This window comes from Pongo pygmaeus, chromosome 19 (genome assembly GCF_028885625.2).
Source record: "Pongo pygmaeus isolate AG05252 chromosome 19, NHGRI_mPonPyg2-v2.0_pri, whole genome shotgun sequence".
NCBI lineage: Eukaryota > Metazoa > Chordata > Mammalia > Primates > Hominidae > Pongo > Pongo pygmaeus.
Genome location: NC_072392.2, coordinates 53,008,581 through 53,131,327, shown reverse-complemented (window position 1 = coordinate 53,131,327; position 122,747 = coordinate 53,008,581). Strand labels below are relative to the sequence as shown.

Genomic DNA, 122,747 nt, shown 5'->3' with positions numbered 1-122,747 from the left:
TCTGTTCTTGCACCGTCCCCTAGTCCCCCATATCAATTCTTCTCGCCTAAAGAACCATCCTTATCAGCATACAAACTTGCAGTAACAATTCCTATCATTAATACAAAAAATCCTTCTCCCTCAGCCCCATTCCCATATTCCCTTCTAGCTACTGCCCCATTTCTCTGTTCTCCTTTATAACTACACTTCTCTCAGTTACCATTCTCTCTTGAGCCACCTTCAATCTGACTTTTATTTCCACCTCTTTCTTCAATCAGCTCTCATTAAAGCCACTAAAAAAGTAAATGTCTTCCGGCCGGGCGCGGTGGCTCACGCCTGTAATCTCAGCACTTTGAGAGGCCAAGGCAGGCAGATCACGAGGTCAGGAGATCGAGACCATCCTGGCTAACACGGTGAAACACCGTCTCTACTAAAAATACAAAAAAATTAGCCGGGCCTGGTGGCAGGCGCCTGTAGTCCCAGCTACTCAGGAGGCTGAGGCAGGAGAATGGCGTGAACCCGGGAGGCGGAGCTTGCAGTGAACCGAGATCGCGCCACTGCACTCCAGCCTGGGTGACAGAGCGAGACTCCATCTCAAAAAAGAAAAAAAAAGTAAATGTTTTCCAAATATAACAATCAAGTCTCAGTTCATAGCAATGTACTCAAACTTTCAGCAGCATGTGGCACAGCTGATTATTGTCTCCTTGAAATACTTTCTTCTTTTGGCTTCTGGGACACCACTCTCCCTTGGCTTTAATGCCTCCTTGACTGTCCCCTTCTCACTCCCTTTTGCTGAATCCACCTCATCTTTTCAAACTCTAAACATCCAAGTTCCCAGGGATCATGCTTTAAACTTCCTTTACTATATTCACTTCCTAGATGGTCTTATTAACTCATGACTTTAAGTCATTTATACACTAATGATTCTCAAATACATACTTCTAATGCAGACCTCTATTCTGAACTCGAGACACATCTCTCCAAATTCCTATTCAACATCTCCACATGGATGCCTAATAGACATCTCAAACATAACATTCTCAGACTGAACTCTTGATTTATCTCCCCAAATCTGCTGCTCCTAGTCTTCTCCGTCTCAAGAAACAGCACCTCCACTTTTCCTGCTGATCATGAAAAAGCCCAAGAGATATCCCTGACCGCTCTGTTTCTGTCATGTCCTATGTTGAACCCTCAACAAATCCTATTGCCCTTTCCTTCTAAGTACACCCTAATCCAAACCATTTTCATTTCTCACTTGTACTATACCAACTTTCCTAACTGGTCTCTGGTTTCTGCCCTTGGCCCTCTTTTACCTCCCAATCAGCTGTTTTGTGTGTATTCCCCACACAAAAACCACAGATAACCTTCTGAAGTATAAACCAAGAACTTGTTATCTATCCTCAGCAATGGTAGGCTAACTGAGATCAGTCCTACTGTCAAAAACAACTAAACATGACGGCTTAAAAGCAAAAAAACCTTAGCAACATTGAAGAGCTATAAGATAGTATATAATCACGAGGCCAAAACTGAAATAAAACAGAAACTCCAACAGGTAAGTAGAGAACTGCAGGAACGGTAGGTTCTTTTATCTTAAAGTCATTTGACAATCCAGGCAAATCCGAACTTTGGTTTCAATGTCTTCACAATGAGAAGAAAACAGAATTAAAAGCCCAGAGCTCATCCAAGGTGGAGTGCTTACAGGAGACCCTCTTCACATTAAGTTGGAACCACAAAGGGCTACATACTCAGGATTATCCAGAAGGAAGAGCTAGAAATAATCAGCCCTCACATGGACTTACAGTCGGAATTCATATCAAATGGATAATCCCAAAAACCTCAAGCTGTGAATTTAATTTAAAGTAGTCCCTAGGGAGGCAACAAATGCAAATCCTCTCTGCAGAAAGGCAGCTTCATTCTAGGTCTCAAATTATTTCTACCAATACATTTTTCAAGCACAATGAATGGCACATATGAACACAAAGCATGATGAGTAAAATACAATAAACACCAGAAAGGGACAAGTCAAAACTGTAGATGTTATAATTATCAAACATGAACTATGTGTTTAAAGAAACAAAAAAGGGCAAGTTTGGAAAGATTTGCAAGGAATAGAACACCATAAAAAGTAACATGGCAGATTTAAGAAAGAACCAAATAGAACTTCTATAAATAGTAAATAAGGATATCCACACATATACACACAGATATAAAAAATTCAAGAAAACAACAGACATACATCCATATGTCTAATAAAATAATATTACAATGTTTATAGCAGCACTATTAATAATGGGCAGAAAATGCAAACTACCTAATGCCAATCAACAGCAGAATGAATAAACTGTGGTATATTAACACAAGAAAATACTAAATAGCAAAGAGAATGACCAATCTACTAATCACACAAAATACAAATGAGTCTCACAAACAATGCTAAAAGAAAAAGGTCAGAAACAAAGAGTACCTACCGTATGATTCCTTATACAAGTACAAAACATATAACAATCTATGCTGCAGAAATTCAGATTACTCTAGAAGAAATATGGTTGAAAGGAAGCAAAAGAGGGGCTTTTAAGGTACTAGTAGTTCTGTTTCTTGTAAATTGCTGATTACATGGATATATTTGGAAAATTAATCAAGCCATATTGCTATGATAGTTGCATTTTTCAGTGTGTGTTACACTTCATTAGAAAGTTTATTTTTAAATCCAGGGATTGGTTTTAGAGTAGACATTGTTTAAGAGAAAATTAGCAAACAACAAAATGTATCACTAGAAATTATCCAGAATGCAACACAAAAGACAACAAGACAAAAAGTATGTAAAAAACTAAGTTAAGAACATCAAGCATACATTTAACTGGAGAAGGAGAAGAAGGGATGAACAAAAGAAATGTTTAAACAGATAATGGATGGAAATTTTCCAGAATCAGATAAACGATAACACTCAAAAAGCCAGAAAACGCCAACCAGAATAAACAAAAAGAAATGCATACCTAGCTACATCATAGTAAAAGTATACAATACCAAAGACAAAGAGAAATATCTTAAAATCACCTAGGTAAATAAGGGACTCATGGCTGTAAAGGACTCATGGCTAATTTCTGTACAGCAATAATGAAAGCTAGAAACAACAGAACAATATCTTCAATCAGCTGAAAGAAACTAACTGCCAACCTAGTAAACACACAATGAAAGTATCAAAGAATAAAGATAAAGGCATTTTCAGGCAAAGAAAAACTGAAAGTATGCCTCCAACAAACTATCACTGAGGAAAATCTACAGGATGAACTTTAGGAAGAAGAAAAGCAATCCCAAATGGAAGGCTGAGATGCAAAAAGCTACACAGATGGCTGGGCACGGTGGCTCACACCTGTAATCCCAGCACTTTGGGAGGCCGAGGTAGGTGGATTGCTTGACGTCAGGAGTTCAAGACCAGCCTGGCCAACATGGTGAAACCACTTCTCTACTAAAATACAAAAAATTAGCTGGGTGTGGTGGTGCACGCCTGTAGTCCCAGCTACTCGGAAGGCTGAGGGAATCACTTGAACCTGGGAGGCAGAAGTTGCAGTGAGCCGAGATCAAGCCACTGCACTCCAGCCTGGCGACAGTGACACTTGTCTCAAAAAAAAAAAAAAAAAAAAGAAGAAAAATAAGTACGGATAAGTAGAAAGTATAAAACAAGATGGCAAACTTTTTAATTTGCTTTTTTTTATTGTAATAGGTTTTTGGGGAACAGGCAGTGTTTGGTTACATGACTAAGTTCTTTAGTGGTGATTTCGGAGATTTTGGTGTACCCATCACCCAAGCAGTGTAGACTGCCCCCAGTGTGTAGTCTTCTATCTCTCACCCCATTCCCATCCTTTCCCCCAAGTCCCCAAAGTTCATTGTGTATCATTCTGATCCCTTTGTGTCCTCATAGCTTAACTTCCTTTTATTTATTTGTTTGGTTGGTTGGCTTTTTTTTTTTTTTTGAGACAGAGTCTTGCTCTGTCACCCAGGCTGGAGTGCAGTGGTTCACTCTTGGCTCACTGCAACCTCTACATCCTGGGATTAAGCAATTCTCATGCCTCAGCCTCCCAAGTAGCTGGGATTACAGGCATGCATCACCACTCCTGACTAGTGTTTTGTATTTTTAGTAGAGACAGGTTTTCACCACATTGATCAGGCTGGGCCTGAACTCCTGGCCTCAAGTGATCCACCCGCCTTGGCTGCTTCCCAAAGTTCTGGGATTACAGGTGTGAGCCAGTGCACCTGGTCTATTTATTCTTTATAGAGACAGGATCTCCCTATGTTGCCCAGGATGGTCTCTAACTCTTAGTCTAAAGGAATCCTCCTACCTCAGCCTCTCAAAGTGCCAGGATTACAGTCATGAGCCAGCACCCCTGGCCAGTGGCCAGTTTTTGTACAATTTAAATCATTGGATCCTATTTTTATATTTTTGACTGCTAATATTTTTCTTCCATTACATGCATTAACTCATCATTTCACTGACATGTTTTGTTAAAATTACCTTTTAATAAGTTTTCAGAAATGTGAAGATTGTGGCAACAAAGGGATTTGTGAACTTTTTTGGGGTAGAAGCTTGTATTCTTCAGAGCCAAGGAAGCATTCATTTTAGAAAGCTACAGTTTCCATAGAGAGTAGTTAGCAGATAATGAGTATATCATATGTATATGTATATATATATATGTTTTAAATAGTCCTTCTTTATTGGATAGCCCTGAAGTACAGAGTGTTTATAAGTATAGGAAGGATGATCATAGGCCAAAGAAACAAACAAAAACATCAAAAAACATGATGTTATCTAATTGTAAGATTAAAGCTAATGGAAGTCTTAGAAATTGCTAACCTGTCTCCCCCTTATTATTTTCCAAAAGTAATAGTAGTGGATAGCAATTAAGTTTGTATCAGTATATTTAGCATCTGTGTAAAAGATTTTTTTTTTTTTTTTTTGAGACGGAGTCTCACTCTGTGGCCCAGGCTGGAGTGCAGTGGCTCGATCTCAGCTCACTGCAATCTCCACCTCCTGGGTTCAAGAGATCCTCCTGCCTCGACCTCCCAAGTAGCTGGGACTACAGGCCAGGATGGTCTCAATCTCCTGACCTGAGCCACCGTGCCTGGCCAGAACTTTTTTTTTTTTTTTGAGATGGAGTCTCGTTCTGTCACCCAGGCTGGAGTGCAGTGCTGAGATCTCAGCTTACTGCAACCTTCGCCTCCCAGGTTCAGGCGATTCTCCTGCCTCAGCCCCCCGAGTAGTTGGGATTACAGGCATCCACTACCACACCCAACTAATTTTTTTTTTTTTTTAAGGCAGATTCTCACTCCATCACTCAGGTTGGAGTGCAGTGGTGTGATCTTGGCCCAGTGCACCCTCTCTGCCTCCCAGGTTTAAGCGATTCTCGTCACACCTCAGCCTCCTGAGTAGCTGGGATTATAGGCGGGACCACCATGCCTGTCTAATTTTTGTATTTTTAGTAGAGATGGGGTTTTGCCATGTTGGCCAGGCTGGGCTTGAACTCCTGACCTCGAGTGATCCAGCGGCCTTAGGCTCCCAAAGTGCTGGGATTCCAGGTGTAAGCCACTGCACCTGGCCAAGTAAAAGATATTTTTGAAAGCACTAAATATTCTTTATGAGTTTTAAGACTCCCAGAAAGGAGGTTTCAGGTAAATAGGGAAGCTAAACATTTCATCTATCTGCCCATTCATCTTGTCCTCATTTCTGGCATGTCCTCTTATAGGTACCAGGTCTGTATGGTGGATAAACGTGCATCAATCGGTGATTGTTAAACAGTAATACGTGCAAGGATTTTCGAGGTACAGTGAATGTCCACGTAACCTTTAACAGGACTGAGGAAAGAGGGAGGAGGTATCTTAGAAAAGGTCGCAGTTTTTCGTAAGAGTAAGAAACCTCCAGGTGCCGGCTGTGAAGAGGGGAAAGGAAGGAGAATGTGAGTGGCTGTTAATTTTACAGATTGAAGGAACAAAAGCTTTGAAGGGGGAAATAACAAGGAGAGTGGTGAGCAGGGGAGGGGATTTGGGATGGTGGCAGGGAGAAGGATGGTATTGTTAGGGCCCTGAATGCACTAGGCAAAATGCTGAGAGGGACTGTCAAGGGTCAGATGTTCAAGCACCTCATGCATCATGTTAAGGAGCCTAAGTTTATCCCTATTGATGTGTTTTTGTGTTCAGAAAGGATATGCTTAGGTCTGTCATTCTAATGGATTGGGGGAAGGAGGATTGGGAGATGGAAGATATAAGGGACAAGAGACCTAGAATCTATTTAGACTCTGACAGTGTCCCAGACACTGGAATGAGGATCTGAAGTAGTAGGAACAATGGGGCAGAGACATTCGGTAATATATAAGAGCTTCAGCTGACCAGCCTGGTTATCAGTTTAATGTGACAGAGAAGAGGGAGGAAGAAATATCAGAATGGGATTTCCGTTTCAAGAATATAAGTACTAGGCTCATCACCACCACATGAGATAGAAAACACATACACACACACACACACACACACACACACACACACAGTGAGTTAATTGAAACATTTCTTATAATGAAGAGATAGACACTAAGTTTTAAGTTCCTGGCTTATGATCATGGAATGTTTGTAAAACAAGTCTTGTGTCTACAAATTGTTCACTGGCATATATTAACAAGATGATAATAAGGCCCCCAGATATTCACATTTGTACAAAAGCATTGAATATATTTGCATTTGTCTATATCTAATAAATGTTTATTTTTGTTTGGCACTTTATACTAGTTACTTAGATGAGTGCTTAAATTAATTTTTTTTCTGGAGAATTGAATTATTTTGGAAAGCAAAATCTTCCATTTTTATCTGTAAAAAAGTTATTTTGCTCTTTTTGATAATGTCAGCTGATTCTCATTTTGAAATTTCCTATTTGACTTCTGTCTGTTGTCTTTGTGTGCTCTCTCTCTCCAGCCCCTTCTCCCCAACCCTAGTTACACATTCTCTCACACTTGCTATTCTCTTTTTCTCAGGAATAGTAAATGATTCTTCATTATATTTGTTTCTTGTGGTCCCTCCTCCCCTTCCCCTCCCCTCTTCTTTTTTTCCAACATGGTCTCACTGTTCCCCAGGCTGGAGTGCAGTGGTGCAATTACAGCTCACTGTAGCTTCGACCTCCCAGCCTCAAGTGATCCTCCCACCTCAGCCTCCTGAGTAGCTGCAACTACAGGCTTGCACCATGATGTCTGGCTACCTTTGTTTTTATTTTTTGTAGAGATGGGATCTCACTATGTTTCCTAGGCTGGTCTTGAACTCCTGGATTCAGACAACCCCCATGCCCTGACCTCCCAAAGTGTTGGAATTACAAGCATGAGCCACCATGCCTGGCCTCTTTGTATCCTTTGTGCTTGTCAACTTTATATATTATTTGTTTTCTTGATCTCAACAATTCCAAGACTCAAAGGCCTATTTATTTGATAAAGACTGTGGAAGAATGGCACTATAATACCTCTCATTGTTATTTCTTTTCTCTTAGTTACCAAAGCCAGCAAACATTCCAATCTAAACTTTTGGAAATGGGAGTGTATAGTAGCTAACTTAAAATTGTTCATGAGATTAAAATCTATAATCTCACTTACCAACATTGCCTATCTCAGTGCTTTTCTTTTTGTAATATTTATTTATTTAGAAACACAGTCTTAGTCCATCACCCCGGGGTGGAGTGCAGTGGACAATTATGGCTCACAATAGCCTCAAACTCCTGGCCTCAAGCAATCAGTCCTCCCACCTCAGCGTCCCAAGTAGCTAGGAATACAGGTGCCACCGCCACACCCAGTTTTTTTTTAAATGTTGGTAGAATTGGTAGAGAGACAGCGTCTTGCTGTATAGCCCAGGCTGGTCGTGAACTCCTTGCCTCAAGTTATCCTTCCACCTCAGCCTCCCAAAATGCTGGGATTACACTCAGCCGCTATGCCTGGCCCTATCTCAGTATATATTTTTTTAATGTTCATTTGGCTTCTGGAGTACTCTAGATGATAGGTATTTATATAAAATAATCTGATAAGAAATTGATTAGGAGATTTTACAAAAACCGATACTTAAGGGGAGGTTACATTGCTGGGCAACATGGTATCGAAATAAGACAGGTCAAATTTGAGAAATGTCTGATTCTACAGGTTACCCTACAGGTAACTGACTCAATGTCTCAGTCCTAAATTTCCAGGAGAGCCATTCTGGTGTAAGCACCTGGATTTAGAAGGTGTTTTCACCTAGACAAACATGAGTCCCTAGGCACCATTCCATTATTAGAAATTGAGCATAGAAGCTAATTTCTAGAAAAGAGAGCTGGGTTGTCCAGGTGGGCAAGAAGTTGCAGTTTTGATCAGGCTGCTGCTGCTGGTAATTTTTTTCCAGCTACAAAGTTCCAGGATACACAGTTTGCCTCTTTCTCCCCTACCCCCAGCTGGCCACCCCCATTATAGGTCAAATTTATTTTTTTTAAAAGTTGATAGCATTGATGTATCTTGGAATTGTAACCATTTAAATACCCAGATAACACACCATGTGATAATCTCTTTATAGGGTTATATCAAGAACCTTTTGTATGTACCACCTCTTCTCCACAGTGATGAAGAAACAAAGGAATGCGTGTTAGTTGCAAAAAGTCTGCGTGAAGTAGACTCCTAGATTATGTGACACTAGGAGCATATAGATCATTTTTTAAGGGCATATAAGTAACTGTGATGATTAATGTTTACAAATTGGTTTTAATTTTTTGAAACTGTTGTTGTGCCATGTAATCCATTATGGTTTTCTTCACAAAAACATTTAAATGGAGTTTTTTCCTTTATCTAAACTCTTAACCAAAAAATTTTTTTTCTTATGTTTTGAGATGGAGTCTTACTCTGTTGCCCAGGCTGGAGTGCAGTGGTGCGATCTTGGCTCACTGCAACCTCCTCCTCCCAAGTTCAAGCCATTCTCCTGTCTCAGCCTCCCAAGTAGCTGGGATTACAGGTGTCCACCACCACGCTCAGCTAATTTTTTTTTGTATTTTTAGTAGAGGCGGGGTTCCACTATGTTGGCCATGCTGGTCTCGAATTCCTGATATCAGGTGATTTGCCCACCTTGGCTTCTGAAAGTTCTGGGATTACAGGTGTGAGCCACTGTGCTGGCGTTGATCAATTTCTTTTATGCCTTATAGAAAGAACAGCTTTGGGGCCTATTTCCAATTTTATTCAACTGTTTTCTAATTTGTTTGTTTCTGCTTTTAAAACTTTAATACTTACTCTACTTATTATGACATTATTTTGTTTATTAAGAATTTATTTCTGGGCCAGGTGCAGTGGCTCACGCCTGTAATCCCAGCACTTTGAGAGGCTGAGATGGGCCAATCGCGAGGTCAGGAGATCGAGACCATCCTGGCTAACATGGTGAAACTCCATTTCTACTAAAAACACAAAAAAAATTAGCTGGGCATAGTGGTCGGCACCTGTAGTCCCAGCTACTTGGGAGGCTGATGCAGGAGAATGGCGTGAACCTGGGAGGCGGAGCTTGCAGTGAGCTGAGATAGTGCCACTGCACTCCAGCCTGGGCCACAAAGCGAGACTCCATCTCAAAAAAAAAAAAAAGAATTTATTTCTGCAATTGTCAAATATATAAAACAGTAAGCAATAATATAACAAACACCCTGGGTACATTCATCACCCAATTCTAAAACATGAACATCTCACAGCCAATTTTTCATACACCCCCTGTGGTAGTTTCCTAGGGCTGCTGTAACAAAATATCACAAACTGGGTGGCTTAAAGCAGCAGAAATTTCTTCTCACAATTAAGGAGGCTACAATTCTGAAATCAAGATATCAGCTGGGTTGGATCCTTCTGAGACTTCTTAAGGGAAATCTGTTCCATGCCTCCTAGCTTCTGGTGATGGGTGTCAATGATTGACAGGTTTTTTTTTTTTAATCACCCTAATCTCTGCTTGTATCTTCACATTCCATTCTTCCTTTGTCTCTGTCTCCATATGACCATCTTCTTATTAGGAGATCAGTCATATTGGATTAGGGGCCTGCCCTACTCCATCATGTGACCTCATCCTAATTACATTTGCAATGATCCTTTTTCCAAATAAGGTTACTCTCTAAGATACTGGGGGTTAAGGACTTCACATACATTTCTTGGGGACCACAATTCAACCCATAGCAGTCTGCCTTCTGATGCCCCCAAAATTTATGTTCTTTCCACATACAAAATAGATGCGCTGTATCCCAATATCCCCCAAAAGTGTTCATCCATTTTGATGTAAACTCTATAAGTAAGTCTCACATCTTACCTGAATAGAATAAACTCAGAAAGTCCCAAATCTCATCTTCTGAATCATCTGAATTGGCAATGGGTTAAGACGTTGGTTAATCCTGATGCAAAATTTCTATCTCTGCTGGGCATGGTGGTTCACGCCTGTAATCTCAGCACTTTGGGAGGCTGAGGCGGGCAGCTTACCTGAGGTCAGGAGTTCAAGACCAGCCTGGCTAACACAATAAAACCCTGTCTCTACTGAAAATACAAAAATTAGTCGGGTGTGGTGGCACACAACTGTAGTCCCAGTTACTTGGGAGGCTGAGGCAGGAGAGTTGCTTGAACCCAGGAGGCAGAGGTTACAGTGAGCTGAGGTTGCGCCATTGCACTCCAGCCTGGGTGGCAAGAGCGAGACTCTGTCTTAAAAAAAAAAACAGAAAAACAAAAAAAACTTCTATTTCTAAACCTGTGATACATAGAAAACAAGTTTTCTGTTTCTGAGATGCAATGGTGGGACAGGCAGAGAAGCATTCCCATTCCAAAAGAGATAAATTGGAAGGAAAAAAGGGGCTTAAAGCAGGTTTGTAAGTCTGCAGGACAAATTCCATTCAGTTCTGAGAATTGAAAATAATTCTCTGTGGCTTGATATTCTGTTCTTTAGGCCCATTGGCATGGCCTTACCCCTTGGTCCTGGGTGGGCAGCTTGCCCTTTTGTTTTTTGTTTTTCTTATGACTACTTAGTTCCTGTTTTGTTTTGCTTTGTTTTCTACCTTTTTAATCTTAAGTACATATGCTTCTTGAGTTATGATGAGCTTACATTCTGATAAGGCAGGAGGATTATTTTGAGCCTAGGGTTTTGAGGCTTTAGTGCATGATTATTGCACCTGTGAACAGCCACTTCACTACAGCCTAGGCAATATACTGAGACCCCATCCCTTTAAAAAAAGAAAAGAAAGAAATATACCTTATTTATCTAACATCTTGACTTAGCCTAGCCTACCTTAAATATGCTCAGAATGCTTACATTAGCCTACAGTTGGGAAAAATCATCTGGCTACACGGTTCACTGGTCAAGCAAGCATTGGTTGTTTAGTCTCATGATGGCATGGCTGACTGGGAGTTGTGGCTTGCTGCCGCTGCCCAGCATCACAAAGAATATAGTACTAATGTGTATCGGGTTTGTATCATGGTGGTAAAGTTAAGAAACTGTAAGTAGAATGATTTTAAGTTGGATACCACCTATAGATACTTTCTAGTATACCATTTTCATTTCTTTTATTTTTCATTTTTATTTTATTTTATTTTATTTTTGAGATAGGGTCTTGCTCTGTCACCCTGTCTGGAGTGCAGTGGCACTGTCATGGTCACTGCAACATCAACCTCCTGGGTTCAAGTGATCCTCCCCACTCAGCGTCGCAAGCAGCAGGGACTACTGCCACGTTGTCGGGGGAAATTCAGCCCATGATATTTCACGTGGGTTCTTTTCTATTTTCCCTAAGTGTTGGCCGGTCTGAGAAATAAAGGGAAACAGTACAAAAGAGAGAAATTTTAAAGCTGGGTGTCCGGGGGAGACATCACATGTGGGCAGGTTCCGTGATGCACCCAAAGCCGCAAAACCAGCAGGTTTTTATTAGTGATTTTCCAAAGGGGAGGGAGTGTACGAATAGGGTGTGGGTCACAAAGATCACATGCTTCACAAGGTAATAGAATATCACAAGGCAAACAGAGGCAGGGCGAGATCACAGGACCGGGGTGAAAATAAAGTTGCTAATGAAGTTTCGGGCATGCATTGTCATTGATAACATCTTATCAGGAGACAGGGTTTGAGAGCAGACAGTCTGACCAAAATTTATAAGGCGGGAATTTCCTCATCCTAATAAGCCTAGGAGAGCTACGGGAGACCGGGGCTTATTTCATCCCTTAATCTACAACCATAAAAGACAGACGTTCCCAAAGTGGCCATTTCAGAGACCACCCTCCGCTTAGGAATGCATTCTGTTTCTCAGGGATGTTCCTTGCTGAGAAAAAGAATTCAGCAACATTTCTCCTATTTGCTTTTGAAAGAAGAGAAATATGGCTCTCTTCTGCCTGGCCCACAGGCTGCCAGACTTTAACATTATCTCCTTTGTTCCCTGAACATCGCTGTTATCCTGTTCTTTTTTCAAGGTGCCCAGATTTCATACTGTTCAAACACACATGCTCTACAAACAATTTGTGCAGTTAACACAACCATCACAGGGTCCCGAGGCGACATTCATCCTCAGCTTACGAAGATGATGGGATTAAGAGATTAAAGACAGGTGTAGGAAATCACAAGAGCATTGATTGGGGAAGTGATAAATGTCCATTAAATCTTCACAATTTATGTTCAGAGATTGCAGTAAAGACAGGCATAAGAAATTATAAAAGTATTAATTTGGGGAACTAATAAATGTCCATGAAATCTTCACAATTTATGTTCTTCTGCCATGGCTTCAGCCGGTCCCTCCATTCAGGGTCCCTGAATTCCCGCAACAACATGCCATCATGCCTAAGTTTTTTCTTGTTTGTAGTGACAAGGCTATATAGCCCAGGCAGTGACAGGCTATATAGCCCAGGCTGGTGTCAAACTCCTGGGCTCAAGCTATCCTCCTGCTTCAGTCTCCCAAAGTGCTGGGAATTACAGGTGTTTGGCTCACCGGCCTGGCCTTCTTTATGATTTTTAAAACGATTTTTCTTGGGTTATTTTCTCAGTGGTTGTTGTAGGGCTTACTATCTTTATCTTAACTTGCTAGACTGTACTTAGTTTTAGTAAGATGTATAAGCATATCTGTTTTTTTCTTAAGCATATCTCATTTTATTGGGCTTCTATTTATTGTACTTCACAGGAATTGCATGGTTTTTCTTCTTTTTTACCAAATTGAAGGTTTGCGGCAACTGTGGAGTAAGCAAGTCTTATCGGTTTCATTTTTCCAACAGCGTATGCTCACTTAGTGACTCTTCATCCCTTTTTAAAATTCTCATAATATTCCACACATTTTCATTGTTATCTCTGTTATGGTTATGTATGATCAGTGACCTTTGATGTTACTATGAGGTGAAGTTAATAAATGTTGTATGTGTTCTGACTGCTGTACCAGCTGGCTGTTCTCTCATCTCTCTCTACTCTCCTCAGGCCTCCCTATTCTTTAAGACACAGCAATATTGAATTTAGGCCAATTAGTAAGCCTTTGACAATGCACATAGTCACCTAGGAGCTCTGATGAAGATGTACAAGAAAATGTTCTTTTCATGCCTGCTAACACAACATCCATCCTGCAGTCTGTGCATCCAGGAGTCAATTTGATGTAAAAGTCTTATGATTTAAGAAATACATTTTGAAAGGCTATGGCTGCTATATAGAGGGTGATTCCTCTTATGGATCTGGGCAAAGTACATTGAAAACTTTCTGGAAAGAATTCACCATTCTAGGTACCATTAAGAACATTTATGTTTTATGGGAGGAGGTCAAAATATCAACATGAATGGGAGTTTGAAAAGAGTTGATTCTGTCCCTCATGGATGGCTGAGAGATTCAAGACTTTGATGGAGGCTGCAGATGTGGTGGCCAATAGCAAGAGAGCTAGAATTAGAAGTGGAGCCTGAAGATGTGACTGAATTGCTGCAATCTCATGGTCCAACTTGAAAGAATATCTTCTCATAGATGTACAAAGAAAGTGCTTTCCTGAGATGGAATCTATTTCCTGTGAAGATGGTGTAAACATTGTTGAAATGACAACAAAGGATGTAGAATATGCCCTATACTTAGTTGATAAAGTGGCAGCAAGGTTTGAGAGAATTGGCCCCAATTTTGAAGAAAGTTTTACTGTAGGTAAAATGCTGTCAAACAGCAGCACATGCTACAGAGCAATGTTTTATGAAAGGAAGAGTCAATTGATATAGCCAACTTCATTGTTATTGTAAAAAATGGCTGGATGTGGTAGTTCACACCTTTAATCACAACCTTTTCAAAGACAGTAGGATTGCTTGAAGCCAGGAGTTTGAGACCACCCAGGGCAACCAAAGCAAGACCTTGTCTCTACTTAAAAAACAAACAAACAAACAAACAAACAAAAAACAGTGAAGTGAAAGTGCCACAACCACCACCTCAGTGAGTCAGAAGGCATCAACACAGAGGCAGGACTTTTTACCAGCAAAAAGATAAAGACTTGCAGAAAGCAGTTTTCTCCTGTAAAGCTCCATTGCCCTCTTCCCCCTTTTGCTGTTATTATAATAAACATTATATATGAGATCACACCACTGCACTCTAGCCTGGGCAACAGAGTGAGACTCCTGTCTCAAAAAAAAAAAAAAAAAAAAAAAACCAGGGCTGGGTGCAGTGGCTCATGCCTGTAATCCCAGCACTTTGGAAGGCCAAGGCAGGCAGATCACCTGAGATTGGGAATTGGAGACCAGCCTGACCAGCATGGAGAAACCTCGTCTCTACTAAAAATACAAAATTAGTGGGGCATGCTGCTGCATGCCTGTAATCCCAGCTACTTGGGATCTGAGGCAGGAGAATTGCTTGAACCCAGGAGGCAGAGGTCGTGGTGAGCTGAGATCATGCCATTGCACTCCAGCATGGGCAATGAGCAAAAACTCCGTCTCAAAAAAAAAAAAGAATATATATTAATATTGATAGTGAATGTTGGTATACATTTAGTCAGAAAAATTAATCTGTAGGAAACTCTTTATATTTTTAACATCTTTAGTTAATTGGATTTTTGGCACCAATTATACATTTTGTGATTATCACTTTGTTTCTCATTTTCTGTTTAATTACTATTATCCATTTATTTATTTTCATTTTTACTTACTGGGAAATAGTAAAACTGAAGTAGGGCTGTTTTGTAACTCACATAAAAACCTTCATAAAAATATATTTGAATACAACTTTGGGAATTCTTTAGATTTGGTCACTACTTGCTGTCACACAGGATCTTGGTGTTAGTACCATCTGATTGGCTGTTACATATTTGTATCCATGTTCCTTTGAAGGGTCAGTATGTCTGATGTCCCGAGTGTCTATTTCTCATTCTTTTTAACGGTAGATATTCATACACTGAAGGTTTAAGGCTTCTTTATTTTTCTTTTAGTTTCTAATTTTTAAATTATTATCTTTCCCTTGTGAATGGGGCTATTTCTTTTTAAAATAAATACTACAAGGGGCCCCTGTCTTATGAAATGAGCAGCTTAGGCCTCTAATATTCTGGTTCTCATATATGACTTACTTAAGAGTGTGTGTCTGTATATCCTTTGATGCCGAATGCTTTGATTTATTTTAATGACTAACAAAAATTTTGAGATTATAAAATTGAAAATTTTTGCCAGGCGTGGTGGCTCACGCCTGTAATCCCAGCACTTTGGGAGGCTGAGGCAGGCAGATCACAAGGTCAGGAGATGGAGACAATCCTGACTAACACAGTGAAACCCCATCTCTACTAAAAATACAAAAAATTAGCTGGGCATGGCAGCGTGCACCTGTAGTCCCAGCTGCTGGGGAGGCTGAGGCAGGAGAATGGCATGAGCCTGGGAGGCAGAGCTTGCAGTGAGCTGAGATTGCACCACTGCACTCCAGCCTGGGCAACAGGGCGAGACTCTGTCTTTAAAAAAAAAAGATTGAAAATATTTCTTCCTAGGTGTAATAAGCATACAGAAATGTTCATTTTTAAATGAGAGATGATGTATATACAATTTAAAAAAAGGACTTCGAAGATTGTGCAAATAGAATTTTCTTATTGCTAATTATAGACATGATGTTATCCCATTTGATAGTTGGGAAAAAATGTCTGTTTAATAATTTAATAAGATTGTATAATCTTTACATTTGCATGGAATTTGTATTTTTTATAGTCATTTTTATCTAGTCTACACCAATTAGATGTGGTACCACCAACTTTTAAACACCTCAAATAACTCTCACCTTCATACTTAATTATGCAATGGTACAAGTGTTTTAAACAGAAATGTGTGATGCTTTTTAGTAATGCTTGGAAAAATGCATGAGTCTAATAATGACATTTCCTTTAATTTTTAAATTTTTTTCTTTATTTGCTCTATCAAATATGATGTGCAGGAATTTTTTCTTATTGAACTGCAGAGATAAATTTTTAGAAAACTGTATACCTTAATACTGATGGTATAAGATTAAAAGTCTTCTTGCTTTTCCTAGTGGCATAAAGTAGCACTTCAAATATTTACCTTTCTATTCTTCAGTGGTGCAATCATGGCTCCCTGCTTCCTGGAACTCATGGGCTCCAGCAGTCCTCCTGCCTCAGCCTCCTGATTAGGTCGAACTAGGCACACGCCACCATGCCTGGCTAATTTCTTTGACTTTTCTCTAGAGACAGGGTCTACCTGTTTCCCAGGCTGGTCTCAGACTTCTAGACTCAAGTGAACCTGAACCTCCCGCCTCAACCTCTCAAATTGCTGGGATTACAGGTATGAGCCACCACACCTGGCCTGAATTTCTTTTGTGCCACGGTACTGCAAAATGTCATTATTAGGGGCAGCTGGATGGAAGGTGTAGGAGGACACTATAGTGCCTTTTCAATATTTCTGTATATCTAAAATCATTTCAACAGGAAACATTTATTTTAAAACATGAAGGGTGATTCTGGTGAGGGCTCAGAAGAGGAGAGCTGGACAGAATGTTGGTAGCATATGGAGTGGGTCAGGCAAGGTGTCTCATGCCTGGAATCTTAGCACTTTGGGAGGCTGAGACGGGAGGATTGCTTGAGGATGAGAGTTCAAGACCAACCTGGCTAATACAGGGAGACCAAGTCTCTTAAAAAAATAAAAATATGGAAGGGAAAAGTCATTCAGATTAAGTCTCAGATGGCAATGAAGAACATGTTATTGGAAACTGGAGGAAAGGTGATGCTTGTAAAGTGACTAAGAACCTGGCCGCATTGTGCTCCTAGTGTTTTCTGGAAGGCAGAACTTGCGAGTGATGAACCTGAAATTTGGCAGAAGAAATATCTAAGCAAAGTATTGAAGGAGCAGCTTCATTCTCTTGAATATTTCTAGGAAAATGAAAGAAAAGAGGAATGGTTTAGAGACAGAACTTATAATCAAAAGGGAAGCAGAACTTAAAAATGTGGGAAATTTTTAGCCTTCTCAGCCTGCCCATATTGAACAGACAAGAAAGTGTGTTTGGGAGAGAACATGAGGGTGTGGGTCAGGAGGCCTGCATGGATCAGGGCTGTGCTCCTCACCAGGACGATGGAAGAGCGACCCTGAAGGCATTGTGTAGACCGCTCAGGCTGCACTCTCACCACAGGCCCATGGTGCCAGGGCACTGACGGCAGTGCGGTTTCCAAGGAAGGCCCTGGGGCACCCTGAGGACCTTGGGGCTTGCTGCCAAGCACTCCCTGAAGTCACTGGTCCCCACATTCTGGTGTGGCACTGCTTGACTGCACCAAGTGTTGCTTAATGGGCTCCTGTCCAGGGGGGATGTGATGTCACCGCTCCAGAGGACACAGGCAGAAAACCCTTTGGCAGCATCCATGTGGTGCTAATTCTGCAGGTGTACAGATTTTGCTTTTCCCTTATAGAAATGGTGGAGCCAATGAAGAAATTAGCAGGGATGGATGTAGAGCTGACAGCTGAAGAGAGAAACTTCCTATCTGTTACATATAAGAATGTGATTGGAGCTACAAGAGCCTCCTGGAGAATAATCAGCAGCCTTGAACAGAAAGAAGGAAACAAGGGAGGAGAAGACAAGCAAAAAATGATTGGGAAATACCAGCAAATGGTGAGACTGTTGTACCACAGTCCCCCCTTATCCACAGTTTGAGTTACCAGTGGTACAGTACAATAAGATATTTGGAGAGAAAAAGAGACTATGTTCATATAACTTCTATTAGAGTATGTTATAATTGTTCTGTTATTAATCTTTTACTGTGCCTAGTTTACAAATTAATCTTTACCATGAATGTGTATGTATAGAACAAAACATAGTATATATAAGGTTTGGCATTATCCATGGTTTCAGTGTATCCACTGGGGAGTCTCAGAATAGATCCCCCTCAGATAAAAGGGAACTACTGTATTTTCAAGAAAAATGATTAGTGTTTTTGGTTAAATTTGTTCCATTCTTCTTTTTATTGAAAGACTCAGGGTTTTCTTTTTTATCCAATGTCATAGTTTTTAATCTTTAGGTTTTATACAACATAAATTGTCAGGGGGAAGGAAGTTGTTGTCACCTGAATATGTCCTAATTTTTGCCTTTTATTTTTATAGTTTTAGAAAATGTCTGTGAAAAGGGAGGCTTGTTTCTTTTGAGTGTCTGGCTTAGTTCTCAGGGTATGTCTGCCAGTAATTTGGCCATAGTCATTGGCATTTGAGGTCACAGCCTAGTACTCACTTGATGGTATATGTAGTACACATTTTATATCTTGGTAGGTTTTTATCTTTTGCTCTCTTGGATTAGGCTACAGAATATTTCAGGGCAGAGGTGAATAACTTTTTCTCCTGGAAGCTGCAGTAGTGGGCAAAAAAAAGTGAGACCCTGTCCCTAAAAATAAAGTTGTAAGCTGGGGTTGATGTTACCATTACCATGAAATGTGTTGGGTCAAAGAATTTCGATGACCAATAGACAAGTTTTGTGTCCTGGAGGAATGAGGAAGTGAGAAAGTTGAAAGTGCTGAAGAAAGAAGTCCATGAGCTACACTGTGGGACTTGGGCTAGCTAGGAAAGGGAAGCAGGAAGCAAAGAGAGCAACTGATACATTGGGAGAAGATGTGAAAAGTTCCAGTCTGGATGTCTTAGATGAAGGGAGGGAAGGAGGGAGGCAGGGAGGGAGGGAGGGAGGGAGGGGGGGAGGGAGGGAGGGAGGGAGGGAGGAGATGTCTTGATGAGTCCCTAAGTAGAAACAAGAAGAGAAAAAGAACTAAAAGAGGAAGCCACAGCCAAGAGTGGAGCATTACAGTGTAAGACTTCTAGTATGGAGCAGCACAGTTAGGGGTATGGACATGTGCAAGTCTTGGAGTAGAAAGCAAAGAACTCTGTTGAATGGAACGTGGCCACACCATACCTTGGTGTGATCTCAGGTATTGGATAGGTTGGCTGTAGATAGTCATTGAATGTAGGAGAATGGCCCAGAGAGCTGTTGATGACAGAAACTGAGAAATGGAATGTAGAATATCGGCTTGTGAGGAGGAAGGATTTGGAGTAAGTAACAGGAGAGCAGTCATTGAGTATGTGAGGAGCTAGGAGAACATGGAAACCTTTCGTCTCCTACAGCAGTCTCTATCTGAAAAGTCATCATGGAGATAGTTGATTCAGAAAACACTTTTGCTTAGCTAAGAAAAGAATGCAATTATGGAAGAAAGAGTGAGAGAATGTTTTACAGTGGAAAGGAGGTTCCAGGGGCATGAGAGGAACCTAGAAAGGTTCAATGGTAGTACCATGTGTTCATAGAAAATAGGAAGCAAGCAGCCGGGCACAGTGATTCATGCCTGTAATCCCAGCACTTTGGGAGGCCGAGGTGGGAGGATCATGGGGACAGGAGATCGAGGCCATCTTGGCTAACATGGTGAAACCCTGTCTCTACTAAAAATACAAAAAATACAAAAAATAAAAAAAATTAGCGGGGCATGGTTGTGGCGCCTGTAGTCCCAGCTACTCTGGAGGCTCAGGCAGGAGAACGGTGTGAACCTGGGAGGCAGAGCTTGGAGTAAGCTGAGATGGTGCCATTGCACTCCAGCCTGAGGGACAAAGCAAGACTCCGTCTCAAAAAAAAAAAAAAGGAAGCAAGCTGGGTATGTGCGTTTAGAGGTGCTGTACATTTTCAGCATTATAAATGAATAGAGATGAGTGGCAATAGTTTTTTTGGTCCATAGATTTTTGGTATCTTAACTAGTTTTGGATCTCTTCCACTAAAGGGATTGCCTGTTCAACGTTGTTAGGAATGTAAGTACTGAAGGCAAACTGCCTGGGTCTGAATTTTGTTCTGCCACTTGCACCCTGCCTGGCTTCAAATCCTAGCTCTGCTTATTAAGTCCTTTTAAGGGGATGATCTTTGAGCAAATGTCTTAGGTTCTGTTTTCCCAAGTAAATGGACACAATAGTTGCTACCTTGTGAAAGATTCATGTAATTGACCAGCGTTTACCAAGTAGCATCAGTGTTCAGTTTCAGTCATTGCTGATTTTGTAGTTGGATTGTGAGGGGGTGTTGGGGTAGGGGGTGGTGTGTGTGTAGCACTTAATTGCGTGCAGAAAGCAAAAGATACTTTTGATAACTGAGAGGCAGCTTTTCTCTGCCTTTGTGTCAAAAGGGAAGAAGGGAGTTTGGAGAGGGATACGAATTCTCTTTAATACTAAGTTCTCTTCCTCAAAACCAGAGGTAAATAGAATGTGTAATAAATTTACAGAATTTCTAGACTGAAACAGTCTGATTTTTTAAAATTTATTTTTATTTTTTCAGGTTGAGACTGAGCTAAAGTTAATCCGTGGCGACGTTCTGGATGCACTGGACAAACACCTCATTCCAGCAGCTACCACTGGCAAGTCCAAGGTTTTCTATTATGAAATGTAGGTTCTATACTAGAAAGGAAAATGTAACATTAAAAGTTGGCCTTTTTAGAATCATGACTTTCTTCTATGTAGGTTTCCAACTTTTATTTACGAATAATTGTTTAATGTTAGAAGGATAGTTGATTTTGGAATAAAAAGATGGTCAGGCTATTATAAAAATGCATTAGCTTTTGCTTTACTTATTTATATTGCTTTGCTTTCATGGGACCTCTCTCATTCCCCTCCCCCAAACAGCCACACATTGCACAGTGCTGGCTGAATGTTTCATGTAGAAATTTTATTTTATGGTTAATACCCTTGTGCCATTTCTTGGAACCACTTGCTTGTTTAATTCCAGTCTATCAAGCGATAGTTTTGTTGATATTTAGAGGTTCCTCAGTTAATTTCCGTGGGATTTTTGATTATATTTAATAAGGAAAATAGTATGAAATGTCTAAGAAAAAAATGAAATGAAGCCAAATATTCTTGAGAGTGTTTAAAATTATTGAAGTACACTTGTTAATTGTTACATATATTTTTGTCACATATTTTATATTATATAGAACAATTTTAGCTATTTTACTTTAAAACTCATTGTTCCTGGTTTAAATCTAGGAAAGGGGACTACCACAGGTATCTGGCAGAATTTGCCACAGGAAATGACAGGAAGGAGGCAGCAGAGAACAGCCTGGTGGCTTACAAAGCTGCTAGTGATATTGCAGTAAGAGAAATTTCACCAGTGCATCCCATTCACTTATGTCTTGCTCTCCATTTTTCCATATTCTCCTGTGAAATTCTGAATTTCCCTGATCCTGCCTGCAGGTAAGCTGTGGGGAAGAACACAAGCTGTCAGTGTGAAAGTGAAGGATAGCTATTTGAGTGTTCCATCTTGTTTCTTGGGACTGCCTTTGTAGGCTTGGCTGCGTAGTAATTCTTACGGCTCTTAGTTGAAGCTGCTTTGTATTAAAACAGACCTGTCTCAACCCAGTAGCACAGCAGTCAGGATAATTCTTTTGATGTGGCATATGGTTGTTGTTAGTAGACTGAAAAGAAATCTAACATGTTAATATAACTAGAGGAAGGAAATGAGAGAAAATTATAATAGAATTATCTTAATTTTTGTATATTAGTGTTCAGTCTTTGGGGGCATGTTTTTAATAGTTATTCTCCTAGCAAACATCATTTTATATTTTCTGTTTTAGCATAAACAAGTTTCATTCTTACTGATATGTGTTAAATTGTTCCCCCTTTTATACTTCAGCTTGTTCCCAGTTTTTGATAATGTAGATACAAATTTAAGGAATATTTATATGTACATAACATTTTACTTTTAAAAAGTTGTGACAAAATATACATACAATTGATCATTATAGCCATTTTGAAATGTGCAGTTCAGTGGCCCCAAGTACATCAACAGTGTTGTGTAATCACCACCACTATGTGAAAACTTTTTCTTCACTCACACAAAACAAACTATAGCCATTAAACAATAACTCTTCATTTCCCCCTCCCCAGCTGCCAGTAACCTCTATTTTACTTTGTCCCTATGAATTGGCCCATTTTAGATACCTCGTAGAAGTGGGATCACATAATATTTGTGCCTTGTAGCTGTCTTTATTTCAGTTAGCATAATGCTTTCAATGTTTCATTAATATTAAGCGTGGATCAGAGCTTCAGTCCTTTTTATGACTGAATAATAATCCATTTTATGTATTTTTCACACATCATTTAGCCATTGAACTTTTGATGGACAGTGAGTTTCTTTTCACCTTTTCCTATTGTGTGACTAATGCTGCTATGAACATTGGTGCACTATTTGCTTGAGTTCTTGTTTCAATTCCACCTGGGAGTGGAAGTGGAACAGGTAATTACTTTTTTTTAAGACACGGGATCTTATTCTGTCCCTGCAGTGGTGCAATCATAGCTCACTGCAGCCTCAACTTCCTGGACTCAGGTGATTCTCCTGCCTGAGCCTCCCAAGTAGCTGGCACTAGAGGCTCGTGCCACCATGCCTGGCTCATTTTTAAATTTTTTTTGTAGAGGCAGGGTCTCACTATGTTGTCTAGGCTGGTCTTGAACTCCTGGCCCAAAGTGATCCTCCTGCCTCAGCCTCCCAAAATGCTGGGACTACAGGCATGAGCCACTGCACCTGGCCTTTTTGCCCATTTTTGAATTTGTTTTTTAGTTTGAGTGTTTGGAGTTCTTTATCTATTCCAGATAGTAATCTCTTTGTGAGTATTTTCTCCTGTTTGGTAGGCTGTCATTTTGCTTTGTTGATATTGCTTTTTTTTTTTCTTTTTGAGATGGAGTCTCACTCTGTCTCCCAGGCTGGAGTGCAGTGGTGCGATCTCAGCTCACTGCAACCTCTGCCTCCTGGGTTCAAGCGATTCTTCTGCCTCAGCCTCCCAAGTAGCTGGTACTACAGGTGCGTGCCAACTCACCTGGCTGATTTTTGTGTGTGTGTGTATTTTTAGTAGATGGGGTTTCACTATGTTGGCCAGGCTGGTCTCGAACTCCTGGACTGAAGCTATCAGCTTGACTTCACCTCCCAAAGTGCTGGGATTATAGGGATGAGCCACTGCACCTGGCCAAGAAGAAAAATTATCTCTGTTTGCCTATTGATTTTCTGTGTAAAGAACCATAAGGATTCTACAAAAAATTGTTAGAGCAAATAAACCAATCCAGCAAAGTTACAAGATTCAAAATCAACACGCAAAAATCAGTTGCATTTATATACAATAGCAATAAACATTCCAGAGAAAAGAATAGCATTATAGTAGCATCAAAAAGAATAAGGCACTTTAGAATAAGTTTATCCAAGAAGGTGAAAGACTCATACACTGAAAATGATAAAACCTTGCTGAAAGTAATTAAAGAAGACATAAATAAATGAAAGACATCCTATGTTTATGAAGGAGGACTTAATATTGTTATGATGTCAAGACTATCCAAAGCAATCTACAGATTCGATGTAATCCTTCTGAACATTCCAATGGCATGTCTGATTTTCTTTCTGAAATAGAAAACTTGTTCTAAACCTCATAGGGAATTTCAAGTCACCCTCCCTGAATAATCAAAACAATTGTGAAAAAGAAGAAAAGAGTTGGAGAACTTGGCCGGGCATGGTGGCTCATGCCTGTAATCCCAGCACTTTGGGAGGCCAAGGCAGGTGGATCACGAGGTCAGGAGATCAAGACCATCCTGGCTAACACAGTGAAACCCCATCTCTACTAAAAATACAAAAAAATTAGCCAGGCGTGGTGGCAGGCACCTGTAGTCCCAGCTACTCGGGAGGCTGAGGCAGGAGAATGGTGTGAACCCGGGAGGCAGAGCTTGCAGTGAGCTGAGATCATGCCACTGCACCCCAGCCTGGGCAACAGAGTGAGACTTCTGTCTCAAAAAAAAAAAAAAAAAAAAAAAAAAAAAAAAAAAAAAACAGGCCAGGTGCAGTGGCTCACACCTGTAATCCCAGCACTTTGGGCGGCCAAGATGGGTGGATCTCTTGAGGTCAGGAGTTCGAGACCAGCCTGGCCAACATGGTGAAACTCCATCTCTACTACAAATACAAAATAGCTGGGCATGGTGGCATGTACCTGTAATTCCAGCTACTCAGGAGGCTGAGGCAGGAGAGTCACTTGAACCCAGGAGGCAGGGGTTGTAGTGAGCCAAGATCACACCACTGCATTCCAGCCTGGGTGACAGAGTGAGACTCTGTTTCAAAAAAAAAAAAAGGAAAAGAAAAACCGAAAGCTGTGATACTGGCATAAGGACAGACATCGAGATCAATGGGGTGGAATAGAGGGCCCAGAAACAAACCCTCATGTCAGTGGCCAGGTGAGTTTTGAAAAGGGTGCCAAGATGTGCTGGGCACAGTGGCTCACACCAGTAGTCCTAATACTTTGGGAGGCTGAGGCAGGAGGATCACTTGTGGTCAGGAGTTTGAGACCAGCCTGGCCAACATGGCAAAACCTTGTCTTTAACAAAAATACAAAAATTAACCAGGCATGGTGGCAGGCACCTGTAATCCCAGCTCCTTGAGAGGCTAAGGCAGGAAAGTTGCTTGAACCTCGGAGGCAGAGATTGCAGTGAGCCGAGATCGCACCACTGCACTCCAGCCTGGGACCCAGCGAGACTCTGTCTCAAAAAAAAAAAAAGAAAAAGAAAAAGAAAAAAAGAAAACTATACATTTTATTACATGTATACATCTGTCTTTCATATACTTGTAACTCAGAAAACCATGCTTTCACAAATATAATAATAGAAATACAATAATATTGGCAATCATAACATTCGTGAAACTGTAAAGAATAAACTGGCCAGATGCTGTCTCTTACACCCTAGAACCCAGGATCTATTCAAAGCTTCTCTTGGTTGTATGAACTCACTTCATGGACCTGTCATAAGGCTCAAAAGAGATACTGTAAACAAAAGCATCTTGTAAACTGCATAAGCCTGTAGATACGCGGTTCATCTAAATCTAGGCACTTTAACGACTGATAGCTGCCCCCCCAGAACCTCCTTTCTCGATTCTTAACATAAACAACTTACATTTCCAAGTCCAGTTCAAAAGTTACATTCTTGGAAGCCTCCGCGTCCCTCCTGTCTATCCAGGCAGAACTAATCCATCTACACTCTAGTATTATGCTCTCATAACTCTTGGCTCTTCACCAGTTCATTCAAGAGTGTAATGAGCAGTTAAAATATGTCAGGCATCATGCTATGCACTGGAGAAAAAATCTTAAATGTGTAAAGCTTACAAAGCTTTTTCACACACATTATCTCATTTCATACTTTAAAAATATCCCATAGGATCATGATTATGTGTTTACAATTTCTCTAACCAGAATAAATTCCCAGGGGGTAGAGACTAAGTGTGATTCATCTTTGATTCCCCAGAGTCTAATGCAGTGTCTGGCACCCAGAAGACACCCATTAAGCACTTGATAAATGAATGAATAAAGGAGTAACAGGCACTTGTTCGATTACTAAAATATCAATCAGGGTTGACACTGAAATAATCTTTCCACAAAGTTTCCACAGGGGAAAGGGGAAAAATACATTATATTATATACAAACACATCTGGGGAGCGAAAATTCCTCCCTACGGCAGAGCATCTCCAACTCAAGTTTAACTGTTTAACAAAGCCACATAGCAGCTGAAGATGGATTTGATTTTACTACTGGACTAACAAGCTCTTAGTGAAGAACAATGAGTTCTGCATAAAAGCTCCTATGTAGATCCTTGGTAAAACTGGACACTATTACACAAATATTAAAAAATTAAATATTAAAATAAACACTTAAAGAGCTTCTGCACAGCAAAAAAATATATATATATCATCAGAGAGAACAGGCAACCTAGAGAATGGGAGAAAATGTTTGCAATCTATCCATCTGAGAAAGGTCTAATATCCAGGATCTACAAGGAATTTAAACAAATTTATAAGGAAAAAAAACAACCCCATCAAAAAGAGGGTGAAGGGTATGAACAGACATTTCTCAAAAGAAGATACTTATGTGGCCAACAAATATATGAAAAAAAGCTCACCATCACTGCTCATTAGAGACATGCAAATCAAAACCACAATTAGATACCATCTCATGCCAGTTAGAATGGTGATCATTAAAAAGTCAGGAAACAACAGATGCTGGAAAGGATGTGGAGATACAGGCACGCTTTTACACCATTGGTGGGAGTGTAAATTAGTTCCGTCATTATGGAAGACAGTGTCGTGATTCCTCACAGTGACCAATTTAAATTATATTTTACATGTAATAAAACAATTTTCTATGTACAAAAATCAAATAAAGTCTCATAAAGCAAACACACCTCCATTTATTTCCCACTTTTTGCACAAAATTGGATTTTCACTGTAACTGAGGTGTGCTAAATGCATGGTTAAGCTAGTGTCAGCATCATCTTCCTATAAATTACAGATGCCTTCTGTGAGCAGGTGTCCTGCAGACTCATGTATGTTGTATTTTGAAATCTACTTTAGAGGATATTTTAAGACATTTAGAACCAGAAATACCATTGGACCCAGCAATCCCATTACTGGCTATATACCCAAAGGATTGTAAATCATTCTACTATAAAGACACATGCACACATATGTTTATTGCAGCACTATTTACAATAGCAAAGACTTGGAACCAACCCAAATGCCCATCAAGCATAGACTGCATAAAGAAAATGTGGCACATATACACCATGGAATACTATGGAGCCAGAAAAAAGAATGAGTTCATGTCATTTTCAAGGACATGGATGAAGCTGGAAACCATCATCTCAGCAAACCAACACAGGAACAGAAAACCAAACACCACACGTTCTCACTCATAAGTGGGAGTTGAACAATGAGAACACATGGGCACAGGGAGGGGAACATCACACACCAGAGCCTGTCAGGGGATGGTGGGCAAGGGGAGGGATAACATTAGGACAAATACTTAATGCACGCGGGGCTTAAAACCTACACGACAGGTCGATAGGTGCAGCAAACCACCATGGCACACGTATACCCATGTAACAAACCTGCACGTTCTGCACATGTATCCCAGAATTTAAAGTATAATTTAAAAAAATTTTCAAAATAAAAAATAAACAAAGTCTTGTTTTGGGGTAATATTAATTTGCGTTACCACCTATTTCAACATGGCAGACAATTGTACCATCTGAGACAAACGGAGCTTTGACATGAAATCTTAAAATACCCCATGAATGGTGGCCAGGGGCGGTGGCTCACACCTGTAATCCCAGCACTTTGGGAGGCCCAGGCGGGCAGATCACTGGGTCTGTAGATTGAGACCATCCTGCCTAACACGGTGAAGCCCCGTCTCTAATAAAAATACAAAAAATTATCGGGGTGTGGTGGCAGGCGCCTGTAATCCCATCTACTCCTGAGGCTGAGGCAGGAGAATGGCGTGAACCCGGGAGGTGGAGCTTGCAGTGAGCCAGATCGGGCCACTGCACTCCAGCCTGGGCGACAGAGCCAGACTCCATCTCAAAAAAACAAAAAAAAAACAAAAAAAACCCATGAATGGATTGATAGACAAAAAGCAAAAAAATCCAATGCTACCAGCTCTCATAAGCTCAAATTTCAATTCTCTACTGTACAAAAGTCCCTGGTATGAGAGATATACTTCAAGATCTTTGCATATTCCAAAGTTTACGGCTGTCACTGACAGAGAGCTTCTTCCGTAAACTTCCCACGTTTGCACTGAAGAGCACTGTGTCTGGGGACTATGGTGTTTTCTCCTTGGTGTAATATTTCACAAAGAGACAAAGAATACGTATGTGTGTAAGTGAATCATTCATGCTAGTTACCACGTAAATAACAACGAGCAGCAAATATGAAGTTAAAAGTAAAGTTGAAGTGTAAATGCTGCTGTCCAGATGGGTGAGGCTTACTCATCCGTCAAGCGACGTCCTCAACCTCGCCTCCACCGCACACAGCGTTCAAGTGTCCATCTCAACAGAACATCCGCATCATGAACATTTACTGTTCATAAATAGTCGAGAAAGCTAACATCAAATTCTTGAATGCCAAGAGTCTACAAATTATTCCATTCACAGATGTTATAATTGGATTTTTTTTTTTTTTGATACGGAGTCTTGCTCTCACCCAGACTATAGTGCAGTGGCACGACCTTGGCTCACTGCAACCTCTGCCTCCGGGGTTCAAGCAATTCTCCTGCCTCAGCCTCCCAAGTAGCTGGAATTACAGGCACGGCCCACCATACCCGGTACTTTTTTGTTTTTTTAGTAGAGACGGTGTTTCACTATGTTGGCCAGCCTGGTTTTGAACTACTGACCTCAAGTGATCCGCCCACCTCAGCCTCCCCAAGTGCTGGGATAACAGGTGGGAGCCACCTCACCTGACTCTGATCATTACTTAATTAGGATAAAACCATTCCTGAGAAAGGTCATTCCGTTCTGATGATAGTATCTCTCATATTTTTCAAATACTGTCATTGTTAATAAGAGTTTCACTCCACTAAGGCTACCCTGGCATCAAACGTATTTCAGATCTGGCCAGGCCCGGTAGCTCATGCCTGCAATCCCAGCATTCTGGGAGGTCGAGGCGGGTGGTTCACCTGAGGTCAGGAGTTGGAGACCAGGCTGGTCAACATGGGAAAACCTCATTTCTACTAAAAATACAAAAAATTAGCTGGGCGTGGTGGCAGGTGCCTGTAATCCTAGCTACTCGGGAGGTTGAGGCAGGAGAACCCCTTGAACCTGGGAGGGAGAGGTTGCAGTGAGCCAAGATTGCACCCCACTGCACTCCAGCCTGGGCGACGGAGCAAGACTCCATCTCGAAAATAATAATAATAAAATACAGTGAGGTGTTTTTTTTGTTTGGTTGGTTTTTTCTGTTTTTTGTTTTTTTTTTAACGAGTCTCGCTCTGTCGCCCAGGCTGGAGTGTGGTGGCGCGGTCTCGGCTCACTGCAAGCTGCGCCTCCCGGGTTCACGCCATTCTCTTGCCTCAGCCTCCCTAGTAGCTGGGACTACAGGCGCCCGCCACCACACCCGCCTAATTTTTTGTATTTTTAGTAAAGACGGAGTTTCACCGTGTTAGCCAGGATGGTCTCCATCTCCTGACCTCGTGATCCACCCACCTCGGCCTCCCAAAGTGCTGGGATTACAGGTGTGAGCAACCACGACCGGCCCAACACAGTGAGTTTTAATAGACAGTCATGGTCAGGTGACATTCATCTATCTAGTCCTACACGCCATTTTGGCATCGAAGGGTTTCACAGGGCTGGAGTCACTTAGCTCTAGGTGCACAATTCTAATGTATGAGTATACTTTTCTATTCTAAAGCCGCAATGGGCAAAATGGGTTGGTGTAATTTTAGAATTCATCTTCTACATATCAAGCACTGTAATAGGTAAACATTTTATATGCATCCTCTCTAATCTTTGCAACATTCCACAATGTAAGGGTTATTTTACCCATTGGAAAATCACTGGAAAGTCAGAGGATTTAAGGCCATTGCCCCCAACATCTACAGCCAACACCAGGATTTGAACCCAGATCTCTCTGGTTTCAAAACCCTGCCCTAATCATTTCACTATATTACCAATCCAAGGAATAAATAAAGTTAAGGTATCTTAGTCAGATAAAAGTGGTAAATTAGACCAGGCATGGTGGCTGACGCCTGTAATCCCAGCACTTTGGGAGGCCGAGGAGGCAGATCACGAGGTCAGGAAATCGAGACCATCCTGGCTAGCACGGTGAGACCCCACCTCTACTAAAAAAATACAAAAAATTAGTCGAGCGTGGTGACACACACCTGTAGTCCCAGCTACTCGGGAGGCTGAGGCAGGAGAATCACTTGAAGCTGAGAGGCAGAGATTGCAGTGAGCCAAGATTGTGCCACTGCACTCCAGCCTGGGTGACACAGTGAGATTCCATCTCAAAAAATTTTTAAAAAATGTGGCAAATTAATGAGAGGAAAATTTAAAAAGTTAACCCCACAAACCAAGAAATCTATTTATGATTATGTTTTCTGTAAGAGACAGAGTCTTGCTCTATTGTCCAGGCTACTCTCAAAGTCCTGACCTCAAGCAATCCTCCCGACTCAGCCTCCTGAGTAGTGGGGATTATAGGCATTACAGGCATGAGCCAATGCCCCCAGCAAGAAGTCTGTATGTTCTTATCATACATGTGACTAAACAAAATTATACTTAAGAAACTGACAAATCATGGTAATATTTTCAATATCACGACTACACTGAAACCCTGCCAGAGGTATTTTTAAAATGTCAAGGATTTTTTTGATTTATTTTATTTTTGAGACAGTCTCCCTCTGTTGCCCAGGCTGGAGTGCAGCAGTGAGATCTTGGCTCACCGCAACCTCTACCTCCCGGGTTCAAGCGATTTTCCTGCCTCGGCCTCCCGAGTAGCTGGGATTGCAGGCACATGCCACCACACCTGGCCAACTTTTGTATTTTTAGTAGGGACGGGGTTTCACCATGTTGGTCAGGCTGATCTCGCACCCTTGACCTTGTGATCCGCCCACCTCGGCATCCCCAAATGCGGAGAATACAGGCGTGAGCCACCGCACCTGGCCAAAATGTCAAGGATTTTTACGCTGATGTGCTTAATGTGCCCAATCTGCAATTCTGGTGGTAATCAGTGACATACCCATAAATCAGAGAGTACTTCTATGAAAATAATCACAGCCTACAAATATGGATAAAACTCCTCAGCTTTACCTCTTAGATGGTTCTAGACAGTTTCAGAATTCGTGCCTCTTTCTTCAACTCTCTCATTAATTTTATTACCCTTGGCAGTAAAATAATCTTGCCAATTGCTTTCCCTATGAAATTGTGAATGAAAATTCCCATTTCTCTTTGCTAGGTCTTGTTAGCTGCCATCTCTGGGAAGGAGAAAGTGTTTTTATAGATACGCATGGCAAGGACAAATAATGGAGCTGAAATGCAAGGGTGGATGGCAAATAAATTGCATCTTGTGAACTACCTCCAACTAATTTCTGCCTGGAGCACTGTGTTTAAAAGGATTCCTAGGCCACATCTGGAGGGATCCGGGAAAAAAGAAAACAAAAGAGATGTAACGAAGGTAAGTGGAGAACCAGTAAAGTGTAGTGCTACAGTAGCCTACGGTTTCAAGGACAGGAGATTATAATATCCAGTCAGGCAGAGCAGCAGTCAAACAACATGAAGAAAAATGTCCATGAGACTTGGCATGCAGGAGATCACTGATGTGCCTATTGACAAGTTCAGTAATGTTGTGAGGGAAGAAGTCAATGGGCTAAAGTGGAAATGAGTGCTGACACAGAGACAGCAGGTGAAACCAGAGACAGAGCCAGTGTACCGGATGGCTGAAGTCGAATACTTATGTAGCAAATGGGGATAGAGACACCTGTCCCACGGATGTATTGGCCTTCTCAGGACAAATATTCCATCCCCTGAAAACCATAGGAAATGGGTAAAGAGGGATACTCCTATAGGTCAATTTATAGAAGAGAGCAAAACCATAAATTCTCGATGAAGTAGGAGCTAAGAACCTCTGTATCAGGTGAAGAGACAAGAAGGTCAAGATGGGGAAGGGGGAAGGAGAAGATTTGCTAAAGATGTTGAAGAGAATGAGAGAACTAAACAGGGCTGGGCGAGCAAAAGGCATCAGGCAAGGCTGAGTACTCAGATGAGGTTGAAAATACATAATAGTTACTTTAAAACAGGGTTAATCTGTATGACTAGGTGCTTTTTCTTTAGCCCTCAGATACAGAAGTAGAACAACAGATTGTGGATTGGGCTGGCATTTTGCCAGGATACAGCAGGAAGACAGGGGCACAGGAAAGGCCCAATGTTGGGAGTATTTCTGTTAATCTCCTATGAGATCCAGGCTGGCTAGGGTAACAAGGTAGGTTATGAGAAGAAAAATACAGACAAACTCATGAGACTGCAGAGGCTTGGAAGGAGAAAATGTGTTGGGTGACAGTGAGATGCAGAAGATTTCTAAGGTGATACACCTGTAGAGGAGAAGGTGGAGGTCCCAGCCTGGGGAAAAGGTGGCTAATCTGCCCCTGGTGACGACCACTGGCATTAAAGGAATCCAGAAGAGATGAGGCTTTTTCTGTTCGTGGAAGTTATCTCCTTGTCCAAGTTTCTCTTCACCACTGAAAACCTCTGAAAGTTGTCAATTTCATTAAGGTAGATTCAGAAGACCTATCTGATTCCAAATGACAAAATGCTTCTAGAGAAAAAGCACATATGTCTGGTCAGATAATGCGTGTATGACTTCGGACAAATCATAGCATTTCAGTGTTTGAGGTAATCTAGTCTGTCTGTCCTCTTTATTCCTTAACTCTCCATCTGTACAGACAGAAACAATGTAATCAGCCACATATCTTGTATAAAATAAATATGAAGAGGGAGCCAATTATAAAGGCAGAAGTTCTTGGGGTGAGGGGAAGAATTTTAAAATACAAAATTAACTAGCTACATCTTCAAGAAGAAAAACATCAGGGAGTACTGAAAGAGAACAATTGCAGAAAGGAAGAGAAATTAACATGAACAGCAACCAAAAACCTTCTAAGAATGTATCAACAGTCCAGTGGAAAAGGAATACTCACCGTGATGACACCTTGAACTTGGACCCATGGCCTCCAGTACTGTGAGACAGTAACATTCTGTTGTTAAAGGTGCCCGGTCTGTGGTACTGTAAAACAGCCCTAGGAAACTAACACAGGACTTGAGACTCCAGTTGGATGGCAAAGGCAGACTCAGCCCAGGTCAAAGCCGTCCCCTTGAAGTTTCATTTTATCCCAAGCTCTTTCTGGACCCTGGAATTTGGCATCCCCTAGGCCCTGCGTGGAAGGACAGCTGAACCAGGTTTTAGATAACATGTCTAGAAGAGTGAGCCCCTAGTGTGTGCCCGGCACTTCCCCCACAGGATCCTCTAGCTAGACTATCCAAGGGTCATGGAGAGAAATACCCAGTTAAAATATCAGAAATGAAGAAGTGATACCATCAGAGACACTAAAAAGACCATTAGGTAATAGTATTAGCTTTTGTATTCTGAGATCCAACAGCAGCAGTCACTTCCCTCCACCCCTATGTGTATCCCAGGACCACCCTGGGCAGGGAGGGCTGAAGTTAGGGAGCACCCATGGATGCTCTGATGCTGGCCCTGGGCCTCGGGGGTGACAGTGATGAGGAACTGGGTGCACACATGAGTGGGGCAGCCGGGCCTGGCCAGAGAAGCAACACACACGTGTACAGACGTGTTTACCCACATACACGTGTGCACGCACGTGCACAAACACATCGCAGGCAGGCATGTTGATGCCTCAGGCCGTGGAGGACCCTGACTATGGGCCCTGCTGACCCGGGCAAGGCCTCATTGTGATGCGTGCCATGACCTCAGAATGTCACTGGTGCTTAGCACCTATCCGCTCTCTGGCCTGCCTCAGTGTTCTACAGCAGTTACACACAGGCGGTGGTAACTGTGAGCAGCTCTGTGGACTCAAAGGTTTTCTCCCTTGAGAGGCATAACCCAGGCCAGCTGATTCATCAGAATCAGGTGAGTGTGACCTGCTCTCTTCCCTCCAGGTTGACTTGGGGACAGTGGTGACGGTGTGGGCGGTGTTAGCGTCTGTGGGGCAGCTACCGAGGAGGGTCATCCCTGAGCACTCACCAGGCACCCGTTCTACACTGCCCGTGTAGACGATTGGCTCTTTCGTCCTCATGGTGGCTTCGTAGAGTGGGTGCTGTTCCCAAATGTACCCATTAGACAGATGAGACGTCTGGGGTCAGGGAGGCAGTAACCGGCCTGGGAATCCAGACGTGACCCTGAGTTTTGCTCTCAGCCCTGCCGTGTGCTGTGCTGGAATTCAGGCCTGAACCCTGTGACCTCCCTGCCCTAGATCCCAAATCTGCCCAGGTTTCCGATCCCGATGGGGCAGAGCCTGGCCCTGGCAGGGCCACTGGTATAGATCCACTGTGGGTGGGTTGAACAGGACGGTCCTCAGAACACGTCTGTGCCCTAAGCTGGGTCCTGATGGTCGCTGTGGGCCCCACTGAACACACATGGTCCCTTGTCCGGGGGAGCCTGCTGCCCTTGGGCAGCCGTGGAAAATGAAGGAGCCCTAGAGGGCTGGCTGAGTGGAGACTATCTTCCCTTCTGTTCAAAGGGGTCCAGGCACTAGGGTTCTCCCCAGGTATTTCTTGCTCTGTGTGGTCCTCTCGAGGCCTCGCCCTCCTTTTGCCCTGAGTATTCCCAGGAGGGACGGTCCATCCAGGTGTTCTCCAGGACCAAGGACCCACTGTTCTTCCTCAGTGACCCAGGAAAATGAAGCCTCCTCCTCTAGGGACAGCTCAGAATGGTGGACTCCACAGTCTCTCTGCGAGAGACGTGGTTTCCATGAGTACAATAGATCTTTTTCATCCCCAAACCAAACACCCTCCTGCTCAACAGGCATTATTCCTAAAGTGCATTCACTGTTCAGACTGAAGGGCCACGGTAGCCAAAGTGATGAGCGGAGTAGAACCGAGCAGTCAGGAGAGATCTTGTTCCCTGTAGGAAACGGGGCATCTCTGTGGCCCTGAGCATCCCAGTGGCCACTGGGTCTGGCCCCATTTTACCTGGGGGCAGTGGTGGAATGGGGTTTACAGAGCCAGGCAGCATCTAGGAGCCTGGCGGGAGCGGTTCATGTGTTCTCCGAAGCTGTCAGGTACAGTGTAACATTTAGACAATTTTGTCTCACAGTATGGACACGGTAGAGGACGCGGACAGTTGGTGGGCACAAGAGCGAGAGGACATCATTATGAAATATGAAAAGGTACAAGTCAGTCTGCTTCTTGGAGGGAGGCCTCTTCCAGTGCACCCTGGTCAAAGGGTCCTGGGCTCCCTAGGAGCACAGGGCAGGGACGGGTGGCCAATGCCCCCAGGCCCTTGCACCCTACCTTGGACCCCTCAGCAAGGCTCACTCTGGGCTACAGGGACACCGAGCTCAGCTGCCAGAGGACAAGGGGCCTGTGCCTGTTGGAATCTACAGCAACATTGATCACCTTGGAATTCTGCAGTGAGTCCTCTGCACTCCCCTCACCCCTAAAGCACCTGTCTCAGCTCAAGGATGGGTTTGCTTTTAGAAAGGCCTTTCTGACACAGGACATGTCTCGCCATGTCAGGTCAACCTCCTTTCCAGGGACAGAACTCCTCCCTGGCTCCCCTGCAGGTCCAGCCCGAGGTTGTTGTTAGGCCAGAGGTGCGGGGCCCATCTAGGGAGCCGGTGGGAATGGAGACTGGGCTAGGTCAGGCACCTGGGCTCTCAGCAGTTCTGTCGGCAAGTGAGCACAAGAGGAGCAGGGCAGCCTGAGGGTCTGCAATGTCTACTTGGAGACAACCCCAGTGAGATCCAAGGGTTGCGGCCACAGGGTGAGGGGACGCCTGGCCCAGCCTCGGGGCTGTTGTCCAGCAGGTCTCTGAGGGCCCACCTGCCCCTATTCTCCCCCATTCCCCTAGAGCTACAGCCCTCACTGTCCCATGAGGGGAAAAGGCATGGTGACAATGGAGGCTGTAGCCCTAGGAGAATGGGGGAGAAGATGGGCAGGGCTCCATTCTGGGCATCTCACGGTGAGGCCGGGAGGCAGCAGGGCTTGTGGCTAAACACCCTGGGTCTGGTGCTGGGAAGGGATCTGGGGCCAGGTAAGAGGAGCCCAGCCAGGAGCCCATCCCTCCGGGATCATAACATGGAGAGACAGAGGATCCCTGGGGAGGTAGGGTGGGAGGGAGCTGATGAGCCGTGCCACTTCTGAAATGCAGGTGTGTGGCTCGGGTTCAGGGAGAGGCAGGTGGATGCTGGGAGGTCAGAACCTGCAAGGGCCTTGGGGCTGTCAAGTGGGATGGGCCCCTGGTACACCCAGAGTACACAGGGCAGGTCTCAGGGCAGGCTCCCTTGACCCTGGTGGGGTGATGTGGTCACTCCCTGAGGGACTCCTGTCAGGGACCGATTGCCCACCGTGGGCGACCCCCATCCCATCTCAGGGCTAACCTTTCTCAGCTCTAGCAGAAAGCACCACCTGGAGTCCAGGGCGGGCAGCCCCACTGGGCAGCCTGACCGCCTCCCATGCCAGGGGCCCCAGTAACCCCGGCCGGGCTGTCCCTGCACTCTTTCTTCTCCCAGGTCCTGCCCCTCCTGGGAGTCAGTCCCACAGGAAGACCCTTGTCCTCTTTTCCCTGTGCCTTCTCCTGGGCTGAGCCCTGAGCTGGATAGAGACAGAGCCAGTGCTTTCTAGGGATCTGCTCCCGGGCTGGGGTGGCTCCAGGCCCCGTGCAGGTCCTCAGCTCTGCCTGGGTTGCCTTACAGTGAGACGGAGCTGCCTCCTCTGGCTGCACAGGAGGTGAAGGTAAGAGCCTGATGCATGGAGGGGCTGGTCCAGGGATGTAGGGACTGGTCGGGTGGTCGGTGAGGCAGAGGAAGCAGCCGGCCTGGGCGGTGGTGGGTGAGGGCAACACGCTGTCACTGGGAGGGGCAGCAGTCCCTGCTGGACCTGACCCCAGGTTGCTGTTAACTTTGGCAGTTTGATAAAATTTTCAAAAGGAGAACCACAGTCCTGGCTTGGGGGTGGCTGCGTGCTTGTGTCAGGACCCCACCTAGAGGCTGGGACCTAAGACTGGTGTGTCTGTGGCCTGAGGATGGTACATCCCGGGGTCCCAAAGCCAGCCCACTGGTGCTCATTTGCTCAAAGGCTCTCAGCCCTTGAGGTCTGCCCTTCCCTGGCTCCTTCCAGCTGGGTCCCACCAGGGCTCCAGAGCCCAAGACCCAGCGTCCGCGGACGGCTCTGGGAAGCCTGGCAGCTCCGCTAACTCCAACATGCCTCATTTGACAGAATCGGCGGGAGATGAGACGGACGAGCAAGTGGAGGAAAATGCTGGGAGAATGGGAGACATATAAGCACAGTACAAAAGTAATGTGTGGGGGGAGAGGCCCCCGAAAGCACTCTCTGCAGAGACAGGGGACAGGCACCCATGGCTGTGGCCTGGCACCGTCAGCCTCTCAGAGGGCAGGTGGCACACTGTCCTCGCCCGGAGGACTGCAGGCCTGGTCGCCAGATTTCCTGCCTGTTCATGCAAGCATCACCTTGCTGGGAGGGAATCTGAATCTAGGGCTGGGACAACCCAGAGCTCAAGGCTAGGGATGCCCTGGTGACCCGAAGGAAGGAAAAGGTTCAGATCAGAGTTTCAACTCTGAGTGTCCATCCACTCTTTCAGTCCTGGGAAGGGAGACCCTGTCCCAACTTGATTTCACCTCTACTGAGGAATCATGGGGCCAAAACCGACAATTTCCAGAATCCCCGGGCTCTGGTCCCCACTGGGGTCACCCTGTGGCCTGGGACACCAGATTGTTTTCTGCCCACAGCTCATAGATCGAGTGTACAAGGGAATTCCCATGAACATCCGGGGCCCGGTGTGGTCAGTCCTCCTGAACATTCAGGAAATCAAGTTGAAAAACCCCAGAAAATACAAGGTACGCTCAGCCAGAGCACAACAAACATGACAGGCCGTGTCAGGGGCCCAGGTCTCCAGCTGGAGGGAACGTCAAGACCACCCTGGGGGGCTGGGGGCAAAGGTCAGATGAACACCCTGGGCACACATGGTTACACAGTCACCACAGACAAACTCAGCTGTGGTGACCCTCCCTGGCTTCAGTAACAAGCCAAAATGCAGCTTTCTGGAGAAGGAAACCTTCCTTCTGTCCTTTCTTCCCGAAGTGCTGACTGTGGGCTGACTGCCACTGGGGGCAGGGAGTCTTCCATCTGTTCTGAGTCTGCTTCCTCCTCTTGGCCCTGCCCTGCAGATCATGAAAGAGAAGGGCAAGAGGTCATCTGAACACATCCACCAGATTGACCTGGACTTAAGCGAGACTTTAAGGAAGCATATCTTCTTCAGGGATCGATATGGAGCCAAGTAAGCCTACAGGAGCCACAGGGCCCCAGGGGAGATGGAGTGAACTAGAGGGATGGGGGCTTCCCCGGAGCAGAAGCCAGGGTCACCCAGGAGGGATGACAGAGCTGCCAAGAGCTCTCCTGGCCCAGGGAGCAGCCGGCACCATGAACCGAGCACCTCCCTGGTTCCAAGCCCTGGGTCAGACTGGAACATGTGGGGCCAGAACCCAGAAGGATCCTGAGGAGACAGAAGACAGCAAAGAAAATCATGCACAATGGTGAAAGGTGCTCTCCCTGACCTGTGCGGACCCATGGTAGGACCCATGGGAGAGTGGCAGGATAGAGGGCCCATGAGCCCCCCCAGGCAACAATGACAGCACCAAATGCTAGGAGAATTTGGGGTCCTGGAAACTCTCATCCAGGTCTGCTGGGAACATGACATGGCACAGCCACGTTGGCAGCCAGTTGGGCAGTGGCTCACAAAGCTCAGTGGACTTGAACCACGCATCCCCAAAGTGTCACAGATATTGAACCCACCGATTTGAAAACTGACATCCACATGAAACCTGCCTGCCAGGTTCACTGCTTGATTGCTCGTCACTCACACAGGGAGCCTTCGGGGACGGCCTTGAACACGGGAATGGGGAGAGCAAGGCTGGTCCTCCCTTCAAATGGAAGACCCAGTGAGAAAAGGGAAGGAGCCAGTGATGCCCGCACGAACGTGGGTGGATCCTAGATGCATTTTGCTAAGGGAAAGAAGCCAGATCCAATAAGCTACCATAGTAGGATTCCCATTCCTAGGTCATTCTGGAAAAGGCCAAACCATACGGACTGAGAAGCAGTCTGGGTGGCCAGGGGCTGATGGATTGGGGAGAGGCTGGGTGCATAGGGGCCACCCTGGAGACTTGGAGGATGAAGGAGTCGCTCCAGGAGGGGCTGCGGCAGTGGCCAGGAGACGCTGCACATTGGTTTAGGACCGTGGAGGAACTGTACACCCACAGACTGAACTGGCATGTGTGCAAACTGAAAAAAAAAAATCATTCAGAGTGAAAAGGATCAGGCAAGTCACTGTACAACTGAGCTATTTGCATGTCACAGATGTGGATTTTACTGAAACATTTCTTCAACAGTCTCAGGCCCTGAAGAGCTCACTGCTTATCTGGTGAATCATCTGAACCTGAAATAGGATTTGCTGTTAGGCTGTGTAGACAAAGTGAAACTAACAGCATCTGCACAAACCAAACCATAGCCCCCTTTCTCTGTTTCCTAGGCAGCGGGAACTATTCTACATCCTCCTGGCATATTCGCAGTATAACCCGGTGAGTATTCCTGGCAGTGAGGTTCCTGGGCCGTATTTCCATATTCACAGGAGTGGGTGTCTGGTGGGGGTGTCGTTGCTTCTTTTAAAGTTAGTATTTGTGACCCACCAGGATATAGGAGGTAGGACTCCAGCTCACCACTGCCATAAACCTCCAAGCAAGGGAGTGGTCTCAAGGGGTCAAGCTGAGACACAAAGGAGTCAGGGCCTGGACTCCTGCTGTCACTTGGGCCTGACCACCACTTCTCAGAACAAGAAATGACGCCCTCCTCCTGGGGCTGCCCCAAAGCCCAGGAGCTTGGCAGCATCCCACACAGGATGGTGCTATCGGCAGACATTTTGGACAAGGTGCTGAAGTGCCTGATGGACTTGGCTCTTGTCGTGAAATGAATTTGCATCCTGAGGAAGCCTCTTCTTCAGAGGAAGCCTCTCCAGTCACCTCTGCCCTCTCCAATGACATGAGTCCTCCCAGGTGACCTCAGCCCTCCCAGGTGATGTCCATCCATGGTAACTCTGGCTCTTGCAGGAGGTGGGCTACTGCAGGGACCTCAGCAACATCGCTGCCTTGTTCCTCCTTTACCTGCCTGAGGAGGATGCATTCTGGGCACTGGTGCAGCTGCTGGCCAGTGAGAGGCACTCTCTGCAGGGTAAGTGAACAGCTGCCCCGGGGACCTCCTGCAGCCAGACCCGGGGATGGCCACCCTGGCCAGGTGATCACAGCTTTCAGCCAAGGCACCCTCCTTGTGTCGTCAGCTTGTTGGGAGACTTTAGGATGTCTCTGCTGAGGGTCCCACAGGAGTCCACGGCTGACCCCCAAAGCCCAAATCAGATGCCTTTCATCCCCATCAGCAGAGGGCATCTCATCCTCCCCGTGGCCACCCTCTGTGTCCTGGAGCCACACCCTCCGGCTCTGATTCGGTGCAGCTGACTCTCCCCTCCCTGAGAGTCCTCCTGCCCTCCAGCTGCCCGGGCTCCTGCTGCCATTGGTGCCCACGAATGGGCCGACCAAGCCCAGGTGGCAGCATCTCCCCAATCCCGTTCACTGGCCCGACCCCACTTCCAGGAGATGACCAGGAAGCCCAGCACCCACCCAGTTCTGGCCACCCTGTCGTGGCCTCAAAGTCAGGCTTGCCCTTTTTGCACCCTGGCCCAGGAGGCCTCCAGGAGAACCTCCAGCCAGGCTCCAGGGAATGTTCCCGCCCCACCTCCCCAGGGTAAAGGCCGCATGGTGGGGTCACCAGATGGGAGGGTGGGAGGCCTTGGGGTTTGGGGGCCTCTCCAGCTACCCAGCTCTTGCAGCTGATGGCCCCACATCTTGGGGGAAGGCTCTGATTTCATGATGGGCTGGGGGCTTCTCAGGATTTCACAGCCCAAATGGCGGGACAGTCCAGGGGCTCCAAGACCAACAGGAGCATGTGGTACCCATGTCACAACCCAAGACCATGTGGCATCAGGTGAGTTTGTGGTCCCCTCAGCTCTTCCCAGAGGCCCTGCCTCCCGTGGGGCTGTAGGAGCAGGGGAGCTGGAGCCCCTCATGGGGCTGGTGACTGGTTGAATCCCAGCCAGGGCCTGACCTGGGACTTCGGGTTCTCCGTGGGCTGGGAGTTGGTTTCCTTTCCTCCTCCTCTTCCTCCTGGAGGAGACAGAGGCACAGGGATGGGGGCCCAGCTCCTGCAGAGCAGGGCAAAGGGCAGTGTGTCCACTGGGAGTGTGGGAAGGTGACAGTGTTGTGGGGAGCTCTGGACACCACCCAGTGTTCTCCACTAGGGGAAGGGTCTTCAGAGGCCCAGGAAGAGGGAGGTTTTTAGGGCAGCCCAGTGGCCTGAGCACCTCTGTTGCTTCCATCAGGACAAGGAAGGTCTATGTGGGCAGTGTTCCTCGTTAGGCTGCCTTATCTGGACACTGATTGATGGGGTAAGGAGGCATAGGGAGACCCTGGCTCAGGAACCCTCCATGCCCTGCAGTGCCCTGCTTCCCCAGCCCAGGGGTCTGGCTCACTCCCAGCCCACAGGAGGCTCAGGCGGGTCCCCAAAGGACACACAAGCAAAACCCTCTGCCCAAGAGGGGTCATCCCAGGGCAGTGGCTGGGGCTCAGGCCCAGCCTCATGGGCAGGCTGGGCCAGGACCCGACTTGAGAGGGCTCAGGGAAGCCTCAAGCCCTGGGCAAGCCCCTCTCTCCAGGAGCCACATCCCCACTCAAATGAGTGCCCCCCATGAGGAGCTGCAAGACCTTGTCTGACCCAGCATCCTGGAGGGCTCAGGCGACCCTCATGGGGAAGGTCACTGACTCTGGAGACTGAAGCCCCAGTGTGCGCAGCTCGAGCCACCAGCCCCAGCCTGGAAGGACCAGGTTCTTTCACACCTGCTGTCCCCACAGATCTCTCTCGGGCTCACCCTGCGCCTGTGGGACGTCTATTTGCTGGAAGGAGAACAGGTGTTGATGCCGATGACAAGCATTGCCTTTAAGGTTCAGCAGAGTAAGTCTATGTCCACCCAGTGGGGCCTGGGGAGCCCTGGGGTCAGACCCCGACTGGCCCGAGGGCAGCTTCCTCACCCTGTCCTCATGATCCTCAGTTCTGGCCCAGAGGGAGGTCTGGCCAGGGGGGCTGGGCAGGACACTGTGACACCAAGTCCATCCCCCACATGACCCAGATGAAAGTCCAGAGTGTGGTGCGCACTTCCCTGCCCAGGTCGCCCCCAGCCACAGTCTCCTGTGTATATCTGGATGCCTGGGGTGGCCACAAAAGGATCCGGCACCGCCCAGTGGGAGACTGAAGTGGCCACGGGGTATGAGCTGTGACCATTCCCAGGTAACTCTCCTGGCCTGATATCCACCCTGTCCCTAGAGCGCCTCATGAAGTCGTCCAGGTGTGGCCTGTGGGCACGTTTTCGGAACCAGTTCGTTTACACCTGGGCCAGGGATGATGACACTGTGCTCAAGCATCTTAGGGCCTCTATGAAGAAACTAACGAGAAAGCAGGAGGACCCGCCACCCCCAGGTGGGCTCCAGTGCCATGTCCCCTCCCATGTCACCCTCTGGGGTAGTCAATAGTAGGGGAGTGCCCGGGACCCGCAACCCTACTACCTGGGCCTTCCTCTTCACCTTTTCTTCCTCCTCTTCCTCCTGCACTCTAAGAAAGTACAGGAGACCCACCGGTCCTCAGGGCAGGCGCTCAGTGCCTGTATACTGGACGTGCTGTGCACGCAGGAGGGGGATGTGGGCAAGACCCTCCAACAAGCCCCCTCCCACTTTCCACGGTGTCTCGCTCTCCCCCTCACAGGGCCCTCAAAGTAACTAGATGAGCCCAGACCCATTTGTGGGAGACCCCGCCCCTCCCTGCAAGCACCCACAGCCTCAGAGAGCAGCAGAGGCCCCTCACTCGTGCACGCTCCTCCAAGGTTGCCAGGACAACAAGCCTTGAGCCAGGGAGACAAGGGAATCAGTGTCCCTGACCCCCACAGCATTCAGGGAGAGGGCACAGGCGGGACCCCGGGCCCAGAGCCAGAGCCAAGAGTTCAGCCAGACGTGGGAATGGTCAGTCCTGGCATGGACTGGGCAGCCCAGGAGGGCAGAGGGTGTCCCACGTCCGGGCCCAAAAACCCACTGCAGAGACGGGTCCCCATGTGAGGTGGCAAGGGGCTGGGTGACAACCAAGGCCCCTCCCACCTGAGTTCTGACTGGGGGCCGTATCCCAGGCCCAACAGCCCTGGGACGAAGGTGTGTGGCAGGAAGCCCCCAGCCAGTCTGAATCCTGGGGGCAGTCCCAGGAGCCACCCGCCATGCCACGACAGCTTCCCCACGCCAGGCAGCACACACCCCTCCCTCTGAGATCAGCAGACTACAGGCGTGTCCTCAGTGTCAGGCCACGGGGGCCACACAGAGACCCCGAGGACTACAGAGATGCAGGCAGGTGGGGCCCAGCCCAGAAAGGCCTGCATGGGCTCACGGGAGACGCTGACCGCGTCTGTTTTCCTTTCAGCCAAACCCGAGCAAGGGTCCTCGGCATCCAGGCCTGTGCCGGCTTCACGTGGCGGGAAGACCCTCTGCAAGGGGGACAGGCAGGCCCCTCCAGGCCCACCAGCCCGGTTCCAGCGGCCCATTTGGTCAGCTTCCCCGCCATGGGCACCTCGTTCTTCCACATCCTGTCCTGCTGGGGCTGTCCGCGAAGACAACTACCCTGTGGGCACTCGGGGTGTACCCAGCCCGGCCCTGGCTCAGGGAGGACCTCAGGGTTCCTGGAGATTCCTGCAGTGGAACTCCATGCCCCGCCTCCCAACGGACCTGGATGTAGGGGGCCCTTGGTTCCCCCATTATGATTTCGAACAGAGCTGCTGGGTCCGTGACATATCCCAGGAGGACCAGCTGGCCACCTGCTGGCAGGCTGAACACCCTGCGGAGGGGGTGAGATTGGCTTTCACTGCACTGAGTCACAACGTGGGCATGGACTTCCCGGCCCTGCAGTGCACCCAGCACTGAATCCAACCAGGGCACCCCCTTCAGAGCTAGGGACGAGCAGCAGTGCGCTCCCACCTCAGGGCCTTGCCTCTGCTGCCTCCACTTGGAAAGTTCTCAGTTCCCTCCAGGTTTCTAGAAGCATCTGGGCCAGGGCTCATGGCTGGATAATTTCCCAAGGCTTAACAACCCAAGCAAGCTTCCCATCCTCGTTTTATTTTTTGTTAAACTTATGAAAATTTATTAAGAAAGTGTACAGCTCGAGAGACATTCAGAGATGGAACACACCAGCCCCCAGATCACAAAGCCAACCATGCCCAGCCCCTCCCAGCACCCCCAGCCCCACGACCAGCGTTCTGAATTCTGATGACACCGCGAGCCTGCCTTTGTACTTTAAACTCATGGAAGGATAACCACCTTCACGTTTTAAAATAAATGTTTCCTGTTGAATGATTTTAGATTTTAGACAGAAATATTCAAAAGGCACTACAGTGTCCTCTTACACCTTCCATCTGGCTGCCCCTAATAATGATGTTTTGCAGTCCCATGGCACATAAGAAATTTAGGCCGGGTGTGGTGGCTCACACCTGTAATCCCGGCAATTTGAGAGGTCGAGGTGGGAGGTTCAGGTTCACTTGAGTCTAGAAGTCTGAGACCAGCCTGGGAAGCATAGGCGGACCCTGTCTCTAGAGAAAAGTCAAAGAAATTAGCCAGGCATGGTGGTGTGTGCCTATAGTCCCACCTAGTCAGGAGGCTGAGGCAGGAGGATTGCTGGAGCCCATGAGTTCCAGGAAGCAGTGAGCCATGATTGCACCACTGCACTCCAGCCTGGGTGACAGAGTGAGACTTTAGCTCTTAAAAAAAAATTGAGAAATGTAACGCGAGTACAATCCTATTAACTAAATAATAATGTGAACTATTATCTAAGGTTATTAAGGCTAGAATTATCCCATTTTTGCCTAACTTCTTGTACCTGTCCGAAGATCCCACCTTGGACTCACCCTCTGCCTTCAGCTCATGTCTCTTCAGCTTCCTCCAGATGGTCCAGCAAACACACACCTGGGCTGAATGGTAGAGCTGATTGCTCATACACAAGGGTAGACCGGTGGGCAGGGATTTTCAAACTTTTGCAGTAAATGAGTTTTCCATGGTGTTCTGGAGAGCACCGTTTGAGAAACACTTTGATAGTGAATCTAGGCCTCAATATCCATCAGCTGCTCTAGCTTGAATTTTGTTCAAGCTCAGTGAAAACCTGCTCTGCATGTGCATGTGAAACGGGCAAGGATGAGTAAGCTGCAGATAAAGAAGACAGGACACAGGGGGTCTGTCTAAGCTCTATCTCCTGCCTGCAGCACTGACGGATCACATCCAATGCTTAGGGAATAGTGACCACGTGCTGGGCCAGCCCCGGGCTCTGAGGATCTGACAGTGAGTGACGCTGAGCCAGGCCTTGCCCTTGGGGAGCTCTCCAGCATACACCTCCCTCTCCCCTCCCAGCGCCCTGCAAAGCAGGCGTCAATGCCATTGTTAATGCACAGAGGAGGAACCTGACTGTTAGACCTGGGTTTTCCAGGGTTGCACGGCTTCTGGGAGACAGATGTGACCCTGAAGGCAGGGCACAGGCCAGTGTAATGCCAGGATGGAATGAGCTGTGATCTGTGCCATGTAGAGGCGTGGGCCAAGGTGGGACTGACTGATGACCAGGTCAGCCAGGTTGCTGAAAATCCTCTTGGGTCCTCACCTGCCAGCTCCCAGGAGTCTGGAACTTCCAGGAGAGTTGTGGCAGGTCCCCTATCCTCAGCTGGGTGGGCCTGGATAGAACAGCAAGGCGAGGGCACATTTCCCCAGCCATTCCCTCCAGGCACAGCTGTGACCTGCTCATTCCAATTTTTTGGAAATATTTCCACACACACACAGAACTGCAAATAGCAGTGGATATGGTGAGAGGTGTTTGGACGTAGGATACGCAGTATTTTGGAGGCAGAGCCAGGACTTGCCGATGGGTTAGCTGCAGGGCTTGAGCAGGGAAGGAGAGTCGAGGATGATGTGTTCAAATCGGTTCACTCACCTTCTGTGTGCCGCGCCTGTGCTGGGCACTGGGTGAGACAGATGAGCACAGGAGCCCCAGGCTGGGGGAGATGTCAGGGGAAGCCCAGAATGTCTGTGCAGGGTAGGAAGCCCAGAGTGTCTACTGGGAGCTGAAGGCTTATGTCCACCTGGGTGCCATCCAGGCTCTCTGCATGTAGAAGTATACGCTGAGCTGCCTGGAGGAGGAGCAGCTGCTGTTGGTGGTGACCAGCACGTTCAGGAACGGAGACTGCTCTGTCAACAGAGAGGGGGATGGCCTGAGGTCTGGATGGTGTAGCGGGTGGTAGGGCCCAGGAGGACCCAGGAAAGGGTCTCAGGGATGCAGAACATCCTACTGAGGGTGTTTGGGAGTCAGTGCTCAGGTCACTCTGGGTCACTCAGGTCATTTGCCAGCCTCTGTCATAATTATTGCCATATGAGAGTTCCACCTTTCCTATGACATATTTTATATATTTCTATGAATGGCCTACTTGTTTGTATTTATGAATTTATGTTTAAAGGATGGGCGGGGGTGCTCGAGAGGTCCCCAGGAGATTCCCTCTGGGGAGAGAGGGGCCCACCCCTTCCCAGCAGCCCTCTGAGCCCCCTGATCGCTTGGCCACAGCCCCTGCCTGGAGAAAGCATCCCCCTCGGAGATATATGGATATCAGAAGAAACCTTTCTCTGTCACCAGGACAAATCCTGTTCTTATTTGAACCAAGGCCAGTTTTCCTAATGAATGCAGGGAGGACAGCACAGACCAGTGAAACCAGCAGATAATCCATAAGACTCTATCCCAGAGCTGGGAAATCTCCTTCCCTGCCAAAACTTTTCCTGAAAGTTCCTAAGAATGAGGCAAACAGTTTAAGTCTCTCTTGCATTGTCCTTTTAGTGAAAGAGTTCAATAAGGAAGGAGAGGAAGTGGAGCAGATGCTTAGTTTCCAAGCTGGAAAAGTGGCCCGTGGTTAACCAAGACTGGATGTAAAAGCACAGGTAGCCACGGGTCCAGGTGAGCCGGTCCTCTGATGGCATGGCTGCTAATGCCAGCAGATGCTCCCGTCCTCTCCTTTCAAAGACTGACTTCTTCTGGTCTTTCATTCGTTAAAATAAAATTGACAGGGCATCATCCAAGAAGCTCTACACTTTCCCTTCCCTGGATTTCAGACTCTAGATTCTGCTGAGATTTGAGCTTCACGGTGAACACATTCTTGGTGTGCTTGCTGCTGAGGGGTGTGGAGGACAGAGAGATGGTGAAATGGCAAAGTGGCTCTTGAGCGTGGGTGGGGGAAGCCCCCACATTTCTGAGTCAGTGCCACCTGGACACTACCCTTGGAGCATCCTGCTGAGGTGGCCATTCGGGTTTTCCTTCCTTTCCTTTTATTCCACTGTTTCTGAATCACGAATAAAGATCCAAGGCAAACAGCACATTCAGATCCCCAAGCTCTACACCTTCAGTGTGACCAGGGACGTGCACCACTTCAGGCTCATGCAGGACTCACAGACTTTGGACCTCAGCTAAGGGACCTGCTTCTCTTCAGCACATGGGGCTTGTTTGTGTTGGGGTCTGAGCCCTGAGCACATGGTCAAGGAGACCCCCAGGTCTTTCTGAACAGAGACAGCTGGCCTGGGGGCCTCCCTCTCACTGCATGCAAGAGTCTGTTAGGGCGGCTGTCTTGCTTCTAGGTGTTGGGAAATTCAATTTAGGTCCCTAAAAATGAAAAGCCCCAGGACATCTCCGTGGCTTGGGATCCACAGGAGAGCATCATTGATGCTGGGGATATCTTAAACATGTAGAAACCCGCAGGACTACCTTAGACAGGGCACGGGGCACAGCACCTGGGGATGCAGAGTGGAGAGTTCACCACTACAGCCTGGAATCGCCTCTGTGATGCCTTCTTCATGATACTTGGCTGCCTTCGCGGCTGGAAGGCTGACGCCCAGATCCCAATGTGGCCACAGGCTAGCAGCTTGCTTCACCTTCCTGAACTGCAATTTCTCCATCTGAGCCTTTCTCCCAAGAGGAGTGTCCAGGCTCACTTAGCCCATATGGGCCAGAAACCCCGCACGGTGCCCGGCACACAGTAGGCCCTCGGCAGATGCTGCCCCCTTCTGCCTCCACCACCCTCCTGGGGCTCCCTCCTGAAACAGCCTCCCTCAGCGCCTTGAGTCTTGCACCCTAACAGGCTCTTGCATGCAGTGAGAGGGAGGCCCCCAGGCCAGCTGTCTCTGTTCAGAAAGACTTGGGGGTCTCCTTGACCATGGGCTCAGGGCTCGGACCCCAACACAAACAAGCCCCGTGTGCTGAAGAGAAGCAGGTCCTTTAGCTGAGGTCCAAAGGCTGTGAGTCCCACATGAGCCTGAAGTGGTGCAGGTGCCTGGTCACACTGGAGGTGTAGAGCTCGGGGATCTGAATGTGCTGTTTGCCTCGGACCTCAAACATCTCACAGGCTGCCTGGAAGAAGGTGGAGCAGACTGGGGTTAATGGTCAGCAGCAGCAGCATCCCCACCACTGGGGCTACCACTTTTAGGCCCTTACCATGGGCCAAACACTGAGCCGTGTGCTTTGTGTAACTTCTAAGCACACTTACCTCATAGGGTGACAGCAAACACTCGAAGAGGTGCCTGGGCTTGGCACATAGTAGCTATTGCTACTATTAGGAATGTTGTTTTGTCTTTGTTTTTGTTTTGAGACAGGGCCTCACTCTGTCACCCAGGCTGGAGTACAGCAGTGCCATCATAGCTCACTGAAGCCTCAACCTCCCTGGGGTCAAGCAGTCCTCCCACCTCAGTCTCCCAAGTAGCTGAGACTACAGGTGTGCACCACCAAGCCCAGCCAATTTTTTGTATTTTCAGTAGAGACTGATTTTGCCAAGTTGCCCAGGCTGGTTTTGAACTCTGGGGCTCAAGCGATCTGCCCACCTCAGCCTCCCAAAGTGCTGGGATTTCAGGCGTGTGATACTGCGCCCAGCCATTATGAATGTCAATATTGACATGATCTTGTTGTATCCTCATGCCCACACTGGGAGAGGTCTGATTGTCCCCATGTTCCTGCTGTGGAACCACATGGAGGAGGCCTATGTCATCCCAACAGCGCAGAAGCACAGCCTGAGTCTCTTCTTTGGCTGAGCCAAGGGCATGCTGGAGAGGCCTGAGAGAAGAAGGAGCAGCCCTTGTGACCAGCGCCTTTTCAGTTCAGAAGGAACGTCTCCTCTTGTTTACGTGACTTGGCTGAGCTTGCTACTTCTGCTTTGAGAGTCCAATACCACGATCAAGACTTTAATTATCCCCAATTTACAGATGATGAAACCACATTGGGCAGGAAAGAAAGTCACCCCAGGAGAGCGAGTTGGACCTGGGCACTGGCTGAGGACAAAGTGGAATGATAATTTGGGATGTAGCTTGTTAAGGAGCCTCACAAGTGTTCTTGTGATCCAGGTGTTGAGAGGATAGAGCAGAAAGGTTGCCTGGGAGATGCAGGTAGGGTGCACTGCGAGAGTAGGAGAAATTAAAGAGAACATGCAACAAAGCCTTGGAACACCGGGAGGGGGATGGACCACCCGGTTTTGTGCTACGGGAGAAGAGAGCAAGAAAAGGAATCTGTGTTCAATCCTGGCAGCCTGCAGGAGAAGCAAATGCCCTTCATTTTGTTCATCAGCGGCGAGACTGGCATCCCTGTAGCTTTGGGAAACCAGGCTAGTGTGGATGCCAGCTCACTCCAGCGGGCCTGACTGGGAGACCTTGGGCTCGGGTTCTGGTCTGGGGCTCCTAGGCCTGATGGGAGGACAGTTCACCCCAGGTTTCCTGTACTTCAGCTCGTATCCAGATGATGGTAATTGTTGAAATGAGAGACTCAAAAGAAGCTGGAACCTGAACTTTCTTGTTGTCCCATGTGGACAGCTGTGTTCAGTTTCGGGTTCTACCTCTTGCTGTCTGTGTGTTCTTAAGAACACACTTAAGCCTTTCTGAGTCTCATTTTCTTCATTTATAAAATAAAAGACATAACATTTATGCCAGATATTGTCCTCAGGATTAAATGGGAAAATGAGCAAGCCTCTTGTGCATTCCCCTGGCATCCAGTGGGTGGAGGCCAGAGAAGCTGTTAAACATCCTGCCAGGCACAGGACAGCCCCCATCACAAAGAATTGACTGGATCCTGATGTCAGTAAGGCAGAATTGAGGATCCTTCATGTGGGGGAAAAAGAATAAACTCAGAAGCTTGGCAGATCTCAATTCAAACCCTGGTTGTATCACCTCTAGCTGAGTGACCTTAGGCAGGTCTATGAACTCTCTGACACTCGGCCTCCTCATTGGTAGAATGAGGTAGATAAAAATGCCAAGCTCACCCAGAAATAACCGCATGCATATATGGTCAACCGATCTTTGACAAGGTCATCAAGGATACACAATGTAGATTCTTTTATTCCTTTACTTTCTTAATAGACTTGCTTTCACTGTACTCTAAAAAAAATGCACAACATAGAAAGGAAACTCTCTTCAATGAATGGTGTTGGGGAAACTGCTTGAAAAAGAATGAAATTGCACACTTGTTTTACATCATATACAGAAAATTAGCTCAAAATGCATTAAAGATTTAAATGTAATATCTGAAACCATGTAAATCCTAGAAGCAAACATAGGGAAAAATCTCCTTGCCATTGGTCATAATTGGCAATTTTTTTTTTGCTATAACACCAAAGCACAGGCAACAAAAGCAAAAATAAATAAATGGGACTACATCAACCTTAAAAGGTATTACACACCAAAGGAAACCATGACAAAATGAAAAGGCAACCTACAAAATGGAAGAAAATAGTTGCAACCCATATATTTGATAAGGGGTTAATTGAAAATATATGAGGAATTCACACGACTCAATACCAAAACTTAATAAATACATCAATAACCCAATTAAAAATAGGCAAAGTACCCCAATGGACTTTTTTCTCCAAGGAAGACATACAAATGGCCAGCCAGCATATGAAAAGGTGCTCAACACCACTAATCATCAGAGAAATGCAAATCAAAACCACAATGAGATATTGCTACATAGGATAGGACAGCTGTTATAAAAAATGACAAGAGATAACAAGTGTTGGCGAAAGCATAGAGGAAAGAGAACCCTTGTACACTGTTGGTTGGAATGTAAAGTGGTATAACGTTCATGGAAAACAGCATGGAGCTTCCTCAAAAAATCAGAAGCAGAACTACCATACAATTCAGCAATCAAGTTAGAATGTTGAAGAGAGATCTGCGCCCCATGTTTATTACAACACTATTCACAATACCCAAGATATGGAAACAGCCTAAGTGTCCAGCAACAGATGAATGGATAAATAAAATATATATAAACAATGGACTATTAGCCATTAAAAAGAAGAAACTCCTGTCCTGGATAAACCTGGAGAACATTACGCTAAGTGAAATAAGCCAGACACAGAAAGACAAGTTTTGTATGATCTCACTTCTATGTGGAATCTAAGAGAGTCAAACTCATAAAAACAGATAGTAGAATGGTGGTTGCCAAGGGCTGGGGGTGGGGAAAATGGGAAGCTATTAACCAAAGGGTGTAAACTTTCAGTTATAAGATGAACAAATTCTGGAGATTTAATGTACAGCATAGGTGGTAATGGATGTAATAAATTTGATTGTGATAATTGGTACACAATATATACATATATGAAATCATCACATTGTATGCATTAAATATACACAATCCTTGTCAACTAAGTATTTAAAAAATTTATTCTTAAATGCCTAGGTCATAAGAATTCTGATAAAGACAACAACATACATGAAGGGACCTACTACACAGAAGGTCCTAAATAGGTTCGTTTTGTTTTATTTTATTTCAACTCTGGCAGATGTAGACTTATTGCAAAAGAATGTAGAATACACTTGTGCACAAAGCATTATCTATATGATGATTAAATATCCTGCATACATGCCATGCCATTTCTATTCCTCATTCAATGGATAAAAAAAGCAGAACCAGCCTTCTGGTGGTCACAAAACATTTTGACATGAGAAAGGCTGATCATGAGCAATTTGGCAATGTACAGCCCAGAGCATGCATGCCCTTTGACCCACAGCTACCATGATGTCATGTCTAGCGATTAGTCCTAAGGAGATGATCAGAGATGTGTAAAGAGATTTCATTCTAACAGCATCCTCTGTAGTGGTATATGTCAGGGGCTGGCAAACCATGTCCAGAGGAGCAGGCTGCATCTAGACCACCACCTGTTTTTGTAAAGTTTACCAGAACACAGTCATGCCCATTCATTTACAAATTGTGTATGGCTTCTTTCCCTGCAACAGCAGAGTTGAGTGTTGCACCAGAAACCTATGGCCTGCAGAGTTTAAAATATCAACCCTTTGGCCTTTTATAAAAAAAGTTTACTGACTCCTGGTGAGTACATTAAGAAAAAGTTAGAAAAACCTAAATCTTCAAGAGTGGAGAATTAGAAAATAAGACATGTTGTATATAAGACAAACTGTTTGTGTGTGTGTTTATTTCTAAATATATTATTTTGAAATAATGTTGTCGACATATGTTGCAGGTCTTAAAAATTGTTCAATATATAGTGTTAATCAAAAAACAGCAAATAGTAAAATGTAGACAGAACGTGATTGTGCATTTTGTGCACACACCAACAGAAAAGGGTGCTGGGAAACCTGTGGACCAACATACTAAGTGTGGTTCTTTTGATGGTGGTTATCATGGATTTTTAAAAATCTTCCTGGTTTTCCGTACATTCTGACTTTCCTCTAATGAGTATGAATAAATACGTATTTCTTGAGGAATGTGAAAATAACTTTATCTTCCCAGATTTCTCATAATTGAAAATGTTGGAATAAATGGTCCTGGGACAGATCTTTCCACTGAGAAGGGCAGAAGGGAAACCCTGGGGATTCAGCTGGGTTTCTGTTGCATTTCTAGTAACACACAGTTGTGAAAGGCCAGTGTTGGCCACTCCCCAGGACAGTCTGGGGTAGAGGAGGCCAGGATTTAACTACTTGAGGTACCAGGGAACAGATGTGGCCACAGCCCTTCCCGACTCACTGTTTTCCCTTCCACAGTCCCTGTCTTCTCTTCACTGATGCACATAGATGCTTGACCAGAGGAGAGATTTAGTTTTCATCCGAGGATTATCTGTTATGTTGCAGTTCTGAAATTCCCATAATGTTTAAGCTAGAACACAAGTGATTTCATTATCTCCAATGTGTATGGCTTGATATAAATATATTCCATTATGTAGCACCTTAAATCCAGATAAAACATAAGGAATTTCTATTCCATGTTTGTATGATCAATGTTAATAATATAAGAAAATCTAAAAAGAAGCTATTTCCTATATTACAGTATGAAATAAATATGCTGAATGATTTGTTTTGGGGGGTGGAAAGGTGTAAGACTGAAGAGGGTGCCTGTGGGGAACAGTGATAGGAGTCCTTTCTTAAGGGTTGGGTTTTACATATGTCTTTTAAAATAGACGATATCACTAATAAATTATCTGTGGGCATCATGAAAAAAGTGTATAATGTACAACTTTATGAGCTTGACAGTTGGTGAAAACTTTTCTGTTTAAAATTTTATTTGGCCCTCCCCAAAAGAAATGTTTATTTATGAGTATTAGGATAGTTCCAGTAGTAATGCCTCAAAAGAACCAGGAGGTACAGTGTTGTCTAAAATGTGGACTCAGGAGCCAGACTGCCTGGCTGTGCAATTAGCCTTGTCATTTCCTAGATATGTGGCAAGTTAATTAACTTCTCAGTGTTCTTAGCTGTAGAATGGGGATAATCACAATATACATCTCAGGGTTATATTAAAAACTGAAAAAGTTAATTTTGTAAAGCACTTAGAGTGATATCTGGCAAATAAAAGTGTTTATAAAAGTAAACCCTATGAAAGTGTTTACTCATTAAATACAATAATCTGAAACCATTAGTGATTTAAACATTTGTGGCTGACTTGGTAATGTTTATGAAAATAAATACTGTCTTTATAATCTTTGACCTTATTTTACTCCTAGGAATTTATTGTCCAGGAAACATTTTCACAGGCAAAAATATTACTATAAAATCATGTTTATTACATCAATCTGTGCAAAACGAAAAAATACACAATTAAAATGGCCATCAAAAGGAGTATTGATTAAATGAATGATAGTAAATCCATTCATTAGTAATCATATTATCCAAAAAGAATGAGGCATATTTATGTGACACGGGAAGATCCACAACTAATGTTAAATGGTAAAAGATATAAAACGTTATGCCCAATAAAATACTTTCTGTGAGAGAATATGTTAATTTATGCAAGTGGCGCCAATGTGGAGGGTTTATGCTAATTTCATTATACCTCACAGACAGACCTGGGCTCTCCCACTCATCATCTATGTGGCCTGGGGTAAGTCATTGAACTGCTGTAAGCCTCAGCTTCTTCATCTGTCAGGCAGTGATACCCTGACTACTCTGCAGGGTAACTCTGAGATTTAAACGTGATCATCCCAGAATATGCCTGGCAAACAGTAGGAGCTCAGAACTTGATGTTTTTTTCCTACAGCAACTGCTGTAGGGGATAGTAGCTAATGGAACATGTTGGTAAATCCTTATATATAGCAAATATTGTAGAAACATAACTACATGCTACTATTTTTTCAAACCCTCCCCCCACCCTTTTTTTTTCCCCTGAGACAGAGTCTCACTCTGTTGCCCAGGCTGGAGTGCAGTGGCACCATCTCGGCTTGGCTCACTGCAACCTCTGACTCCCGGGTTCAAGCGATTCTTGTGCCTCAGTCTCCCAAGTAGCTGGGATTACAGGCATGTGCCACCATGCCCAGGTAATTTTTTTGGTATTTTTAATAGAGATGGGGTTTCTCCTTGTTGGCCAGGTGGGTCTCCAGCTCCTGGCCTCAAGTGATCTGCCTGTCTCGGCCCCCCAAAGTGCTTCCTCAAACCTCTTCTATCCAGTAAAACAGCCTCACTGGGTCCATGGATATCATGTGGCTGCCTCACATTTTTACTTTATAAAAGGTCATCCTGAGGCATGTGAAAGCATGAATGAAAACACTTTAGGAACAGGGCCACAGGTTTGCATGAGGCTTGTCAGTGCACCTCCAGGATGAAGACCAAAGGAATTGTGCAATTTCTAGTGGAATCATTTACACTTAAGATCTTATTTATTTATCAAAAGACTGCTTGCTGTGAGGTAGGAATTCTTAACCCCAATTTGCAGAAACTGAGACTTTGCCTGACACCACAGAGCTAGGAAAAGGTGGGCATAAGATCCTCACCAAGTCTGACTTCCAAAAGAAGATTTGAAAAGAAACCTCCTTGCTACCTGCCAAATCTCTGTAGAGCCAGCAGCCATGTTCCCACATGAAACAGGACAATGACAATAGCACCAGGAATACCTAGTCCTGGTCAGATGCCCTCATGAGCTCAACTCCACAGGATGGGGACACCGGGCCCTGCTTAGGGGAAAGGAAGGGGGTTTGTAGAGGAAGCCCAGCCAGCCAAGCAACCAGAGATGGGAAAAACCCATTGGGAGGAACTTGCTTGCTCTAGCTGGGCTTTGCAAAGAACAGGAAAAGATGAGTCTGCACAGACAGAAATGGTCTAGAATGGCTGAATGTTTCATGTAGAACTTTTATGATTAATACACTTGTACCATTTCTTAGAATCATTTGCTTATTTAATTCCAGTGTATCAAGTGATAATTTTGTTGATATTTAGAGGCCCCTCAGTTAATTTCTGTGCGATTTTTGATTATATTTAATAAGGAAAATAATATGAAATGTCTAAGAAAAAAAGAAACAAAGCCAATTATTCCTGAGAATGTTTAAATTTATTGAAGTACACTTGTTAATTTTTAGTATAGAACCTACATTTCATAATAGAAAACCTTGGACTTGCCAGTGGTAGCTGCTGGAATGAGGTGTTTGTCCAGTACATCCAGAACATTGCCACAGATTAACTTTAGCTCAGTCTCAACCTGAAAAAATAAAAATAAATTTAAAAAAATCAGATCGTTGAAGTCTAGAAATTCTGTAAATTATTACACATTCTATGTACCTCTGTTTTTGTGGAAGAGAGCTTAGTGTTACAGAGAATTCGTTTCCCTCTCCAAACTCCCTTCCTCCCTTTTGACACAAAAGCAGAGAAAAGCTGCCTCTCCCGTTAGCAAAAGTATCTTTTCCTTTCCGCACGCAATTACTGCCTCTCCGTTAGCAAATGTATCTTTTCCTTTCCGCACGCAATTACTGCCTCTCCGTTAGCAAATGTATCTTTTCCTTTCCGCACGCAATTAAGTGCTACACACACACACACACCACCCCCCACCCCAACACTCCCTCACAGTCCAGTGGAAGAATCACCAATGACTGAAATTAAACACCGATGCTTCTCGGTAAACACTGGTCAATTACATGAATATTTCACAAGGTAGCAACTATTGTGTCCATTTACTTGGGAAAACAGAAGCTAAGACATTAGCTGAAAGATCATCCCCTTGAAAGAACTTAATAAGCAGAGCTAGGATTTCAAGCCAGGCAGGGTGCAAGGGACAGCACAAAATTCAAACCCAGGCAGTTTGCCTTCAGTACTTATATTCCTAACAACATTCAACAGGCAATCCCTTTAGGGGAAGAGATCCAAAACTAGTTAAGATACCAAAAATCTGTGGACCAAAGTAACTATTGCCACTCATTTATATTCATGTATAATGCTGAAAATGTACGCCACCTCTTAAGGCACATACCCAGTTTAGTTTTTTTTTTTTTTTGAGAGGGAGTCTCACTTTGTCACCCAGGCTGGAGTGCAGTGGCATAATCTCAGCTCACTGCAACCTCCACCTCCCGGGTTCACGCCATTCTCCTGTCTCAGCCTCCCGAGGAGCTGGGACCACAGGCGCCTGCCACCACGCCCAGCTAATTTTTTTGTATTTTTAGTAGAGACGGGGTTTCACCATGTTAGCCAGGATGGTCTCGATCTCCTGACCTCGTGATCCACCAGCCTCGGCCTCCCAAAGTGCTGGGATTACAGGCATGAGCCACCACGCCCAGCCTATTTTTTGTTTTTTAGACAGAGCCTTCCCCTGTCACCCAGGCTGGAGTGCAGTGGCCCTATCTCAGCTCACTGCAGCCTCTGCCTTCCAGGTTCAAGCAGTTCTCATGCCTCAGCCCCCTGAGTAGCTGGGATTACAGGGGTGTGCCACTGTATCGGGTTAATTTTTGTATTTTTAGTAGAGATGGGCTTTCACCATGTTGGACAGGCTGGTCTTGAATTCCTGGCCTCAAGAGATCCACCTACCTCGGCCTCCCAAACTACTGGATTATCGGTGTGGGCCACGTGTGGCCCAACTCTACTATTTCAATGAAGCTCCTGTACCCTAGGTCATCACTGACTTCCCAGTTGCTGAATCCAGTTGTCTTTACTGAGTTGGTCCTTAATTTAACTTTCTTCTGCATTGAAGCTACTGACTGACCACAGCATTTTGAAACTCTGTTCCTCTTATTACTGTGATTCTAGTTTCCTTATTTTTCGTCTTATCTCTTAAGTCTGTGGCTTCTCAGACTTCCTCACAATTCATTGCATATTTTAAAAACTCAAAAATATAAACCTCCTGAGCAGTTCAAAAATAACATACCTTTGAAATTTTTTAAACTTTTCGGAGTTGCAAGAATAGTTCAGTGATCACCAGTTGTTACCATTTTGCCATATTTTCTTTGTCTGTGTGTCCCTCCCTTTCTACCTGCCCCCACATATATGTATATCTATGAATATTCATGTTTTTTAACTTTAATAAATTTTCTCCCTCTACAATTTGAGAGTTAACTGCAGATTTCATAGCACTTTACCCCTAATTTCTTCTATATGTCTGCTAAGAATAAGGGCTTTTTTTTTTTTTTTTTTTTTTTGAGAATGAGTCTCACTCTGTCACCCAGGCTGGAATGCAGTGGCACAATCTTGGCTGACTGCAACCTCCACCTCCTGGGTTCAAGCGATTCTCCTGCCTCAGCCCCCCAAGTAGCTGGGATTACAGGTGCCTGCTACCATGCCTGCCTAATTTTTGTAATTGTAGTAGAGATGGGGTTTTGCCATGTCGGCCAGGCTGATCTCAAACTCCTGACCTAAAGTGATCCAACCTCCTTGGCCTCCCAAAGTGTTGGGATTACAGACGTGAGCCTTCATTCCCGGCCTCTTTTTCCTTTTGTAATTAACAAGTGATCTATGGAATGATAGAAACAGTGTGAATATTCTGTCCCATAATAATCTTTACTTAATGGTTGCATCTGGATTGCCCCTTGCCCAAATCAAATATTACTATAGTGATTAGAAAATGGAGACTTTTCTATTTTTTCTGTATTTTTTCTATATTGTCATTCTTCTGTAAAGATTTTTTTATACTCCTTTTTTTTTTTTTGAGACGAAGTCTCACTTTATCACCAGGCTGGAGTGCAGTGGTATGATCTCAGCTCACTGCAACTTCCGCCTTCCAGGTTCAGGCGATCCTCCTGTCTCAGCCTCCAGAGTAGCTGGGACTACAGGGATTCGCCACTGTGTCCAGCTAATTTTTTGTATTATTAGTAGAGATGGGGTCACACCATGTTGGCCAGGATGGTCTTGATCTCTTGACCCCATGATCCAGCCACCTCGGCCTCCCAAAGTGCTGGGATTACAGGCGTGAGCCACCGCGCCTGGCCCTATACTCCCTTTTTACATTTTTTTTCTTTTGAGATGGAGGTTCACTCTGTTGCCCAGGCTGGAGTGCAATGATGTGGTCTTGGCTCACTGCAACCTCCACCTCCCAGGTTCAAGCAATTCTCCTGCCTCAACCTCCTGAGTAGCTGGGATTACAGGTACGTGCCACCACACTCGGCTGATTTTTATATTTTTAGTAGAGATGGGGTTTCACTGTGTTGGCCAGGCTGGTCTTGAACTCCTGACCTCATGATCTGCCCGCCTCAGCCTCCTAAAATGCTGGGATTACAGGTGTGAGCCACTGCACCTGGCCCTTTTATTTTTTTTCTTTCTTTATTTTTTGAGACAGGGTCTTCCTCTGTTGCCCAGGCTTGAGTGCAATGGCATGATCATGGCTCACCACAGCCTTGGACCCTAGGCTGCCTCAGCTCACTGCAACCTCTGCTTCCCGGGTTCCAGTGATTCTCGTTCCTCAGCCTCTGGAGTAACTGGGAGTACAGGTGCTCACCACCATACCTGGCTAATTCTTGTATTTTTAGTAAAGATGAGGTTTCACCATGTTGGGCAGGCTGGTCTCAAGCTCCTGGCCAACATGGTGATCCACCTGCCTTGGCTTCCCAAAGTGCTTCATATTGTTAGCCCTAATTCTAGTCGAATTCCATAGCATTCTTCTTCTTTATTTTTATTTTTTTATTTTTGAGATGGAGTCTCTATCTGTCCCCCAGGCTGGAGTGCAGTGGTGCGACCTCAGATCACTGCAGCCTCCACCTCCGGGGTTCAAGCAAGTCTCTGCCTCCGCCTCCTGAGTACCTGGGATTACAGATGCCTGCCACCATGCCCAGAAAATTTTTGTATTTTTAGTAGACACGGGATTTCATCATCTTGGCCAGGCTGGTCTTGAACTCCTGACCTTGTGATCCACCCGCCTCAGCCTCCCAAAGTGCTGGGATTACAAGCGTGAGCCACCGCGCCTGGCCACATTCTTCTTTCAGTTCATATTTGGATATCCTTTTTTTCTACAGTGAGAACTCTGGTAACAACATAAATAAATGCAGTCATTTGTTCGGTTGTACAATATATGCATAATGAAAATTAGAGTACCAATAGTGTTTACACCTACAAGCCTACTAAGTTTGATTTAATATTTCTTTGCAAGTTTTTGTGTGCTTACATAGAGGCCACTAAGGGTGTGCAGTCTAAAATTACTTAAGTATCTTTTTCTTACTGGGCGCAGTGGCTCACGCCTGTAATCCCAGCACTTTGGGAGGCCAAGGCGGGCAGATCATGAGGTCAGGAGTTCGAAACCAGCCTGGCCAACATGGTGAAACCCCAGCTCTACTAAAAATACAAAAATTAGCCGGGCATGGTGGCGGGCACCTGTAGTCCCACCTACTTGGGAGGCTGAGGCAGGAGAATCGCTTGAACCTGGGAGGTGGAGGTTGCAGTGAGCCGAGACCACGCCACTGCACTGCAGCCTGGGTGACAGAGTGAGATTCTGTCTAAAAAAAAAATCTTTTTCTCTTATATCTTTTTTCTCTTTCTCTTTCTGTGGTAAAGTTATTGGTGTAATAGTCAATTAAATTTATGTATTCCTATTGTATTCAGTTATACTTCTCACCCCTCATCCTTGTTGATTTTATTTTAGTTTTGGAATATATTAAACATTAATATGGTTCAAAAGGAAAAATCTACATTTTATAATTGCAGTAATATTTGAATTAGGGAAGAAAAAAATGGATGATGAAACCGTTGAGGTTTTACTCAGAAGGTATACTGAAAAGTCTTATTTCTTGTCCTTCCCTTCCATTATCGTTAGCTTTTAGTTTATCTTAGTTGTCTTCATTTTTGCAGGTATAAGCAGATACATATTATATATATATTCTCATTTCCCCTTTCTTGTACAAAAGATAGCATAGTATCCATGCTGTTGTACTTTTAAATACTCTTCTGTATCTTGTTTTTATAGAGATTTTTCTTATTTTTATAGCTTTGTTTAGATTCCATAGGTTTGGGGCCAATATCTTATGTCCGAGCATTTAGGCTGTTTCCAGTGTTTCACTTTCCCAGATAATGTTGCAACCAATAACCTGTGTGTTTGCTTTCCATATTACTTATGGAGATGTACCATCGGGGTAACTTCCTGGAACTTATACCTGGCATGTCTAAAACAGGGCATCGTTTTCCCAAAACTTTTTCACTTTCATTTGCCAGTATTGAATGGCACTGTTATCTGCCCTATTACTTATGCAGAAATAAAGGTATCATCATTTCCTCTCATATCTAGTTTGTCAGCAAATGCAAATTATGTATTCTTAGCCTTTCATTTTTTTCTACCTTCATTTTCTTATAGATCTTCTTAGTTGGTTTATTATACTAGCCTCCTAACTAGCCTTATTTCTCTCCTAATACTCCCTACTGCTAATAGACATGTCTGTCATAAAGCCAAATATTTGTTCATTTCACCCAGACCTTCCTTTGTCCAGACCTTCCGTTTCCTGGCCTCTACCTACTTCTCTAGCCTAATCTCTAACCACTTCTAACCATAGTTAACTACCTGTAGATTCCCCAGACATATCCTGTCCTATCAAGCCTCTTTTGCACTGGAATGCCTTTTTTTACCTTCTACATTTCCTGCTTTCTTTGTTTCTTTTTTTTCTTTTTTTTTTTACCATTTTTGTGGAGAATGGGGTCATGCTTGTTACCAGGCAGATCTCTGAACTCCTGGGCTCAAGCGATCCTCCTGCCTCTGCCCACCTAAGTGCTGGGATTACAGACATGAGCCAACGCGTCCAGGCCACATTTCATTTTAATAACTATCAAGCAAGACTTTTTGCTAGGTCAGATGTAGTTCCCCTGTTTACCCTTACCGTCCTGCACTTGCCTACGTTGACTTGTCTTTTTTCCCTGAGACTTTGGGCTCCTAGGGACAGGGCATTCCTTCTATTCTGCTTTCTTGGCACAGCCTGGAGCATGGTAGACACTCAATAGTTCGTGAATATATGAATAAACTTCATCTGATTACAGATCTCTTTTTAAAAAGTCTCTTTGGTATTGATTTACATGTTCACTGCGAAAAATCCAAACTGCACAGAGGCATACATAAAGTGAATGTTTTCCATTACCCCATCTCAGTTTCTAGTGGGAACTATGGTTAATAGTTCAATATTGGCAAGAAAAACACAAAATGGATTTTCCAGTTACTATAGAATAAAAATGTTCACTATTTTGTTCTTATAGATCATCTCTTTTCCTTTAGGCAATGATAGTAAGAAATGCTAAAGATACAGCTCATACAAAAGCAGAACGGAATATTCTGGAGGAAGTAAGGCATCCCTTCATTGTGGATTTAACTGATGCCTTTCAGACTGGTGGAAAACTCTGCCTCATGCTTGAGTATCTCAGTGGTCAGTACACAGAGTTTGGTGTAATTATTTGCATTTGCTCCAGAAACTGGTTCAAAATGTTATTTTTCAATGGAAAAATACTTTTTCCCATTATGATCAAATAGTGCTTAAAATTGATGAGTACACTGAAGTACAAAATTCAGATGTGACCAAATGTTTCTATTGGCAGACAAATATAGAGGAAACTGAAGATTTTTTCCCTCATCTATCAAATTGTATTTTAATTCCTTCATAATCAGTCACTTAACAGAAAAACAAATACCTAAGTGATGCAGAGCCATCAAATTGTACTGGGGTAAGATACTGTAATTTAAATAATTGAGAGGATTATTTAACATACTATTTTTGGAATTGAGTCTTTAAACATGAGTTTTTAGTTTAATGTAGCCTTTGTGATGGGGTATATAGCTTATAATGGAAATCATCCACATTTTCCAGGGCCTACCACCTCGTAGGAACTTGTTGCTTCCATATCATTTCTAGATCACAGGTATCTCTTGTTTTTTTTGAGGTGGAGTTTTGCTCTTGTCACACAGGCTGGAGTGCAATGGTGTGATCTTGGGTCACTGCAACCTCTGCCTCCTGGGGTTCAAGTGATTCTCCTGCCTCAGCCTCCTGAGTAGCTGGGATTACAGGCATATGCCACCACGCCCAGCTAATTTTTGTATTTTTAGTAAAGATGGGGTTTTGCCATGTTGTTCAGGCTGGTCTCGAACTCCTGATCTCAAGTGATCCACCTGACTCAGTCTCCCAAAGTGCTGGGATTACAGGTGTAAGCCACTGCACCCAGTCACAGGTGTCTATTTCTAGCAAACACAGTTCAGTTCTCTGAGAAAGATTTTGCAGTAACATGTAACATGGAACAGAAAGGTGCAGAATGAAGCAACTTTTTTGTGAGTATTGCCATTGGAAAATTTTTTTTTTTTTTTTTGTGAAGATGGAGTTTTACTCTTCTTGCCCAGGCTGGAGCACAGAGGCGTGACCTCAGCTCATCACAACCTCCGCCTCCCAGGTTCAAGCGATTCTCCTGCCTGGGCCTCCCATTTAGCTGTGATTACAGGCATGCGCCACCACACCAGGCTATGTTTTTGTATTTTCAGTAGAGCTGGGCTTTCACCATGTTGGCCAGGCGGGTCTTGAACTCCTGACCTCTGGTGATCTGCCCGCCTTGGCCTTCCCAAGTGCTGAGATTACAGGTGTGAGCCACCATGCCGTCCTAGAAAAACTTTATTTTAACATAATTTCATACTTAAAAAGTTTTAAGAGTAGTATAAAGAATTCCTATGCCAGGCTCAGTGGCTCATGCCTGTAATCCTAGCACTTTGGGAGGCCAAGGAAGGTGGATCATGAGGTCAGGAGTTTGAGACCAGTCTGGCCAACATAGTGAAACTCTGTCTCTACTAAAAATAGAAAAGTTAGCTGGGCATGGTGGTGTGCTCCTGTAATCCCAGCTACTCGGGAGGCTGAGGCAGGAGAATCGCTTGAACCCGGGAGGCGGAGGTTGTGGCGAGCAAAGATCGCACCACTACACTCCAACCTGGGCAACAGAGCGAGACTCAGTCACGAAAAAAAAAAGAATTCCTATATATCTCTCACCTGGATTCCCCAAATGTCACCATTTCACCACATTTATTTTGTTTTATCCTTCTATGTATATGTATATATCTGTATACATATATACACGCACGCATACATAATTTTTTGAACTGTTTGAGAGTGATACAGACATGATTTCCCTTTACCCCTAAAATTTCAGTGTATGTTTTCTTTCTTTTTTGTTTGTTTGTTTGAGATGGAGTATCACTCTCTCGCCCAGACTGGAGTGCAGTGGCGCAATCTCGGGCTCACTACAACCTCTGCCTGTCGAGTAGCTGGGATTGCACGCATCCACCACCACGCCCGGCTAATTTTTGTATTTTTAGTAGAGATGGGGTTTCACCACGTTGACCAGGCTGGTCTCGAACTCCTGACCTTAGGTGATCTGCCCGCCTCAGCCTCCCAAAGTGCTGGGATGACAGGTGTGAGCCACTGCACCCAGCCTATTCAGTGTATATTTTCCAAAATCAAGGACAGTGTCTTACATAACTATACTAAAATGATCAGAAATAGGAAGTTGACATTGATGCAATTATAACTCTCCTTAGTTTCCTTTAATCTGGAACATTTCCTCAGTCTTTCTTTGACTTTCACGATGTTGATATTTTTGATTAGCACAGGCCAGTGAGTTTGTAGAATGCTTTGGGTTTAGCTGATGTTTCCTTAGTATTAGATTCAGGTTATGCAATTTTGGCAGGACCACTGAAGTGACATTGTGTCCCCTTAATGCATCAGATTAAGAGGTACATGATATTTATATCTTTGTCCTATTACTTGTGATGTTAACTTCGGTCACATGTATAAGGTGGTGTCTGCCGATTTTTTCCCTGGTGACATTTTTGCCTTTGTAATTAATAAGTATCTTTTGAGGAGATACTTTGAGATTATTTAACTATCTTCCATCAGACTTTCATGTTCACTTTTGTTGTTGTTGTTGTTGTTGTTGTTGTTTTCTGAGATGGAGTCTCACTCTGTCACCCAGGCTGGATTGCAGTGGTGGGATCTCAGCTCACTGCAACCTATAACTCCCAGGTTCAAGTGATTCTCCTGCCTCAGCCTCCCAGGTAGCTGGGATGACAGGCAGGCACCACCACACCCAGCTAATTTTTTTAGTTTTAGTAGAGATGGGGTTTTGCCATGATGGCCAGGCTGGTCTTGAACCCCTGACCTCAGGTGATCTGCCTGCCTTGGCCTCCCAAAGTGCTGGGATTACAGGCGTGAGCCACTGCGCCCGGCCCACATTCAGTTTTGACATCCATTGATTCTTGCCTGCAACAATTAGTTGTGATGTTTGCCAAGTAACTTTTCTTACTCCATCATGCCTTCTTCATTTATTACTTGGCATTCTGCTGTAATAAGGAACTTTCTCTTCTTCCCCATTTAAAAAATGTATGTATTCATTTATTTATCTCATTGTGGACTTAGGGATTCTGATATCATTCAATGTGATGTAACCTTTCATTATCATTATTTATTTTGATACTCAAATTGTGCCATGTTTTTTACTAGGCCACTGCCAGGTTCATTCTGTTTATTTAAGGGTTCTGAAAATACAAAATATGAGCATTCACTAAAATTAGGGAGGGTGATTTAATTGTAGACTATCATTTTTCTACTTATGGGTAAAATGTTAAAGGGTCTTTAATCAAGATTTTTTGTTTAAACCTCACATCTGGAATCTACAAATATTTCAAAGTTTGTAGATATAACACCTGGAATTCCAAGCCGGTTCTAGTTTTTGAACACATGTGTGTTACAGAAGAATAAGAATGCTACTAATAATAGAATCGTGAGGACTTAGTTTTAAAACCTATAATTTTTAGGATTTGTTTTTCATTTTTAAGGGGATGATGTCTTTTAATTATGGTTAGAAGGAAAGCACAAACTCTCTTATTAGAAGTGGGTTGGAAATAAATATTGTTTTATTTCTTTTTTTTCCTTTTTTTTTTTTTTGAGATGGAGTCTCGCTCTGTCACCCAGGCTTAAGTGCAGTGGCACGATCTCGGCACACTGCAAGCTCCACCTCCTGGGTTCCCACAATTCTCCTGCCTCAGCCTCCCCAGTAGCTGGGACTACAGGCACCCGCCACCACGCCCGGCTAATTTTTTGTATTTTTAGTAGAGACGGGGTTTCACCGTGGTCTCCACCTCCTGACCTCGTGATCTGCCCACCTCGGCCTCCCAAAGTGCTGGGATTACAGGCATGAGCCACTGCGCCTGGCCATATTGTTTTATTTCTAATGTTTTTTTCTTTTTTTATAGGAGGAGAGCTATTTATGCAGTTAGAAAGAGAGGGAATATTTATGGAAGACACTGCCTGGTAAGTGAACTTTTTGTGGTTGCATAGATTCAGGTAATTACAAGCAAAGCCCCATTCCCACTATGGGCAGCCACATGATTCAGTAAATTGAGCTGGAGCCAGTCACTCACTCAGGACCTCAAGGGGGAGAAGAAGTTTTGGGACTGGGCAGCTATGGAGGTCACATCATTCCTTTGCCCTTAGGCTTGAGTGGAACGCTCTTCACACCAGTTGCTCCTAACAGAACCATTCTCATTGCTGCTTTCTTTCCTTGAATTGGTAAGCTGCCTGCCTTGGCTGTGGGTGAGTGTGGTTTTCCCGTGAACCTTTATGTGTGGAGCAATGGAAATTATCAGAAATCATCTCTTTTTTTAGGCTTTCTATTTCTCAAGGTGCAGTCTTAGGGAGGTGATAAGCCGGGGCATATCATCTGTGGATTGATTATATAGTCAGGATGGGATTTACCCTCCTATTTCTAAACATGTCATCTGCTTCAAATTAAAAATATGCACATCCTTTTGTGAAGCAACAATATTGGGTCACAATAAATCAGTTTATCCTACACATTAATTTAATAGAAAACAACACTTAAATGTTTTTTTCTACCTTAATTACCAAAACTGCATTCCATTGTTTAATTTCAGGCCTTTTCTAACGCAGAAGCTGCATTTCAGAGCCTTAGAGATGAAGTGCCCTTTTTTGGAGGAGGCTCACTGAGCCGTGTTGGAGGCTGTGTTTGTGGTCGTGCTGGCTGTGAAACTGCCTCAGTCCTCTGGGACACACCCTCTCCATCCTGGAGTAATCTGCAGGATTGCAACATTGTTATGCAGCCAGTATTGCAGCGCCTTGTGCTTTTCGAATCCAGACAGGGTTGATTCAGCCCTTTATTCTTTTGAGGTAGATAAATTTGAGTGTCACACAGTTTATAGTTGTGGGCTGGCTGACAGGAGGGAGGGCAGGTACTGTGGGCCTAAGCTGTCTATAAATATGTAGCTGTATTAAGTAAGGGATGAGTGGGCTTCTGAGGGTCAGGTTATAAGACACCTTTTGAAATCAAGACGATCTCTGAGAATAATTAAGTTCCTATTTCCTATGGGATTTTAAAGTTGAGGGTGGATGGGAGAAATTTGCTTTGAAATGATTGACTATTAGCTTAATTCCTACACAGACAGAACAAAACATGACCAATGGCCGTTTAGCATATTCCGGACATCTTTGCAATTTTAGCAGTATGTTCTAAGGGCAAATAAAGCACTTCATAGTTTCACTAAAATGAGTGAAACATAAATGTCCCCATGCCTTTTGGCAGCATCCTATGCTATCTCTTTTTCCCATACATCCCCCTACCCCACTAATTTGGTCTTTGGTGCATGTCTGTTTCTTTCCAGGAATTTTGCTCCATACATAAACTGCTTTGGATAGATTGCACTCTTTTTAATTTTATTAAATCACTTTTGTTTCCAGCTTTTACTTGGCAGAAATCTCCATGGCTTTGGGGCATTTACGTCAAAAGGGGATCATCTACAGAGACCTGAAGCCGGAGAATATCATGCTTAATCACCAAGGTGGAGACATACCGTAAACAATTCTATGTAAATAATCATCTTAAAATCCTCCCACACAGGTCATGGCCATTTTCAAAGCCCCATACTCATCTCTCTATTTTGTATATTTCCTCCCTCAGAATTCATGGCATCATAGTACTTGGTGATGTTTTAAGTCTTTAGGTAATTACGCTTGGTGAGAGTAACAGAAGTTGAGGGTAATAGTCGCTCAACTGCCTTTTTTAGTTTAATCCTTACTCTTTATAGTTTTTCATGTTTTTGGAATCCTTACATCAAATGTTGTGTAATGTTTTAGGCTGTAAAAGCCAGTGTAAACATTAATTTTGGCTTGTTACTTAAATTGAAAAGTGAATCTTAATTATACAAGTTGAGTTTTAATAATGAGAATATGTAAATATTGGCTGGGCACAGTGGCTCACACCTGTAATCCCAGCACTTTGGGAAGCTGAGGCAGGTGGATCACCTGAGGTCAGGAGTTCAAGATGCCTGGCCAACATGGTGAAACCCCATCTCTACAAAAATACAAAAAAAAAAAATAGTAGCCGGGCATGATGGTGGGTGCCTGTAATCCCTGCTACTCAGGAGGCTGAGGTGGGAGAATCGCCTGAACCCAGGAGGCGAAAGTTGCAGTGAGCCAATATCACAACATTGCACTCCAGCCTGGGTGACAGAGGGAGACTCCATCTCAAAAAAAAAAAAAAAGAAAGAAAGAAAGAAAAAGAAAATATGCAAATTTTAGAAGCTATGCTTCTTACAGTAGGTTTTATTAATGCTGGAAAAAGGATTGCAATTGAACCAAAGTATTTGATAAAACTTTGGGAATATGATGTTTAGTACGCATCAGGTTACTCTTTTTTTTTTGAGATGGGGGTCTCACTCTGTCACCCAGGCTGGAATACAGTGGCATGATTATAGCTCACTGCAACCTCCACCTCCCAGGCTCAAGTGATCCTCCCACCCCAGCCCCTCAAGTAGCTGGGGCCACTGTGGCACACCACCACGCCTGGCTAATTTTTGGTATTTTTTGTAGAAATGGGGTTTCATCATGTTGCCCAGGGTGGTCTCAAACTCCTGAGCTCAGTTGATCTGCCTGCCTTGGCTTCCCAAATTGCTGGGATGACAGGCATAACCCACCTCCCCCACTGCCAGAATCAGTTTATTCTTGCTGTTTGTTTGCAACAACAAACATAAACATCAGAGAGACTAATAGTCTTTACAGCTATAGATATAGCATAGTGAGCCTTGACTACAACTGCATGCTGCTACAGACAGCTCAACTTATGCTAATCTGGGCTGTGGGTAGACTTGGCAATTCACTCGTACCCCAAAGGAGCAACCAGCTGACCCAGGGTATCTAGAAAGTGGTAGCAGCTGCTAATCCTTAGATGTCTACAGAATAATCCATGAGGTAGTTAATTGTTTCAAACTCTTAGAAAATGATGTATGAACAACTGGGGCTCATATAAACATTCCAGATTATACTCCTCCACCCACCTTTTTTTTTTTAAGGAGAAATGATATACTTAACTGAATATATCAAGGGAATCAGTGTCTCTTCCTTCCTCTCATCAACACCTCCTCACTCCCCAAAGCCTGGATTCTGATGTGAATTCTAAGTCACAGGATAGAATAGGGGAGTGAAGAATAGTTAACTTCTTTGATTTATAAGGTTGAGTGTATCAGATTGTTCTGTGAAAATAAAGGCCATACTTATTCTGTATCAGAGTGTAGTATATGTTTACATTTGAATCAATAGGTCATTGTGCCTTTTCTGTGAAATGAACCTCAAATACTAGAGTCCCTGAGACTGTTGAACCACTTGTTATGACAGTCCAGTAAAGAAAACTAAACTTGAACTGAAACGATCTTTGTATAAGGTGGTAAGTTTTTTACTTTCTGGATCAGCAATGATTGATTCATACTATCTAGCAATTTTATTTCTTTCCCCTAATTAGCAGCATTGGGTAGAATGAGCTACCTTGTTATAGTGACTTTCTGAGACCATTTTAAGAACCCTTCGCAGTTCACTGTGATAAAAGCTATATATTTGAAGTACTATCTCACACCTTTGTTTAAAAGGTACAGAATATCTTTATTAGGGTCTGTGTACTTAAACTAGACTTCATAAAACAGGATTTTTCTTTTTCAGGATGGTAGAGGATTCTGCGTATACTTAAAGCTAGGGCCTTAAACAGGTTATTTCACTTTTTTCTCTATCTTTATTTTCTCTTTACTAGAGAGATTATATCATTGGCAAAAGGTGACTTTGCCCTAGCCTTAAACAGTTAGCATCCCATTTTATGGATGGTACCTTGTTCTTGACATCTGCAAGAAAAGTTTGAGGCAAGGAAAGTTAAATGGAAGCATAGACTAAGGTGTTATATGACATGTTCAAATACTGCACATACTTGGAATTCTGAGAATAATCATGCTGTAATCTTTCATTGTAGGTCATGTGAAACTAACAGACTTTGGACTACGCAAAGAATCTATTCATGATGGAACAGTCACACACATGTTTTGTGGAACAATAAAATACATGTGAGCTGCATGTTAAACATAATTGGTTTGGGGGTAATAGCTAATTTTACCTGTTTTAAGGAATAGTATCTGTTTTCTGTAGCCTCATTGACTCTGTATATTGTTTTTAAAATTCTAATTCAGATGATATGCAAATGGGTGCATTTTTAAACATATTATTTTCCTCATTGTAGGGCCCCTGAAATCTTGATGAGAAGTGGCCACAATCGTGCTGTGGATTGGTGGAGTTTGGGAGCATTCATGTATGACATGCTGACTGGAGCAGTAGGTGCACAGTTAAAAGCTGTGTGTATTATGGTCTGTGCTGAGTCACTGTAGCAAGAGACCTGTCCTGTGCTTTCTGAAAATGTTACCAGTGGAGTTTTCAAAGCCCAAAGATTTGTTATTAGCAGTTTAACACTAATAATGCTGTATGATTATATGGGATCTCATACTTTCAGAAACATTTTCATTTAAATGATCTATGTCATAGCAGGCCTGTGAAATAGATGTTGAACAGATAATGCCCTTATTTTATAAATGGAGAAATTGAAGCATAAAATCACATGGCTCACTTATTATCACACAGCAAGTTAACGGTGGAAACACAGGCTTCCTTCCAGGACACTGCTACTTCCTCTGTCCTGTTGCTTAAAAACTGCACGTCTGCCGGGCACTGTGGTGCATGCCTGTAGCCCAAGCTACTCAGGAGGCTGAGGTGGGAGGATCATTTGAGCTAAGGATTATTAATAGAATCTAGCCTTGACAACATAGCAAGACCCTGTCTCTAAAACAAAATAAAGGTCTTTAGCAGTTAGCCCATTTCACAGCATACATTTCTGATCTCCATGCATAACTAATTCAGGAAATAGATATTGTTATTTAAAATTTGTTTCATATATACTAATATTTTTCACTTGTCTTCTACTCTTAGCCCCCATTTACTGGGGAGAATAGAAAGAAAACAATTGACAACATCCTCAAATGTAAACTCAATTTGCCTCCCTACCTCACACAAGAAGCCAGAGGTCTGCTTAAAAAGGTAAGGTTCTTAAATGGTCACTGACACTGTAAGATTCAATGACTAGGATTTAACTAGATAGAATTTAATGTATATTTTGAATAATATATATGGAACCAAAAGAGTCTTTGAATTTTGAAGGCAAAGTACAGATTTGTTTAACGACTTTCTTTTCGTATTCTTTTTTTTAATTTTTTTTTTTTGAGACGGAGTCTCACTCTGTCGCCCAGGCTAGAGTGCAGTGGTGCCATCTTGGCTCACTGCAACCTCAGTCCCCCAGGTCCAAGCAATTCTCCTGCCTCAGCCTCTCGAGTAGCTGGGATTACAGGCGCCCACCACCACGCCCAGCTAATTCTTGTATTTTTAATAGAGACAGGATTTTACCATGTTGGTCAGGCTGGTCTGGAACACCTGACCTCAGGTGATCCACCTGCCTTGGCCTCTCAAAGTGCTGGGATTACAGGCCCTTAAACAATTTTTCAGTAGTAATTAGTAAACTATATATTTTTTACTTTTCTTTTTTTTTTTAAATGGAGTCTTACTCTATTGTCCAGGCTGGAGTACAATGGCATGATCTTGGTTCACTGCAACCTCCGCCTCCCAGGTTCAAGTGATTCTCCTGCCTCAGTCTCCCTAGTAGCTGGGATTACAGGCATGCCCCATCATGCCTGGCTAATTTTTGTATTTTTAGTAGAGAAGGGGTTTCACCATGTTGGCCAGGCTGGTCTCGAACTCCCAACCTCAGGTGATCCACCTGCCTCAGCCTCCCAAAGTGCTGAGATTATAGGCATGAGCCACCGTGCCCAGCCAATAAACTATATTTTCTCAAGGCAAAGTAGACAAACAAAGTCTAAAAAGGAAAAAAATCAGTTTGACTAAGGTTCTTTATCCTCTTTAAAGCTGCTGAAAAGAAATGCTGCTTCTCATCTGTGAGCTGGTCCTGGGGATGCTGGAGAAGTGCAAGTAGAGATTGGCATGTTTGCTGTTTTGTGGGGAAGATAATGCTAGTTTTATGTATTTCTGAGGGTTATATGTAGTTGCTTATAAGTTTAGCTTATTTTGTGACTTGTAACTTCAAAAAGGTGATTATCAATCCAGCAAAGTCTAGTCCCCTCAACTTTTCTTTCTGCTGTTTTTCCCTAGGCTCATCCATTCTTTAGACACATTAACTGGGAAAAACTTCTGGCTCAAAAGGTGGAGCCCCCTTTTAAACCTCTGTTGGTAAGTATACATGAAAGCGTATAATTGGGTGCAGTGGCTCACGCCTGTAATCCCCAAACTTTAAAGGGCCGAGGTGGGAGGATTGTTTGAAGCCAGGAGTTCAAGACCAGCATAGGCAACGTAACAAGACTCCATCTCTACAAAACATTTAAAAGTTAGCTGGGTGTGGTGGCTTGTGCCTGTAAGTCCCAGCTACTTGCCAGGCTGAGGCAGGAAGATCGCTTGAGATTGTTTTAGAATAAGAAAAATCTCGGCCGGGCGCAGTGGCTCAGGCCTGTAATCCCAGCACTTTGGGAGGCCGAGGCGGGCGGATCACGAGGTCAGGAGATCGAGACCATCCTGGCTAACACAGTGAAACCCCGTCTCTACTAAAAATACAAACAATTAGCCAGGCGCGGTGGTGGGCGCCTGTAGTCCCAGCTGCTCTGGAGGCTGAAGCAGGAGAATGGCGTGAACCCGGGAGGTGGAGCTTGCAGTGAGCCGAGATTGTGCCACTGCACCCCAGCCTGGGCGACAGAGCAAGACTCTGTCTCAAAAAAAAAAAAAAAAAAAGAAAGAACTAGTTTACAGTCCCACCAACAGTGTAAAAGTGTTCCTATTTCTCCACATCCTCTCCAGCACCTGTTGTTTCCTGACTTGTTAATGATTGCCATTCTAACTGGTGTGAGATGGTATCTCATTGTGGTTTTGATTTGCATTTCTCTGATGGCCAGTGACGGTGAGCATTTTTTCATGTGTTTTTTGGCTGCATAAATGTCTTCTTTTGAGAAGTGTCTGTTCATGTCCTTCGCCCACTTTTTGATGGGGTTGTTTGTTTTTTTCTTGTAAATTTGTTGGAGTTCATTGTAGATTCTGGATATTAGCCCTTTGTCAGATGAGTAGGTTGTGAAAATTTTCTCCCATTTTGTAGGTTGCCTGTTCACTCTGATGGTAGTTTCCTTTGCTGTGCAGAAGCTCTTTAGTTTAATTAGATCCCATTTGTCAATTTTGGCTTTTGTTGCCATTGCTTTTGGTGTTTTAGACATGAAGTCCTTGCCCATGCCTATGTCCTGAATGGTAATGCCTAGGTTTTCTTCTAGGGTTTTTATGGTTTTAGGTCTAACATTTAAGTCTTTAATCCATCTTGAATTGATTTTTGTATAAGGTGTAAGGAAGGGATCCAGTTTCAGCTTTCTACATATGGCTAGCCAGTTTTCCCAGCACCATTTATTAAATAGGGAATCCTTTTCCCATTTCTTGTTTTTGTCAGGTTTGTCAAAGATCAGATACTTGTAGATATGTGGCATTATTTCTGACGGCTCTGTTCTGTTCCATTGATCTATATCTCTGTTTTGGTACCAGTACCATGCTGTTTTGGTTACTGTAGCCTTGTAGTATAGTTTGAAGTCAGGTAGTGTGATGCCTCCAGCTTTGTTCTTTTGGCTTAGGATTGACTTGGCGATGCGGGCTCTTTTTTGGTTCCATATGAACTTTAAAGTAGTTTTCTCCAATTCTGTGAAGAAAGTCATTGGTAGCTTGATGGGGATGGCATTGAATCTGTAAATTACCTTGGGAAGGATGGCCATTTTCATGATATTGATTCTTCCTACCCATGAGCGTGGAATGTTCTTCCATTTGTTTGTATCCTCTTTTATTTCCTTGAGCAGTGGTTTGTAGTTCTCCTTGAAGAGGTCTTTCACATCCCTTGTAAGTTGGATTCCTAGGTATTTTATTCTCTTTGAAGCAACTGTGAATGGGAGTTCACTCATGATTTGGCTCTCTGTTTGTCTGTTATTGATGTATAAGAATGCTTGTGATTTTTGCACATTGATTTTGTATCCTGAGACTTTGCTGAAGTTGCTTATCAGCTTAAGGAGATTTTGGGCTGAGACAATGGGCTTTTCTAGATATACTATCATGTCATCTGCAAACAGGGACAATTTGACTTCCTCTTTTCCTAATTGAATACCCTTGATTTCCTTCTCCTGCCTAATTGCCCTGGCCAGAACTTCCAACACCTTGTGGAAGTCAGTGTGGCGATTCCTCAGGGATCTAGAACTAGAAATTCCATTCGACCCAGCCATCCCATTACTGGGTATATACCCAAAGGACTATAAATCATGCTGCTATAAAGACACATGCACACGTATGTTTATTGCCGCATTATTCACAATAGCAAAGACTTGGAACCAACCCAAATGTCCAACAATGATAGACTGGATTAAGAAAATGTGGCACATATACCCCATGGAATACTGTGCAGCCATAAAAAATGATGAGTTCGTGTCCTTTGTAGGGACATGGATGAAATTGGAAATCATCATTCTCAGTAAACTATCGCAAGAACAAATAACCAAACACCGTATATTCTCACTCATAGGTGGGAATTGAACAATGAGAACACATGGACACAGGAAGGGGAACATCACACTTCGGGGACTGTTGTGGGGTGGGGGGAGGGGGGAGGGATAGCATTGGGAGATATACCTAATGCTAGATGACGAGTTGGTGGGTGCAGCGCACCAGCATGGCACATGTATACATATGTAACTTACCTGCACATTGCGCACATGTACCATAAAACCTAAAGTATAATAATAATAATAATAAAAGAAAAAAAAAAGAAAGAAAGAAAAGAAAAATCTCAGAGCAGACAGAAACATTATTTTTATTAGCAGTTCAAAGATCTCTGGTTTATCCTCTCTTCAGCATCTTTGTTTTTATTTTTTATTTATTTTATTTTATACATATATATATATATATTTTTTTTTTTTTCTGAGATGGAGTCTCACTCTGTCGCCCAGGCTGGAGTGCAGTGGCACGATCTCGGCTCACTGCAAGCTCCGCCTCCCGGGTTCACGCCATTCTCCTGCCTCAGCCTCCCTAGTAGCTGGGACTACAGGCGCCCGCCACCACTCCCGGCTAATTTTTTGTATTTTTAGCAGAGACGGGGTTTCACCGTGTTAGCCAGGATGGTCTCGATTTCCTGACCTCATGATCTGTCCGCCTCGGCCTCCAAAAGTGCTGCGATTACAGGCGTGAGCCACCGCGCCCGGCCTGTTTATTTTATTTTGAGACGAGGTCTCACTCTGTCACTCAGGAAGGAGTGCAGTAGCACGATCACAGTTCAATGCAGCCTTGACCTCCCCAGGCTCAGGTGATTCTCCCACCTCAGCTTCCTGAATATCTGCGACTACAGACATGTGTCACCATACCTGGCTAATTTTTTTGTATTTTTTGTAGAAACGGGGTTTCGCCATGTCGCCCAGGCTGGTCTCGAACTCCTGCACTCAAGTGATCCACCCACCTCAGCCTCTCAAAGTGCTGGGATTACAGGTGTGGGCTTCTGCACCCAGCCAAGCATCTTTTATTTTTGTACTATCTTTTAAAGAACTAAAACCAGTGGCAATTGACTGCATTAGATACTCTTAAGTCAGTTACCTAAGACAATTAAATATTTCAGGTAGTTGGGACTTTTTTTGGTTTGTTTTATTTTGCTTAATTTAACTATTTTAAATATGATTCTCTGGGAATTTTTTCTTCAAAATATAGAATATGTGTGCATTCGTTTGCTAGGCTTGCTGCAACAAAGTACCACAAACCGTGGTTCTTAGAAAACAGAAATTTATTATCTCGTAGATCTGGAGACTAGAAACTCTAGATCACGTTGTTAGAGTTGGTTTCTTTGACTACTGTGAGAAACTGTATGTTCCATGCCTCTCCCCTGGCATCTGGTGGTTTGCTGGTAATCTTTGTCATTCTTTGGCTTGTAGGTGCATCACTCGGATCTCTGCCTTCATGTTCACATGGTGTTCTACCTGTGTGCATATCTGTGGCCAAATTTCCCCTTTTTATAAGGATACCAGGCATATTGGATTAGGGTTCCTCTCTACTCCAGTAGGACCTCATCTTCACTAATTACATCTGCAATAACCCTTTCCAAATAAGGTCACATTCTGAGGAACTAGAGGTTAGAATTTCAACATATGAAATTTTTGGGGGTGGGTAAGGCACACAATTCAACCCATAACAATATGTTTATGAGTAAATGAGTTAGTGTGTTATTGTCTTTCTGCCACCTCAGAATCTGAGAAAACACAGTTTCTTTTTCCATTCTTTGGGCTGTAGGTGGAGAAGGAGGAGGATGATGATGGTGATTATGTTTTGGTCATGGAGCATAATGTGACCCACTTTTAAAAACAATAAACAATTGTAAGGAGGATAACTGTCATACACCTACTGCCCAGCTTAAAAATAATTAGATCATCTTGTTTAAACATAACTGTCATCCCGTCATCACACCTAAGAAGCTGACACTTTCCCCAGTTTTTTTTTCCTCTTTTTTTTTTGAGATAGGGTCTTTCTCTGTTGCCCAGGCTGGAGTGCAGTGGCATGATAGTGGCTCATGGCAGCCTCAACTTCCGAGGCTCAAGGGATCCTCCCATATAGCTGGGACCACAGGGGTGCATCACCACATCCAATTTTTTGAATTTTTCTAGAGATGAGGTCTCCCTGTGTTGCCCCACCTAATTTTTGTTGTTGTTGTTGTTCCATTCTTTTTTTTTTTTTTCTCCTGTTTGTAAGGATTTAATCAAGGTCTGTATGTAGTTTGGTTACTATGTCTCTTAGGTCTCTTTTCATTTATAGATTCCCCTCTTGATTTATTGAAGAAACGGGGTCATTTGTCCTGTAGAATTCTCAAATTTTGATTTTGCTGATATTATCCCCAGAGTATCATTGACTATGTTCATCTGTTCCCCAAATTTGCAAAAACTGGTAGTTAAATTTAGGTGGTTGATCTGATTCAGATTAAACTCTCAATATTGCATATGCTTTGATCAGGAGGCATAATGTGTACTTGTGTGTGTGTATGTGTGTTTTTTTTAGTTATGTTCGTGGTCACTGTCTGTGTCAGCATTTCACTACCAGGGTAATTTGGCAATGTCTGGAGACACACTGATTGTCACAGCTTGCGGGAGGGAATGCTATAGGTACCTTCAGGGGTAAGAGTCAGCACAGCACAGCCCCCTACAGCAAAGTGTTAATAGGCCTAAAATGTCAGTAGCCCTGAGGTTGAGAAACTCTGGCCTACTTTTATAATTTCATCAGGTGTTTGTGAAATGGTCTTATTCTGTTATTTCTTCTTTCTTTGTTAGCTGGAATTCTTTCATAAAGAGAAATTCTTTGATCAGTTAGTTACCCAAGGTACAGTTCATACAGGAAAGGCAGGATGTATGTTTGATTCTTTCCTAGTTTTCAAAATAATGAATTAGCTCCCTAGCATCTTCCAAAATTGACCAATGAACCTTGTGTGTGTGTTTTTTTCTTTTTTAGTGTGTTATGAGCTTACACGTTTTAACATATTTGTGTTTCATTTCATTGCAGTTATTTTTATTTATTCATTTATTGTTTTGAGGCAGGGTCTTACTCTGTCACCCAAGCTGTAGTGCAGTGGTATAATCTCTGCCCACTGCAGCCTTGACGTCCCGGCCTCCAGCAATCCTCCCACCTCACCCTCTTGAGTAGCTGGGACCACAGGTACACCACCATACCCAGCTAATTTTTGTGTTTCTGGTAGAGACGGGGTTTTGCCATGTTCACCAGGCTGGTCTTCAAATCCTGAGCACAAAAGCAATCCACCTGCCTCTGCCTCCCCAAAGTGTTGGGATGATAGGCGTGAGCCACCGCACCTGGCAGTTATTTTTTATTGATGCTCATTTTTTCCCTTCGTTGAATGCTGGGTGCAGTGAATGCTGGGTGCATCTTCATGTTGGGTTCTGAGTCCTTTTGACATGAGCACATTGTCTGGTGTTGTGTGAGAGAGCAAAATAAGGAAACTGGTGTTCTATGCTTACCTTGTACATTTTCCCCACACTTGGAATCAGCCATTCCTCCAGGGAGTGCAGGTTCACAGTCTGGGCTCCAAGAGAATTATAAGGTCAGTGTGGTCATCTTTTACTATTAAGTCAGATATTCTAAATTATTATTTACTTCCTACATTTGGCCCAAGAGTCTAACCAGATATTTTGGGAAAGAGAGAAGGAATTAAATAAATAAATCTCATGGTTACAACTGAAGTGATAACTATACTTTCACAAGGAACTATAACATAACCCATGCGGAATAGAAAATTATTTTTGCTCCTTTAGATTTCTAAAGGAATGAAATAAGCTGTGGGAAGAAATTTTAACTGGAGCATCTTACCAGTATTATTCATGTTTTAACTCTGCTTCAGTAGTTTTTCAGGTTTATTACAAACCTGCAGTAGCCAACTGAATTAATTATCTCTAAACAGGGATTTAGCCAGTGGACTAGGCACACTGAAGCTTTGTGAGAGGGGAAATTGATATTCACATTTTTTCCAGCTTGTTTTGAGCTCGATATGTTCTTTTTTTTTTTTTTTAATTGAGACAGACTCTCGCACTGTCACCTGGGCTGGTGTGCAGTGGCATGATCTCTGCTTGCTGCAAGCTCTGCCTCCCAGGTTCAAGCAATTCCCCTGCCTCAGCCTCCCGAGTAGCTAGGGTTACAGGCACCCGCCACCACGCCCGGCTGATGTTTTGTATTTTTAGTAGAGAGGGGGTTTTGCTATATTGGCCAGGCTGGTCTCGAACTCCTGACCTCATGATCTGCCCGCCTCAGCCTCCCAAAGTGCTGGGATTACAGGCGTAAGCCACCATGCCTAGTTGATATATTCACAGTTTTAATAGGAATAACAGTGTACTAAAATCTATTTTAGTGCATGTTTAAGATTTGAAGATGTAATTTGACTCAGTACTTTCCACTTGCATTTTTTTCTCATTCTGTGCCTGCTAAGACTATTCTAATACTTTATTATAGTTAACCCCTGTGAAAAGAGCTCCCAGAGCTTACAGTGCATTTGATTGATGTCATATAGACTATTCATTATTTTCTAAATTATTTTGTTTGTATAAAGCAATCTGAAGAGGATGTAAGTCAGTTTGATTCCAAGTTTACACGTCAGACACCTGTCGACAGCCCAGATGACGCAGCTCTCTGTGAAAGTGCCAATCAGGTCTTTCTGGTAAGTGAAAGAATTTCCATGTAGTCATGGGAAATTTTAAGTATGAGGATGGGTTCTTCGATAAGTAAATTCAGTTTGCTTGCTTTGCAGCTCCGTAGGTCACCTGGCCCACTTTTTTTTTTTTTTAAATAAGCCATGCTCTTATAACTTATTGATACCTACAAAATTGATTTTCATAATCCAACATTTTATTTTAGCAATTAGAGTGGGAATGTACAATTCTTTGAAGAGTATGATTCCCTTTTTCGGTTGGGCCACAGACTTAAAATGATGTTTGGCTTAGCATCTCAACCAAAAATTAAGTTATAGCAGTGGGAGAGAAAAACCTCACTAACTACATGTATTTTATTCCTGAAAGAGCTATAGATTTTTGGTACCTTTTTAATTTTTTTTCTTTTGAGACAGGGTCTCACCTTGTAGCCCAGGCTGGGTGTAGGGTGTAGTGGTGTGATCACAGTTCACTGCAGCCTTGACCTCCCAGGCTGAAGTGATCCACCCATTTCAGCCTCGTGAGTACCTGGACTACAGGCGTGTGCCACATCCAGCTAATTTTTTATTTTTTTGTAGAGACAGAGTCTCACTATTTTACTCCTGGAGTCAAGCTATCTTCCCGCCTCGGCTTCCCAAAGTGCCAAAATTATAGGCATGAGCCATCATTCCTGGCCCTATTTTTGGTGCTCTTAACATAAGTAGGGGATTTTTTTTTTTTTTTTTGAGACTGAGTCTCAGTCTGTCATCAGGCTAGAGTGCAGTAGCGCGATCTCAGCTCACTGCAACCTCTGCCTCCTGGGTTCAAGTGATTGTCCTGCCTCAGCCCCCTGAGTAGCTGGGACTACAGGCGCCTGCCACCATGCCCAGTTAATTTTTGTATTTTTAGTAGAGACAGGGCTTCACCATGTTGGCCGGGATGGTCTCAATTTCTTGACCTTATGATCCACCCGCCTTGGCCTCCCAAAAGTGCTGGGATTATAGGCATGAGCCACCGCGCCCGGCCAAGTAGGGGATTTTTTAAAACTAATTGTGAATATTTGACACCAAATTATATTGGTTCATATGTAATAGTGAATTCTCATTGTAGAAATATCTGTATAGATTTATAGCTTGTCTTCTCAGAAAAGTAAAGGTTTTAGATATTGGCCAACAGAAATGATGGATTTATATCAGATGACCATCAATGCATACATACTATTTTGCTTAAATATCATATATGTTTATTTTATTACTGTACTTATATGTCACATGAACCATTATCTCATTTTGTATCCTTTTTTTTCTTTTGTCATTCCTTTTTGGACTACCTCTAGGGAGAATAGAATATGGAGACAACAATTGTTTGGGAGTGTTTTTTTCCCTCTTTTTGAGTTCACTGGATTTGTCACTAACTTAATTCTATGCTTTTCTTCCCCACACTGCTCACTACGTAACACAAGTAGTGTTGTATCTTATGGGATGTGAAATAAGCTCTAAAGTTAGCATGGGGTTGGGACATGGTGGCTCATGCCTATAACCTTGAGGTCAGGAGTTCGAGACCAGCCTGGCCCACATGGTGAAACCCCATCTCTACCAAAAATACAAAAATTAGCCGGGTGTGGTGGCATGTACCTGTGGTACCAACTACTTAGGAGGCTGAGGCAGGAGAATGACTTGAACCCGAGAGGCAGAGGTTGCAGGAGCCAAGATCATGCCACTGCACTCCAGCCTGGGTGACAGAGTGAGTGAGACTCTGTATCAAAAAAAAATTAATTAAAAAAATAAAGTTAGCATGGAATGCAAAAGTTGTGTATAGTACAGTATGGTTTCAAGTAAACAACACTGAATAGTAATAATCCTATAAATTAGTAATATAGAGCACGTAGGCAAAATATAATCTTACAGTATTAATTACATAAGAGATAAAAGATGAGTGAGTGCATGCATGTTTTTAAATTCAAGTTTGATGTGTGCGTGATCAAAGTTACGGCATCTCTGTTAGTAAAATCTTAGGTTCAGTTAGGGAAGTGAGCATGAATCACTTTAATTTTGGCTTTTTTTCTCTCTCATGTATTACTGATGTGGAATTTATAGCTTTGATTTAACATAGAGACCTTTTTGTCAATTGAACATTGCAGAATTTCAACTTATGTGACAGTTTTTCCCCCACAAAATAGAAGCATTTTATTTAGCTACCAAGAAATCCAAAGTTGTGGTGGTAAACGTGAGATATTGAAGCTTTCATTGCCAGTTAAAGTATTGCTGAGCTTTTCACAATTACTTAAATTGGCTATAACTGATGAACAGAGCAACTCATGTGTTAGGTTGTAGCCAGAATTCTGTACATAAAGTGGGTCTCTTTAAACATTAGTTAAAAAAATAGGCCGGGCACAGTGGCTCATGCCTGTAATCCCAGCACTTTGAGAGGCTGAAGTGGGTGGATCACAAGGTCAGGAGTTCCGGAACAGCCTGGCCAATATGGTGAAACCCCATCTCTACTAAAAATACAAATATTAGCCAAGTGTGGTGGCACACACCTGTAATTCCATCTACTCGGGAGGCTGAGGCAGGAGAATCACTTGAAACTGGGAGGTGGCAGTTGCAGTGAGCCAAGATCATGCCAATGCACTCCAGCCTGAGCAACAGAGTGAGACTCTGTCTCAAAAAAAAAAAAAAAAAAATCCACATACATAAGAAGAGAATATGCATTACAAAAATCAGCAGAGCCTCACATTCAAGGATTTTCTACACAAGAAACCATTCCTAAAATATGTGCTTGGAATTACTAAGGTTTCTCTTGCAAACATTTTAATAACACCTCATTCTTTAGGGGTATGGTTATATATGTCATGTTATTAGATCTTTACAGCAACTCTCCTGGGTAAAGCGGTTATTACTAGGTCATTTTATAGAAGGAAAAATAATCAGTACTTTTTTTTGCTTTACTTCAGTAGCTATTGCCTCCTTCAATTTGACATTTCAATCCTGGCATATAGTGGGGGGCTCAACAAATATTTGTTGGAGGAATGCCATTTAAAATACAATGATTGGATAGGAGAATATTTGAGGGCATTAGCATTTTTTAAACGCCAAAAAAATTACAATTGGACTTATGAGATTTTGATTTTTTTGTATATTTTCTTTTAAAAAATAAGCTTCTCTAGGCTGGACTTGCTGGCTCATGCCTGTAATCCCAGAAGTTTGGGAGGCTGAGGCAGGTGGAACACCTGAGGTCAGGAGTTTGAGACCAGCCTGGCCAACATGGTGAAAACCCGTCTCTACTAAAAATACAAAATTTAGCTGGCTGTTGTGGCACACACCTGTAATCCCAGCTACTAGGGAGGCTGAGGCAGGAAAATCGCTTGAACCCAGGAGGCGGATGTTGCAGTGAGCCGAGATCACACCACTGCACTCCAGCCTGGGTGACAGAGCAAGACTCTGTCTCAAAAATAAATAAATAAAGCATATAAATAAATAAATAAGCTTCTCTTTTGGCTTCTTCCAATGTAGTCTCTTTGAGTAGGAAGAAATTGCTATGATTTAAACTAACAAATTCTTTTTTTTTTTTTTTGAGATGGAGTCTCACTCTTATTGCCCAGGCTGGAGTTCAGTGGCGTGAACTTGGCTCACTGCAACCTGTGCTGCCTGGGTTCAAGTAATTCTCCTGCCTCAGCCTCCCAAGTAGCTGGGATTACAGGTGCCTGCCATCCCACCTGGCTAATTTTTGTAGTTTTAGTACAGATGGGGTGTCACCATCTTGGCCAGGCTGGTCTTGAACTCCTGGTCTCAATCTGCTGACCTATATCCACCCGCCTCGGCTTCCCAAAGTGCTGGGATTACAGGTGTGAGCCATTACGCCCGGCCGACAGGTAAATTCTTATATCAAAAACCTGAGTTAGACTTGGTCCCTGGAGCTGTTTTCCATCTCTAAAAAGATGATGTCAAGCTATCATGTATAATAAATAACAACTCAATTGACCACATATTTTCCTTTAAGCCTAATGATGAAATAATATTATAATGAAATACTTAGAAGTTTTAAGGGAAAAAATCCCTTAGGTCATTAAATTAAAATTTAAACCAAAACAATAACTTCACTGTTTTAGGATGAAATTGGCATATGAAAGGTTTGATAGTGAACGACAGTAAGATTAACCTACTACAGCATTTGCCTTTAGCTTTTACTGAGTAATACCTGAAGCTATCATAAATGTGCAAATGAAGATATTATTTATTGTATTACTGCTGAGATTAATATTGTCTTTTTCAGATTTCTAAAACATTACAAAAAATGCACACATGAGGGCGCTCTCATCAGCCAGATATGGAGACGGTAGGCATTTCTTGACTGTTAAGTCAAAACTAGTTCTATACTTTTACTGATGGAAAAATCAAGGTCCACCAAAGAGGTTATGATTCTACATGAGTTATTCTCTAGAGGAAATAAATTGGATATTAGAATTTTAAAAAGATTGAACAGAAATCCCTGTCAGTGAATTTATGCTGGAGAATTTTGACTCTTATCTCAGCAACTCCTTATCGAAAATCTTTACCCATGCCATGATATAATTTATCTTCAATATTAAATGAGCTTGATAATAGTGTTTATAAGATGTAGGAGAAACAGTTAATTAGAATATTTATTTTTATGAACTTTTGCTCTATAAAATTATAAAATGTTAATTGTGCTTCATTTATTTTTTATTTTTTTATTTTTTTTTGAGATGGAGTCTCGCTGCGTCACCCAGGCTGCAGTGCAGTGGCGTGATCTCAGCTCACTGCAACCTCTGCCTCCCAGGTTCAAGTGATTCTCCTGCCTCAGCCTCCCAAGTAGCTGGGACTACAGGCACGTGCCACCATGCCTGGCTAATTTTGGTATTTTCAGTAGAGACGGGGTTTTGCCATGTTGGCCAGGGTGGTCTCGAACTCCTGACCTCAAGTGATCTGCCCGCCTTGGCCTCCCAAAGTGCTAGGATTACAGGTGTGAGCCACCAACACCTGGCCCATTTATACTTAAGGCTGATTCTCAACTGATTTGGGTAAAATCCTTAGTCTTTCCCCATCTCTGACATAATTCCTAGTTTGTCCTTTGGCTTTCCTGTATATATAAAGCTACCAGGCTGCTTGCAGATTTTCCAGGGAAGAAGTCCCATAAACACTCACAAAGATTTTATTAGGGAGAAGCTATGATGGGCATATAGAATGTAGATTTTTTTAATTTAAAAATCAGTATGGGCCGGGCGCAGTGGCTCACACCTGTAATCCCAGCACTTTGGGAGGCTGAGGCGGGCAGATCACGAGGTCAGCAGATCGAGACCATCCTGGCTAACACGGTGAAACCCCGTCTCTACTAAAAATACAAAAAATTAGCTGGGCACAGTGGCAGGCGCCTGTAGTCCCAGCTACTCCGGAGGCTGAGGAAGGAGAACGGTGTGAACCCGGGAGGCGGAGCTTGCAGTCAGCGGAGATCACACCACTGCACTCCAGTCTGGGCGACAGGGAAGACTGGATCTCAAAAAAAAAAAAAAAAAATCTGTATGTAGAGCTGGGCACGGTGGTGTGTGCTTATTAGCCCAGCCACTGGGGAGGCTGAGGCAGGAGAAGCCCTTGAGCCCAAGAGTTCAAGACTAGCCTGGGCAACACAGTGAGACCCTCATCTCAAAAAATGTAAAATAAAATAAAGTATTGCAATATTTATTATATAGGCAAATTTTTTTCAACTTAAGTACTACCCTCATCAAGGGAAGATTTGTTTGATTAGATCCCCACACAGGCTGGCCACTTCCTCATTTCTACTTTTTCTTTTCTTTTTGAGATGGAGTTTTGCTCTTGTTGCCCAGGCCGGAGTGCAATGGTGCGATCTTGGCTCACTGCAGCCTCCTCCTCCCGGGTTCAAGCTACACTCCTGCCTCAGCCTCCCGAGTAGCTGGGATTATGGGCACCTGCCGCCACACCAGGCTAATGTTTGTATTTTTAGTAGAGACAGGGCTTCACCATGTTGGCCAGGTTGGTCTCAAACTCTTGAGTTCAAGCGATCTACCTGCCTCGGCCTCACAAAGTGTTGGAATTACAGGTGTGAGCCACCGCGCCCAGCCTCATTTCTACTTTTTCAAAGAAGTCAATTTTCTTTAAAAAATAAACTCTTTTGGCCACGCGGTGGCTCATTCCTGCAACCCTAGCACTTTGGGAAGCAGAGGCAGACGGATCGCTTGAACTCCGGAGTTCAAGACCAGCCTGGCCAACATGGTGAAACCCTGTCTCTACAAAAAATTAGCTGGATGCAGTGGCATGTGCCTGTAGTCCCAGCTACTTGGGAGGCTGAGGCAAGAGAATCACTTAAGTCCAGGAGGCAGAAGTTGCAGTGAACTGAGATCATGCCATTGCACTCCAGCCTGGCTGATGGGAGTGAAACCCTGTCCCAGATAGAGAAATAAATAAACTCTTATTTTAAAAAAAAAGCAAATCATGAAACAAAACAAAACCCAGGGCTCTGAATGAAAGATCTCTCCTTTAGGGGGCTAGGTGATGGAAAAGAAAATATATCATGAATTTCATGTTCTCAGGTTGTCTTCATTAATGACATATGTATATATATTTCCATTGAAGACATAGATATGCCTTTGATCACCTACATTTGTTTGTATTTTGAGTCATAAATTAAGGCATTTCCTGTTCAGAAAGCACCTGACAATCTTATGATAAAAAACATGGAGTTTTAAAATCACAAATGCAAATAACAAGCTGGGCACAGTGGCTCATGCCTGTAATCTTAGCTCTTTGGGAGACCAAGGTGGGTAGAGTGTTTGAGTTCAAGAGTTTGAGACCAGCCTGGGTACAATGGAGTAATCCTGTCTTTACAAAAAATAAAAAATTAGTGGGACACGGTGGCATGTGCCTGTAGTCCCAGATACTCAGGAGGCTAAGGTGGGAGGAGCGCTTGAGCCCAGGACGTCGAGGCTTCTGTGAGCTGTGGTCGCACCACTGCACTCCAGCCTGGGTGACAGAGTGAGACCCTATCTCAAAAAAAAGGAGTGGAAATAACAGATGACCTTACAAACATCAAAAGTTACATCTTTATTTGTAATGTTTTGTCTATATTTACCGAAATATATTAGACAAGTAAAAAATGTAACAGTATGCATATGGCTTTAACTTGGCCCTGCCCAGTACTCTGCCCTCATCTCTTTTCCTTCCCACTGAGTCCTTCCACATTAGCCACACCACAGCAAACCTGACAAGCTTCTGCCTGAAATAGCACCATTGCACTTCTCTTCCCTCTGCCTGAAACATTCTTTTTTTTTTTTTTTTATGAGATGGAGTCTCACTCTCTCGCCAGACTGGAGTGCAACGGCACGATCTCAGCTCACTGCAACCTCCACCTCCCTGGTTCAAGCAATTCTCCTGCCTCAGCCTCCCGAGTAGCTGGGATTACAGGTATGCGCCACCATGCCCAGCTAATTTTGTATTTTTTGTAGAGATGGGGTTTCTACATGCTGGTCAGGCTAGTCTTGAACTCCTGACCGCAGGTGATCTGCCCGCCTTGGCCTCCCAAAGTGCTGGGATTACAGGCGTGAGCCCCTGAGCCTGGCCACCACAATCAATTTTAGAATATTTTCATTTCTCCCAAAAAAGAAATCCCATACCTATGAGCAGTCACTCCCCATTTCCTCCATCCCTCAGTCCTAGGCAACCGCTAATTTACTTTCTTTTAGGATAGGATTTGCATACTTGGACATTTCATATAAATGGAACCACACAATTTGTGGTCTTTTGTGACTGGCTTCTTTCAAGTAACCTAATGTTTTCAAGGTTCATTCATGTTATAGCATGTGTCAGTACTTCTTTCCTTTTGTTTTTTTATGGCTCAATAATATTCCATTGTAGGAATATAATACATTTCATTTATCTGTTTTATCACTTTCTTTTTTTTTTTAAATGGAGTCTCAGTCTGTCATTCAGGCTGGAGTACGGTGGTGTGATCTTGGCTCACTGCAGCATCCGCCTCCTGGATTCAAGCCGTTCACCTGCCTCAGCCTCCCAAGTAGCTGGGATTACAGGCACGTATACCATGTCCCGCTAATTTTTGTATTTTTAGTAGAGATCACATTTCACTATGCTGGCCAGGCTGGTCTCGAACTCCTGAGCTCAAGCGATCCTCCTGCCTTGGCCTCCCAAAGTGTTGGGAGCCACCACGCCCAGCTGTCTCCACTTTTTGATTATTATGAATAATGCTGCTATGAACATTCACGTATAAGTTTTTGTGTGGACATATGTTTTCATTTCCCTTGGGAATATGATGAAGCCTGGCATTGCCAGATCATATGATAACTCTATGTTTAAACTTTGAAGGAACTGCCAGACTATTTCCAAAGCAGTTCCAACTTCATTGCAAAGCATTTTACATTCCCTCCAGCAACATATGAGTGTTTCAATTTTTCCACATTCTCTCGAACACTTGTTATTATCTGTCGTTTTATTATGGCCATTCTTGTGAGTGTGAAGTGGTATCTTCACGTGGTTTGGATTTGCACTTCCCTGATGGCTAACGATGTTTCTATGGTTTGAATGTTTGTGTCCTCCAAAATTCATGTTATAACCGAAGACCTAATGTGATGATGTTAAGAAGTGAGGCCTTCAAGGTGGTGATTAGGTCATGAGTGCTCTGCCCTCGTGAATGAAATTAATGCCCTTATAAAAAGGCTTCGTATAACATTTCTTCTTCTTTTTTCCTTTCTTCTCCTGCCGTGTGAAGATGCCTCTGCGAGAACGGGAACAATGGAACAGGCCCTCACCAAATGCCAAATGTGCTATCACCTTGAATTTGGATTTCCCAGCCTCTGGAACTGTGAGGAATAAATTTTTTGCTTATAAATTACTCAGTCTCAGGTATTTTGTTACAGCAGCACAAACAGACTAAGACAGAAATTGAGTGTATTTTCTTGTGCTTATTGGCTATTTATTTTCTTTCTTTTATTTTTATTTATTTATTTATTTTTAGGTGGGGTTTTGCTCTGTTGCCCAGGCTGGAGTGCAGTGGTGCAATCTTAGCTCACTGCAACCTCTGCCTCCCGGGTTCAAGTGATTCTTGTGTCTCATCTGCCTGAGTACCTGGGACTACAGGCATGCGCCACAACGCCTGGCTAATTTTTATATTTTTAGTAGAGATGGATTTTTGCCATGTTGGCCAGGCTGGTCTTGAACTCCTGGCCTCAAGTGATCCACCTGCCTTGGCCTCCCATAGTGCTGGGATTATAGGCATAAGCCACAGCACCTGGCCCTTACTGGCCATTTGTATGTCTTCTTTGGAGAAATATCTGTTCAGATCTTTTGTCCATTTTTAAATTGGGTTATATCCTTTTTATTATCAAGTTGTAAGAGTTCTTTATGTGTTCTAGATCCAAGTCCATTGTCAGATACAGTAGTCCCCCTTATGCTTTCTGCAGTTTCAGTTACCTGCAGGCAGCTGCAATCCCAAATATTACAGTATTTTGAGAGAGAGAGAAAACTATTCATGTCACTTATATTAAAGTATATTGTAGCCGGGCACGGTGGCTCACACCTGTAATCCCAGCACTTTGGGAGGCCAAGGTGAGTGGATCACAAGGTCAGGAGTTTGAGACCAGACTGGCCAATATGGTGAAACCCTGTCTCTACTAAAAATACAAACATTAGCCAGGGGTGGCAGGCGCCTGTAGTCCCAGCTACTTGGGAGGCTGAGGCAGGAGAATTGCTTCAACCTGGGAGGTGGAGGTTGCAGTGAGCCAAGATGGTGCCATGGCACTCCAGCCTGGGCAACAGAGCAAGATTCCATCTCAAAAAAAAAGTATATTCTAATCGTTCTCTTGTATTATTAGTTATTGTTGTTATTCTATTACAGTGCCTAATTTATAAATTAAACTTTATCATAAGTATGTATGTATGTATAGGAAAAAAAAAGTATCTATAGAGTTTGGTACTACCTGCAGTTTCAGGTATACACTGGAGGTCTTGGAACATATTTTGTTACATATATGTATCTATATATTTATAAACATATTTATATATAGCTATATATTTATGTATCGATATAACTATAAATATAAGTTTACATATCTATATTTATCTATATCTATATATAGATAAATATATATATAGATGTATAGATTTTTTTTGAGATAAGGTCTCGGTCTATCACCCAGGCTGGGGTACATTAATGCGATCTTGGCTCACTGCAGCCTCAACCTCCTGGGCTCACGTTATTCTCCCACCTCAACCTCCCAAGTAGCTGGGACCACAGGCACATATCACCACATCTGGGTAATTTTATTTATTTATCGTAGAGATAGGGTATCCCTATGTTGCCCAGGTTAGTCTTGAGCTCCTGGGACAGTGACCCTCCCACCTCAGCTTTCCAAAGTTCTGGGATTACAGGCATGAGCCACTGTGTCTGGCTACATATTTTCCACAAATAAAGTGGGCCTACTTTGTATATAATTTGCAAGTATTTTCTCCCATTCTGTGGGTTGTCTTTCACTTTTTTTTTCTTGAGTCCTCCAAAATTCATGTTATAACCTAAGACCTAATGTGATGATGTTAAGAAGTGAGGCCTTCAAGGTGGTGATTAGGTCATGAGTGCTCTGCCCTTGTGAATAAAATTAATGCCCTTATAAAAAGGCTTCACATAGCATTTCTTCTTCTTTTTTCTGCCTCAGCCTCCTGAGTAGCTGGGATTACAGATGTGTGCCACCATGCATGGCTAACTTTTGTATTTTTAGTAGAGACAGGGTTTCACCATGTTGGCCAGGCTGGTCTTGAACTCCTAACCTCAGGTGATCAGCCCGCCTCGGTCTCACAAAGTGAGGCGATTGCAGGCATGAGCCACCATGCCCGGCACATGCATCAATTTTTATGATTCCTTGCTTGAACTGATTAACCAGTCAACTACTGGTTCCAATCAGGTTGGATGAGGTGGCTTATACTCTACTTATTTGCCACCCCCGCTTCTTCCTTTTTTTTGAGACAGGGCCTTTGATGCGCTGGCTGCAGTGCCGTGGTGTGATCTTGGCTCACTGCAGCCTCAACTTCCTGGGCTCAAGCAGTCTTCCCACCTCAGCCTCTAAGTAGCTGGAACTACAGATGTGTGCCCTTATGCCTGGCTAATTTTTGTATTTTTGTAGAGATGGGGTCTCCCGATGTTGCCCAGGGTGGTCTTCAACTCCTGGGCTCAAGAGGTCTGCCCAACTTGGCCTCCCAAAGCACTGGGATTACAGACATGAGCCACTCTGCCTGGCAACTTGTAACAATTCTTTGTATGTTCTTGATACAAGTCAATTGTCAGACATAGTAGTAGTATAATTAAACATAATTATATAAAACTATTTTATATAAGTGCAGCATTATATAAAATAGCAAAAATTTGGAAATAACCAAATGTCCAACAATAGGTAGTTAGCTAAATAAATTGTGAAACATCCATGTAATGAAAGCTATACAACTATAAAAAATGATCTAGATCTATTTATACTGACATCAACAGATGTCTAACTTAAATTACATGAAAATAGGAAGTGACAAAGAAGAGAGTATGGTATAATCTCATTTGCATTAAAGTAATCAAAAAAACCAACTTATAAAATAGATACAGGCTGGGCAGGATGGCTCACGCCTGTAATCCCAGCACTTTGGGAGGTCAGGGCAGGAGGATCACTTAAGCCTAGGAGTTCAAGATCAGGCTGGGCACCATACCCAGACCCCATATCTACAAAAAGTTTAAAAATTAGCCAAGTGAGCTATGATCATGCCACTGCACTGCAGCCTGGGGATAGAGCAAGACTGTCTCTAAATAAAATAAGACAAAATAAAATAAAATAGGCTGGGCATGGCAGCTCATGCTGTAAAAGTGCTGTAATCCCAGCACTTCGGGAGGCTGAGGCAGGTGGATCACCTGAGGTCAGGAGTTCAAGACCAGCCTGGCCAACATGGTGAAACCTCGTCTGTACTAAAAATACAAAAATTAGCTAGGCATGGTGGTGCACGTCTGTAATCCCAGCTACTTGGGAGGCTGAGGAAGAAGAATTGCTTGAACCTGGGAGGTGGAGGTCACAGTGAGCTGAGACCGCACCATTGCACTCCAGCCTGGGTGACAGAGTGAAACTCTGTCTTAAAAAATTAAAATAAAATAAAGTAAAATAAAATAAAATAGATATAGCTACATATGTGTGAAAAGGACCATAACATTAAATTATGAGTGTTTTCTGTTGCTGTTTCTGTCCTCCCTTTGGGGACCTTTCTAAGGGGGAAGCAGCCTTCATTTACTTGACAAGTTGTTCAACCATGGGGTCACTTAGGCTGGAAACTGAAAATGCCTATAGACTGCTTTACTTAGGAATAGGAAAACATAAAAGGAAAAGAAACGAGAGGAAGTAGGTTTGAGACAAGGTAGCTATGAGTTTGGAGGAAGAAAGAGAGAAAGGGCAGTTTTGTGAGATGGAGGGAAAATGGCTAACGTGGACATTTTGGAAGTTTTATTGTGACATGCAATGTAATTTTCAGTTATTCATTTTCTCAAAGCTGTAATGAAATTCTCCATTGCTCTCTAAGGCTTTTGGAGTTGTTAATTGTGTTTTATAAAAGCTATATCTGCAGATAGAGACTGACCTCATATACGAATAGAAAAAAATCTGAAGAAATAAAAATCATAGATAATGATAGTCTCTGGAGAGAAAATTTTCTGGAGAACTTTTCCTTTTCTCTATTGTGTCTTTCCGTAAGGTTAGGAAGTTTTGTTATGAGTATACATTCCTTTAGTTACTAGCAAGTGAAATGTAACACTGTGGGGCTTGTTCCCTTGTTTCAGGACTAGGGATTAAAGTAGTGAAATAAAAATGACTTTTAATTCCAGCTGATGCGTTTAGATCACAGCTTCCTCATTGATAATATTAAAACAAGCAGCTGCTTTTATTTTGGAAGGCAGTAACTCTACTTAAGTTTCATTAAAGATATTTGCTCAAGCACTGTAGCACTTGGGATTGTCTGCTCTGTAGGGTGGGTGTATGTGTGTGTGTCCACATATTGCTTAATACTTTTTATCAACTTTAGTTCATAAGCCTTCCACAAACATTTTCAATGACTGCCTGCTTGTATATAATTTTATATGTTGCAAATTGACCTTAGAAATTGTAACAAATAATTCCATCAGTTCACTCTGCTATTTACACAGTACAGCCTAGTTTATTTAATTTGTGGGAACCAAGATTCAGAAAGCAGTAGGAAAGAGCTATCAGTTTTTCTTGTCTGAAAGGGCACTTCTTCCTGGATTTTAATGTTTTAAAGGAGAAAGTAATAACAAAGTTGCCAGATCCTGTTCTTTCTCTGCATTGAGGTCCTGTAACATGGTGGTTATTGGCATTGACTCTTGGTTCACGGCAAGTTCTTGGCTGCATGAGTTCACAACGTAGTTCTGTGACCTCAAGCAAGCCAGTTCACCTATTTGTGCCTCAGTTTTCTCATATATAGAATGAGGAGATAGGCCAGGCACCATGGCTCACGCCTGTATTCCCAGCACTTTGGGAGGCCGAGGCAGGTGGATCACCTGAGTTCAGGAGTTCAGAGATCTGCCTGGTAACAAGCATGACCCCATTCTCCACAAAAATGGTAAAAAAAAAAAAAAAAGAAAAAAAAGAAACAAAGAAAGCAGGAAATGTAGAAGGTAAAAAAAAGGCATTCCAGTGCAAAAGAGGCTTGATAGGACAGGATATGTCTGGGGAATCTACAAGTAGTTCACTGTGGTTAGAAGTGGTTAGAGATTAGGCTAGAGAAGTAGGTAGAGGCCAGGAAACGGAAGGTCTGGACAAAGGAAGGTCTGGGTGAAATGAACAAATATTTGGCTTTACGACAGACACGTCTAGTAGCAGTAGGGAGTATTAGGAGAGAAATAAGGCTAGTTAGGAGGCTAGTATAATAAACCAACTAAGAAGATCTATAAGAAAATGAAGGTAGAAAAAAATGAAAGGCTAAGAATACATAATTTGCATTTGCTGACAAACTAGATATGAGAGGAAATGATGATACCTTTATTTCTGCATAAGTAATAGGTTAGATAATGGTGCCATTCAGTATCGTCAAATGAAAGTGAAAAAGTTTTGGGAAAATGATGCCCTGTTTTAGACATGCCAGGTATAAGTTCCAGGAAGTTACCCCGATGGTACATCTCCATAAGTAATATGGAAAGCAAACACACAGGTTATTGGTTGCAACATTATCTGTGAAAGTGAAACACTGGAAACAGCCTAAATGCTCGGACATAGGATATTGGCCCCAAACCTAAGGAATCTAAACAAAGCTATAAAAATAAGGAAAATCTCCATAAAAGCAAGATACAGAAGAGTATTTAAAAGTACAACAGCATGGATACTATGCTATCTTTTGTACAAGAAAGGGGAAATGAGAATATATATATAATATGTATCTGCTTATACCTGCAAAAATGAAGACAACTAAGATAAACTAAAAGCTAACGATAATGGAAGGGAAGGACAAGAAATAAGACTTTTCAGTATATCTTCTGAGTAAAACCTCAACGGTTTCATCATCCATTTTTTTCTTTCCTAAATCAAATATTACTGCAATTATAAAATGTAGATTTTTTCTTTTGAACCATATTAATGTTTAATATATTTCAAAAGTAAAATAAAATCAACAAGGATGAGGGGTGAGAAGTACAACTGAATACAATAGGAATACATAAATTTAATTGACTATTACACCAATAACTTTACCACAGAAAGAGAAAGAGAAAAAAGATATAAGAGAAAAAGATTTTTTTTTTAGACGGAGTCTCACTCTGTCACCCAGGCTGCAGTGCAGTGGCGTGGTCTCGGCTCACTGCAACCTCTGCCTCCCAGGTTCTACTGATTCTCCTGCCTCAGCCTCCCAAGTAGGTGGGACTACAGGTGCCCGCCACCATGCCCGGCTAATTTTTGTATTTTTAGTAGAGATGGGGTTTCACCATGTTGGCCAGGCTGGTTTCGAACTCCTGACCTCATGATCTGCCCGCCTTGGCCTCCCAAAGTGCTGGGATTACAGGCGTGAGCCACTGCGCCCAGTAAGAAAAAGATACTTAAGTAATTTTAGACTGCACACCCTTAGTGGCCTATAGGTAAGCACACAAAAACTTGCAAAGAAATATTAAATCAAACTTAGTAGGTTTGTAGCTGGAAATACTATTGGTATTCTAATTTTCATTATGCATATATTGTACAACCGAACAAATGACTGCATTTATTTATGTTGTTACCAGAGTTCTCACTGTAGAAAAAAAGGATATCCAAATGTGAACTGAAAGAAGAATGTGGCCGAGCGCAGTGGCTCACGCTTGTAATCCCAGCACTTTGGGAGGCTGAGGCGGGTGGATCACAAGGTCAGGAGTTCAAGACCAGCCTGGCCAAGATGATGAAATCCCGTGTCTACTAAAAATACAAAAATTTTCTGGGCATGGTGGCAGGCATCTGTAATCCCAGATACTCAGGAGGCGGAGGCAGAGACTTGCTTGAACCCCGGAGGTGGAGGCTGCAGTGACCTGAGATCACACCACTGCACTCCAGCCTGGGGGACAGATAGAGACTCCATCTCAAAAATAAAAAATAAAAATAAAGAAGAAGAACGCTATGGAATTCGACTAAAATTAGGGCTAACAATATGAAGCACTTTGGGAAGCCAAGGCAGGTGGATCACCATGTTGGCCAGGAGTTTGAGACCAGCCTGCCCAACATGGTGAAACCTCATCTTTACTAAAAATACAAGAATTAGCCAGGTATGGTGGTGAGCACCTGTACTCCCAGTTACTCCAGAGGCTGAGGCACGAGAATCACTGGAACCCGGGAAGCAGAGGTTGCAGTGAGCTGAGACAGCCTGGGGTCCAAGGCTGTGGTGAGCCATGATCGTGCCACTGGACTCAAGCCTGGGCAACAGAGGAAGACCCTGTCTCAAAAAATAAAGAAAGAAAAAAAAATAAAAGGGCCAGGTGCAGTGGCTCACACCTGTAATCCCAGCATTTTAGGAGGCTGAGGCGGGCAGATCATGAGGTCAGGAGTTCAAGACCAGCCTGGCCAACACAGTGAAACCCCATCTCTACTAAAAATATAAAAATCAGCCAAGTGTGGTGGCAGGTACCTGTAATCCCAGCTACTCAGGAGGTTGAGGCAGGAGAATTGCTTGAACCTGGGAGGTGGAGGTTGCAGTGAGCCAAGACCACATCATTGCACTCCAGCCTGGGCAACAGAGTGAACCTCCATCTCAAAAGAAAAAAAATGTAAAAAGGGAGTATAGGGCCAGGCGCGGTGGCTTATGCCTGTAATCCCAGCACTTTGGGAGGCCGAGGTGGCTGGATCATGGGGTCAAGAGATCAAGACCATCCTGGCCAACATGGTGTGACCCCATCTCTACTAATAATACAAAAAATTAGCTGGACACAGTGGCGAATCCCTGTAGTCCCAGCTACTCTGGAGGCTGAGACAGGAGGATCGCCTGAACCTGGAAGGCGGAAGTTGCAGTGAGCTGAGATCATACCACTGCACTCCAGCCTGGTGACAAAGTGAGACTTCGTCTCAAAAAAAAAAAAAGGAGTATAAAAAAATCTTTACAGAAGAATGACAATATAGAAAAAATACAGAAAAAATAGAAAAGTCTCCATTTTCTAATCACTATAGTAATATTTGATTTGGGCAAGGGGCAATCCAGATGCAACCATTAAGTAAAGATTATTATGGGACAGAATATTCACACTGTTTCTATCATTCCATAGATCACTTGTTAATTACAAAAGGAAAAAGAGGCCGGGAATGGAGGCTCACATCTGTAATCCCAACACTTTGGGAGGCCAAGGAGGTTGGATCACTTTAGGTCAGGAGTTTGAGATCAGCCTGGCCGACATGGCAAAACCCCATCTCTACTACAATTACAAAAATTAGGCAGGCATGGTAGCAGGCACCTGTAATCCCAGCTATTTGGGGGGCTGAGGCAGGAGAATCGCTTGAACCCAGGAGGTGGAGGTTGCAGTCAGCCAAGATTGTGCCACTGCATTCCAGCCTGGGTGACAGAGTGAGACTCATTCTCAAAAAAAAAAAAAAAAAATGCCCTTATTCTTAGCAGACATATAGAAGAAATTAGGGGTAAAGTGCTATGCAATCTGCAGTTAACTCTCAAATTGTAGAGGGAGAAAATTTATTAAAGTTAAAAAACATGAATATTCATAGATATACATATATGTGGGGGCAGGTAGAAAGGGAGGGACACACAGACAAAGAAAATATGGCAAAATGATAACAACTGGTGATCACTGAACTATTCTTGCAACTGCGAAAAGTTTGAAAAATTTCAAAGGTATATTATTTTTGAACTGCTCAGGAGGTTTATATTTTTGAGTTTTTAAAATATGCAATGAATTGTGAGGAAGTCTGAGAAACCACAGACTTAAGAGATAAGACGAAAAATAAGGAAACTAGAATCACAGTAATAAGAGGAACAGAGTTTCAAAATGCTGTGGTCAGTCAGTAGCTTCAATGCAGAAGAAAGTTAAATTAAGGACCAACTCAGTAAAGACAACTGGATTCAGCAACTGGGAAGTCAGTGATGACCTAGGGTACAGGAGCTTCATTGAAATAGTAGAGTTGGGCCACACGTGGCCCACACCGATAATCCAGTAGTTTGGGAGGCCGAGGTAGGTGGATCTCTTGAGGCCAGGAATTCAAGACCAGCCTGTCCAACATGGTGAAAGCCCATCTCTACTAAAAATACAAAAATTAACCCGATACAGTGGCGCACCCCTGTAATCCCAGCTACTCAGGGGGCTGAGGCATGAGAACTGCTTGAACCTGGAAGGCAGAGGCTGCAGTGAGCTGAGATAGGGCCACTGCACTCCAGCCTGGGTGACAGGGGAAGACTCTGTCTAAAAAACAAAAAATAGGCTGGGCGTGGTGGCTCATGCCTGTAATCCCAGCACTTTGGGAGGCCGAGGCAGGTGGATCACGAGGTCAGGAGATCGAGACCATCCTGGCTAACATGGTGAAACCCCGTCTCTACTAAAAATACAAAAAAATTAGCTGGGCGTGGTGGCAGGCGCCTGTGGTCCCAGCTCCTCGGGAGGCTGAAACAGGAGAATGGCGTGAACCCGGGAGGTGGAGGTTGCAGTGAGCTGAGATTATGCCATTGCACTCCAGCCTGGGTGACAAAGTGAGACTCCCTCTCAAAAAAAAAAAAAAAAAAAAAAGTAAACTGGGTATGTGCCTTAAGAGGTGGCGTACATTTTCAGCATTATACATGAATATAAATGAGTGGCAATAGTTACTTTGGTCCACAGATTTTTGGTATCTTAACTAGTTTTGGATCTCTTCCCCTAAAGGGATTGCCTGTTGAATGTTGTTAGGAATATAAGTACTGAAGGCAAACTGCCTGGGTTTGAATTTTGTGCTGTCCCTTGCACCCTGCCTGGCTTGAAATCCTAGCTCTGCTTATTAAGTTCTTTCAAGGGGATGATCTTTCAGCTAATGTCTTAGCTTCTGTTTTCCCAAGTAAATGGACACAATAGTTGCTACCTTGTGAAATATTCATGTAATTGACCAGTGTTTACCGAGAAGCATCGGTGTTTAATTTCAGTCATTGGTGATTCTTCCACTGGACTGTGAGGGAGTGTTGGGGTGGGGGGTGGTGTGTGTGTGTGTGTAGCACTTAATTGCGTGCGGAAAGGAAAAGATACATTTGCTAACGGAGAGGCAGTAATTGCGTGAGGAAAGGAAAAGATACTTTTGCTAACGGAGAGGCAGCTTTTCTCTGCTTTTGTGTCAAAAGGGAGGAAGGGAGTTTGGAGAGGGAAACGAATTCTCTGTAACACTAAGCTCTCTTCCACAAAAACAGAGGTACATAGAATGTGTAATAATTTACAGAATTTCTAGACTTCAACGATCTGATTTTTTTAAATTTATTTTTATTTTTTCAGGTTGAGACTGAGCTAAAGTTAATCTGTGGCAATGTTCTGGATGTACTGGACAAACACCTCATTCCAGCAGCTACCACTGGCAAGTCCAAGGTTTTCTATTATGAAATGTAGGTTCTATACTAAAAATTAACAAGTGTACTTCAATAAATTTAAACATTCTCAGGAATAATTGGCTTTGTTTCTTTTTTTCTTAGACATTTCATATTATTTTCCTTATTAAATATAATCAAAAATCGCACAGAAATTAACTGAGGGGCTCTAAATATCAACAAAATTATCACTTGATACACTGGAATTAAATAAGCAAATGATTCTAAGAAATGGTACAAGTGTATTAATCATAAAAGTTCTACATGAAACATTCAGCCATTCTAGACCATTTCTGTCTGTGCAGACTCATCTTTTCCTGTTCTTTGCAAAGCCCAGCTAGAGCAAGCAAGTTCCTCCCAATGGGTTTTTCCCATCTCTGGTTGCTTGGCTGGCTGGGCTTCCTCTACAAACCCCCTTCCTTTCCCCTAAGCAGGGCCCGGTGTCCCCATCCTGCGGAGTTGAGCTCATGAGGGCATCTGACCAGGACTAGGTATTCCTGGTGCTATTGTCATTGTCCTGTTTCATGTGGGAACATGGCTGCTGGCTCTACAGAGATTTGGCAGGTAGCAAGGAGGTTTCTTTTCAAATCTTCTTTTGGAAGTCAGACTTGGTGAGGATCTTATGCCCACCTTTTCCTAGCTCTGTGGTGTCAGGCAAAGTCTCAGTTTCTGCAAATTGGGGTTAAGAATTCCTACCTCACAGCAAGCAGTCTTTTGATAAATAAATAAGATCTTAAGTGTAAATGATTCCACTAGAAATTGCACAATTCCTTTGGTCTTCATCCTGGAGGTGCACTGACAAGCCTCATGCAAACCTGTGGCCCTGTTCCTAAAGTGTTTTCATTCATGCTTTCACATGCCTCAGGATGACCTTTTATAAAGTAAAAATGTGAGGCAGCCACATGATATCCATGGACCCAGTGAGGCTGTTTTACTGGATAGAAGAGGTTTGAGGAAGCACTTTGGGGGGCCGAGACAGGCAGATCACTTGAGGCCAGGAGCTGGAGACCCACCTGGCCAACAAGGAGAAACCCCATCTCTATTAAAAATACCAAAAAAATTACCTGGGCATGGTGGCACATGCCTGTAATCCCAGCTACTTGGGAGACTGAGGCACAAGAATCGCTTGAACCCGGGAGTCAGAGGTTGCAGTGAGCCAAGCCGAGATGGTGTCACTGCACTCCAGCCTGGGCAACAGAGTGAGACTCTGTCTCAGGGGAAAAAAAAAGGGTGGGGGGAGGGTTTGAAAAAATAGTAGCATGTAGTTATGTTTCTACAATATTTGCTATATATAAGGATTTACCAACATGTTCCATTAGCTACTATCCCCTACAGCAGTTGCTGTAGGAAAAAAACATCAAGTTCTGAGCTCCTACTGTTTGCCAGGCATATTCTGGGATGATCACGTTTAAATCTCAGAGTTACCCTGCAGAGTAGTCAGGGTATCACTGCCTGACAGATGAAGAAGCTGAGGCTTACAGCAGTTCAATGACTTACCCCAGGCCACATAGATGATGAGTGGGAGAGCCCAGGTCTGTCTGTGAGGTATAATGAAATTAGCATAAACCCTCCACATTGGCGCCACTTGCATAAATTAACATATTCTCTCACAGAAAGTATTTTATTGGGCATAACGTTTTATATCTTTTACCATTTAACATTAGTTGTGGATCTTCCCGTGTCACATAAATATGCCTCATTCTTTTTGGATAATATGATTACTAATGAATGGATTTACTATCATTCATTTAATCAATACTCCTTTTGATGGCCATTTTAATTGTGTATTTTTTCGTTTTGCACAGATTGATGTAATAAACATGATTTTATAGTAATATTTTTGCCTGTGAAAATGTTTCCTGGACAATAAATTCCTAGGAGTAAAATAAGGTCAAAGATTATAAAGACAGTATTTATTTTCATAAACATTACCAAGTCAGCCACAAATGTTTAAATCACTAATGGTTTCAGATTATTGTATTTAATGAGTAAACACTTTCATAGGGTTTACTTTTATAAACACTTTTATTTGCCAGATATCACTCTAAGTGCTTTACAAAATTAACTTTTTCAGTTTTTAATATAACCCTGAGATGTATATTGTGATTATCCCCATTCTACAGCTAAGAACACTGAGAAGTTAATTAACTTGCCACATATCTAGGAAATGACAAGGCTAATTGCACAGCCAGGCAGTCTGGCTCCTGAGTCCACATTTTAGACAACACTGTACCTCCTGGTTCTTTTGAGGCATTACTACTGGAACTATCCTAATACTCATAAATAAACATTTCTTTTGGGGAGGGCCAAATAAAATTTTAAACAGAAAAGTTTTCACCAACTGTCAAGCTCATAAAGTTGTACATTATACACTTTTTTCATGATGCCCACAGATAATTTATTAGTGATATCGTCTATTTTAAAAGACATATGTAAAACCCAACCCTTAAGAAAGGACTCCTATCACTGTTCCCCACAGGCACCCTCTTCAGTCTTACACCTTTCCACCCCCCAAAACAAATCATTCAGCATATTTATTTCATACTGTAATATAGGAAATAGCTTCTTTTTAGATTTTCTTATATTATTAACATTGATCATACAAACATGGAATAGAAATTCCTTATGTTTTATCTGGATTTAAGGTGCTACATAATGGAATATATTTATATCAAGCCATACACATTGGAGATAATGAAATCACTTGTGTTCTAGCTTAAACATTATGGGAATTTCAGAACCGCAACATAACAGATAATCCTCGGATGAAAACTAAATCTCTCCTCTGGTCAAGCATCTATGTGCATCAGTGAAGAGAAGACAGGGACTGTGGAAGGGAAAACAGTGAGTCGGGAAGGGCTGTGGCCACATCTGTTCCCTGGTACCTCAAGTAGTTAAATCCTGGCCTCCTCTACCCCAGACTGTCCTGGGGAGTGGCCAACACTGGCCTTTCACAACTGTGTGTTACTAGAAATGCAACAGAAACCCAGCTGAATCCCCAGGGTTTCCCTTCTGCCCTTCTCAGTGGAAAGATCTGTCCCAGGACCATTTATTCCAACATTTTCAATTATGAGAAATCTGGGAAGATAAAGTTATTTTCACATTCCTCAAGAAATACGTATTTATTCATACTCATTAGAGGAAAGTCAGAATGTACGGAAAACCAGGAAGATTTTTAAAAATCCATGATAACCACCATCAAAAGAACCACACTTAGTATGTTGGTCCACAGGTTTCCCAGCACCCTTTTCTGTTGGTGTGTGCACAAAATGCACAATCACGTTCTGTCTACATTTTACTATTTGCTGTTTTTTGATTAACACTATATATTGAACAATTTTTAAGACCTGCAACATATGTCGACAACATTATTTCAAAATAATATATTTAGAAATAAACACACACACAAACAGTTTGTCTTATATACAACATGTCTTATTTTCTAATTCTCCACTCTTGAAGATTTAGGTTTTTCTAACTTTTTCTTAATGTACTCACCAGGAGTCAGTAAACTTTTTTTATAAAAGGCCAAAGGGTTGATATTTTAAACTCTGCAGGCCATAGGTTTCTGGTGCAACACTCAACTCTGCTGTTGCAGGGAAAGAAGCCATACACAATTTGTAAATGAATGGGCATGACTGTGTTCTGGTAAACTTTACAAAAACAGGTGGTGGACTAGATGCAGCCTGCTCCTCTGGACATGGTTTGCCAGCCCCTGACATATACCACTACAGAGGATGCTGTTAGAATGAAATCTCTTTACACATCTCTGATCATCTCCTTAGGACTAATCGCTAGACATGACATCATGGTAGCTGTGGGTCAAAGGGCATGCATGCTCTGGGCTGTACATTGCCAAATTGCTCATGATCAGCCTTTCTCATGTCAAAATGTTTTGTGACCACCAGAAGGCTGGTTCTGCTTTTTTTATCCATTGAATGAGGAATAGAAATGGCATGGCATGTATGCAGGATATTTAATCATCATATAGATAATGCTTTGTGCACAAGTGTATTCTACATTCTTTTGCAATAAGTCTACATCTGCCAGAGTTGAAATAAAATAAAACAAAACGAACCTATTTAGGACCTTCTGTGTAGTAGGTCCCTTCATGTATGTTGTTGTCTTTATCAGAATTCTTATGACCTAGGCATTTAAGAATAAATTTTTTAAATACTTAGTTGACAAGGATTGTGTATATTTAATGCATACAATGTGATGATTTCATATATGTATATATTGTGTACCAATTATCACAATCAAATTTATTACATCCATTACCACCTATGCTGTACATTAAATCTCCAGAATTTGTTCATCTTATAACTGAAAGTTTACACCCTTTGGTTAATAGCTTCCCATTTTCCCCACCCCCAGCCCTTGGCAACCACCATTCTACTATCTGTTTTTATGAGTTTGACTCTCTTAGATTCCACATAGAAGTGAGATCATACAAAACTTGTCTTTCTGTGTCTGGCTTATTTCACTTAGCGTAATGTTCTCCAGGTTTATCCAGGACAGGAGTTTCTTCTTTTTAATGGCTAATAGTCCATTGTTTATATATATTTTATTTATCCATTCATCTGTTGCTGGACACTTAGGCTGTTTCCATATCTTGGGTATTGTGAATAGTGTTGTAATAAACATGGGGCGCAGATCTCTCTTCAACATTCTAACTTGATTGCTGAATTGTATGGTAGTTCTGCTTCTGATTTTTTGAGGAAGCTCCATACTGTTTTCCATGAACGTTATACCACTTTACATTCCAACCAACAGTGTACAAGGGTTCTCTTTCCTCTATGCTTTCGCCAACACTTGTTATCTCTTGTCATTTTTTATAACAGCTGTCCTATCCTATGTAGCAATATCTCATTGTGGTTTTGATTTGCATTTCTCTGATGATTAGTGGTGTTGAGCACCTTTTCATATGCTGGCTGGCCATTTGTATGTCTTCCTTGGAGAAAAAAGTCCATTGGGGTACTTTGCCTATTTTTAATTGGGTTATTGATGTATTTATTAAGTTTTGGTATTGAGTCGTGTGAATTCCTCATATATTTTCAATTAACCCCTTATCAAATATATGGGTTGCAACTATTTTCTTCCATTTTGTAGGTTGCCTTTTCATTTTGTCATGGTTTCCTTTGGTGTGTAATACCTTTTAAGGTTGATGTAGTCCCATTTATTTATTTTTGCTTTTGTTGCCTGTGCTTTGGTGTTATAGCAAAAAAAAAATTGCCAATTATGACCAATGGCAAGGAGATTTTTCCCTATGTTTGCTTCTAGGATTTACATGGTTTCAGATATTACATTTAAATCTTTAATGCATTTTGAGCTAATTTTCTGTATATGATGTAAAACAAGTGTGCAATTTCATTCTTTTTCAAGCAGTTTCCCCAACACCATTCATTGAAGAGAGTTTCCTTTCTATGTTGTGCATTTTTTTTAGAGTACAGTGAAAGCAAGTCTATTAAGAAAGTAAAGGAATAAAAGAATCTACATTGTGTATCCTTGATGACCTTGTCAAAGATCGGTTGACCATATATGCATGCGGTTATTTCTGGGTGAGCTTGGCATTTTTATCTACCTCATTCTACCAATGAGGAGGCCGAGTGTCAGAGAGTTCATAGACCTGCCTAAGGTCACTCAGCTAGAGGTGATACAACCAGGGTTTGAATTGAGATCTGCCAAGCTTCTGAGTTTATTCTTTTTCCCCCACATGAAGGATCCTCAATTCTGCCTTACTGACATCAGGATCCAGTCAATTCTTTGTGATGGGGGCTGTCCTGTGCCTGGCAGGATGTTTAACAGCTTCTCTGGCCTCCACCCACTGGATGCCAGGGGAATGCACAAGAGGCTTGCTCATTTTCCCATTTAATCCTGAGGACAATATCTGGCATAAATGTTATGTCTTTTATTTTATAAATGAAGAAAATGAGACTCAGAAAGGCTTAAGTGTGTTCTTAAGAACACACAGACAGCAAGAGGTAGAACCCGAAACTGAACACAGCTGTCCACATGGGACAACAAGAAAGTTCAGGTTCCAGCTTCTTTTGAGTCTCTCATTTCAACAATTACCATCATCTGGATACGAGCTGAAGTACAGGAAACCTGGGGTGAACTGTCCTCCCATCAGGCCTAGGAGCCCCAGACCAGAACCCGAGCCCAAGGTCTCCCAGTCAGGCCCGCTGGAGTGAGCTGGCATCCACACTAGCCTGGTTTCCCAAAGCTACAGGGATGCCAGTCTCGCCGCTGATGAACAAAATGAAGGGCATTTGCTTCTCCTGCAGGCTGCCAGGATTGAACACAGATTCCTTTTCTTGCTCTCTTCTCCCGTAGCACAAAACCGGGTGGTCCATCCCCCTCCCGGTGTTCCAAGGCTTTGTTGCATGTTCTCTTTAATTTCTCCTACTCTCGCAGTGCACCCTACCTGCATCTCCCAGGCAACCTTTCTGCTCTATCCTCTCAACACCTGGATCACAAGAACACTTGTGAGGCTCCTTAACAAGCTACATCCCAAATTATCATTCCACTTTGTCCTCAGCCAGTGCCCAGGTCCAACTCGCTCTCCTGGGGTGACTTTCTTTCCTGCCCAATGTGGTTTCATCATCTGTAAATTGGGGATAATTAAAGTCTTGATCGTGGTATTGGACTCTCAAAGCAGAAGTAGCAAGCTCAGCCAAGTCACGTAAACAAGAGGAGACGTTCCTTCTGAACTGAAAAGGCGCTGGTCACAAGGGCTGCTCCTTCTTCTCTCAGGCCTCTCCAGCATGCCCTTGGCTCAGCCAAAGAAGAGACTCAGGCTGTGCTTCTGCGCTGTTGGGATGACATAGGCCTCCTCCATGTGGTTCCACAGCAGGAACATGGGGACAATCAGACCTCTCCCAGTGTGGGCATGAGGATACAACAAGATCATGTCAATATTGACATTCATAATGGCTGGGCGCAGTATCACACGCCTGAAATCCCAGCACTTTGGGAGGCTGAGGTGGGCAGATCGCTTGAGCCCCAGAGTTCAAAACCAGCCTGGGCAACTTGGCAAAATCAGTCTCTACTGAAAATACAAAAAATTGGCTGGGCTTGGTGGTGCACACCTGTAGTCTCAGCTACTTGGGAGACTGAGGTGGGAGGACTGCTTGACCCCAGGGAGGTTGAGGCTTCAGTGAGCTATGATGGCACTGCTGTACTCCAGCCTGGGTGACAGAGTGAGGCCCTGTCTCAAAACAAAAACAAAGACAAAACAACATTCCTAATAGTAGCAATAGCTACTATGTGCCAAGCCCAGGCACCTCTTCGAGTGTTTGCTGTCACCCTATGAGGTAAGTGTGCTTAGAAGTTACACAAAGCACACGGCTCAGTGTTTGGCCCATGGTAAGGGCCTAAAAGTGGTAGCCCCAGTGGTGGGGATGCTGCTGCTGCTGACCATTAACCCCAGTCTGCTCCACCTTCTTCCAGGCAGCCTGTGAGATGTTTGAGGTCCGAGGCAAACAGCACATTCAGATCCCCGAGCTCTACACCTCCAGTGTGACCAGGCACCTGCACCACTTCAGGCTCATGTGGGACTCACAGCCTTTGGACCTCAGCTAAAGGACCTGCTTCTCTTCAGCACACGGGGCTTGTTTGTGTTGGGGTCCGAGCCCTGAGCCCATGGTCAAGGAGACCCCCAAGTCTTTCTGAACAGAGACAGCTGGCCTGGGGGCCTCCCTCTCACTGCATGCAAGAGCCTGTTAGGGTGCAAGACTCAAGGCGCTGAGGGAGGCTGTTTCAGGAGGGAGCCCCAGGAGGGTGGTGGAGGCAGAAGGGGGCAGCATCTGCCGAGGGCCTACTGTGTGCCGGGCACCGTGCGGGGTTTCTGGCCCATATGGGCTAAGTGAGCCTGGACACTCCTCTTGGGAGAAAGGCTCAGATGGAGAAATTGCAGTTCAGGAAGGTGAAGCAAGCTGCTAGCCTGTGGCCACATTGGGATCTGGGCGTCAGCCTTCCAGCCGCGAAGGCAGCCAAGTATCATGAAGAAGGCATCACAGAGGCGATTCCAGGCTGTAGTGGTGAACTCTCCACTCTGCATCCCCAGGTGCTGTGCCCCGTGCCCTGTCTAAGGTAGTCCTGCGGGTTTCTACATGTTTAAGATATCCCCAGCATCAATGATGCTCTCCTGTGGATCCCAAGCCACGGAGATGTCCTGGGGCTTTTCATTTTTAGGGACCTAAATTGAATTTCCCAACACCTAGAAGCAAGACAGCCGCCCTAACAGACTCTTGCATGCAGTGAGAGGGAGGCCCCCAGGCCAGCTGTCTCTGTTCAGAAAGACCTGGGGGTCTCCTTGACCATGTGCTCAGGGCTCAGACCCCAACACAAACAAGCCCCATGTGCTGAAGAGAAGCAGGTCCCTTAGCTGAGGTCCAAAGTCTGTGAGTCCTGCATGAGCCTGAAGTGGTGCACGTCCCTGGTCACACTGAAGGTGTAGAGCTTGGGGATCTGAATGTGCTGTTTGCCTTGGATCTTTATTCGTGATTCAGAAACAGTGGAATAAAAGGAAAGGAAGGAAAACCCGAATGGCCACCTCAGCAGGATGCTCCAAGGGTAGTGTCCAGGTGGCACTGACTCAGAAATGTGGGGGCTTCCCCCACCCACGCTCAAGAGCCACTTTGCCATTTCACCATCTCTCTGTCCTCCACACCCCTCAGCAGCAAGCACACCAAGAATGTGTTCACCGTGAAGCTCAAATCTCAGCAGAATCTAGAGTCTGAAATCCAGGGAAGGGAAAGTGTAGAGCTTCTTGGATGATGCCCTGTCAATTTTATTTTAACGAATGAAAGACCAGAAGAAGTCAGTCTTTGAAAGGAGAGGACGGGAGCATCTGCTGGCATTAGCAGCCATGCCATCAGAGGACCGGCTCACCTGGACCCGTGGCTACCTGTGCTTTTACATCCAGTCTTGGTTAACCACGGGCCACTTTTCCAGCTTGGAAACTAAGCATCTGCTCCACTTCCTCTCCTTCCTTATTGAACTCTTTCACTAAAAGGACAATGCAAGAGAGACTTAAACTGTTTGCCTCATTCTTAGGAACTTTCAGGAAAAGTTTTGGCAGGGAAGGAGATTTCCCAGCTCTGGGATAGAGTCTTATGGATTATCTGCTGGTTTCACTGGTCTGTGCTGTCCTCCCTGCATTCATTAGGAAAACTGGCCTTGGTTCAAATAAGAACAGGATTTGTCCTGGTGACAGAGAAAGGTTTCTTCTGATATCCATATATCTCCGAGGGGGATGCTTTCTCCAGGCAGGGGCTGTGGCCAAGCGATCAGGGGGCTCAGAGGGCTGCTGGGAAGGGGTGGGCCCCTCTCTCCCCAGAGGGAATCTCCTGGGGACCTCTCGAGCACCCCCGCCCATCCTTTAAACATAAATTCATAAATACAAACAAGTAGGCCATTCATAGAAATATATAAAATATGTCATAGGAAAGGTGGAACTCTCATATGGCAATAATTATGACAGAGGCTGGCAAATGACCTGAGTGACCCAGAGTGACCTGAGCACTGACTCCCAAACACCCTCAGTAGGATGTTCTGCATCCCTGAGACCCTTTCCTGGGTCCTCCTGGGCCCTACCACCCGCTACACCATCCAGACCTCAGGCCATCCCCCTCTCTGTTGACAGAGCAGTCTCCGTTCCTGAACGTGCTGGTCACCACCAACAGCAGCTGCTCCTCCTCCAGGCAGCTCAGCGTATACTTCTACATGCAGAGAGCCTGGATGGCACCCAGGTGGACATAAGCCTTCAGCTCCCAGTAGACACTCTGGGCTTCCTACCCTGCACAGACATTCTGGGCTTCCCCTGACATCTCCCCCAGCCTGGGGCTCCTGTGCTCATCTGTCTCACCCAGTGCCCAGCACAGGCGCGGCACACAGAAGGTGAGTGAACCGATTTGAACACATCATCCTCGACTCTCCTTCCCTGCTCAAGCCCTGCAGCTAACCCATCGGCAAGTCCTGGCTCTGCCTCCAAAATACTGCGTATCCTACGTCCAAACACCTCTCACCATATCCACTGCTATTTGCAGTTCTGTGTGTGTGTGGAAATATTTCCAAAAAATTGGAATGAGCAGGTCACAGCTGTGCCTGGAGGGAATGGCTGGGGAAATGTGCCCTCGCCTTGCTGTTCTATCCAGGCCCACCCAGCTGAGGATAGGGGACCTGCCACAACTCTCCTGGAAGTTCCGGACTCCTGGGAGCTGGCAGGTGAGGACCCAAGAGGATTTTCAGCAACCTGGCTGACCTGGTCATCAGTCAGTCCCACCTTGGCCCACGCCTCTACATGGCACAGATCACAGCTCATTCCATCCTGGCATTACACTGGCCTGTGCCCTGCCTTCAGGGTCACATCTGTCTCCCAGAAGCCGTGCAACCCTGGAAAACCCAGGTCTAACAGTCAGGTTCCTCCTCTGTGCATTAACAATGGCATTGACGCCTGCTTTGCAGGGCGCTGGGAGGGGAGAGGGAGGTGTATGCTGGAGAGCTCCCCAAGGGCAAGGCCTGGCTCAGCGTCACTCACTGTCAGATCCTCAGAGCCCGGGGCTGGCCCAGCACGTGGTCACTATTCCCTAAGCATTGGATGTGATCCGTCAGTGCTGCAGGCAGGAGATAGAGCTTAGACAGACCCCCTGTGTCCTGTCTTCTTTATCTGCAGCTTACTCATCCTTGCCCGTTTCACATGCACATGCAGAGCAGGTTTTCACTGAGCTTGAACAAAATTCAAGCTAGAGCAGCTGATGGATATTGAGGCCTAGATTCACTATCAAAGTGTTTCTCAAACGGTGCTCTCCAGAACACCATGGAAAACTCATTTACTGCAAAAGTTTGAAAATCCCTGCCCACCGGTCTACCCTTGTGTATGAGCAATCAGCTCTACCATTCAGCCCAGGTGTGTGTTTGCTGGACCATCTGGAGGAAGCTGAAGAGACATGAGCTGAAGGCAGAGGGTGAGTCCAAGGTGGGATCTTCGGACAGGTACAAGAAGTTAGGCAAAAATGGGATAATTCTAGCCTTAATAACCTTAGATAATAGTTCACATTATTATTTAGTTAATAGGATTGTACTCGCGTTACATTTCTCAATTTTTTTTTAAGAGCTAAAGTCTCACTCTGTCACCCAGGCTGGAGTGCAGTGGTGCAATCATGGCTCACTGCTTCCTGGAACTCATGGGCTCCAGCAATCCTCCTGCCTCAGCCTCCTGACTAGGTGGGACTATAGGCACACACCACCATGCCTGGCTAATTTCTTTGACTTTTCTCTAGAGACAGGGTCCGCCTATGCTTCCCAGGCTGGTCTCAGACTTCTAGACTCAAGTGAACCTGAACCTCCCACCTCGACCTCTCAAATTGCCGGGATTACAGGTGTGAGCCACCACACCCGGCCTAAATTTCTTATGTGCCATGGGACTGCAAAACATCATTATTAGGGGCAGCCAGATGGAAGGTGTAAGAGGACACTGTAGTGCCTTTTGAATATTTCTGTCTAAAATCTAAAATCATTCAACAGGAAACATTTATTTTAAAACGTGAAGGTGGTTATCCTTCCATGAGTTTAAAGTACAAAGGCAGGCTCGCGGTGTCATCAGAATTCAGAACGCTGGTCGTGGGGCTGGGGGTGCTGGGAGGGGCTGGGCATGGTTGGCTTTGTGATCTGGGGGCTGGTGTGTTCCATCTCTGAATGTCTCTCGAGCTGTACACTTTCTTAATAAATTTTCATAAGTTTAACAAAAAATAAAACGAGGATGGGAAGCTTGCTTGGGTTGTTAAGCCTTGGGAAATTATCCAGCCATGAGCCCTGGCCCAGATGCTTCTAGAAACCTGGAGGGAACTGAGAACTTTCCAAGTGGAGGCAGCAGAGGCAAGGCCCTGAGGTGGGAGCGCACTGCTGCTCGTCCCTAGCTCTGAAGGGGGTGCCCTGGTTGGATTCAGTGCTGGGTGCACTGCAGGGCCGGGAAGTCCATGCCCACGTTGTGACTCAGTGCAGTGAAAGCCAATCTCACCCCCTCCGCAGGGTGTTCAGCCTGCCAGCAGGTGGCCAGCTGGTCCTCCTGGGATATGTCACGGACCCAGCAGCTCTGTTCGAAATCATAATGGGGGAACCAAGGGCCCCCTACATCCAGGTCCGTTGGGAGGCGGGGCATGGAGTTCCACTGCAGGAATCTCCAGGAACCCTGAGGTCCTCCCTGAGCCAGGGCCGGGCTGGGTACACCCCGAGTGCCCACAGGGTAGTTGTCTTCGCGGACAGCCCCAGCAGGACAGGATGTGGAAGAACGAGGTGCCCATGGCGGGGAAGCTGACCAAATGGGCCGCTGGAACCGGGCTGGTGGGCCTGGAGGGGCCTGCCTGTCCCCCTTGCAGAGGGTCTTCCCGCCACGTGAAGCCGGCACAGGCCTGGATGCCGAGGACCCTTGCTCGGGTTTGGCTGAAAGGAAAACAGACGCGGTCAGCGTCTCCCGTGAGCCCATGCAGGCCTTTCTGGGCTGGGCCCCACCTGCCTGCATCTCTGTAGTCCTCGGGGTCTCTGTGTGGCCCCCGTGGCCTGACACTGAGGACACGCCTGTAGTCTGCTGATCTCAGAGGGAGGGGTGTGTGCTGCCTGGCGTGGGGAAGCTGTCGTGGCATGGCGGGTGGCTCCTGGGACTGCCCCCAGGATTCAGACTGGCTGGGGGCTTCCTGCCACACACCTTCGTCCCAGGGCTGTTGGGCCTGGGATACGGCCCCCAGTCAGAACTCAGGTGGGAGGGGCCTTGGTTGTCACCCAGCCCCTTGCCACCTCACATGGGGACCCGTCTCTGCAGTGGGTTTTTGGGCCCGGACGTGGGACACCCTCTGCCCTCCTGGGCTGCCCAGTCCATGCCAGGACTGACCATTCCCACGTCTGGCTGAACTCTTGGCTCTGGCTCTGGGCCCGGGGTCCCGCCTGTGCCCTCTCCCTGAATGCTGTGGGGGTCAGGGACACTGATTCCCTTGTCTCCCTGGCTCAAGGCTTGTTGTCCTGGCAACCTTGGAGGAGCGTGCACGAGTGAGGGGCCTCTGCTGCTCTCTGAGGCTGTGGGTGCTTGCAGGGAGGGGCGGGGTCTCCCACAAATGGGTCTGGGCTCATCTAGTTACTTTGAGGGCCCTGTGAGGGGGAGAGCGAGACACCGTGGAAAGTGGGAGGGGGCTTGTTGGAGGGTCTTGCCCACATCCCCCTCCTGCGTGCACAGCACGTCCAGTATACAGGCACTGAGCGCCTGCCCTGAGGACCGGTGGGTCTCCTGTACTTTCTTAGAGTGCAGGAGGAAGAGGAGGAAGAAAAGGTGAAGAGGAAGGCCCAGGTAGTAGGGTTGCGGGTCCCGGGCACTCCCCTACTATTGACTACCCCAGAGGGTGACATGGGAGGGGACATGGCACTGGAGCCCACCTGGGGGTGGCGGGTCCTCCTGCTTTCTCGTTAGTTTCTTCATAGAGGCCCTAAGATGCTTGAGCACAGTGTCATCATCCCTGGCCCAGGTGTAAACGAACTGGTTCCGAAAACGTGCCCACAGGCCACACCTGGACGACTTCATGAGGCGCTCTAGGGACAGGGTGGATATCAGGCCAGGAGAGTTACCTGGGAATGGTCACAGCTCATACCCCGTGGCCACTTCAGTCTCCCACTGGGCGGTGCCGGATCCTTTTGTGGCCACCCCAGGCATCCAGATATACACAGGAGACTGTGGCTGGGGGCGACCTGGGCAGGGAAGTGCGCACCACACTCTGGACTTTCATCTGGGTCATGTGGGGGATGGACTTGGTGTCACAGTGTCCTGCCCAGCCCCCCTGGCCAGACCTCCCTCTGGGCCAGAACTGAGGATCATGAGGACAGGGTGAGGAAGCTGCCCTCGGGCCAGTCGGGGTCTGACCCCAGGGCTCCCCAGGCCCCACTGGGTGGACATAGACTTACTCTGCTGAACCTTAAAGGCAATGCTTGTCATCGGCATCAACACCTGTTCTCCTTCCAGCAAATAGACGTCCCACAGGCGCAGGGTGAGCCCGAGAGAGATCTGTGGGGACAGCAGGTGTGAAAGAACCTGGTCCTTCCAGGCTGGGGCTGGTGGCTCGAGCTGCGCACACTGGGGCTTCAGTCTCCAGAGTCAGTGACCTTCCCCATGAGGGTCGCCTGAGCCCTCCAGGATGCTGGGTCAGACAAGGTCTTGCAGCTCCTCATGGGGGGCACTCATTTGAGTGGGGATGTGGCTCCTGGAGAGAGGGGCTTGCCCAGGGCTTGAGGCTTCCCTGAGCCCTCTCAAGTCGGGTCCTGGCCCAGCCTGCCCATGAGGCTGGGCCTGAGCCCCAGCCACTGCCCTGGGATGACCCCTCTTGGGCAGAGGGTTTTGCTTGTGTGTCCTTTGGGGACCCGCCTGAGCCTCCTGTGGGCTGGGAGTGAGCCAGACCCCTGGGCTGGGGAAGCAGGGCACTGCAGGGCATGGAGGGTTCCTGAGCCAGGGTCTCCCTATGCCTCCTTACCCCATCAATCAGTGTCCAGATAAGGCAGCCTAACGAGGAACACTGCCCACATAGACCTTCCTTGTCCTGATGGAAGCAACAGAGGTGCTCAGGCCACTGGGCTGCCCTAAAAACCTCCCTCTTCCTGGGCCTCTGAAGACCCTTCCCCTAGTGGAGAACACTGGGTGGTGTCCAGAGCTCCCCACAACACTGTCACCTTCCCACACTCCCAGTGGACACACTGCCCTTTGCCCTGCTCTGCAGGAGCTGGGCCCCCATCCCTGTGCCTCTGTCTCCTCCAGGAGGAAGAGGAGGAGGAAAGGAAACCAACTCCCAGCCCACGGAGAACCCGAAGTCCCAGGTCAGGCCCTGGCTGGGATTCAACCAGTCACCAGCCCCATGAGGGGCTCCAGCTCCCCTGCTCCTACAGCCCCACGGGAGGCAGGGCCTCTGGGAAGAGCTGAGGGGACCACAAACTCACCTGATGCCACATGGTCTTGGGTTGTGACATGGGTACCACATGCTCCTGTTGGTCTTGGAGCCCCTGGACTGTCCCGCCATTTGGGCTGTGAAATCCTGAGAAGCCCCCAGCCCATCATGAAATCAGAGCCTTCCCCCAAGATGTGGGGCCATCAGCTGCAAGAGCTGGGTAGCTGGAGAGGCCCCCAAACCCCAAGGCCTCCCACCCTCCCATCTGGTGACCCCACCATGCGGCCTTTACCCTGGGGAGGTGGGGCGGGAACATTCCCTGGAGCCTGGCTGGAGGTTCTCCTGGAGGCCTCCTGGGCCAGGGTGCAAAAAGGGCAAGCCTGACTTTGAGGCCACGACAGGGTGGCCAGAACTGGGTGGGTGCTGGGCTTCCTGGTCATCTCCTGGAAGTGGGGTCGGGCCAGTGAACGGGATTGGGGAGATGCTGCCACCTGGGCTTGGTCGGCCCATTCGTGGGCACCAATGGCAGCAGGAGCCCGGGCAGCTGGAGGGCAGGAGGACTCTCAGGGAGGGGAGAGTCAGCTGCACCGAATCAGAGCCGGAGGGTGTGGCTCCAGGACACAGAGGGTGGCCACGGGGAGGATGAGATGCCCTCTGCTGATGGGGATGAAAGGCATCTGATTTGGGCTTTGGGGGTCAGCCGTGGACTCCTGTGGGACCCTCAGCAGAGACATCCTAAAGTCTCCCAACAAGCTGGCGACACAAGGAGGGTGCCTTGGCTGAAAGCTGTGATCACCTGGCCAGGGTGGCCATCCCCGGGTCTGGCTGCAGGAGGTCCCCGGGGCAGCTGTTCACTTACCCTGCAGAGAGTGCCTCTCACTGGCCAGCAGCTGCACCAGTGCCCAGAATGCATCCTCCTCAGGCAGGTAAAGGAGGAACAAGGCAGCGATGTTGCTGAGGTCCCTGCAGTAGCCCACCTCCTGCAAGAGCCAGAGTTACCATGGATGGACATCACCTGGGAGGGCTGAGGTCACCTGGGAGGACTCATGTCATTGGAGAGGGCAGAGGTGACTGGAGAGGCTTCCTCTGAAGAAGAGGCTTCCTCAGGATGCAAATTCATTTCACGACAAGAGCCAAGTCCATCAGGCACTTCAGCACCTTGTCCAAAATGTCTGCCGATAGCACCATCCTGTGTGGGATGCTGCCAAGCTCCTGGGCTTTGGGGCAGCCCCAGGAGGAGGGCGTCATTTCTTGTTCTGAGAAGTGGTGGTCAGGCCCAAGTGACAGCAGGAGTCCAGGCCCTGACTCCTTTGTGTCTCAGCTTGACCCCTTGAGACCACTCCCTTGCTTGGAGGTTTATGGCAGTGGTGAGCTGGAGTCCTACCTCCTATATCCTGGTGGGTCACAAATACTAACTTTAAAAGAAGCAACGACACCCCCACCAGACACCCACTCCTGTGAATATGGAAATACGGCCCAGGAACCTCACTGCCAGGAATACTCACCGGGTTATACTGCGAATATGCCAGGAGGATGTAGAATAGTTCCCGCTGCCTAGGAAACAGAGAAAGGGGGCTATGGTTTGGTTTGTGCAGATGCTGTTAGTTTCACTTTGTCTACACAGCCTAACAGCAAATCCTATTTCAGGTTCAGATGATTCACCAGATAAGCAGTGAGCTCTTCAGGGCCTGAGACTGTTGAAGAAATGTTTCAGTAAAATCCACATCTGTGACATGCAAATAGCTCAGTTGTACAGTGACTTGCCTGATCCTTTTCACTCTGAATGATTTTTTTTTTTCAGTTTGCACACATGCCAGTTCAGTCTGTGGGTGTACAGTTCCTCCACGGTCCTAAACCAATGTGCAGCGTCTCCTGGCCACTGCCGCAGCCCCTCCTGGAGCGACTCCTTCATCCTCCAAGTCTCCAGGGTGGCCCCTATGCACCCAGCCTCTCCCCAATCCATCAGCCCCTGGCCACCCAGACTGCTTCTCAGTCCGTATGGTTTGGCCTTTTCCAGAATGACCTAGGAATGGGAATCCTACTATGGTAGCTTATTGGATCTGGCTTCTTTCCCTTAGCAAAATGCATCTAGGATCCACCCACGTTCGTGCGGGCATCACTGGCTCCTTCCCTTTTCTCACTGGGTCTTCCATTTGAAGGGAGGACCAGCCTTGCTCTCCCCATTCCCGTGTTCAAGGCCGTCCCCGAAGGCTCCCTGTGTGAGTGACGAGCAATCAAGCAGTGAACCTGGCAGGCAGGTTTCATGTGGATGTCAGTTTTCAAATCGGTGGGTTCAATATCTGTGACACTTTGGGGATGCGTGGTTCAAGTCCACTGAGCTTTGTGAGCCACTGCCCAACTGGCTGCCAACGTGGCTGTGCCATGTCATGTTCCCAGCAGACCTGGATGAGAGTTTCCAGGACCCCAAATTCTCCTAGCATTTGGTGCTGTCATTGTTGCCTGGGGGGGCTCATGGGCCCTCTATCCTGCCACTCTCCCATGGGTCCTACCATGGGTCCGCACAGGTCAGGGAGAGCACCTTTCACCATTGTGCATGATTTTCTTTGCTGTCTTCTGTCTCCTCAGGATCCTTCTGGGTTCTGGCCCCACATGTTCCAGTCTGACCCAGGGCTTGGAACCAGGGAGGTGCTCGGTTCATGGTGCCGGCTGCTCCCTGGGCCAGGAGAGCTCTTGGCAGCTCTGTCATCCCTCCTGGGTGACCCTGGCTTCTGCTCCGGGGAAGCCCCCATCCCTCTAGTTCACTCCATCTCCCCTGGGGCCCTGTGGCTCCTGTAGGCTTACTTGGCTCCATATCGATCCCTGAAGAAGATATGCTTCCTTAAAGTCTCGCTTAAGTCCAGGTCAATCTGGTGGATGTGTTCAGATGACCTCTTGCCCTTCTCTTTCATGATCTGCAGGGCAGGGCCAAGAGGAGGAAGCAGACTCAGAACAGATGGAAGACTCCCTGCCCCCAGTGGCAGTCAGCCCACAGTCAGCACTTCGGGAAGAAAGGACAGAAGGAAGGTTTCCTTCTCCAGAAAGCTGCATTTTGGCTTGTTACTGAAGCCAGGGAGGGTCACCACAGCTGAGTTTGTCTGTGGTGACTGTGTAACCATGTGTGCCCAGGGTGTTCATCTGACCTTTGCCCCCAGCCCCCCAGGGTGGTCTTGACGTTCCCTCCAGCTGGAGACCTGGGCCCCTGACACGGCCTGTCATGTTTGTTGTGCTCTGGCTGAGCGTACCTTGTATTTTCTGGGGTTTTTCAACTTGATTTCCTGAATGTTCAGGAGGACTGACCACACCGGGCCCCGGATGTTCATGGGAATTCCCTTGTACACTCGATCTATGAGCTGTGGGCAGAAAACAATCTGGTGTCCCAGGCCACAGGGTGACCCCAGTGGGGACCAGAGCCCGGGGATTCTGGAAATTGTCGGTTTTGGCCCCATGATTCCTCAGTAGAGGTGAAATCAAGTTGGGACAGGGTCTCCCTTCCCAGGACTGAAAGAGTGGATGGACACTCAGAGTCGAAACTCTGATCTGAACCTTTTCCTTCCTTCGGGTCACCAGGGCATCCCTAGCCTTGAGCTCTGGGTTGTCCCAGCCCTAGATTCAGATTCCCTCCCAGCAAGGTGATGCTTGCATGAACAGGCAGGAAATCTGGCGACCAGGCCTGCAGTCCTCTGGGCGAGGACAGTGTGCCACCTGCCCTCTGAGAGGCTGACGGTGCCAGGCCACAGCCATGGGTGCCTGTCCCCTGTCTCTGCAGAGAGTGCTTTTGGGGGCCTCTCCCCCCACACATTACTTTTGTACTGTGCTTATATGTCTCCCATTCTCCCAGCATTTTCCTCCACTTGCTCGTCCGTCTCATCTCCCGCCGATTCTGTCAAATGAGGCATGTTGGAGTTAGCGGAGCTGCCAGGCTTCCCAGAGCCGTCCGCGGACGCTGGGTCTTGGGCTCTGGAGCCCTGGTGGGACCCAGCTGGAAGGAGCCAGGGAAGGGCAGACCTCAAGGGCTGAGAGCCTTTGAGCAAATGAGCACCAGTGGGCTGGCTTTGGGACCCCGGGATGTACCATCCTCAGGCCACAGACACACCAGTCTTAGGTCCCAGCCTCTAGGTGGGGTCCTGACACAAGCACGCAGCCACCCCCAAGCCAGGACTGTGGTTCTCCTTTTGAAAATTTTATCAAACTGCCAAAGTTAACAGCAACCTGGGGTCAGGTCCAGCAGGGACTGCTGCCCCTCCCAGTGACAGCGTGTTGCCCTCACCCACCACCGCCCAGGCCGGCTGCTTCCTCTGCCTCACCGACCACCCGACCAGTCCCTACATCCCTGGACCAGCCCCTCCATGCATCAGGCTCTTACCTTCACCTCCTGTGCAGCCAGAGGAGGCAGCTCCGTCTCACTGTAAGGCAACCCAGGCAGAGCTGAGGACCTGCACGGGGCCTGGAGCCACCCCAGCCCGGGAGCAGACCCCTAGAAAGCACTGGCTCTGTCTCTATCCAGCTCAGGGCTCAGCCCAGGAGAAGGCACAGGGAAAAGAGGACAAGGGTCTTCCTGTGGGACTGACTCCCAGGAGGGGCAGGACCTGGGAGAAGAAAGAGTGCAGGGACAGCCCGGCCGGGGTTACTGGGGCCCCTGGTGTGCGGGGCGGTCAGGCTGCCCAATGGGGCTGTCCATCCTGGACTCGAGGTGGTGCTTTCTGCTGGAGCTGAGAAAGGTTAGCCCTGAGATGGGATGGGGGTCACCCACGGTGGGCAACCGGGCCCTGACAGGAGTCCCTCAGGGAGTGACCACATCACCCCACCAGGGTCAAAGGAGCCTGCCCTGAGACCTGCCTGGTGTACTCTAGGTGCACCAGGGGCCCTTCCCACTTGACAGCCCCAAGACCCTTGCAGGTTCTGACCTCCCAGCATCCACCTGCCTCTCCCTGCACCCGAGCCACACACCTGCGTTTCAGAAGTGGCACGGCTCATCAGCTCCCTCCCACCCTACCTCCCCAGGGATCCTCTGTCTCTCCATCTTATGATCCCTGAGGGATGAGCCCCTGGATGGGCTCCTTACCTGGCCCCAGATCCCTTCCCAGCACCAGACCCAGGGTCTTTAGCCACAAGCCCTGCTGCCTCCCTGGCCTCACCGTGGGATGCCCAGAATGGGGCCCTGCCCATCTTCTCCCCCATTCTCCTAGGGCTACAGCCTCCATTGTCACCATGCCTTTTCCCCTCATGGGACAGTGAGGGCTGTAGCTCTAGGGGAATGGGGGAGAGCAAGGGCAGGTGGGCCCTCAGAGACCTGCTGGACAACAGCCCCGAGGCTGGGCCAGGCATCCCCTCACCCTGTGGCCACAACCCTTGGATCTCACTGGGGTTGTCTCCAAGTAGACAGGGCCAGACCCTCAGGCTGCCCCGCTCCTCTTGTGCTCACTTGCCGACAGAACTGCTGAGAGCCCAGGTGCCTGACCTAGCCCAGTCTCCATTCCCACCGGCTCCCTAGATGGGCCCCACACCTCTGGCCTAACAACAACCTCGGGCTGGACCTGCAGGGGAGCCAGGGAGGAGTTCTGTCCCTGGAAAGGAGGTTGACCCGACCTGGCGAGACATGTCCTGCATCAGAAAGGCCTTTCTAAAAGCAAACCCATCCCTGAGCTGAGACAGGTGCTTTAGGGGTGAGGGGAGTGCAGACGACTCACTGCAGAATTCCAAAGTGATCAATGTTGCCGTAGATTCCAACAGGCACAGGCCCCTTGTCCTCTGGCAGCCCAGCTCGGTGTCCCTGTAGCCCAGAGGGAGCTTGTTGAGGGGTCCAAGGTAAAGGGTGCAAGGGCCTGGGGGCATTGGCCACCCATCCCTGCCCTGTGCTCCTAGGGAGCGCAGGACCCTTTGACCAGGGTGCACTGGAAGAGGCCTCCCTCCAAGAAGCAGACCGACTTGTACCTTTTCGTATTTCATAATGATGTCCTCTCGCTCTTGTGCCCACCAACTGTCCGCGTCCTCTACCATGTCCATCCTGTGAGACAAAATTGTCTAAAGGTTACACTGTACCTGACAGCTTCGGAGAATACCTGAACCGCTCCCGCCGGGCTCCTAGATGCTGGCTGGCTCCGTAAACCCCATTCCACCGCCGCCCCCAGGTAAAAAGGGGCCAGACCCAGTGGCCCACAGGTGCTCGAGTCTCTGGAGTCTCAAGTCCCAAGCAGGGGTGCGCATCTTCCCAAGGACTTGAGTACAGTGGGACCTAGACAGAGAATCCTGTTGTCCCCAAATGCCATGAAATGGGGGCACACCTGCCCCAGCAGGTTGAATGGTTTCCACCTGCCAAGGGTGAAGGGCCCATGATGAGCTGTTCCAGGGATGTGGAGGCAGACTGGGCTCAGTGACCAGAGGTCTCTGTACACTTGGCCTCCTGGGATGCGCAGGGCCACAGGGATGCCCCGTTTCCTACAGGGAACAAGATCTCTCCTGACTGCTCGGTTCTACTCCGCTCATCACTTTGGCTACCATGACCCTTCAGTCTGAACAGTGAATCCACTTTAGGAATAATGCCTGTTGAGCAGGAGGGTGTTTGGTTTGGGGATGAAAAAGATCTATTGTACTCATGGAAACCACATCTCTCGCAGAGGGACTGTGGAGTCCACCATTCTGAGCTGTCCCTAGAGGAGGAGGCTTCATTTTCCTGGGTCACTGAGGAAGAACAGTGGGTCCTTGGTCCTGGAGAACACCTGGATGGACCGTCCCTCCTGGGAATACTCGGGGCAAAAGGAGGGCGAGGCCTCGAGAGGACCACACAGAGCAAGAAATACCTGGGGAGAACCCTAGTGCCTGGACCCCTTTGAACAGAAGGGAAGATAGTCTCCCCTCAGCCAGCCCTCCAGGGCTCCTTCATTTTCCACGGCTGCCCAAGGGCAGCAGGCTTCCCCGGACAAGAGACCATGTGTGTTCAGTGGGGCCCACAGCGACCATCAGGACCCAGCTTAGGGCACAGAGGTGTTCTGAGGACCGTCCTGTTCACCCCACCCACAGTGGATCTATACCAGTGGCTCTGCCAGGACCAGGCTCTGCCCCATCGGGATCGGAAAGCTGGGTAGATTTGGGATCTAGGGCAGGGAGGTCACAGGGTTCAGGCCTGAATTCCAGCACAGCACACGGCAGGGCTGAGAGCAAAACTCAGGGTCACGTCTGGATTCCCAGGCCGGTTACTGCCTCTCTGACCCCAGACGTCTCATCTGTCGAATGGGTACATTTGGGAACAGCACCCACTCTACGAAGCCACCACGAGGACGAAAGAGCCAATTGTCTACACGGGCAGTGTAGAACGGGCGCCTGGTGAGTGCTCAGGGATGACCCTCCTCGGTCGCTGCCCCACAGGCGCTAACACCGCCCACACCGTCACCACTGTCCCCAAGTCAACCTGGAGGGAAGAGAGCAGGTCACACTCACCTGATTCTGATGAATCAGCTGGCCTGGGTTATGCCTCTCAAGGGAGAAAACCTTTGAGTCCACAGAGCTGCTCACAGATACCACCGCCTGTGTGTAACTGCTGTAGAACACTGAGGCAGGCCAGAGAGCGGATAGGTGCTAAGCACCAGTGACATTCTGAGGTCATGGCACGCATCACAATGGGGCCTTGCCTGGGTCAGCAGGGCCCATAGTCAGGGTCCTCCACTGCCTGAGGCGTCAACATGCCTGCCTGCGATGTGTTTGTGCACGTGCGTGTACACGTGTATGTGGGTAAACACGTCTGTACACATGTGTGTTGCTTCTCTGGCCAGGCCCGGCTGCCCCACTCATGTGTGCACCCAGTTCCTCATCACTGTCACCCCCGAGGCCCAGGGCCAGCATCAGAGCATCCATGGGTGCTCCCTAACTTCAGCCCTCCCTGTCCAGGGTGGTCCTGGGATACACATAGGGGTGGAGGGAAGTGACTGCTGCTGTTGGATCTCAGAATACAAAAGCTAATACTATTACCTAATGGTCTTTTTAGTGTCTCTAATGGTATCACTTCTTCATTTGTGATATTTTAACTGGGTATTTCTCTCCATGACCCTTGGATATTCTAGCTAGAGGATCCTGTGGGGAAAGTGCCGGGCACACACTAGGGGCTCACTCTTCTAGACATGTTATCTAAAACCTGGTTCAGCTGTCCTTCCACGCAGGGCCTAGGGGATGCCAAATTCCAGGGTCCAGAAAGAGCTTGGGATAAAATGAAACTTCAAGGGGGCGACTTTGACCTGGGCTGAGTCTGCCTTTGCCATCCAACTGGAGTCTCAAGTCCTGAGGCAGGACGTCCAGATGCCCCAGTGCAGGGTCCTCCTGATCAACACCTGCTCCCGTGTACTCATTAGCAACCTCACCCACCCTACTCTCAAAGCACACTTGGCTCTCGTATCCAGGAGCTCTGCATCTGTAGATTCAGCAACAGCAGATGGAAAATATTCAGAAAATAAATTGGATTGTTATGTTTCTATGGAACATGTGCAGATTTTGTTCTTGTCATCATTCCCTAAAGAATACAGTATCACGACCATTTATATGGCATCTGCATTGTATTACACATCATGAATAATCTAGAGATGGTCTAATGTCTACGGGAGGATGTGTATAGCTTATACGTAAATACTAGGCCATGTTATACCAGAGACTTGAGCATCCATGGATTTTGGCATTCCCGGGGACCCTAGAACTAATCCTCCATGGATACCAAGGGATGACTGTATATACTTACCCAGGAAGGCTTCTCTTTGGAGGAAGGGCCGAGTTCAGGACACACAGGACATCTCCCTGGACTACTGTCCATCCATCCATTCATCCATTGTCTGCCCCCACCCCCCATCTCAGACTGTCCCAATGACAGCCCTAGCAAGAAGAGACAAGACACAAGACAAGTTCACGTTGTCCAGTTTTGAGGTCTTGGAAGAAGTTGTACCAGTATGAGAATAGTGGGTCAGTTTTCTCCAGGATCCAGAAAGCATGTCAGGCAGCCTCGGGGTTCAGAAAGGAGCCCAGCCTCTCCAGCAGCCACACAGGCCTGCAGTAGGATAGGGCTTGGGCTGGTTTGGGGTGGAGGATAAGTGACAGCCAAGGTTTGTCAGCATGCAGAGGGGTAGCTGACTCATGGACTAGGGGCTGCAGAGCCCAGTGGTTGCCCTTAGTTCTTGGATCCTGGGAGACTTCTGGAGCCTGGATCTGGACAGCCTAGGGGTGGAGGTGGTGAGGGGCAGGGCTGGGGGTGGGAGGAGATGCCTTGCATGACAGGGTGCAGGGTAGGAAGCCAGCCAGGGACTGCTTTGCAGTGGCTGCTCCCATCACCCTTCCCACCCCCAAACCCACCCCTACCCCCACCCTGGTGCAGGGTGGGTCCTGGGCAGGTGTCCTCTGCTTTGGCCTCAGCAGATCCCAAGATGGAAGCTGATAG

The 122,747-nt window shown here is 45.2% G+C and overlaps 3 protein-coding genes across 14 annotated transcripts; 2 read left to right on the top strand and 1 right to left on the bottom strand.

The window, feature by feature from the left end:
* The first annotated feature begins 33,664 nt into the window (after positions 1-33,664).
* On the top strand, positions 33,665-44,426 carry LOC129016557 (TBC1 domain family member 3G-like). Of its 3 annotated transcripts, XM_054455907.2 has the most exons (15): positions 33,665-33,838; positions 35,024-35,096; positions 35,257-35,339; positions 36,624-36,663; positions 37,147-37,224; positions 37,677-37,784; positions 38,115-38,224; positions 39,473-39,521; positions 40,047-40,167; positions 40,880-40,974; positions 41,369-41,434; positions 41,898-41,997; positions 42,367-42,519; positions 43,501-43,936; positions 43,980-44,248. In XM_054455907.2, exons 2-15 carry the CDS (start codon positions 35,025-35,027, stop codon positions 44,110-44,112), a joined length of 1,644 nt encoding a protein of 547 aa, XP_054311882.2. In that variant the 5' UTR covers positions 33,665-33,838; position 35,024; the 3' UTR covers positions 44,113-44,248. The 3 variants fall into 3 exon arrangements, with proteins under 3 accessions (XP_054311882.2, XP_063511505.1, XP_063511506.1); XM_063655435.1 differs by having other exon boundaries at positions 43,501-44,426; XM_063655436.1 differs by lacking the exon at positions 41,369-41,434 and having other exon boundaries at positions 43,501-44,426.
* A 21,582-nt stretch (positions 44,427-66,008) lies between these two features.
* Positions 66,009-98,500, top strand: LOC129016569 (ribosomal protein S6 kinase beta-1-like). Of its 8 annotated transcripts, none has more exons than XM_063655451.1 (11): positions 66,009-66,061; positions 67,505-67,605; positions 70,056-70,146; positions 70,320-70,410; positions 71,060-71,167; positions 72,290-72,367; positions 79,284-79,391; positions 86,698-86,795; positions 87,303-87,418; positions 88,114-88,206; positions 98,332-98,500. In XM_063655451.1, the coding sequence occupies exons 1-11, from the start codon at positions 66,018-66,020 to the stop codon at positions 98,334-98,336; spliced, it is 933 nt and encodes a 310-aa protein (XP_063511521.1). In that variant the 5' UTR covers positions 66,009-66,017; the 3' UTR covers positions 98,337-98,500. The 8 variants fall into 8 exon arrangements, with proteins under 8 accessions (XP_063511521.1, XP_063511520.1, XP_063511524.1 ...); XM_063655450.1 differs by having other exon boundaries at positions 70,320-70,431; XM_063655452.1 differs by lacking the exon at positions 66,009-66,061 and adding an exon at positions 66,731-66,937 and having other exon boundaries at positions 70,320-70,431.
* Positions 98,501-109,938: 11,438 nt separating this feature from the next.
* LOC129016565 (TBC1 domain family member 3G-like) lies at positions 109,939-120,957 on the bottom strand. 3 transcript variants are annotated; one of them, XM_054455915.2, is made up of 16 exons: positions 120,773-120,957; positions 119,620-120,629; positions 119,270-119,342; positions 119,026-119,108; positions 117,702-117,741; positions 117,141-117,218; positions 116,581-116,688; positions 116,141-116,250; positions 114,844-114,892; positions 114,198-114,318; positions 113,391-113,485; positions 112,931-112,996; positions 112,368-112,467; positions 111,846-111,998; positions 110,429-110,864; positions 110,101-110,385 (listed from the first exon to the last, which is right to left on the bottom strand). In XM_054455915.2, exons 2-16 carry the CDS (start codon positions 119,667-119,669, stop codon positions 110,253-110,255), a joined length of 1,695 nt encoding a protein of 564 aa, XP_054311890.2. In that variant the 5' UTR covers positions 119,670-120,629; positions 120,773-120,957; the 3' UTR covers positions 110,101-110,252. The 3 variants fall into 3 exon arrangements, with proteins under 3 accessions (XP_054311889.2, XP_063513083.1, XP_054311890.2); XM_054455914.2 differs by having other exon boundaries at positions 109,939-110,864; XM_063657013.1 differs by lacking the exon at positions 120,773-120,957 and having other exon boundaries at positions 109,939-110,864; positions 119,620-120,652.
* Between the last annotated feature and the right edge of the window lie 1,790 nt (positions 120,958-122,747).

Coding starts and splice junctions, on each gene's coding strand:
- LOC129016557 (XM_054455907.2), top strand. CDS start 35,025: ATGGACACGGTAGAGGACGCGGACAGTTGGTGGGCACAAGAGCGAGAG. Junction 40,168..40,879: donor TGAGAGGCACTCTCTGCAGG/GTAAGTGAACAG, acceptor GGGGCTTCTCAG/GATTTCACAGCCCAAATGGC. Junction 41,435..41,897: donor TCTGGACACTGATTGATGGG/GTAAGGAGGCAT, acceptor CTGTCCCCACAG/ATCTCTCTCGGGCTCACCCT.
- LOC129016569 (XM_063655450.1), top strand. CDS start 66,018: ATGCAGTTAGAAAGAGAGGGAATATTTATGGAAGACACTGCCTG. Junction 67,606..70,055: donor TATCATGCTTAATCACCAAG/GTGGAGACATAC, acceptor CTTTCATTGTAG/GTCATGTGAAACTAACAGAC. Junction 71,168..72,289: donor CCAGAGGTCTGCTTAAAAAG/GTAAGGTTCTTA, acceptor GTTTTTCCCTAG/GCTCATCCATTCTTTAGACA.
- LOC129016565 (XM_054455915.2), bottom strand. CDS start 119,669: ATGGGCCCTTCACCCTTGGCAGGTGGAAACCATTCAACCTGCTGGGGC. Junction 116,689..117,140: donor CATATAAGCACAGTACAAAA/GTAATGTGTGGG, acceptor TTCTGCCCACAG/CTCATAGATCGAGTGTACAA. Junction 110,386..110,428: donor GAGGGGGTGAGATTGGCTTT/CACTGCACTGAG, acceptor TTCCCGGCCCTG/CAGTGCACCCAGCACTGAAT.